At 37.0% G+C, this 144,179-nt stretch overlaps 7 protein-coding genes and 1 pseudogene across 8 annotated transcripts; 4 read left to right on the top strand and 4 right to left on the bottom strand.

Moving 5' to 3' along the window:
- Positions 1 to 39,986: 39,986 nt before the first annotated feature.
- ATJ1 (DNAJ heat shock family protein) lies at positions 39,987 to 48,559 on the bottom strand. Of its 2 annotated transcripts, XR_016300338.1 has the most exons (20): positions 48,382 to 48,558; positions 48,251 to 48,308; positions 48,072 to 48,158; positions 47,884 to 47,975; positions 47,673 to 47,756; positions 47,211 to 47,249; positions 46,960 to 47,073; positions 46,800 to 46,841; positions 46,615 to 46,702; positions 46,325 to 46,389; positions 46,151 to 46,213; positions 45,975 to 46,047; positions 45,407 to 45,498; positions 44,996 to 45,067; positions 44,841 to 44,897; positions 43,857 to 43,905; positions 43,708 to 43,777; positions 41,942 to 42,031; positions 40,873 to 41,062; positions 39,987 to 40,632 (listed from the first exon to the last, which is right to left on the bottom strand). XR_016300338.1 is itself a non-coding variant. In XM_089621281.1 (19 exons), the coding sequence occupies exons 1-19, from the start codon at positions 48,406 to 48,408 to the stop codon at positions 41,071 to 41,073; spliced, it is 1,287 nt and encodes a 428-aa protein (XP_089477407.1). In that variant the 5' UTR covers positions 48,409 to 48,559; the 3' UTR covers positions 40,876 to 41,070. The 2 variants fall into 2 exon arrangements, 1 of the variants encoding a protein (XP_089477407.1); XM_089621281.1 differs by lacking the exon at positions 39,987 to 40,632 and having other exon boundaries at positions 40,876 to 41,095; positions 48,382 to 48,559.
- A 39,156-nt stretch (positions 48,560 to 87,715) lies between these two features.
- On the top strand, positions 87,716 to 90,052 carry LOC149390673 (pentatricopeptide repeat-containing protein At5g27460-like). Its single transcript, XM_089618737.1, has 3 exons — positions 87,716 to 87,889; positions 87,994 to 88,255; positions 88,401 to 90,052. The coding sequence occupies exons 1-3, from the start codon at positions 87,840 to 87,842 to the stop codon at positions 89,649 to 89,651; spliced, it is 1,563 nt and encodes a 520-aa protein (XP_089474863.1). The 5' UTR covers positions 87,716 to 87,839; the 3' UTR covers positions 89,652 to 90,052.
- Positions 90,053 to 92,176: 2,124 nt separating this feature from the next.
- Positions 92,177 to 93,783, bottom strand: LOC149390672 (putative glutathione S-transferase). Its single transcript, XM_089618738.1, has 2 exons — positions 93,368 to 93,783; positions 92,177 to 92,689 (listed from the first exon to the last, which is right to left on the bottom strand). Exons 1-2 carry the CDS (start codon positions 93,680 to 93,682, stop codon positions 92,330 to 92,332), a joined length of 675 nt encoding a protein of 224 aa, XP_089474864.1. The 5' UTR covers positions 93,683 to 93,783; the 3' UTR covers positions 92,177 to 92,329.
- Positions 93,784 to 101,927: 8,144 nt separating this feature from the next.
- LOC149390671 (protein FAR-RED IMPAIRED RESPONSE 1-like) lies at positions 101,928 to 108,616 on the top strand (annotated as a pseudogene).
- Positions 108,617 to 109,223: 607 nt separating this feature from the next.
- Positions 109,224 to 112,063, bottom strand: PUR7 (purin 7). The gene is made up of 11 exons (XM_089621370.1): positions 111,629 to 112,063; positions 111,283 to 111,514; positions 110,930 to 111,022; positions 110,767 to 110,855; positions 110,383 to 110,463; positions 110,205 to 110,294; positions 110,006 to 110,095; positions 109,829 to 109,879; positions 109,713 to 109,759; positions 109,574 to 109,631; positions 109,224 to 109,486 (listed from the first exon to the last, which is right to left on the bottom strand). Exons 1-11 carry the CDS (start codon positions 111,944 to 111,946, stop codon positions 109,427 to 109,429), a joined length of 1,209 nt encoding a protein of 402 aa, XP_089477496.1. The 5' UTR covers positions 111,947 to 112,063; the 3' UTR covers positions 109,224 to 109,426.
- Positions 112,064 to 114,404: 2,341 nt separating this feature from the next.
- Positions 114,405 to 117,356, top strand: PEPKR2 (phosphoenolpyruvate carboxylase-related kinase 2). Its single transcript, XM_089620908.1, has 4 exons — positions 114,405 to 114,638; positions 115,010 to 115,823; positions 116,265 to 116,561; positions 116,655 to 117,356. The coding sequence occupies exons 2-4, from the start codon at positions 115,079 to 115,081 to the stop codon at positions 117,014 to 117,016; spliced, it is 1,404 nt and encodes a 467-aa protein (XP_089477034.1). The 5' UTR covers positions 114,405 to 114,638; positions 115,010 to 115,078; the 3' UTR covers positions 117,017 to 117,356.
- Positions 117,357 to 117,580: 224 nt separating this feature from the next.
- On the bottom strand, positions 117,581 to 118,641 carry LOC149390668 (bet1-like protein At4g14600). Its single transcript, XM_089620715.1, has 4 exons — positions 118,444 to 118,641; positions 118,187 to 118,319; positions 118,046 to 118,102; positions 117,581 to 117,949 (listed from the first exon to the last, which is right to left on the bottom strand). Exons 1-4 carry the CDS (start codon positions 118,479 to 118,481, stop codon positions 117,788 to 117,790), a joined length of 390 nt encoding a protein of 129 aa, XP_089476841.1. The 5' UTR covers positions 118,482 to 118,641; the 3' UTR covers positions 117,581 to 117,787.
- Positions 118,642 to 133,165: 14,524 nt separating this feature from the next.
- LOC149390667 (uncharacterized) lies at positions 133,166 to 135,618 on the top strand. The gene is made up of 6 exons (XM_089620794.1): positions 133,166 to 133,486; positions 133,596 to 133,694; positions 133,777 to 133,818; positions 133,946 to 134,075; positions 135,091 to 135,192; positions 135,326 to 135,618. The coding sequence occupies exons 1-6, from the start codon at positions 133,268 to 133,270 to the stop codon at positions 135,397 to 135,399; spliced, it is 666 nt and encodes a 221-aa protein (XP_089476920.1). The 5' UTR covers positions 133,166 to 133,267; the 3' UTR covers positions 135,400 to 135,618.
- The last annotated feature ends 8,561 nt before the right edge of the window (positions 135,619 to 144,179 follow it).

The following is a 144,179-nucleotide window of genomic DNA, read 5'->3' as shown; positions in this document are numbered from 1 at the left end:
CGGCTCATCTATTGACTGTTCAAAGCCGAAGCTCTTTACAGTTTCATCGAATCTAATATTCCTTGTCCTAGATGTTTGCTTTAATCCATAAATGGACTTAAGCAACTCAGAAACCTTGGTCTCTTGAACTTCTTCTACGAAACCTTCTGGTTGAGCCATGTAAATACGCTCGTCAAGATTTCCATTCAGGAAGGCCGTCTTGACATCCATTTGCCAGATCTCATAGTCGAGAGCTGCAGCTATGGATAGAAGTATACGGATGGATTTAAGCATCGCGTCTGGCGAGAAGGTTTCTTCATAGTCAATCCCTTCTTGTGGGGTATAACCCTTAGCCACAAGTCGTGCTTTCAACGTCTCGACGTTCCCATCCGGACCCCTTTTCTTCTTGTATATCCACTTACACCCTACGGGTTTAATCCCTTCACGAAGGTCTACAAGTTTCCAGACTTTGTTGACATACATCGAGTGCATTTCAACTTTCATGGCGTCAAGCCAAAGGTTTGATTCAGAACAAGTCATCGCTTGGCTATAGGAAACAGGGTCATCCATGTCAGAGACGGCTACGAGAGTGTCTCCATATGACATGTACCTGCCAGGCTTTTGAGAGCCCTCCCACTACGTCGAAGTACTACTTGAAGAGATTCTGATGAGTTAGGTTGTGTTTCAGTTGGGGTAAGAACAATTCTTACAAATGAGGTAGAAGCTTCATCACCCAATTTTTCTTCAAGCACAATTTTGCTTCTAGGTTTTGCATCTTTCATAAAGTCCTCCTCAAGGAAACGAGCATTCGTGCTAATGAAAGTCTTATCGTCCTCGGGACTATAGAAAATGAAACCTTTGGTTTCCTTTGGATATCCCACAAACAGGCACAATTCTGACCTACTAGCCAAATTGTTAGTCTTTTGCCTTAGCACATGTGCAGGGCAACTCCAAATTCGGATGTGGCCCAGATTTACTTTACGGCTAGTCCATCTTTCATAAGGAATACCAGGAATCGTTTTAGACGGAACTTGGTTCAGAATGTAAGCGGCTGTTTCGAGGGCATACCCCCAAAAGGAAAGAGGGAGTGATGAGTAACTCATCATTGATCTAACCATCTCCACTAGAGTTCGGTTCCTTCTCTCTGACACTCTATTTTGTTGACGTGTGCCAGGTGCTGTAAGCTGAGAAGCGATACCTTCTTCTTTAATAAAGTCATCAAACTCTCCAGACATATACTCACCACCTCGATCGGATCGAAGGGTTTTGATCTGTTTGCCAGTTTGCTTTTCCACTAATGCCCTAAAGACCTTAAATACGTTAAAGATCTTGGATTTGTGTTTGAGCTACTACACAAAACCGTATCTTGAGTAATCATCGGTGAAGGTAACGAAGTATTCGTATCCTCCACGTGCCTGTTGACTGAGCGGACTGTATACATCAGAATGTACTAGTTCCAGCAACTCAGTGGCTCTTCGACCCTTGGCTGAGAAAGGTCGCTTAGTCATTTTTCCTTCACTACAAGATTCACAAGTAGGTAGTGAACCTATTGCAGAGGCTTGGAGTGGACCGTCCCTCACAAGTCTCTTAATCCTGTATAGACTGATATGACTAAGTCTTAAGTGCCAGAGATATGTTGATTTTATTAGATCGGAGGAATCAGAAAGTTTGATCCTCTTTGGCTCCCTAACTAGATCGTTATCTATTTCAGTGTCTAAAAGAGAAGGTTGAGTGGGATAGATGTAGAAAAGAGCATTCTTCATACATGCATCAGTGATAAAAAGAATTATCTGGAAACGAAATACGAATTTCATTCTTAATGAACTTTAAACAATAATCTTGCTCACGAAGACGAGCAACAGATTTTAAGTTCTTCCCAAAGGAAGGAATGAAATAAACATTATTCAAGTTTAAAGTGCGGTCTTTGAAAGACAGCATCACAGATCCCACAGCCTTTGCAGACACCAAGCTCCCATCACCCAATTTGAAACAGAAGTCGCCTTCCTCTAAGCTTTTGGTTTTTTTTAAACCAGTCAAGGAACAACAAATATGGTTAGTAGCAGCGGAGTCAAGAATCAACGTTGATACATTATGAGCTACTAAACACGCTTCAGTAACTAGTACAATACTATGTTCCTTTGCTTTGAGATAGGCATGACAGTTCTTCTTTTCGGCCTTGTGAGGTCTCTTCTTAGATCCAGAGGTGGAGGCTTTGTGCTCAGTAGCATGAGCCTCTCTTTGATTCCTCTTTCTCTTAGTGAGACCTGCAGCAGTGTGAAGCTCCTTCATAAGCTTGGTAACAGTGTACTCTAGCTTGTTCATGGAGTAGTTCAACTTGAAGGTATCAAAAGATTCAGGGAGAGTTGCCAAGATCAAATCTATTTTGGACTCCTCGTTAATCTTAGATCCTAGGATTTCCATTTCATTCAGGTTACTAATGATCATCATCATATGGTCCCTGATAGGAGTCCCAGCCTTAACGCGACAGTTCATAAATTGTCGGATTGCTTGTTGCCTTGCTTGACGCCTTTGCCCTCCAAACATCTCAATGAGATTGTAGAGCATGTCGGCGGCAGTCTCGATGTCACGATGTTGCTGTTGCAACACATTTTTCATTGATGCTAAGATATAGCATCTCACAATCTCATCGGATCGGAGCCAGCCCGCCAAGGCATCTTTTTCCTCTTGTGTCGAATCATCATTCGTCAGAGGAGGACACGGGGTGGTGAGTACCCATTTGTGCTTGTTAACGGTAAATATGATGTCGAGGTTACGTTTTAGGTAGTTTTCGTTTTCGAGTTTGTTCGAGGAAAGGATGAAAGAGAGAGAGTTGGGAGACATTATGCTGTAAAGTTGAAACAAGTTTATGATTAGTCTTTCAGTTTAGGATTTGAGTTTGTTTAAGTTTTTAGGATGAACGAGACATGAAAAATCCAAAGGTGTTATGAACTAAATGACACTTTACTCCTTCGAGGGAAGGTCTCAACGAGTATCCTTTCATAAGTAAATGACTCATCATTAATGCATAGCCAAGATGTCAATACATCAATTTTGACTAGCCACCTTAAAAAAGTTTGATCACTCACATTCTTTCGCAGGGCCTCGAGGGAGGATTACTAGGGATCGAGTCTAAGTGTGTAACAACCACTTAGTACAAAAGAACGACTTTAAAAAAACAATCCACCGAGGAGAGGTCTTGTCTCATTGTCTCACTCTCAAACTTAGCTCATTGAGCAATGATCAAAGTAAAGCGCCGTTGAGTACTCTCATTTAAGATAGGGCCACGAGAGTGACTCTTAATCTGGCGACAATTACTATTTTCATTAGTGTTGGGGATCGTGGGTTGTAAACAACAAATATAACCCTCCATCTCAATTTTTAGAAAAGGCAGATCGTCTCTTATAAGTTCGGAAACAAATTTCCTAGTTATAGAGTGATACAGTGGACAACTAGAAAAGAATCCTAGATCTTCATGTTCAGAGCACTGTTAGTGCATAAAGGCACAAGGTACATACTCGGATCTTTTTCCTATTTTCTATTCGGGGAAAGTGCATGAGGGAAGTGTGAACTTCAACTCACTCGAACACATGAAAGTTTGAGATTACACATCTTTATTTTTCGGCTTGTCTACGAAGAGACCTCCCACTCAAATTTTCAAGAGCATATAGATTTTAAACATATGTGATATAGATATAGTTATGAAAACCTTTTGAAAACTTATTTGATTTGGATGACAAAATATTTTAAAAGTTTGATAATGAAAACGGTTTTTTAAAATTCAAACTAGTTTTGTAAACATTTCACTTTCAATTAAACTTTCAAAAATCAAAACATTTTAATCTTTCACATCATGTTTATAATCTTATGAAAAACATTTTTGCTCAAGAAAATTTTCTCATTAGAGTTCTATAACTCATGGTAGTGGGGCAGAAAATCCAGCTCCAGCTCGTAGAAAACAGAAATAATCAAAGTTCGGTCTTTGAGTGCGTAAAAAAAATCGAGTGTAACGGAACGTTTTAGGAAGTTGTTAAGGCTTTTATTTGTGTTTTATTAACATGGTAATAACATGGTATAAAAGAAATAACAACAAGCATAAAACGATTCAAGCAAATAAAAGAAAAACTAGTAAGACAAGAAAACTAGTCACAAAAATTACTCGAAATTTTCTCAAACTTAAAAACACGTTTTTCAATATAAAAATTAAAAAAAAATTAGAACTGATTCTAATGTGTTTTAATAACATCCCAAACTCATAGAAAATCAACATGATTTTTAATTTAAAGGCAAGAGCAATAAATTAAAAAAATCTAATTACATGTACATGCATATCTTTGACCATAGCTCTGATACCATTTGTTGGACTTGATCTAGGGTTTAAGAAAAAGTTTAACGCTTCGGGTAAGCGGCGGAATTTTAAAATTTTATTTTAAACGAGTAAAACAATTTTACTAACCTAGACAAAGGGTAAGTACACGTAAATAAAAACTATTATGAGCATTATAAATTTACTAACCTTTTTAGTGTTGTCAATGGTGCCCACAAGAAGAGTTGTAGAATTCATTTTGTACATTTGATGTAATAAAGTCTCACGAAGACTCTTGCTTGTGATTTCTTATTCATTTAATAAAAAGTTGAAACGTTCATTCATTCTTCTGTGTCTGTTTGAAGCTTTATGATAAAAACATTAGTCGTTAGTCCATAAACAAACTTAACAACTTACGACGAGACAAATGTAGATTTGCATGAACAAACTCTTCGTAGTTTGCTTAAAATGATATATTCGCAATCTAAGGGTCAAAGGACTATTGACCTCAATTCGATTGTTAGGAGAATCTGTGATGTCTAATTATGGGGCATTGAGAGTTTGAGACTCTATAGTTCTTCTAGGTATCTTCCAAAGGTACTGAATTGATCAGTGCACTTCTAGAGACAAGATAAGAACAAACCATTTAACCTCTTATGTCTCGAAGTCACTAAGTATGAATTGCATCATGCTTACCTTAATCCTGAAATAAGACATGCCATTTCACAGCCTACGTATTCTCATTTGAGAAAGTCAATGTTCGGACTCACTATGTGATTCTGAACATGACTTATTGGTGAAGTACCAAGTTGTGAAGATGTCATGAGTAACTTTGTGAAGTTCTCATAGATATGGAATTCATGTACAAGATTGCTGAAATGCAATGTATATCACCTCATGCTTTGTTCCTTGGAATGTGAATAAATGAACTGGCCAGTGTCCAAATTGAGTCTTGACTCTTTTTGGATGAAACAATGTGACTTTTTAGCTCCTCGTCAATACATTGTTTCTAACTTATTCACAAGCGACAAATGAGTTGAGGAAATAACAGCTAGAAGGGTAAAAAGGTAATTTTGTAAATCCCGACTAGCTGATGATATTCATGAAGGGTAAACATAGATAATATTCAGTGGATCCGCTCATCATAATTTGATTGAATTCTTGAGTAGAAAATAAATTCATTTGAACCGGGAGATTTTCAGTGTCAACTTTTTAGTGGAGTCAGTTGACATTAAGCTAAACTTGGAAAAGTTTTGTGAACTTTTGAGTCCAAGTGTTTAGCTCAAGCTTTGTTCATTTGGATCCATGAGGTCACTGTCACAAATCACATCGAGTAGGAATAGTTAAATTAGAAGCTAAGTCAAAACAAGAACGAGACAAGTTTTACGAAAATTGTCAAAAGGGTAATTTTGTCTTTTTGGACATAGCATGAAATGAATGTCAATAAATTTTTTGACATGGTCATATGATGACATTAGATCACTCGGCCATAATGTGTTTATTGGGCCTTGTGGATTAATTTCATTTCATAAGAGTTTTATTGAAAATTCTTAATGGGCTTTTCTTATGTTGTCATGAACAAGTGAAGAAAATTCTAGAAGCCCTTCTAGAAGGTCTTGGCCGCCCACTACCCAAAGGAAAAGAGAGATTTTTTTTTGTGCATTAATATATAAAGATACTTTCCAAATGAAAAAGAGGAAACAAATTTGCATCTAGATGCATAAGGGAATTCGGCCAAGTAGAGTCAAAGGGAGAAGCTAAACAAAAGAGGAAACAAATCCAAGGCTTCTAGAATCCTCCTCTTGGCCGTGTGACATAAGTGGGAAGGAGGGAAATTTGGTTCATGAATATGTGATATTCTATAGAAGAGGAAACTACCTTATTGAAGGTGAGACCTCTCCTATAAATAGAGCCCTCATTCTTCACATTTCATTCATCCAAAGTTTAAGAGATTGAGAGCATCTCTCTCTAGAACTTGGCCGATCTCCTCTCTCTCTCTCTAGTTATTTTTCGTTTTTGTTTTGGCACCTAGGTCCTCATTTGACCTAGCGTTTTTAGCTCTTCGACTTTGAGATTTGTTCTCGAGTCGTCGTGTTTAAAAAGTGCCCACACACAATTCTTTTCTTTCTCGAGTGATTCTTCTTATAGAAACCATCGTGGTTGCTCGTGTTGCTGAGGAAAGAAGAGAGACATGCTACGAGGGGAGACGAACGTTTTCAACCTTCCGAAGGCTCATCAACGTTCAAGCTTCTAAAAAGGTTAGTAAATTTATATGCTCATAATAGTTTTTATTTACGTGTACTCGCTCTTTGTCTAGGTTAGTAAAATCGTTTTACTTGTCAAAAGAAAATTTTTAAAATTCCGCCGCTTACCCGAAGCGTTAAACTTTTTCTTTAACCCTAGATCAATTCCAACAAATGGTATCAGAGCTATGGTCAAAGATATGCATGTACATGTGATTACTATTATGAGCTTAAAAATCGTTTTCGAAAGTTTACAAATTTTGTGACAAGTTCGAATTGTTTTCTTAGATTTTTTTTAATTTATTGCTCTTGCCTTTAAATTAAAAATCATGTTGATTTTCTATGAGTTTGGGAATCAGTTCTAAAAGTTTTTAGTTATTTATATTAAAAAACGTGTTTTTAAGTTTTGTGACTAGTTTTCTTGTCTTACTAGTTTCTTTTATTTGCTTGAATCGTTTTATGCTTGTTGTTATTTCTTTTATATCATGTTATTACCATGTTAATAAAACACAAATAAAAGCCTTAACAACTTCCTAAAACGTTCTGTTACACTCGATTCTTTTTACGCACTAAAAGACCGAACTTTAATTATTTCTGTTTTCTTCGAGCTGGAGTAAAACCCACAGTAAAAGTGACATACCTCTCTGCTCAGAATTCGAAAGTTAACGATTCTTGAATCAAATTAAAGGTCTGTCTGTCCTCTTTCCAATGCCACCGTTTTGGGTCAAAAGGACATCGGAGCCGCCATTTATGGCGATTTTACTCAGAGGTGCGCGGCTATTCCGAAAGTCCAGTTTTTTAGAATTCCGGATTTTCAGCCCCACTACCATGACTTATAGAACTCTAATGAGAAAATTTTCTTGAGAAAAAATATTTTTCATAAGATTATAAATATGATGTGAAAGATTAAAATGTTTTGAATTTTTTTTTTAAGTTTAATTGAAATTGAATTTTTACAAAACTAGTTTGAATTTTGAAAAACCGTTTTCATTTTCAAACTTGAAAATATTTTGTCATCCAAATCAAATAAGTTTTCAAACTATATCTATATCACATATGTTCAAAATCTATATTCTCTTGAAAATTTGAGTGGGAGGTCTCCTCGTAGACAAGCCGAAAAATAAAAAAGATGTGTAATCTCAAACTTTCAAGTGTTCGATAGAGTTGAAGTTCACACTTCCCTCATGCACTTTCCCGAATAGAAAATAAGAAAATATCCGAGTATGTACCTTGTGCCTTTATGCACTAACACTGCTCTGAACATGAAAATCTAGGATTCTGTTCTAGTTGTCCGCGCTATCACTCTATAACTAGGAAATCCGTTTCCGAACTTATAAGAGTCGATGTACCAACTCCAAAAACTAAGTGGGAGGGTTATACTCGTTGTTTGTAACCCACGATCCCCAAAACTAATGAAAGAAGCAATTAACGTGAGACTAAGAGCCACTCTTGTGGCCCTCTCTTAAATGGGAGTACTCTAAGGCATTTTTGCTTCGATCATTGTTCAATGAGCTACGTCCGAGAGTGAGACGATGATGACAAGGCCTCCCCTTGGGGGATTGTTTTTCAAAGTTGACCTTTTGGACTAAGTGGTTGGTTGCACACTTAGGCTCAATCCCTAGTAATCCTCCCTTGAGGCTCTGCGAAAGGATGTGAGTGATCAAACCAATTTAAAAGGTGGCTAGTAAAAATTGGTGTATTGACATCTGGGCTAAGCATCAATGATGTTTCATTTACTTTTAAATGGAGATTTTTTGTGGCCTTCTCTTGAGGGAGTAAATTATCGTTTGATTTATAACACCTTTGGATTTTATCAAGTCTTAAACAAACTTAAATCCTAAACCAAAAGACTAATCATAAACTCGTTTCAACTTAATTAAGCAATATGTCTCTCAACCTTCTCTCAATCATCCTTTCCTCGAACAAACTCGAAAATAAAAACTACGTAGATTTGAAACATAACCTCGATATCATCCTTACCGTTAACAAGCACAAATGGGTACTCACCACCCCGTGTCCTCCTATGACAAATGATGATTCGCTTCAAGAGACGCCTTAACGGCCTGGCTTTGATCCGATGAGATTGCGAGATGCTATATCTTAGCATCAATGAACAATGTGTTGCAAAAAATAACATCGTGACATCGAGACTGCCGCTGACATACTCTACAATCTCCTTGAGATGTTTGGAGGGCAAAGGCGCCAAACAAGGCAACAAGCAGTCCGACAGTTTATGAACTGTCGAATAAAGGCTGAGACTCCTGTCAGGGACCATATGATGTTGATCATTAGTTACCTGAATAAGATGGAAATCCTAGGATCTAAGATTAATGAGGAGACCAAAATAGATTTGATCTTGGCAACTCTCCCCGAATCTTTTGGTACCTTTAAGTGGAGCTACTCCATGAACAAGCTAAAGTACATAGTTACCGAGCTTATGAAGGAGCTTCACACTGCTGAAGGTCTCAGTAAGAAAAGAGGAATCAAGGAGAGGCACATGCTACTGAGCACAAAGCCTCCACCTCTGGATCTAAGAAGAGACCTCACAAGGCCGATAAGAAGAACTGTCCTGCCTATCTCAAAGAAAAGGAACATAGTATTGTACTAATTACTGAAGCATGCTTAGTAGCTGATAATGTATTAACGTGGATTCTTGACTCCGCTGCTACTAACCATTTTTGATGTTCCTTGACTGGTTTCAAGAAAACCAAAATCTTAGAGGAAGGCGACTTCTGTTTCAAATGGGGTGATGGGAGCCTGGTGTCTGCGAAGGCTGTGGGATCCGTGACGTTGTCTTTTGAAGACAACACTTTAAACTTGAATAATGTTTATTTTGTTCCTACCTTTGGGAAGAACTTAATATATGTTGCTCGTCTTCTTGAGCAAGATTATTGTTTAAAGTTCATTAAAGAATGGAATTCGTATTGCGTTTCCTGATAATTCTTTTGTCACTGATGCATGTATGAAGAATGCTCTTTTCTAAATCTATCCTACTCAACCTTATCTATGAGACACCGAAATAGATAATGATCTAGTTAGGGAGCCAAAGAGGATCAAACTTTCTATTTTCTCCGATCTAACAAACTCAACATATCTCTGGCACTTAAGACTTGGTCATATCAGTCTAGACAGGATTAAGAGACTTGTGAGGAACGGTCCACTCCAAGCCTCTGCAATAGGTTCACTACCTACTTGTGATTCTTGCATAGAAGGAAAAATGACTAAGCGACCTTTCTCCGATAAGGGTCGAAGAGCCACTGAGTTGCTGGAACGAGTACATTCTGATGTATGTGGTCCGCTCAGTCAACAAGCACGTGGTGGATACGAATACTTTGTTACCTTCACTGATGATTACTCAAGATATGGTTTTGTCTATTTGCTCAAACACAAATCCGAGACCTTTAACGTATTTAAGGTCTTTAGGGCTTTAGTGGAAAAGCAAACTGGCAAAGTGATCAAAACCCTTTGATCCGATCGAGGTGGTGAGTATATGTCTGGAGAGTTCGATGAATTTCTTAAAGAAGAAGGTATCGCTTCTCAGCTTACCGCAGCTGGCACACCTCAACAAAACGGGGTGTCAGAGCTAAAAACCGAACTCTTATGGAGATGGTTAGATCAATGATGAGTTACTCATCACTCCCTCTTTTGTTTTGGGGATATGCCCTCGAAACAGCCACTTACATTCTGAACCAAGTTCCGTCCAAAACGGTTCCTACTACTCCTTATGAACGATGAACTGGCCGTAAAGTAAATCTTGGCCGGCTCAAAATTTGCGGTTGCCCTGCACACGTGCAGAGGCAAAAGACTAGCAAGTTGGCTAGTAGGTCAGAATTGTGTCCGTACGTTGGATATCCAAAGGAAACCAAAGGTTTTACTTTCTATAGTCTCGAGGACGATAAGACTTTTGTTAGCACGAATGCTCGTTTCCTAGAGGAGGACTTTATGAAGGATGCAAAACCTAGAAGCAAAATTGTGCTTGAATAAAAGTTGTGTGAGGAAGCTTCTACCTCATCTGTAAGAACTGTTCTTACCCGAACTGAAACACAACCAAACTCATCAGAATGTCGTCAAGTAGTACATCGACGTAGTGGGAGGGCTACTCAAAAGCCTGACAGGTACATGTCCTATGCAGAATCTCTCGTAGCCGTTTCCGACATGAATGACCCTGTTTCCTATAGCCAAGCGATGGCTTGTTCTGAGTCAAACCTTTGGCTGGACGCCATGAAAGTTGAAATGCACTCGATGTATGTCAACAAAGTCTGGAAACTTGTAGACCTTCCTGAAGGGATTAAACACGTAGGGTGTAAGTGGATATATAAGAAGAAAAGGGGTCCGTATGGGAACGTCGAGACGTTCAAAGTACGACTTGTGGCTAAGGGTTATACCCAACAAGAAGGGATTGACTATGAAGAAACCTTCTCGCCAGTCGCGATGCTTAAATCCATCCGCATACTTTTATCCATAGCTACAGCTCTCGACTTTGAGATCTGGAAAATGGATGTCAAGACGGCCGTCCTGAATGGCAATCTTGAGGAGCGCATTTATATGGCTCAACTAGACGGTTTCATGGATAAAGGTCAAGAGACCAAGGTTTGTGAGTTACTTAAGTCCATTTATGGACTAAAGCAAGCATCTAGGTCATGGAATATTAAATTCGATGAAACTGTGAAAAGCTTCGGCTTTGAACAGTCAATAGATGAGCCTTGTGTTTACAAGTTAATACACGAAGGCAAAGTTGTGTTTCTGATACTATATGTCGTTGATATATTACTCATAGGTAACGATGTGGGTAAATTATCTGAGGTTAAGGTCTGGCTAGCAAAGCAATTCGACATGAAGGATCTAGGAGAAGTCGCGTACATTCTGGGGATCCAAATCTTTCGAGATAGGAAGAACCAGACTTTGTCGCTCTCTCAAGCATTTTATATTGATAAGGTGATGGATCGCTTCTCGATGCAAGACTCCAAGAAGGGCCAAATACCCTTTAGGCATGGAGTCTCACTCTCTAAGGACCAGTCTCCCAAGACTGCACAAAAGATTGAAGATATGAGGAAAATTCCTTACGCCTCTGTCGTAGGAAGCCTCATGTGTGCTATGCTTTGCACTAGACATGACATCTGTTTCGCCGTTGGCGTAGTTAGCCATTTCCAATCCAACCCTAGACCCGAGCACTGGATTGTTGTTAAGCATGTTCTTAAGTATCTTCGAAGACCTAGGAACTTGATGTTTACATACTCAGGTACTGACCTGACTATGGCGGGATATACCGACTCCGATTTACAAGCGGATAAGGATTCCAGGAAATCCACTTCGGGATTTGTGTTCATCCTTAATGGTGTAGCTGTTGTGTGGAGAAGTATTAAGCAATCTTGCATTGCTGACTCCACAATGGAAGAGGAATATGTGGCTGCTTGTGAAGCATCCAAAGAGGCTATATGGCTTAGAAAATTCCTTAAGTATTTGGAAGTTGTTCCAAACGTCGACGAGCCCATGACCCCTTATTGTGATAATAGTGGGGCTGTCGCTCACTCAAAGGAACCTCGAAGCCATAAGCGCTCTAAACATATTGAGAGGAAATACCATTTAATTCGAGAGATCGTGCAGCGCGGAGACGTGGAACTGGAGAAGATCTCAACGGTGGACAACCTGGCAGATCCATTCACCAAGGCCCTAGCGAACAAGGTCTTCGACCAACATCGAGAAGGATTAGGCATGAAGGACTACCACACATCTTCTTTGAGTCAAGTGGGAGTTTGTTGTCAATGGTGCCCATAAGAAGAGTTGTAGTCTTCATTTTGTACATTTGATGTAATAAAGTCTCACAAAGACTCTTGCTTGTGATTGCTTATTCATTTAATAAAAAGTTGAAACGTTCATTCAGTCTTCTGTGTCTGTTTGAGGCTTTATGATCAAAACATTAGTCTTTAGTCCATAAACAAACTTAACAACTTACGAAGAGACAAATGTAGATTTGCATGAACAAACTCTTCGTAGTTTGCTTAAAACGATATATTCGCAATCTAAGGGTCAAAGGACTATTGACCTCAGTACGATTGTTAGGAGAATCTATGATGTCTAATAATGGGGCATTGAGAGTTGGAGACTCTATAGCTCTTCTAGGTATCTTCCGAAGGTACTGAATTGACCAGTGCACTTCTAGAGACAAAATAAGAACAAACCATTTAACCTCTTATCTCTCAAAGTCACTACGTATGAATTGCATCATGCTTACCTTAATCCTGAAATGAGACATGTCATTTCATAGCTTACCTATTCTCATTTTACAAAGTCAGAGTTCGGACTCGCTATGTGATTCCGAACAGGACCTATTGGTGAAGTACTAAGTTATGAAGATGTCATGAGTAACTTTGTGAAGTTCTCATAGATATGGAATTCATGTACAAGATTGCTGAAATGCAATGTATATCACCTCATGCTTTGTTCCTTGGAATGTGAATAAATGAACTGACCAGTGTCCAAATTGAGCCCTGACTCTTTTGGATGAAACAATGCGACTTGTTAGCTCCTCGTCAATACCTATCCTCATGCTTTGTTTCTAACTTATTCACAAGCGACAAATGAGTTGAGGAAATAACAGCTAGAAGGGTAAAATGGTAATTTTGTAAATCCCGACTAAAGACTGAGGTTTTATCATAAAGCTTCAAACAGACAAGGTAGAATGAATGAACGTTTCAACTTTTATTAATGAATAAGCAATTAAAAGCAAGAGTCTATTGGAATTGATCTAGGGTTTAAGAAAAAGTTTAACGCTTCGGGTAAGGGCGGAATTTTAAAAAATTTCTTTTGACAAGTAAAACGATTTTACTAACCTAGACAAAGAGCAAGTACACGTAATTAAAAACTATTATGAGCATAATAAATTTACAAATCTTTTTCGAAGCTTGAACATTGAGAAGCTTTTGGAAAGCTGCAACGTTCGTCTCCCCTCGCAGCACGTCTATCTTCTTTCCTCGGCAACACGAGCAACCACGACAGTTTCTATCACAAGAATTACTTGAGAGAAAAGGAATTAGTGAGTGGGCACTTTTAAACACAACGACTCGAGAACAAGTCTCAAAGTCGAAGAACTAAAAACGCTAGGTCAAATGAGGACCTAGGTGCCAAAACAAAAACTGAAAAATAACTAGAGAGAGATAAAGAGGATCGGCCAAGTTCTAGAGAGAGAGGCTCTCAATCTCTTAACTTTGGGTGAATGAAATGTGAAGAATGAGGCCTCTATTTATAGGGGAGGGATTACCTTCAATAAGGTAGTTTCCTCTTCTATAGAATATCACATATTCATGAACAAAATATTCCTCTTTTCCTCTTTCATTTGGGCGGTCAAACAAGGCTTCTAGAAGCCTTGGATTTGTTTCCTCTTTTGCTTCCCTTATGCCTTGGCCGAAAATTCCCTTGTCATGCATAGGAAATTTGTTTCCTCTTTTTCTTTTGGCAAGTATCTTGATACATCAATGCACAAAATAATCTCTCCTCTTTCTCTATAGGGTGGGCGGCCAAGTCTCTCTAGAAGGAGCTTCTAGAAGCTTCTTCATTTGTTCATGACAACATGAGAAAGACCCATTAAGAATTTTCAATCAAATTCTTATGAAATGAAATTAATCCACAAGGCCCAATTAATTTAATCTTGGCCGAGTAGTTTTAAGTTTCATTTGTCATCATATGACAATGTCAAAAAATTTATTGTTTTGACTTAGCTTCTAGTGTAACTATTCCTACTCATGGATCCAAATGAACAAAGCTTGAGCTAAATACTTGGACTCAAAAGTTCACAAACCTTTTCCAAGTTTAGCTTAATGTCAACTGACTCCACTAAAGAGTTGACACTGAAAATCTCTCGGTTCAAATGAATTTATTTTCTAGTCAAGAATTCAAACAAATTGTAATGAGTGGAACCATTGAATATTATCAATGTTTACCCTTCATGAATATCATCAGCTAGTCGGGATTTACAAAATTACCATTTTACCCTTATAGCTGTTATTTCCTCAACTCATTTGTCGCTTGTGAATAAGTTAGAAACAATATATTGAGGAGGAGCTAACAAGTCACATTGTTTCATCCAAAAAGAGTCAAGACTCAATTTGGACACTGGCCAGTTCATTTATTCACATTCCAAGGAACAAAGCATGAGGTGATATACATTGCATTTCAACAATCTTGTACATGAATTCCATATCTATGAGAACTTCACAAAGTTACTCATGACATCTTCACAACTTGGTACTTCACCAATAAGTCATGTTCAGAATCACATAGTGAGTCCGAACATTGACTTTCTCAAATGAGAATACGTAGGCTGTGAAATGGCATGTCTCATTTCAGGCTTAAGGTAAGCATGATGCAATTCATACTTAGTGACTTCGAGACATAAGAGGTTAAATGGTTTGTTCTTATCTTGTCTCTAGAAGTGCACTAGTCAATTCAGTACCTTCGGAAGATACCTAGAAGTAGGGCTGAAACTGGATCGGTTCGGTTCGGTTTCTTACATTTTTTATATCCGAATCCGAATATTCAGTTTTTAAAAATTCGGTCCAATATCCGGTCCAGTTTAGTCTAAAACCGAAATTTGGTTATCCAAATATTCGGTTATCCGGTTTCTTAAATCCAATATCCGGTCCAATATCCGTTTTTCGAAATTCGGTTATCCGATTCTTTGAATTTCGGATCCAGTTTTATATCCGGTTTAAACAAACCGGCTATCCATTTTTTAAAATACATATCTAGTTCTAAAATTTTTACAATGATTTAAACACGAGTACAAAACGAGTCATATAAAGCTCTAAAATGATAATCCATAGTCTAAAAAATAAAAATTAAAAGTTAGGTAAAAAATGTTGTAAAAAATGTTGTGAAGTTTTTATTTGAAAATCATGGTCTAGGTGGTTGTTAAAGACCTATGTTTAATTATTTTTAATAAAAAATTTTAAATACAAAAAATCGGTTATATAACCGATATCCAAATTTGTCTAAAATCAAATCCGATATCCGGTCCAGTTTTTGAAACCGGATCGGTTATCCGAATCCGAATTTCGGTTATCTGACGTGGCTCCAGAATTCGGTTTCGGTTCGGTTTCGATATCGGTTTTATCCGATTTTCGGTTCGATTTTGTACAACTATAGAGTCTCCAACTCTCAATGCCTCATAACCAGACATCATAGATTTTCCTCACAATCGTACTAAGGTCAATAGTCCTTTGACCCTTAGATTGCGAATATATCGTTTTAAGCAAACTACGAAGAGTTTGTTCATGCAAATCTACATTTGTCTCTTCGTAAGTTGTTAAGTTTGTTTATGGACTAAAGACTAATGTTTTATCATAAAGTTTCAAACAGACAAGGTAGAATAAATGAACGTTTCAACTTTTTATTAAATGAATAAGCAATTACAAGCAAGATTCTTCGTGAGACTTTATTACATCAAATGTACAAAATAAAGACTACAACTCTTCTTGTGGGCACCATTGACAACAGAGTCTTCGTGAGACTATATATTACATCAAATGTACACAAATAGACACTACTACTCTTCTTGTGGGCACCATTGACAACAACGTGACGGTTCACCGTGTCCCGATGGTTCACCCAGTCCCGATGGTACTGTAAAATGTTTTACAAAATCTTCATATTCTTCAGGGTTCGCGAACTCTTCAAATTCTGTTCCTTTGTCACTGTTGTGTCTGTCATCTCCATCAAACTTATCTTCATCACCCCCTTCACTTTTGTGTTCATCATCTCGATCGTTGTGGTGGTAATCATATATGTCACGCTTGTATACTTCATCGTCTCGGTCATATGTTCGACTGTTGAACACAGAAACATCATCTCGGTCATTGATAATCAGATTCTGTCGTCTCTTGTTGAGTTCAACGTGAGGCAATTCTTCATTCATCACATTTTTCCCTTTATCTACTCTTTTTGGAGTTAACGCTATGATTTCTTTCGATACCAAAGTTACACAAAGTGCATAACTTCTATGACTTTTATACTTCGTATAATACTTAACGTCAATATCGTCCTTCAACAAAGCAGGCTTAACCGGCATATTACCCGCCTCATATGGAACTTTAAACTTTAAGTCATACTTTGATCTGTCTATATCGACTCTCTTGTACACCTTGTTGACTAACTCCATGTACGTCATCTCTTTCGAAACTTCAAGCCGAAATGTTCTCGCGTTTCTGAACACGTATAAGTGTCCATTTCTCTCTCACATGTCGTTAACCATCAATAAAACTGCAAGCAATATCACAAAAATACATTAAATTACATTAAACTTAAAACCAATCCGATACCATCGGATTTTTATAAAACTCATCGGATTTGGTCGGATTTTTTCGGATTTTATTGGAGTCGTCGGAAAGGGTCGGACTGGTCGGAACCATTCGGATTTTATGCTTGAATTTCATCGGAATTTGTACATGAATTTCATCCGAAATGGTCGGATTTCATCGAAAATAACGTCAAATTTCGGAAAGTTTAACCTACATCTACCAACTTTATTTAATCTACACAAACTATATCACTAAAGCTATAAAAGATTAATGAAGAAGCATACTTACCCATTTTGACGGAATTCAACCAATTGGATACTCGAAATGATGAGAAAATGAGATAGAATGAGATATTTTCAATAAGTAGTGAATGAACTTTTTGTTATTAGTAGCGTTATATGGTCTTGCAAGGGTATTTTTGTCCAAAATTGGTACAAAAGTCCAGTTTTTCATTTTTTTTAACTAGTGGGTCTAATTATATTTCCATTACTTTCGGGTCTAGAAAATGAAATTTCTCTTTGAGAATGATTCTTCGATTTCCCTTTATTCGTAACAATACTCCATTGCTTGTCTTGATTAACTTTAGTCATAGACTTGCCAACAGTAGCTTTTGACACATTTCCATCGTGTAAAGTCAAAGTCATATTTGCGGTCATCTATGAGCCAAGAAAGACTTAGTGGGCTTGCTATTTTGTCAGTTAAAAAAGAGTTGTTAGACAAACTTGAGTATAAGAATTTAATTTCTGAATGTGCATCTCAAAAAGCAAGAAAAGTGGATTTTGTGTAATTTTCTTGCTTTCTATTTTGTCATATGACTTTTTTTAATTAAATTGAATTTTCTTGTAATTTCATATATAATGTTTTGTTCAATGATAGATTTAAAATATATTACATTTTTAAATATTTTGAATTAATTTATATATAATTATAAAAGGCCCTCATTTTTCTTCTCGCCCAAGGCCTTCAATTTCTTTGCGCCGGCTCTGGCTTCACACATCACCCGGAGTGGGTGTCACATATGAAAAGAAGCGGCGGAAATAGTGGTGATAGCTGTGGCCTAGGTTGCGAGAAGAAGACCCGCACCATTGATCTAGATGAGAGTATACAATTCTAGATTAAGGGGGAATTTGTTAGTTTTGATCTAAACTTGGTAAAAAAAAAACAAAAAACAAAAAAAAAAGCAATTAAAACGTGTATTGTTAGTGGTACGTGTGTCGGTTGTAGGTTATTAGTATGTGTTAGTCTATATATCTATATTACGTGTGTTAGCTTTGTGGATTTTAGTTAGTGGGTATCCTATTTTAGTGGATCTAAGAGTGGGACAGTGGGAGTTAATTTTCTTCGTTATTATTTAAATAGCAGCCCGGTGTATTCGTTAGTAGCGTGTATTAAAAGATGTAATCCATAATTCCAACGTTGTTTTTTTTCGTTGGTATAGTATTTAATTAGGGACCATATCCAACAAGTGGTATCAGAGCATAAGAGATGTTGAAGCAGATATCGTCACTGAGTCGGGTCATCACTGGTGTAGCGATACGTAAGGGCATAAGAGGGGGTGTCATGCCGCTGCAGTACCCGAAAGATTTTAGGGAATAAGCCCAGTTATTAAAGGTTCTAATAGAATTGTGGTCTCATTAATTGGGCTTTGTGGTTTTTAGGGAATAAGCCTAGTTATTATGGTTGGCAACGGTAAACAATTAAATGACTATAGTTGTTGCGATTTTCTTGGTCTTGAATGCTACAAATTTTTCAATTTTAATGGTCTGTGCGATATAAAATCAATTGTATATCTAAAAATAGATTTTGACGTTAAAAAATTAATACAGTATAATATAAAAAAATCCAAACCTTTTTTTTACCGTTAAATTGATATTTAATTCTCCTATTTATACTTGTCTAACTCAATTTATTTTACAATACTTAAAAGTTACAAAAAAAAAAAAACGTTCAAGTGGCAAAAAAAAAAATCAACTTCTTATTGTTAAATTTTCAGGTTTACAAGCAGAGAGATCAAGATATCAAGTTATTTCCATATTTCCGGGTTTTATCTTTATCTCTTATTATTTTTATTACTATTTGTTTTCTATTAGTTTTTATATTATAAGTTTTTGCTTTTGTGTGTGTTGCGTTTTTTTTAATATCAACATTTTAGCAATTAGTGTTAAATATGTCGAATAGGAAATACCCATCGGGATATGAAAAAATTCAAAAAAAAATTAGAAAGCTTTGTTAAATCACAAAAAAGAGCAATTGAAAATTTTGTTTTATGCAATAAAAAAGATCAAGCAAATTCAAGCAAAAAATCGAATGGAGAAATAAATGAAGAAGTATTAGGCGATAGCAATAACTCAATTGTAGAATATATAATTATAATTATAAAAGGCCCTCATTTTTGAATATTTTTTAATTAATTTAAATATAATTATAAAAGGCCTTAATTTTTCTTCTCGCCCAAGGCACCAATTCTTTGCGCCGGCTCTGGCTTCGCACATCACCCGGAGGTTGCGAGAAGAAGACCCGCACCATTGATCTAGATGAGAGTATACAAGTTTAGATTAAGAGGGAATTTGTTAGTTTTAATCTAGACTTGGTAAAAAAATACATTTAAAACGTGTATTGTTAGCGGTACGTGTATCAGTGGTAGGTTATTAGTATTTGTTAGTCTATATATCTATATTACGTGTGTTATCTTTGTGGATTTTAGTTGGTGGGTATCCTATTTTAGTGGATCTAAAGAGTGGGACAGTGGGAGTTAATTTTCTTCGTTTTTATTTAAATAGCACCCCGGTGTATTTATTAGTAACGTGTATTAAAAGATTAATTCATTATTCCAACGTTTTTTTTTTCTGACATAATTTTTTTGTTTTTTTCGTTGGTATAGTGTTTAATTATGGAGCATATCCAACAGAGTGGCCTTATTTTCCTAAGAATCAGACACGGTCATCTTTCTTTTTTATTCTCCTGCACTCAATAACAGAATGTCCTTGCAAATAACAGTTATTACAATAGATCACTGTTTGAAAGAAACCCACATCCAGCCTTCATGCCAATCCAAATCTCACCCGAGAGCGATTTAGCAAGGTCTATTTCAACACAAACACGGGCGTGTCTTGGTTGCTTGTATTGTAGCGATCAGGCTGAAAAAATGTTCCAAAGCATATTTCTATTGTAATATCTCAGAGGAAACTTTATCCACATGGTACCTGTTGGAGTCAAAGATGAAGGAGGGCCCAAGGCAAGTGCGCAGGCCCAAGCCCAATTGGTTAGGAACGCAAGCGAAGATGCCACGCTGGACAAAAACGTCTAGAAGATCTATGAGCGAAGAAGTCTGTTGTATAGTCAGTTAGATATGATACTGATATATATATATATATATATATATATATATATATATATATATATATATACTATTGTAACAGAATAACAAATTCAATTCAATGAATCAAGACTGAATCTCAAGGTTCTCTGAGATCAGATCTTTTCTCTCAAACTCTCACTTGATATCAGAGCTCCAAAAATGGCGTCTGAAGGTTTTTCCTCATCGTCATCGGAGATCCAAAGGCCTCTGGTCTCGTCTCACTTTGCTCCTACACTCAGCACTGCGTTCTCGGTGAAGCTGGACAAGGACAACTACTCTGTTTGGAGGAGTCAAGTTCTACCAGCTGTGATAGGTCACAATCTCGATGGATTCATTTTCGGCACCGAGGTCTGTCCTCAAGAATTCCTCGAATCCACAGATGATCAAGGAAAAATCACCAGATCTGCAAATCCGGAGTTCGCACGATGGAGGCGTGACGATCAACTTCTGCTTAGTTGGCTTCTCTCCTCACTCTCGACGAACATTCTCCGATCAGTCACCAGAATTCAGTCGGCACACGGCGTCTGGAGTGCTCTCGAAAAGCGATTTGATGTTCGATCCAAGGCCAGGTTGATGCCATTGAAAGCTCAACTTCAGTCTACAAAGAAAGGCAATCTCTCGATAACTGACTATTTCGCCAAAATGGAGGCAATCGTGGATGCTCTGTTCTTGGTTGGAGCAGATATCTCTGAGGAAGACCTAATTCTGGTGATTCTGATGGGTTTACTAGCAGAGTACGACATTGTAGTGGCCATGGTGAACAATCAACTTCACAAGGAAGCGATTGTTCTTCAAAACCATCGATTCAGGAAGTACTGGCTATGGCGTTGGCTCGGGAAACTCGAATTGAACAACTCAACTCTCAGACCACCACATAAATGAGCAATGCATCAGGGAACTACACCAGTGCTATGGTTAACTACACCGACACTCATGGTCGTGGCAGAGCAAGAGGACGAGGAGGACGTGGTCGCTCCAATGGCGGTCGCAACTCCAATTCAAGGCCTACCTGCCAGATCTGTGGAAAACAAGGCCACATTGTTGTTGCATGCTGGCATAGGCTTGATGAATCCTTTCAAGGAAGCACTCAGACTCAAGGTGGTGGTGCTCAGCCTCAAAGCGCTCAAGCTCAAAGTGGTGGTGCACAGAATTCGTTCAAAGCAGCACTGTTTGTTGGTCCTGACACCGTAGCAGATCCGGCGTGGTATGCTGACTCAGGTGCGAAAAATCATGTCACCTCCGAATTCGAGAAGTTGCAGATGAACTCAGCATACTCAGGTGTGGACAAGCTGATGGTTGGCAACGCTAATTGCCTAACTATTGCTCATACTGGTACTGCTATTTTACCTGCACATCAGAGAGATATTAGACTAAAAAATGTTCTTCATGTGCCTCAGATCAAGAAAAATTTGATCAGTATCTCAAAGCTAACAGCAGATAATGAGGTGTTTGTTGAATTTCACTCTGACCACTATGTCATTAAGGATGAACAGACACGCAGGTCTCTACTTCGGGGAACCATTGAGAATGGACTCTACTCGTTGGGATTGTCAAAGCGCGGTAATAAGGAGACAAACAAGAGTGCATGGCTAAGCTTGGAATCATCTCAAAGCTCTGCTCAAAGTCAAGAGTGCAGTATTGATTTTTCTGTAGTCTGTTTAGGTGTGTCTGTAGCGAAACAATGGCATATTTGGCATAGACGACTTTGTCATGCCTCGAATAAGACAGTCAAAAATGTATTGAACAAGTGTAATGTGTCTTTTCCAATTGAACAATGTGATGAGTTTTGCAATGCCTGTCAATATGGAAAGAGTCATTCGTTACCATTTTCACTGTCGCAATCTAAGTCTACAAAGCCTCTACAGCTTATTCACACGGATTTGTGGGGACCATCTCCGATGATGTCATTTCATGGATACCGGTACTATATCCACTTTTTGGATGATTATTCTCGGTTCACGTGGATTTATCCACTAAGGCTCAAATCAGAGGCATTTGGAGTGTTCAAGAACTTCAAGAAGTTTGTCGAAAAGTCTCTCAACACCTCTATCTGTGCAATTCAGAGTGATTGGGGTGGAGAATATAGGGCGTTTACAACATTTCTCACTGAACATGGTATTGCTGTGAGGTTTTCGTGTCCACACGCTCATGCTCAAAATGGCAAAGCTGAGCGCAAACACAGGCATATCACGGAACTGGGACTCTCAATGCTTGCTCAAGCTAGTCTACCTCTACAATTCTGGTGGGACTCATTCTCCTCAGCGGTGTTTGTAATCAACACACTCCCGACGAGAGTCCTGGGTGGTCAAAGCCCATTTCAAGTGTTGTTCAGAAAGCTCTCGGACTATAGTTTTCTGCGCGTCTTTGGCTGCTCAGTTTTCCCTCACTTGAGGCCATACAACTCCAACAAGCTCCAATACAGGTCTGCGAGGTGTTTATTCATTGGTTACAGCCCGGGGCACAAAGGCTACAAGTGTCTCCATGAATCTGGGATAGTGTACATCACTAGAAATGCCATCTTCAATGAAAGTGAGTTCCCATATTCTGAACTATTTCCTACTACTTCTACCCTAACTATTGACCCTGTTCCCACTGTCTTACCATCCTTCACATTCCCTCCCTGGTCCCAAAGAAGCCGAGTCTACATCACAAGCGTTGTCCGATCCGAAATGACTTGGCGCCATGAAACTTGAGCTTCAAGCTCTAGCTCACAACAAAACTTGGTCGCTTGTTCCGCTGACCGCAGCTACGAATATTGTGGGAAATAAGTGGGTGTACAAAGTCAAGTATAACGCTGATGGCTCTGTTCAAAGGTATAAGGCTCGCTTGGTAGCCAAGGGTTTCTCTCAAACACCTGGCGTGGATTTCTCGGAAACCTTCAGCCCGGTGGTTAAGCCCTGCACTATTCGGGTTGTCCTTACCATGGCCGTGTATAACAACTGGGATGTAGTTCAGCTGGATGTTAACAACGCATTTCTAAACGGCATTCTCACCGAAGACGTGTATATGGCTCAGCCTGATGGCTTCGTCGACAATACCAGGCAAGACCACGTTTGCAAGCTCCACAAGGCGATTTATGGTCTTAAGCAGGCTCCGCGGGCCTGGTTTGATCGTCTCCGGCTCGCTTTAGTTCGTTGGGGGTTTGTTGGTTCTCGCTCGGACACGTCGCTGTTCATTTTCCAGCGTGCTTCGGTCTTCATTGTGCTCCTCGTCTATGTGGATGATATCTTGGTCACTGGAAACTCGGCTGCCACCATTGCTTGCCTCAAGCGTGACCTCAACGCGCAGTTTGCACTCAAGGATCTCGGTCACCTTCACTATTTCTTGGGAATTCAAGTGACTCGTTCCAGCTCTGGTATGTTTCTCTCCCAAGAAAAATACGTCGCTGATCTTCTCAACCGTGTCAAGATGACTGGACTTAAGCCCTGCTCGAGTCCATGTGCTCCCAATCAGCATCTCTCAAGGGAGGGAGGTGAACAATGGACGACCCATTTGTGTATCGAAGCGTGATTGGGGCACTTCAGTACCTCACCATAACCAGGCCTGACATAGCCTTTACAGTGAACAAATTGAGCCAATTTCTGCAAGCTCCGACGTCAATTCATTGGCTGGCGTGTAAACGAATCCTACGCTACCTCAAGGGCACAGTAACCCATGGTCTGGCACTTGAACCAAGCAAGAGTTTCTCGCTGACTAGTTTCTCTGACTCTGACTGGGGTAACGATGTTGATGATCGACGGTCAACTAGTGCTTACTGCATATTCTTAGCTGGGTGCCTCGTTTCTTGTGTTGTCAATGGTGCCCACAAGAAGAGTTGTAGTGTGTATTTATATACATTTGATGTCATATAGTCTTACGAAGACTCTTGCTTGTAACTGCTTATTTATTAATAAAAGTTGAAACGTTCATTCAATCTTCCTTGTCTGAAGCTTTATGATAAAACCTTAGTCTTTAGTCCATAAACAAACTAAACAACTTACGAAGAGACAAATGTAGATTTGCATGAACAAACTCTTCGTAGTTTGCTTAAAACGATATATTCGCAATCTAAGGGTCAAAGGACTATTGACCTCAGTACGATTGTTAGGAGAATCTATGATGTCTAATAATGGGGCATTGAGAGTTGGAGACTCTATAGCTCTTCTAGGTATCTTCCGAAGGTACTGAATTGACCAGTGCACTTCTAGAGACAAGATAAGAACAAACCATTTAACCTCTTATGTCTCGAAGTCACTACGTATGAATTGCATCGTGCTTACCTTAATCCTGAAATGAGACATGTCATTTCACACCTTAGTATTCTCATTTGAGAAAGTCAGAGTTCAGACTCACTATGTGATTCCGAACAAGGCCTATTGGTGAAGTACTAAGTTGTGAGAATGTCATGAGTAACTTTGTGAAGTTCTCATAGATATGGAATTCATGTACAAGATTGTTGAAATGCAATGTATATCACCTCATGCTTTGTTCCTTGGAGTGTGAATAAATGAACTAGCCAGTGTCCAAATTGAGTCTTGACTCTTTTGGATGAAACAATGTGACTTGTTAGCTCCTCGTCAATACATTGTTTCTAACTTATTCACAAGCGACAAAGGAGTTGAGGAAATAACAGCTAGAAGGGTAAAATGGTAATTTTGTAAATCCCGACTAGCTGATGATATTCATGAAGGGTAAACACTGATAATATTCTGTGGATCCACTCATTACAATTAGGTTGAATTCTTGAGTAGAAAATAAATTCATTTGAACCGAGAGATTTTCAGTGTCGACTCTTTAGTGGAGTCAGTTGGCATTGAGCTAAACTTGGAAAAGGTTTGTGAACTTTTGAGTCCAAGTATTTTAGCTCAAGCTTTGTTCATTTGGATCCATGAGGTCACTGTCACGAATCACATCGAATAGGAAAAGTTAAACTGGAAGCTAAGTCAAAACAAGAACGAAAATTGTCGAAAGGGTATTTTTGTCTTTTGAGACATAGGGTGAAATGAATGTCAATAAATTTTTCGACATGGTCATTTGATGACAAGTAACACTCGGCCAAAATATGATTAATTGGGCCTTGTGGATTAATTTCATTTCATAAGAATTTTATTGAAAATTCTTAATGGGCCTTTCTCATGTTGTCATGAACAAATGAAGAAGCTTCTAGAAGCTCCTTCTAGAGACCATTTGGGCGCCCATAATACCCATAGGAAGAGAGAATATTTTGTGCATAAATGTATCAAGATACTTGCCAAAAGAAAAAGAGGAAACAAATTTCCCATGCTTGTATAGGAAATTTCGGCCAAGGCAACCAAGAGAGAAACAAAAGAGGAAACTAATCCCTTGAGGATTTGAATGAGGTGGGCGCCTATGTTGATAGGAATGGGTAATAAAAGATTGCTCATAAAGGCTTGAAAAATAAGAGGAAACTACTTCTTTCCAAGGCCAACCCTTCTCCTATAAATAGGACCCCCATTCCTCTCATTCTATTCATTCCAAAGTTTTAGAGATTGAGAGCTTCTCTCTCTAGACTTGGCCGATCCTCTCTCTCTCTCTCTCTCTCTCTCTCTCTCTCTCTCTCTCTCTCTCTCTCTCTCTCTCTCTCTCTCTCTCTCTCTTCAATTTCGATTTTTGTTTTGGACCTAGGTCCTCATTTGACCTAGTGTTTAGCTCTGCGATTTCAAGACTCGTTCTTAAGTCGTGGTGTTTAAAAGTGCCCACTCGCTAATTCCTTTTATTTCGAGTGATTTAGTGATAGAAACCATCGTGGTTGCTCGAGTTGCCGAGGAAAGAAAGAGAGACGTGCTGCGAGGGAGACGAGCGTTGCAACTTTCCAAAAGCTTCTCAAAGTTCAAGCTTCAAGAAAGGTTAGTAAACTTCTATGCTCATAATAGTTTTTATTTATATGTACTTGCACTTTGTCTAGGTTAATAAAAACCGTTTTTACTTGAAAAGAACATTTTTAAAATTCCGCCGCTTAACGAAGCGTTAAACTTTTTCTTAAACTCTAAATCAATTCCAACAAATGGTATCAGAGCTATGGTCAAAGATTAGCATGTACATGTATTTAAAATTATGAGCTTGAAAATCGTTTTCGAAAGTTTACTAATTTTGTGACAAGTTAGAATTGTTATCTTATATTTTTTTTTTAATTTATTGCTCTTGCCTTTAAATTAAAAATCATGTTGATTTTCTATGAGTTTGGGATGTTATTAAAACACATTAGAATCAGTTCTAAAAGTTTTTAATTTTTTATATTGAAAAAACGTGTTTTAAAGGTTTGAGAATTTTGGAGTAAAATTTTGTGACTTGTTTTCTTGTCTTACTAGTTTCTTATTTTTACTTGAATCGTTTTATGCTTGTTGTTATTTCTTTTATGCCTTGTTATTACCTTGCTAATAAAACACAAATAAAAGCTTTAACAACCTTCATAAAACGTTCCGTTACACTCGATTCTTTTTCGCACCTAAAAAGGACCAAGCTTTAATTGTTTCTTTTTCTTCGAGCTGGAGTAAACCCGCAGTAAAAGTGGAATAACGCTCTGCTCAGAAATCTAAATTTAATGATTCTTGAATCGAATTAAAGCTCTGTCTGTCCTCTGTCCAATGCCACCGGTTTCGGGTCAAAAGGACATCGGAGCCGCCAGTTATGGCGATTTTACTCCGAGATGCGCGGCTGTTCCGAAACTCCAGTTTTTTAGAATTCCGGATTTTCAGCCACACTACCATGAGTTATAGAACTCTAAGGAGAAAAATTTATTGAGCAAAAATGTTTTTCATAAGATTATAAACATGATGTGTAAGATTAAAATGTTTTTATTTTTGAAAGTTTAATTGAAATTGAATTTTTACAAAACTAGTTTGAATTTTGAAAAACCGTTTTCACTTTCAAACTTGAAAAATATTTTGTCATCCAAATCAAATAAATTTTCAAAATGTTTTCAAAACTATATCTATATCACATATGTTCAAAATCTATATACTCTTGAAAATTTGAGTGGGAGGTCTCTTTGTAGACAAGCCGAAAAATAAAAAGATGTGTAATCTCAAACTTTCAAGTGTTCGAGTGAGTTGAAGTTCACACTTCCCTCATGCACTTTCCCGAAATAGAAAATAGGAAAAGATCGAGTATGTACCTTGTGCCTTTATGCACTAACACTGCTCTGAACATGTCGATCTAGGATTCTCTTCTAGTTGTCCGCTCTGTCGCTCTCTAACTAGGAAATCTGTTTCCGAACTTATAAGAGTCGATGAACCAACTCTAAAAACTAAGTGGGAGGGTTATACTTGTTGTTTGTAACCCACGATCCCCAACACTAATGAAAGAAGCAATTAACGTGGGACTAAGAGCCGCTCTTGCGACCCTCTCTTAAATGGGAGTACTCCAATGCGTTTTTGCTTCGATCATTGCTCAATGAGCTACGTCCGAGAGTGAGACGATGATGACAAGGTCTCCCCTTGGGGGATTGTTTTTCAAAGTTGATCTTTTGGACTAAGTGGTTGGTTGCACACTTAGGCTCAATCCCTAGTAATCCTCCCTCGAGGCTCTGCGAAAGGATGTGAGTGATCAAACCAATTTAAAAGGTGGCTAGTCAAAATTGATGTATTGACATCTTGGCTAAGCATTAATGATGTGTCATTTACTTATAAATGGAGATTTTTTGCGGCCTTCTCTTGAGGGAGTAAATTATCGTTTTGTTTATAACACCTTTGGATTTTATAAAAGTCTTAATAAAACTTAAATCCTAAACCAAAGACTAATCATAAACTTGTTTCAACTTTTATAGGCAATATGTCTCTCGACCTTCTCTCGTTCATCCTTTCCTCGAACAAACTCGAAAACAAAAACAGCGTAGATTCGAAACATAACCTCGACATAATCCTTACCAAGCACAAATGGGTACTCACCACCCCGTGTCCTCCTCTGACGAATAATGATTCAACTCAAGAGGACAAAGACGCCTTGGCGGCCTGGCTCTGCTCCGATGAGATTGTGAGGTGCTATATCTTAGCATCAATGAACAATGTGTTGCAACAACAACATCGTGACATCGAGACTGCCGCCGACATGCTCACCAATCTCCATGAGATGTTTGAAGGGCAAAGGCGTCAAGCAAGGCAAAAAGCAGTCGGACAGTTTATGAACTGTCGCATGAAGGCTAGGACTCCTGTTGGAGACTTTATGATATTGATCATTAGTCATCTGAGTAAAAAGGAAATCCTAGGATCTGAGATTGATGGGAAGAATGTCATAGATGTGATCTTAGAAACTCTCCCCGCATATCTTGATACCTCCAAGATGAACTACTCCATTAACAAGCTAGAGTACACTGTTACCAAGCTTATGGAGGAACTTCACACTGCTGTAGGTCTCACTAAGAGAAAGAGGAATCAAGGAGAGGCACATGCTACTGAGCACAAAGCCTCCGCCTCTAGAACTAAGAAGGGACCTTACAAGGCCGATAAAAAGAACTGTCCCGCCTATCTCAAAGCAAAGGAACATAGTATTGTACTAGTTACCGAAGCATGCTTAGTAGCTGATAATGTATCAACATTGATTATTGACTCCGCTGCTACTAACCATATTTGTTGTTCCTTGAATGGTTTCAAGAAAGCCAAAAGCTTAGAGGAAGGCGAGTTCTGTTTCAAATGCGGTGATGGGAGCCTGGTGTCTGTGAAGGCTGTGGGATCCGTGACGCTGTCTTTTGAAGACCGCACTTTAAACTTGAATAATGTTTATTTTGTTCCTACATTTGGGAAGAACTTAATATCTGTTGCTCGTCTTCTTGAGCAAGATTATTGTTTAAAGTTCATTAAGAATGGAATTCGTATTTCGTTTCCTGATAATTCTTTTGTCACTGATGCATGTATGAAGAATGCTCTTTTCTACATCTATCCCACTCAACCTTCACTTTTAGACACCGAAATAGATAATTATCTAATTAGGGAGCCAAAGAGGATCAAACTTTCTGAATCCTCCTATCTAACAAAATCAACACACCTATGGCACTTAAGACTTGGTCACATCAGTCTAGATAGGATTAAGAGACTTGTGAGGGACGGTCCACTCCAAGCCTCTGCAATAGGTTCACTACCTACTTGTGAATCCTGCATAGAAGGAAAAAGGACTAAGCGACCTTTCTCCGATAAGGGCCGAAGAGCCACTGAGTTGCTGGAACTAATACATTCTGATGTATGTGGTCCGCTCAGCCAACAGGCACGTGGAGGATACGAATACTTTGTTACCTCCACCGATGATTACTCACGATATGGTTTTGTCTATTTGCTCAAACACAAATCCGAGACCTTTAACATATTTAAGGTCTTTAGGGCTTTAGTGGAAAAGCAAACTGGCAAAGTGATCAAAACCCTTCGATCTGATCGAGGTGGTGAGTATATGTCTGGAGAGTTCGATGACTTTCTTAAAGAAGAAGGTATCGCTTCTCAGCTTACCGCACCTGGCACACCTCAACAAAACGGAGTGTCAGAGAGAAGAAACCGAACTCTTATGGAAATGGTTAGATCAATGATGAGTTACTCATCACTCCCTCTTTCCTTTTGGGGATATGCCCTCGAAACAGTCGCTTATATTCTGAACCAAGTTCCGTCCAAGACGGTTCCTGGTACTCCTTATGAAAGATGGACTGGCCGTAAAGTGAATCTTGGCCGCATCAGAATTTGGGGTTGCCATGCACACGTGCTAAGGCAAAAGACTAGCAAGTTGGCTAGTATGTCAGAATTGTGCTTGTTTGTGGGATATCCAAAGGAAACCAAGGGTTTTACCTTCTATAGTCCCGAGGACGATAAGACTTTCGTTAGCACGAATGCTTGTTTCCTTGAGGAGGACTTTATGAAGGATGCAAAACCTAGAAGCAAAATTGTGCTTGAAGAAAAGTTGGGTGAGGAAGCTTCTACCTCATCTGTAAGAACTGTTCTTACCACAACTGAAACACAACCTGACTCATCAGAATCTCGTCAAGTAGTACTTCGACGTAGTGGGAGGGCTACTCAAAAGCCTGACAGGTACATGTCTTATGGAGACTCTCTTATAGCCGTCTCTGACATGGATGATCCTGTTTCCTATAGCCAAGCGATGGCTTGTTCTGAATCAAACCTTTGGCTTGACGCCATGAAAGTTGAGATGCACTCGATGTATGTCAACAAAGTCTGGAAACTTGTAGACCTTCCTGAAGGGATTAAACCCATAGGGTGTAAGTGGATATACAAGAAGAAAAGGGGTCCTGATGGGAACGTCGAGACGTTCAAAGCACGACTTGTGGCGAAGGGTTATACCCAACAAGAAGGGATTGACTATGAAGAAACCTTCTCGCAAGTCGCAATGCTTAAATCCATCCGTATACTCATATCCATAGCTGCAGCTCTCGACTATGAGATCTGGCAAATGGATGTCAAGACAGCCTTCCTGAATGGCAATCTTGACGATCGCATTTACATGGCTCAACCAGACGGTTTCGTGGAAAAAGGTCAAGAGACCAAGGTTTGTGAGTTACTTAAGTCCATTTATGGACTAAAGCAAGCATCTAGGTCATGGAATATCAGATTCGATGAAACTGTGAAAAGCTTCGACTTTGAACAGTCAATAGATGAGCCTTGTGTTTACAAGTTAATACACGAAGGCAAAGTTGTGTTTCTGGTGCTATATGTCGATGATATACTACTCATTGGTAATGACGTGGGTAAGTTATCTGAGTTTAAGGTCTGGCTGGCAAAGCAATTCGATATGAAGGATCTAGGAGAAGCCGCGTACATTCTAGGAATCCAAATCTTTCGAGATAGGAAAAACCGGACCCTTACGCTCTCTCAAGCATCTTATATTGATAAGGTAATGGATCGCTTCTCGATGCAAGACTGCAAGAAGGGCCAAACACCCTTTAGGCCTGGAGTATCACTCTCTAAGGACAAGTCACCCAAGACTGCACAAAAGATTGAAGATATGAGGAAGATTCCTTATGCCTCTGCCGTAGGAAGCCTCATGTATGCTATGTTTTGCACTAGACCTGACATCTGTTTCGCCGTTGGCGTAGTTAGCCGTTTCCAATCCAACCCTGGACCCGAGCACTGGATTGCTGTTAAGCATGCTCTTAAGTATCTTCGAAGAACTAGGAACTTGATGCTTACATACTCAGGTACTGACCTGACTATGACGGGATATACCGACTCCGATTTTCAAGCGGATAAGGATTCCAGGAAATCCACTTCGGGATCTGTGTTCATCCTTAATGGTGGAGCTGTTGTGTGGAGAAGTATTAAGCAATCTTGCATTGCTGACTCCACAATGGAAGCAGAATATGTGGCTGCTTGTGAAGCATCCAAAGAGGCTGTATAGCTTAGAAAATTCCTTAAGTATTTGGAAATTGTTCCAAACGTCGACGAGCCCATGACCCTTTATTGTGATAATAGTGGGGCTGTCGCTAACTCAAAGGAATCTCGAAGCAATAAGCGTTCTAAACATATTGAGAGGAAATACCATTTGATTCGAGAGATCGCGCAGCGCGGAGACGTAGAGGTGAAATAGATCTCTGGTAGATCCATTCACCAAGGCCCTAGCGAACAAGGTCTTCGACCAACATCGAGAGGGATTAGGCATGAACGACTACACACATCTTCTTTGAGTCAAGTGGGAGTTTGTTGTCAATGGTGCCCACAAGAAGAGTTGTAGTGTGTATTTATGTACATTTGATGTCATATAGTCTTACGAAGACTCTTGCTTGTAACTGCTTATTTATTAATAAAAGTTGAAACGTTCATTCAATCTTCCTTGTCTGAAGCTTTATGATAAAACCTTAGTCTTTAGTCCATAAACAAACTAAACAACTTACGAAGAGACAAATGTAGATTTGCATGAACAAACTCTTCGTAGTTTGCTTAAAACGATATATTCGCAATCTAAGGGTCAAAGGACTATTGACCTCAGTACGATTGTTAGGAGAATCTATGATGTCTAATAATGGGGCATTGAGAGTTGGAGACTCTATAGCTCTTCTAGGTATCTTCCGAAGGTACTGAATTGACCAGTGCACTTCTAGAGACAAGATAAGAACAAACCATTTAACCTCTTATGTCTCGAAGTCACTACGTATGAATTGCATCGTGCTTACCTTAATCCTGAAATGAGACATGTCATTTCACACCTTAGTATTCTCATTTGAGAAAGTCAGAGTTCAGACTCACTATGTGATTCCGAACAAGGCCTATTGGTGAAGTACTAAGTTGTGAGAATGTCATGAGTAACTTTGTGAAGTTCTCATAGATATGGAATTCATGTACAAGATTGTTGAAATGCAATGTATATCACCTCATGCTTTGTTCCTTGGAGTGTGAATAAATGAACTGGCCAGTGTCCAAATTGAGTCTTGACTCTTTTGGATGAAACAATGTGACTTGTTAGCTCCTCGTCAATACATTGTTTCTAACTTATTCACAAGCGACAAAGGAGTTGAGGAAATAACCGCAAGAAGGGTAAAATGGTAATTTTGTAAGTCCCGACTAGCTGATGATATTCATGAAGGGTAAACACTGATAATATTCTATGGATCCGCTCATTACAATTAGGTTGAATTCTTGAGTAGAAAATTATAAATTCATTTGAACCGAGAGATTTTCAGTGTCGACTCTTTAGTGGAGTCAGTTGGCATTAAGCTAAACTTGGAAAAGGTTTGTGAACTTTTGAGTCCAAGTATTTTAGCTCAAGCTTTGTTCATTTTGATCCATGAGGTCACTGTCACGAATCACATCGAATAGGAATAGTTAAACTGGAAGCTAAGTCAAAACAAGAACGAAAATTGTCGAAATGGTATTTTTGTCTTTTGAGACATAGGGTGAAATGAATGTCAATAAATTTTTCGACATGTTCATTTGATGACAAGTAACACTCGGCCATAATATGATTAATTGGGCCTTGTGGATTAATTTCATTTCATAAGAATTTTATTGAAAATTCTTAATGGGCATTTCTCATGTTGTCATGAACAAATGAAGAAGCTTCTAGAAGCTCCTTCTAGAGACCATTTGGGCGCCCATAATACCCATAGGAAGAGAGAATATTTTGTGCATAAATGTATCAAGATATTTGCCAAAAGAAAAAGAGGAAACAAATTTCTCATGCTTGTATAGGAAATTTCGGCCAAGGCAACCAAGAGAGAAACAAAAGAGGAAACTAATCCCTTGAGGATTTGAATGAGGTGGGCGCCTATGTTGATAGGAATGGGTAATAAAAGATTGCTCATAAAGGCTTGGAAAATAAGAGGAAACTACTTCTTTCCAAGGCCAACCCTTCTCCTATAAATAGGACCCTCATTCATCTCATTCTATTCATTCCAAAGTTTTAGAGATTGAGAGCTTCTCTCTCTAGACTTGGCCAATCCTCTCTCTCTCTCTCTCTCTCTCTCTCTCTCTCTCTCTCTCTCTCTCTCTCTCTCTCTCTCTTCAATTTTGATTTTTGTTTTGGCACCTAGGTCCTCATTTGACCTAGTGTTTAGCTCTGCGACTTCAAGACTCGTTCTTAAGTCGTGGTGTTTAAAAGTGCCCACTCGCTAATTCCTTTTATTTCGAGTGATTTAGTGATAGAAACCATCGTGGTTGCTCGAGTTGCCGAGGAAAGAAAGAGAGACGTGCTGCGAGGGAGACGAGCGTTGCAACTTTCCAAAAGCTTCTCAAAGTTCAAGCTTCAAGAAAGGTTAGTAAACTTCTATGCTCGTAATAGTTTTTATTTATATGTACTTGCTCTTTGTCTAGATTAATAAAAACCGTTTTTACTTGAAAAGAAAATTTTTAAAATTCCGCCTCTTAACGAAGCGTTAAACTTTTTCTTAAACCCTAGATCAATTCCAACATCTTGGAGCTTAAGGAAACAGGGAGTAGTTGCTCGTTCGAGTACAGAAGCAGAATATCGAGCACTGGCTCATGTGGCTGCTGAAATTCTTTGGATCAAGTCACCGCTTAGTGAGCTTCATGTCAAAGTGACCTCGACTCCGATAATTTGGTGTGACAACATTGGAGCTACTGCCATGGCTGCAAATCCAGTGTTCCACGCCCGCACCAAACACATCAAAATCGATCATGGTGGTCCAAAAGAGCATTGAGATTCACTATGTACCCACCTTAGAGCAAACTGCAGATGTGTTAACCAAAGGGCTCACAGTTCCTCAATTCCTGAAACTCAGAGACAAACTTCACGTCAAACAATCGCCGTCTCGTTTGAGGGAGGGTGTTGGAGTCAAAGATGAAGGAGGGCCCAAGGCAAGTGCGCAGGCCCAAGCCCAATTGGTTAGGAATGCAAGCGAAGATGCCACGCTGGACAAAAACGTCTAGAAGAACTATGAGCGAAGAAGTCTGTTGTATAGTCAGTTAGATATGATACTGATATATATATACTCTTGTAACAGAATAACAAATTCAAGTCAATGAATCAAGACTGAATCTCAAGGTTCTCTGAGATCAGAGCTTTTCTCTCAAACTCTCACTGTACCAAGCGTGGATTTTTTTTGGATCAAAATCCGGAGTCCAATGGAATAGGCGGAAGAGAGAAGTTCTGATTTGGTGCGAATCACATGATAAAGCAGTTGTCACATCCTCCTCGTTACGAAGAACGGTCAACACATGACGATGATCCAAGAGGCCTATAGTCGGAGAATCAGTAAATTTACAGTACAATCGATTGCCACAAAATAGGGATTTGGTGCTTGAATTGATAGAATTTCATTAGATTCAGACGAAGGCAGAGCCATCCGACGGACAATGGCAAAGGGTTTCAAAATCGCCCGTGAAAACCACTTATAAATTCTATTCAAACATTGTAATTTTTAATATAATTATAATCAATGGAGATTATGTGGCAGCGAAATCACAAAAGTAAGAAAAACGTCCTTCTCTTCTCTTTATAATTTCTCAAAAAATTAAATAAATAAAACAAAAAAGAACAACATTTGTCGTGAACACTCTCGGTATGTTCATCAGCTTTACCTCCAATTTTTACCCTTTTCTTTAAGCTCTTCTAAAACCGTAGGTGATTGGAAACACTAACTTGACCTCTCTTGTTCAAGAACCTTTTCTTGCTAGAGGATATACTCAAGTTTAAAGAGGCTATTTTGATTAAATATATTATCCATCCCCTCATCTTGGGGCCATATGGTTACTACTAGGAATTTTCATGTCTCCAAAAGTTTAAACTATATCAGATTGATGTTAAAGTTGTCTTCCTTAATGGATACTTCAATGAAGAAGTGTACGTTAAACAGCCATAAAGATTTGTTGATCCTAACCTCGCTTGTCCATTCTTAGAAAACCATTATGGTCTGCATGCACTGAATGCTTGATATGAAACGTTAACCGAATTCCTCGTACATAAGGGATATGTTCCTAGTGAAATTGAAAAATTCTATTCTTAAAAAAGAAACATGGTAAGCTTAATCGTTAAGATGTATGTTGATAACATAGTATTTGGCGAGATGTCACAAAAGATGATGGAAATTTTCATCAACCAAATGTGCGTATTATATGAAAACTCGCATATATTATTGGCTTTTAGGTTAACAGATGGAAGATTGCATCTTCATTTCTCAAAGTAAATGCGCTAAGAACATTGTAAAGAGATTTCGACTAGAGAATGTTCATCATAAGCAAACTTCTGTTGTCGCATATAATAACCTCTCCAAAGACGACAAAGGAGTTTATGTTGACCAAAACTAAGAGCAAGATAGGGAGTATCATTTACACATGGCGTACAAATTTGACATTACATTTGATGTTGGTGTTTATGCTTGCTACAAAGAAAGCCATAAGATTAGTCATCTGACCAATGTCAAGCACATCATTAGATGTAATATACTATGACCCATGCGTGAAAAATGATCACGGGGAAATCAAAAAGAGATCCGAATACCCTAGCCAACTACAGAGATCTGAAGAAAGGTAACAACACCGAAATAGATGAGATAGATTAATTAAATGTTCATATAGCTTTGAGAACAAGGAACTAGATCATGCACCAAACATCGAATATGTAAATTTGTTAGATCTAGTCACGTGTCATTTTATCTTGAATATTCCAGAGATAAAAGAGCCAAAGATAATTCCGGAGGCCCTTGATGACATTGAATGGTCTCATGCAGTTCATGATGAGATGTAAGATTGGAAGCAAACGGACTTGGGATGTGGTGCAAAGACAAAAAGATAAATCCATTGTAGACTACAAATGGGATATTCACAACCAAACACAATGCCAACATCTCTTTGAACTGTCTCACCTCGTCGCAAAAAGCTTCAATAAGTTTATGGGATCTACTATGATGATGAGAAATTTGGCCTAGTTCCAAAGATCAACATTGTTTGGGTCCTTCTTTTATTGGAAAAAAAATATGAAGTGGTAGTTACTTCAACTAGACGTAAAAAATTACTTCCTAAATGGAGATCTCGAGGAAGAAGTGTACATGAAGCTACCACCAGGTTTCGATGACGAGAGCAAGCTTGGAAAAGTGTGCTTACTCACGAAGTCTCTCTACGGGCTGAAACAATCGCCAAGAGCTTGATTCGTCGGATTCACTAGTCATATTCAGCAAGGCTACAAGTAAACTCAATCTTATCATACCATCTTCCTTAGACGACAAAGTGATAAACTTGCAATTCTAATCGTCTATGTTGACGTTATTGTGACCACAAAGAATTATAAGATTGAGATGGAAATGACCTTGTGAAATTGAAACTGGCTTAAGCATATGAAATGAAGAATTTAGGTCACTTACGCTACTTCCTAAGCATGGAGATTACAAGAGAAAAAATATTCTCTCTGTGATGCAGAAAAAGTACATGTTAGATCTTCTTAACAAAACTAGAATGATGGGCTGAAAATGTTAGATACTCCCATGAATGCAATAAGCTGAAAGCTAAAGATGACGTTAAATCAGTAGACATAGACCAATACCAAAGGATAGTGAGAAAGCTCATTTATCTTGCCTACACCAGACTCGACTTAACTTTCTCCTTCAGTTGAATTAGTCTGTTCATACATGCTCCAACAACAACACATGACCGCAGTATATTAAATTCTTCGGTATTTGAAGGGGCTGAGTTGAAGGTTTGCTTACTTTTTTAAAAACATGAAGGGGCTAAGTTGAATTCTTCATAGACACCGATGGAGAAGTTCACCAGAGGACAGACAGTCTACTTCAGGTGGTTATTTATTTGTTATGGGTAATTTGGTCACCATGGAGAAATTAGTTTGTGGTCGCAAAAAGTAATATTCAAGCTGAATTGGGAGCTCTGTCTCAAGGAATGTGAATCTTTATGGATGAAAATGTTACTAGAGAAGCTGGGAATTAGCCTAAATAATTCTATCCAAGGATCAAAATATCGTTACCGTTATTATTTTGAGACTCAAATTTTGCTGGTATAGCATTATAAACTAGTGGTATACAGATAATGAAAATGTAAATTGTGTTGTTAAAGTTACCATTGTCGTCGAGGAATACCATCAAATACCGTATTTACCGAGAGGAATCCAGCGAACAACTATTTTAAAAAATTCATACATAACATATCTACAGTATTAAAAGCTTGGAATATACAGCTTGTACAATTCGCTTAAAGTTGAGTGTTAAATGAGATTCTTTTCTTATTATTTGAGTTAGTTATAGATCAGCATCCATCCTTAAATGATTTGATAATCAATATTTTTATTATGTAGTTAATGATGTTATTCTAGTCACGCCTAGTGGTTTTCTATAAAACCATTGTAAATTATTAGTATTATGAATAAGAAAAAAACAGTTCTCCAATATCTTTTATGGTATTAAAACAAAAGAAAAACTTTGAACTATTCATGGCCAAAACAACATTTCCCGGTCTCAGTCAAGGTTTCAGAAGTTACTTCTTCAACCTCATGTCCAACCTCACTAGCTAAGTGGAAAAATAAGAAAGTTTCTTCTTCATGAGGAAGTTTAGAAGAAGAAGCTCGCAAAGGTTAAGACTATGAGAAAGTTCGTGTGGTTCCAAGTGAAAATAAGATAAATGTTGATAAAGATGTTGCGAATATTTTGATTTTCATTTTAGATGATGATAATGATGATGATGAGGAGGAGCCTATTGCTAAGCAAATCTAAGGTGGACAACAACCGGTGTTGAAGGAAAGAAGGCACCTACATCCTTGTTTCAGCCGATAGTTTATGTTGTCAGTCTCACAAGAGTGTTATCAAGTGGTAATATGTCTTCAGCAGAAGAATTACTATTGATAAGGAGTTTTTTTTACTCTTCTCAAGGGTTTTATGAGCTCATGAACTTGATGAGTAATGCTCAATTGCTGAAGAATGTCACAAATTAAACTTGTCTTAGAGTTTATTGTAAATCCTCTCAACGGTTTCAACCAAGTCTGACAGACCCAACTACATGAAGGTTCATCTTCGTAGTCACCTATTTTCTTTCTCTCTCTTTGTCATCAATAAGTACCATGGAAGGGCTCATACTATAAATGCCAATAGACTTCCATCATTGTGTGACATTGTATAATGAAAACATATATTGTATAATGACATTGTGTGACATTAGAGAAATAGAGAAACATATATTTATAAAAGTATAATGAAAACATCGCATCTCATAAATTAGTGTTAGACATACCGACACCTTGTTCGTATCTTAAAACAACCCTCATTTATATGACAATCTCACCCACATCCACACATCGAATCAGTGTGTGTCTGTTTGACCGGCACTTGACGTCCACCACAAGTTGTGTCCATGCTCGTGTCCGCGCCAACGCTGCATCTAAACTCATGTCCATGGCATGATATCCACAATGCGCCCCTTCTATATCTCGATTCTTTTCAAAAGCCTGAAGTTTTACCCGCATCACGGTTCATCCCGGTCCACATATTGCTCGCTTCCAATGCTCATAATTTATCTTAGTGTCCCAACTCACATCCCAATCGCATCATGGCCTCATATTTGTTCAACATCTTGGCCTCGTTGGAGTACCACGTCAGAATTCAGTCTCTTCCCACCTCAATATATTCCCTTGTAAAATAAGTCCCAAGGCACCATGCAACATGACAACAATCAAACAAAGCTTCAAAGACCGCGGGGGCCTAAGCACATGCACCTCGTGGACCATTCCACGAGTCCACATACAACAGCCCGTGCCGTTCCATGTCCAAGACCGCATCCCAACCACGAAACCTCGTGAACCATCCCACGAGTCCATACACCGTGTCCTAGTCACGACATTTCGCGGACTATTTTACAAGTTTGAAATCAGTGCCACCTTGTCGACCATCATGCAAGGCAAAAGATCGTGATCAACATAAACATCACCTCACGGAACCAACCTGCAAAATCAAAGGTCGCGACACAGCAACATATAATAGGCCGTCCTACAAAGTCAAGGATGGTTCAAATACATTCGGGGTTAACTACCACGAAATGGACACATTTTTTTTTAAATACATGGCATTTGAAACTATTACTGGAATACATCATGATTTCTGACAAAATGCTCTTGAGATTATACCTCATACCTACTGTCTAAGCTTTTTTTTCTTTTTTTGGTGAATATTATCTTTGCCCTACCATTGTTAGCAGTATGAAAAAGAACTACTTTTTTAGGCAAAGATGACAATTTGAAGGGCACCTCAAAAAATTGTAGGTGAAGTATAATAAAATAAAATTGAAATAACTTGGGAAATTTCGAAGATAACTTTCGAGTAGGCCAAATTTCATTTGTTCAGCAAATAATGCAGTTAAGACTAAACATTTTGCTTGTCTACGCACCAAAAAAAAAACACACACACACACACACACAATAAAAGAAACAGCTCCCTCATAAATCGCATCCTAATTTTTCTTAGAAATTTATTTAAATTGATATTAAATATCTCAAACACAATATCAAGTCGGTGCCAAACTCTTTTCTTCCTGAACGGGACTGCGACTGTTCAATGGCACAACAACAATTTGTTCAAAGTTTTTATATTGTCTGCACCTGTTTCTTCAGGTGCCTAAAAGAAAAGGTTACATTTGCATTCGGAAATATATAAATCCGACTTAGAAAATGGTTAACATGGGTTCTCCAGATTCCTTAATGGCTTCTTACAATCAGCTGAATCGCCCATCATAGGAAATGTATAAAATAAATAATAAAAAACAGTAGCTCTTCATCTTTGGCAAAATGTAATGTCATCAAATTAAAAAGACGACCTAAGAGCCTCTCTCTATATCATCTATAATCACTCCAAGTCGCTGCATCAGTATACTCTTATGATCACCAATTGTTTTTTTTTTTCTTTTTTCTCTAATTATCAGCTTACCCATCATCTGAAAATAATAGAATCAACAATCTTGGAATTGGATTCACTACAAATTCAGCAGGACTTCCTTAAAAACTACTGTACAAGAAATTACGGAAAGCATTTCTTCAGCATCACATCTGGCAAGCCCTGGGCTTAAACCGATAGCTCCGAGAAACCAAACCCTAAAAATCATGACAATGATATCAATGTACATCAAACTTGACCAAAGCAAAACAATTGAAATTATCAGACTAATTAGAAGTGACCGGTTTCATTCTGTGAATGCAAGTACCATTGAATTTTGATGGTAATTGATTCGTGTTGAGCAAAAACTTACTGTACTTGTAGTTACTCTAAGAGACATACCAATGGTAAATGAAAACTTAAAAAAAAAATTAAAAAAAAAGAGAGAGATTCTACACCTTATTCTTTATGAGTGACATATCAATGAATCCTATTTGACAGTGACTGTCACCCAAAGAAGCCACCATCAAAATACCTCCAGCCCGCGATCAGCCCAAGCTCTTGCTCAGAAAAATGAGAATCAGTATGATAGCAGAGAGTTCAAGAATCAACCTTGGACCCGTAAAGTGTTCAAATATTTTCTGCAACCTGTAAGTTCAACCAGTACACAGCTGCTGAAGCCTGTTATCCATTTAAAAAGGCCTTCATCAAAGTCAGAAAAGAGTTAAAGTAATTGTACAAACGTCTAATCAAAGATTTAGTTACATTACAGCAAGTTTTCAGTGGTAACACTGCAAATTATTTGCAGTAAAGGTGCTTCTATAAATACGATAAAATGATGGCCCATATTTAACTTGAGCTACAAAAGAAGTTATAGTCTCCCAAAACTCACATGTCAACTTCAAATAATAAAAAAATAGGGACCCGACGCACATCATGATCCAAGAGAAAACAGAGATTGTGCAACTTTACGGATTATACATCTACCAAACTCAAGCTTCAGAAGTTCTTATCCGTACAACGAAACCAATGCCCACGGGAAACATGTCAACTGTTATTGTGTAGCGCTTATTTTAAAAACTTTGCAATTCGATATGGTATCATCTCTCTAGTTGTCAATTTACACAGAAATCTAGATATCCAAACTTCCAGAAATGCGTTTTAGGTCACTACATGTAAGACATAACAGAGCATGTTTCAACGCAACTAGTTGGCTAAACAAGCTAAAACCATCTCTTTGATAGAGTAAATGCAATTCATGATATTCATCAACTTATTGGACGGTTGGTTTGCTTATTGTTTAAATGTGATGAAAGACAGACACCTTTGCCTTTTGGTTATCTAAAATGGCCAATACAATTTAGCAATTTGGATAGATATATACACCCAAAATACCTAAGAATTGCTTCTCCCACATCAAAAGCATCATAAAAGACTGCAACGGAGTCCACCATTGTTGGTCAAGATAAATCTACATTCTGCAATTTAGAACGAGCAATGATGTGACGCAAACTTAATAATGCTTACCAGCTTTCTTGACTCGAACTGCTGTCTCCATTATTTATTTCCTCCCTTGCAAGTTCCTCTAAAATGGCACGTTGTCTTTCATTTAATTGACTGCCAAAATGGCGAACAAGGGAATTTCAAATCAAAGTTAAAAGCATCTAGCGTAGGAAATCAGAAGCGTGTGATACAATGGACCGAGACATGTCTCTAAATTGCTTCTGCCTAGCAAGTTAAACGTACTTTATGTATATTTGAAAAAGAGTACCGATTATATCTGTTCGCACATTATTATTATTATAATATATATATATATATATATATATATGTATATAAAGCAAACCCGTTTTTCACTATTCACCTAGAAACATTTTCCTGTTATGTCTACTTTTTTTAAAATTGCATAAATAACAGAATGGCGGGGAAGTGAACAGTACCCGACGACATTCTGGGATGGATGTAGACCCATCGGGCAGGGAAAATCATTCCGGTAATCAAGTACGAAATTCCAGAAACGACTTTAAAAAATAAACTTACAAAATTCCAGAAAAGACTTTAAAAACGAAAATTCCAGAAACAACTCTAAAAAGCGAAAATTCCAGAAACGACTCTAAAAATGAAAATATCCTAAACTAACTTTAAAACGATAACAATTATTAGCCGATTAATAGTTTTATAATTCAAATTACTTATGCCCGGTACAATTATTGAAAACTAATGAACATATAAGTAATGATGTTGGTTAATCATAATTTTTGTGTTGCTAAAACAAAATTTAAAAAAAAAAAAAATTGTGTTCATAAACTTACTATTTCTAATATTTCTTTATATCTGAGTTATTATTTAATTAAAATGGTTTTAAATATATATTAAAAAGTGGTAAAAAAAATGCTAACTTTTACGTATGACAAGTGACGACCAACAATTGCAAACCGTTCACATTATTATCTAAATTAAAATTTATCAAGCCTCCTGGGCAACGCCTATATGTATAAGAAAGACATCTAAACACAAATATTATTCATTCGTACTGATTTTTTTTATCAGAAAGATAAAAAAAAATATTTCTATCAAACTTTAAATACATTTTTTTCAAACTTAAATATTTTTTGACATATCTCTATATATTTTTTACTCCAGACTAAAATATATTAATTATTTCGCAGTAACGCGCGAAGCATATTGTGTATTGAATAAAAGAGCACCGTTTAATATAATCATGGTTTTTTAAAGTTGCCCGCATATCATTTCAACTGGAAACTAATACAAAACAATGGAAGAAAAGAGTAGCCAACATTAAAATTTAAGTATAAATATTTTATGAGAAAAGGCAGTCTCTTGATTAACTTTAAAATGAGTCAAAAACATCCCAATAAATTATATAAGAGCTGAAACAGTGGCCCGTAGAAATTATCAACATAGCGAACTAACACCTTGGCTAGATTGAAAGAACGGTAAAAAGAGAGAAACATTAGCAAGGGAAGCCTTAAAACGAAACAAATGATCATAATTCTCGAAGTAGTTGGGTTTGTGAAAGTAGGAAATAAATACTTTTTTCCATTTTTTTAATTTGGTCTGAAATTAAGTTGGAAGGCTGGAAAAATTTGAAAATTAAACTCACTTTCCCTTTTACAACAAACTTAAATTTTGCAAATACAATTGATTTAAAGCTTAATTTAGTTTTTTTTTTTAATCGAATATTATTTTCCTGCTAAAATCTTCTCCACTACAAAAGAAAAAGACTGTGTTCCCTCTCACCAATCAGAGAGAGAGAGAGAGAGAGAGCTTACGTAGGCAAGTTGATGCGGAACCTCACGTATTGATCTCCGCGATTAATGAAGAAGCCCTGCTTTGCCAATCCTGATGCACTGCAATAGTTAAGATATATTGAAGGAAAAAAGGAGAACGCAATGAGAACCACAAGAAATAATTTGGTAACCTTTTCCTCTTAGAAGTAGAAGCTGTCCAGGCTGAACTCCCTTGGGTATCTGAGATGATCAAATTTGCAACAAAAAACAGTAAGCCTACTTGCAAGGGCTCATGATAGTACATGCGGTCCAGCACTTTCTTTTGCACTAGCATATAGCTACAAGGTTGGATTCATATAAGGAAAATACATCAAGATGTATGTGACAAATTTAACTGACAATACAGAGGAAATAAAAAAAAGCTTGATTTAAGGGTTCAAAGTTTGCAATGCTTCTGTTATGAATTTGGGTAGTATTTATTGAATCTCTGGATAATTCTATAAACCCGGGGCTCTCCACAATTCTTCAAAACTTTTTCACGAAATGATTCGATGCCTTTCTCCCACAATTCCCTTCTATCTAAAGAGTAATATAACTTATTTGTAATAATACTATATCAATTCCAAAACTATCTATTATTATCTAAAACTCCCCCTTATATCTAACATCCTAACAACTTCATGTAGAGAAACACTTCAGAGGTTGTTTGGGCACGGATTATTTTTTTGTTCCGATGTCATTTTGTCTCCCTTTAGGATGCCTTTACATCCAACCCCGCTTAGTTACCTTCAGTACCAAATTGCAGACCTCAAAAACCCTTATTCTTTAAATAAGTATAGCCAAAACTACGGGAGATATTCATAGTACTGACACCACCAGATTAAAATTACATGACATTGCCAAGTTTCCGATATCCAGCAAACTTAATCTCTTTTCAACCCGTTTTCTCTTGGTATGTTGTTTAGTACCCACACAGACTCAATACTTACCTAGACATGTTCACAACTTCATACAATGTAATAGGTACAAGAATGAAGGGAAATTTCACTTTCAACAATAACATTTTTTATAAGAAACAGCAACCTTTTATTGATACAGCTCCTTTCAATAACATTTGTAAAATGAACGGAAAAATAAAAAAAATAAAAATAAATAAAAAAAAATTATCATCTTACTTTTACTTGTGTTTTCCCAGATAAAGTTGGAACCTCTACATTACCACCAAGGATTGCCTGGAATTATATTCAAAACATGAGATATTCACGCAAACACTTAGTCCGGGCATATAATCAACTCATGCAAAAAAATATAAAAAAACAAACAGTCTCACCTGTGTAAAGCTGATATTACAGTCCACATAAACATCTGCCCCATCCCTAGCAAAGATAGAATCTTCTGCAACCTACATTACCAAGCGCAAGGAAGTCAAAATGACTGGCTGCTTTCTTATAGGGTCAATTAAAGTACCAGAAATTTTTTATTTCTCCACTTCCACATTCCCAAGTACCGACTTCAGAGAATACAATTACCAAGTTAGCATCCAAGCGAAATGGTAGAACAATAAGCATCTTAACCATACTCCCCCTTTTTATGTATTTGAAATTCCCTCACAACCATTCTCTTTCCCCCAAAAAGGAGAATATTTCAAACATTTCTATTATTTCTACAGCATTATCATTGAACCGCAACTACATGCACTGAATTCCAACAAACATCCAATGCAGGTACAGAAGTACTGCACCTTTAGCTTAAGGAGTAATGAACCAGGCTCGCTTCCTTGTCCACCAGAATTTCCAGCCCCCGGAACACGTATTGTATCACCAGAATTAACACCTGCTCCAGATCAACAACAAAACTTGAGGGAAAAAAGAACTATAAATAAATAGCTTGCTCTAAATATATATGAATCCCACGGCCCACCAAAAAAACAGAAGTAAATATATATTTCTAAATATCAAATAATTTATATTACAAGCTAAGGGACAGACTGCAATAGCTATCATGTTCGTTCTCTTACAGCTTGAGGAAAAGGAAAATTCAGTTGATTGTCCCATATTCAAATAACTTCCATGTCCTAAAAGGTTTGTATAAGAGCATCATACTCGTAAAGGTGCCTTCGGCATCAAGAATCACTAGGACTCTAAAGGGAAGTGTGATGACACAAAGAAAGGACCAGTGAAGAATGACTACTGAAATAACGGTCACGATCATAAGCAAGCAACTATCTATTTATCCCAGTTTTGTTTTCAACCATTTAAAGGGGGACATTACAGACCAACTAATTTCAAAGAGCATAAGTGTTAAATGACCTGCAGGTAATGTAACATCCACTGTCATAAGCCCTTCAATTGCACCAGATCCTTTGCATGACCCACAATGTTCCTGCAATAGATGATAGTAAAAAAAAATCTTAATATTAATTTTTTTTCTTCTAAAAGAAACAAAAACTCCACCAGATGTTTTACTGAAATTGGCACCATCCCACCTTGACTACTTGGCCCGATCCTCTACAGGTACTGCATGTTGATGTGAATGGGGGAATGGTTACCTGGGGAAAGATGTACCTGGTATTATTCACTATTTAATGATGAACTTTTTTGGAATGGCAAAATAAAGAGCAATTACTCACTAGTCATCAACAAATATACAAAACACTTACCCTCCCGATACCTCGACAAGTACGACAAACTTGTCTCTTGGCATTGAGTGGATAGCCAAGCCCCTCTGCACAACGACAGACAAATAGAGAGGGAGATGAAATTTAATATTTCAGAACAAGGAAATGATATATTATGCATGCAAATATCATGTAGTTGTATGACACAAGAACGAGTAAGAAGAACCATCTATCTGTATAAGGATATTCATTCAGAATAATGAGTATCCTGGGCTCCTAAAAAGAAGGGAAACTGTTGTATGATCACAATCTGCAATGCTATCTTTACTTACGACAGGTAGTGCAGGGACCATATGATTTGAAAGAGAGATTCTTTTTGCATCCATTAGCAGCTTCAAAAAAAGATAGTGATAACTCCATCTATAAAAAGGAAATACCGGAATGTTAATACTTGAGCTCTAAAATACAGTGACTGAGAAACCATTTAAATTACGATCCAGATGGTATTCAAGCAAACCTGGATATCAGAAGAAAAACGATCATGCTCGTGTTCGAAGATCTGCCATGACAAGCACGTCAGTTTTATACAATAAAATAAAAATGCAATTTTTAGATAAATATGAAATATCTGTTAGCAGTTGTAAAAGAAAATAAAACATAAAAGAACCTTATAGTACCTCCGAGAATATTTTACGGAATGAACCCGAGAAATTATGGGTTTGATAGCTATGACCAAACCCCCCTGCATCACCAGCACTGAATCCTGTATTTTTCGATCTATAGGTGCCCATCTATTATCAGGAAAAAAAAAAAAAAAAAAAAAAGGCATGGGAGAGTAAGACAAAGGAACAAGGCCTTTTAGTCGCGGAAAATTTAAAGAAAGTATTTGTCGCATCTTAAAGCGTTTAAGGTATAGAGAGGATTTTACCCTGTCATAATTTTCTCTCTTCTCGGAATCTTGCAACGTCTGCAATTAAGAAACAGATCATGAAAAAAAAAAATAAATAAATAAATAAAAAAATAAAAAAATCATTTACATTCCTGAAAAGATAACAGTCACACATACATAAAGCTAAACTTTGTTCAAATAGATTGTTTGCATTAAAACAGCATATGATACAACACCATTTAGAATAACATTAATAATAATAATCTTAAGTGTCGTGCCAGGACATTGTTGATAGCACTTCCTTTCTGTTTTACTCACTAAAGACTCACAAGAGCACCGCCGCATAAATCAAGAGAAATCAACAATCTTTTATCCAAGTACAAAGCTGACATTGAATTCCCACCATTTACTATTTGAACTAGAAAATATATCTAGCTACCGCTATGATCACACGAGAAAAACGAGATTACAAAGTAGATAAAAGTCTATGTGTTTACGGACCTCATAAGCCTCTCTTATCTCTTGAAATTTCCTCTTTGCAGAACGATTGTATTTATTAGCATCTGGATGGTATTTCTTTGCAAGCTGCAAAAAAAATTCCTAACTCAACAACCTCAAACAGACAGACAAACACTTGACTTTCCGACTAAAGTCACACAATTATCAGAGAGAAGAAAAAAATGTGCGCATTGTATGTAAAATTCTAACTCACTGCATGAAAAGCCTTTTTGATGTCATTTCCAGTAGCGTCGCGAGGGACACCGAGAATTTCATAGTAGTCTCGTTCGGCCGAACAATTGAATCCTTAAAAACAAAAACAAAACCTGAATCCATTGGCATCGCATAAATGTAACAGCTAATTACAATAAATAAATAAATAAGTAAGTTGTTCGCACTAACCTGAAGCATGAAAACATCGAATCTGAAACAAGGCCGTAGCGAAATCCACTTCCCGTCGTCCATTTACAGTTCCGCAACAATGCAGACCTGATACGAACAGGAAAAAAAAAACAATATGTGTAAATGAAGAAGCAATTGGTTGATTGATTCACTAGGCCAAGTGCTATTCGTGTACGTACCTCGATCGCGAAATGAGCCGGTTCCTCCGAGCCGAGCCGCCACCAAATGACGCCGAAACTGCGATACAACAGTAAAGCTAGAATTAGCAGACCATAAGAGATTGATGATCTGAGGGATTTTGGCTATATACCGCGCCTAGCCAACTCAGTCGGCTCATTTCATGGAAGATTTGAAGGTTAGATTTTAGCTTGGAATCCGTCGGAAGAAGGAGAAGTTGGGGTAGGTATTACATGCTTTATTTTTGTTCGGAAGGGTTTTATCGGGGCTTAAGAAATAGTCAATTGACATGTCGTTTTAGTCGAATACAAAAGCCATCTAAAATCTTATATCTCTACCGATTAAATCGATCATTGAAATCAACTCTTGTGATGACCAACCCCGCCAAAATTCTCAAAGGTCGGTCTGAGGTTTGATAGGATTGAACCGAACTATAAATCATTAGTGTTAATCCTTTAAAAATTAAAGATGAAATAATACACCCTACATTTTAACGTATTAAGGAAAAATGGTACAAAATAGTCGTTTGAAACTTATTGATTAGCAAAATAGGTTAAATTTCAATTTTTCAACAAAAGTAATCATATTTACGTTTTCAAAAGTTTTTTAACAGTTAAAATTAAAAAAAATTACGATTAATATAAGCAATTTATCACTTTCAAATAAAATTAATCTTGAGGTTAAAAAAAATTGAAACCAAATTATTGCACATTTTGGCTATTTCACTAAATTAAGGTAAATATTAGCTATTTTGAAAATTCACAACTTTAAATTAGCTATTTAACTACATCACCCTTAATTGAGGCTATACGGAGACTAGTATCATAGTATGTAGTTTTTAATATGCAGACAACATAAGCACCACCTTAATTATTTTTATACAATGCTTATAATATATAGGACGGGCTAGGTATCTAGCCCAAACAGCCTCATATTTTAAAATTATAGTCTAACTATTAATATATTTAGGAAAATAGCCAATTTGTTATAATAACATTTCAATATTTCAATAATACCCTTAAGGGTTGTTATTATTAACTGTCAGAGCAAATAATATTAACGGTGACAAGAAAAATAGTAAATCTCATTACCCGTAACGAGAACAACAGTAAATCTTATTAACTGTAACAAGAACAACGATAAATCTTATTAACTGTCATCTCCGCCGTCTCCGGCGTCGGAATCCGAGTTTTCATCAAAGTTTCAAACGGTGAAATCTCAACCCTAACTTCCGATCCGAACGCTTTCGTTAACTGGATCGCCTCCAATGTTGTTCCATTCTCCGGCGAAGTCTCGCTCATCTACATCGAAAATGAAGTCGTGATATTCGGCGACGAAGCTCTCAAATCTTAGCTTCTTGCGTTGATTTCAAGACTGGACTTGCGACCTTCAAACAGTCGAATAGGTGCAGCTGCGGGACTCGCTGATGTTCGAGATCGTTTCTGGAGGGGAATCTTCACGGTCAATCGAATTAATTTTCTCAGCTAATCCGATTAACTATCACATTTAATATGCAGAACTGGACTTGCAACCTTCGAACTAGCAGATCGGCGTAACCGCGAGACTCGAGAGTTCGAAATCTTTTTTGGAAGAGGTTCATCATAGTTAATCAGATTAATTGTGACAGTCAGTCGGGATTTACTATGACAGTCACTTGGATTAATTGTCGAACAAAAAATCCTAGAATCTGAAATCGCAGCCAAGTCATCGTCCTCTCGTCGGGCTGGATCTCTCCACTGTCCAATTCCGACTCGAAATCGGCGATCCTCAGGCCGCCAAGGTCAAAACCTTCGGTTTCATTAGGCTTGAGCTCGGCTCATGTCGCGGTCGGTGAGGACATTGGAGCTTCCGACGGGGATTTCGTCGGCGGATTCGGGCGATCCGTCGTCACCGGAGATGGAGGATGAACGCGAAGTGGAGATCGCGGAATTAGAGGTCGGCTAGAGTGTCAAGGGTTTGGGTTTGGCCTCTCTCTCTCTCTCTCATTTACAATTTCCTGACCTGAAAGCTCTGAGATGATAGTCTTGAAATGGGATCTAGTAAATTGGGAAAAGAGCATTTTAGGTACTTTATTTATTTTATTTTTTTTGGCTAATTGCCTAATAAAAAAAACGTTGGCTATTATTTTAAAAGATCCCTCGTTAAGTGGCTAGTTATTTACAAATCTCTTATATATATATATATATATATATATATATATATTATATAATTTATGAACGTTATAAAATCATGTATAACGAAAAATAATTCCAATAAACTAATCTGGTTATTTTTTATTTTGTTTGGCTTAACTTTCCTTTAAAATAAAGTTTGTTTAAGTTTTAAATTTAATAAATTTTTTATGTCAAATATAGTTTTTAAAACATGAAAAATCAAACCAATCCAATCTTATTGCCCTTCCCGTCGTTGTGAGCTCTTTCTTGGGAAAGATCTAATATCTCTAGAGTAACTCTTATCCGTTGAGCAACATTGTCCTTCAATGTCGGATCACTAAGGCACTCCAACTTTTATGTTCGACAAATCGGTCTTGGAGTCGGTCAAGCTTTTGCACGTAATTCTTCTCTTTTCTTTTTATAATCAGATCCATGTACGCTTTTCAATTTTTCCTTGAAATTTTTTGTACGGTCCCTCGATTTATTAAGGCAAAATACTTAGTTATCTTTTTAGAGAAGGGCAATTGGATGGATATGTGAGTACCTAGCATGAGGATTCGAGTTGGAGACTAGTATGAGCCTCGTTATCTACCATCTAAGAGATATCAAGCAAGCAATGTATACCTTCTTGCTTGATTACAACAAACAAGCTGATTCGTTTTCTACCGGTGACTATTGTGTTGTGCCCTTCGAATGAATGATCAAATGCGTTTTTATCGATGTGTGCTTAGTGTCCATTATTATAATTACGTGACTATGACATTCATGCATCTTGTGCGCAGTGTTATGTGTGTGACGACCTGATTTTTCAGACCATCTTACTCATCTTACTTTTTAAACTTTAGAAATTCTTTAGAAAAATTGGAGGATTTTTTTTTCAAACACATCGTACAAAGGAAAACCAAAATTTTAAGAATTTAAAAAGAAACAAAACACAAAAGAAATGTGAAGATTGCATTTTAAACGTATTTTGTAAATGGAAACCATAACCCAACCTTCTCGCTATCGACGACGCTAGTCCGCTTTGCTCAGTTATTTACAAGTTGTTTACCTACAACACATATGCATATTTTTTTCCCGAAGAGATGAGCTTAAGCTCAGCGAGAATAATATAAAGCTCGCAAAATAAAAAGAGTAATGCAATGTATGAACCGGTTATTAGTATTTTAAAACTAATCGGTGACTTGATCTTTATTTCCTTGATTCTATCAACTTTTAGTTCGGGGTGCCCCTAGGGTAATCGTACTTATTTCAGTGCGCATTTTAGAGACGAATATATGAGGTTGCAAGTTCCCACACTTTCGCTCTATCAAATAAACATAATAGGGCCTCGGCCCAAAAAAATTTTCCATTTGAGCATTGGCCCGAAAAACTTCTCTTTAAAACCTCTCCATGCGGTACGACTCCATTGCTTATCTTTATCTTTTCACTTTGAGAATTACGTTACATACAAATATGACGTGTACATAAAAACTTTAATACATATGCTCATACAATAACACGATTAAAGAAATAAACATGTATTCTCAAATTTACTATAACTTAACATCACTTAGCTTACAAAACATAAATCACAAACTATTAGAATCAATCACGCAATCAAATAACGAAACACACACTCAAACATATAAAGCTATAAACAAACGATATTATGAATTACACATTCATCATATTTAATTTTGAACTAATCTGTATTTTAGTGAGATTATTCTCACCTTGACAAAACGTGAGTAAAGCTCTTTGATTGAAAACAGAAATAGAAGCTCTACTTGACTCGAAACCAAATCGGGATAAAAGACTATCGGGGATCAGCTAAGAAAAGGATTCAAGACATGCTTTAGGTTATAAAAATTCTCAGGAACGACATTCAACGTGAAATTACTAAAATACCCTTGGCTATTTTCGGGAAAAAACTAAAATTCTGGAAACTTTTTTAAAAACATTACAGTAACTATAAAACAAAATTTTGATCACTTTTTACAAAGGCCCCACTGCCAAAACACTCTTTAAATATTTATAAAAAACAAAACAAGTATAAAATTGACTTATAAAAATTTGTGCCAAAAGTGGTTTGCACACTGATAGTAATATAATAAGAAAAATATTATGTATATTATAAAAATATTTTTCGATTAAACTTTTAAATAGAAGACATGTAAAACTAGATGTTCAAAAAGAATCAACACAAAATAATAATTTTTGTAGCCACGATAAATGTTATAAGATCTGAAAATCGGAATTAGGTCATACCGACGAATCAGGTCTGCGCACTGATCGTAATATAATAAGAAAATATTATGTATAGTACAAAAATATTTTCGATTAAACTTTGAAATAGAAGACATGTAAAACTAGCTTTTTCAAAAACAATCAACGCAAAATAATAAGTATTGAATCTACATTAATCGTTTCAAGAAACGATTTCTATTGAATCTGAACCAGAACCCACTTTAAAAAATGTTGTTAATGGTGCCCACAAGAAGAGTTGTAGTCTTTATTTTGTACATTTGATGTAATAAAGTCTCACGAAGACTCTTGCTTGTAATTGCTTATTCATTAATAAAAAGTTGAAACGTTCATTCATTCTTCCTTGTCTGTTTGAAGCTTTATGATAAAACATTAGTCTTTAGTCCATAAACAAACTTAACAACTTACAAGGAGACAAATGTAGATTTGCATGAACAAACTCTTCGTAGTTTGCTTAAAACGATATATTCGCAATCTAAGGGTCAAAGGACTATTGACCACAGTACGATTGTTAGGAGAATCTATGATGTCTTATTATGGGGCATGGAGAGTTAGAGACTCTATAGTTCTTCTAGGTATCTTCCGAAGGTACTGAATTGACCAGTGCACTTCTAGAGACAAAATAAGAACAAACCATTTAACCTTTTATGTCTCGAAGTCACTACGTATGAATTGCATCGTGCTTACCTTAATCCTGAAATGAGACATGCCATTTCACAACTTACGTATTCTCATTTGAGAAAGTCAGAGTTCGGACTCACTATGTGATTCTGAACAGGGCCTATTGGTGAATTACTAAGTTGTGAGAATGTCATGAGTAACTTTGTGAAGTTCTCATAGATATGGAATTCATGTACAAGATTGCTGAAATGCAATGTATATCACCTCATGCTTTGTTCCTTGGAATGTGAATAAATGAACTGGCCAGTGTCCAAATTGAATCCTGACTCTTTTGGATGAAACAATGTGACTTGTTAGCTCCTCGTCAATACATTGTTTCTAACTTATTCACAAGCGACAAAGGAGTTGAGGAAATAACAGCTAGAAAGATAAAATGGTAATTTTGTTAATCCCGACTAGCTGATGATATTCATGAAGGGTAAACATAGATAATATTCAGTGGATCTGCTCATCATAATTTGGTTGAATTCTTGGGTAGAAAATAAATTCATTTGAACCGAGAGATTTTCATTGTCAACGCTTTAGTGGAGTCAGTTGACATTAAGCTAAACTTGGAAAAAGGTTTGTGAACTTTTGAGTCGAAGTGTTTAGCTCAAGCTTTGTTCATTTGGATCCATGAGGTCACTGTCACAAATCACATGGAGTAGGAATAGTTAAACTAGAAGCTAAGTCAAAACAAGAACGAGACAAGTTTTACGAAAATTGTCAAAAGGGAATTTTCGTATTTTTGGACATAGGATGAAATGAATGTCAATAAATTTTTTGACAAGGTCATTGGATGACTCAATAACACTCGGCCATGACATGATCATTGGGTCTTGTGGATTAATTTCATTTCATAAGAATTTTATAGAAAATTCTTAATGGGCATTTTTCATGTTGTCATGAACAAATTGAAAAGCTTCTGGAAGCCCTTTCTAGAAGGTGTTGGGCGCCCACTACCCAAAGGAAAAGAGAGAATGTTTTGTGCATAAATGTATGAAGATACTTGCCAAAAGAAAAAGAGGAAACAAATTTCCTCAAAGAGGAAAAGGGAAATTCGGCCAAGTGGGTCAAGGGAGAAGCAAATAAAAGAGGAAACAAATCCAAGGCTATGCATGGAACCTCTTGGCTGCCCAAATGAAAGAGGAAATAAGGCTATATTGCTCATGAATATGTGATATTCTATAAAAGAGTAAACTACCTTATTGAAGGAAAAGCCTCTCATATAAATAGGAGCCTTATTCTCCTAATTTCATTCATCCCAAGTTTTAGAGATTGAGAGCTTCTCTCTTAGCTTGGCCGCCCCTCTCTCCTTCTCTCTCTAAGTTCTTTTCGTTTTTGTTTTGGCACCTAAGTCCTCATTTGACCTAGCGAGTTTAGCTCTTTGACTTTGAGACTTGTTCTTGAGCCGTAGTGTTTAAAAGTGCCCACACACTAATTCATAATTTTCTCGAGTGATTATAGTGATAGGAACTTTCGTGGTTGCTCGAGTTGGCAAGGAAAGAAGAGAGACGTGCTGCGAGGGAGACGAACGTTTTCAACCTTCCGAAGGCTCATCAACGTTCAAGCTTCTAAAAAGGTTAGTAAATTATTTATGCTCATAATAGTTTTTATTTACATGTGCTTGCTCTTTGTCTAGGTTAGTAAAATCGTTTTACATGTCAAAAGAAAAATTTTAAAATTCTGCCGCTTACCGAAGCGTTAAACTTTTTCTTAAACCCTAGATCAATTCCAATAAAAACTTGTTGTTCATACAAAAAAAATATATATTATTGTATGACAATCTAGTGAGGAAACACGAATTACCTTGATATAGATTAAGAAAAGAACTCTAATAGGCTTTCTAGAATAGCCCCTACTCAAAAAGAATGGAGATTTATGGTGTTTAGGATTTTCTTTTTATGAATAAGAAAGAGGAATATGAAAAGAGATGAAGAGGGAGAGAGATACGACCTAAAAAAACAAAACAAAACAAAAAAAAAACAAAACTTCTACCAAGATTGTGGATATTTATATCCAAATATATAACCCCAAAAGGAATTTTTTTTATCCTACCTAACACGGATACTTTCTAAAAAAAGAATATATATGTATATAAAACCGTACACACACGTTGCCAATTACCACTTACTACTACATATATATTATGTATTATGTATTACTAACGAATAAAAAAAATAAGTATATAAAATATATCATATTGCCAATAATATATTATATACGTATATTACATATTACATTACACTACACTACACTCACACCATACTTACTTTAAAGTCAAATCATTATATTTATTGTACACATATAACATATCACACATTTATATTCTCAAAATAACACATATTATATATGAAATTATCTCAAATATATCACATATATATATATATATATATATATATATATATATATATTCCAAGAGGTTTTTTTTATCCCTACTCATCATATACGTATATATGTGTGTATATATATATATATATATATATATATATATATATATATATATATATTAATAAACTCCACATAATCTCATGCATTCTATGTATCTTAAAATTAAAATTTCAAATCTAAGTATGAAAATTTTAAACCATTAATAGCTTGGATCTTTGGGGTTTCACAATGTGTTTTCTAGTCATGTGTTCATATGACTTGTTTATGATAATTATCTTTTGGCTGATTAATTTTTTTGTTATTGTCTTGACAACATGTAGGCTAAAATGCTAACGAAGCACCGCAAGTGGCACACGTTCCGTGTAATTTAAAGTCAAATTAGTAGGCTCGTGGCAGTTGGTAATGATGTAAAGAAGACTAGCAACAAAAAACAAGATGACTCCACAATGATCCGCAAACACTACATCGACGGCTTTGATGTGATTGAAGAGATATTTCATGACATTAAAGAAAACATGTGAACCATCATTGTAAAAGCTTGTTCTTAGTGGGTTCTAGATAAGACAATAATTTAGTTTAAAATGAAGACAAAAAGGAAAATGTTTGTATACAAGAGGGAGGAAACCAATTCTTTCTAGAAAGGGTTTCATTGGAATTCTCTGTTTTTGTTTTCAAGTTCTCAAATTCTTTCTGCTCTATTGTAAAATGGTGGAATTTTTCTTCTATATATAGAGGGAAATTATTTGCGATTTTTCTGATTTCGCCCTTCCAAGATATGTATAATTTTAGCTATAAGAATAAAAAAAAGAACTCCACTCAAAATCAATAAATATCTCCTTATTTGGAACTATTTTCCACGGAAACCAATCTACTTATATAATTGTGTATATATTTTTTTTTTATGTATTATTAATAGTTCACTTATATATTGTAAAATCGATATTTTACAAATTAAACTTTTAAAGCCATAAAGTGTTATTTATTATTTGGACATTTTTTGTTGTTACTATATTATTATTATTATAATCACTAGTTGGTCAATTTTGTACCAATATGTCAAGCCCATATATTTAGGTCAAGATCATATGTTTAAATGTGTATCTGGCCAAAAAAAATTATTGAAAATTTATGGTCAATAGGAATCCCCGTGAAAAAAAGTGTGTACATGGCTCTCTGAATATTTATGATGTATATAATTGTAAACATCATAATTTTGTATGTGTTAAGTATTATTCGCCTACTAAGGTGTTAGGAATTCTTGCCCACGAGAAGATAGTTATGTAAATTCTGGTTGAAATTATTAATAAAATAAAGTTTGACATTTATTATCTATTAGAATTGAAAGCGTTATTTCTTATTTAATGAGATTTATTAAACATTCATTATTCCATACCCTCCGTATCTAACTGAGTCACGTGCTGGGCACCTGAGTTCGGACGGTGTGCTAAAACATGGTCGATGACTGATATACGCCTGGAAAACTATATCTAAAGTCATATATGTGGAACACATAGGTGAAGGTTGATCACTATGTGGGAGCATTCAACACTTGTGGTAAGTGTACGACTTGGACAGGTCTTGGTTAGATGTGTCGTTTAAGGACCGTTACGACACACTAACCGAGGCCACTATGATGGTCACAGTGAGACTTGATCAAAATCCTGAAGTGATCATGGACACTGGGTTATGTTACTGAGCTCTTTGACTCATTCGCTAAAAGGTATTCATGCTAATCACAGCTTATGTCTTGGGAGTTTTCTCATAGCATAATTTGAGTGGGAAATGATTTACACATACGGAATCCAGCCTTCCTGAAAGAAGGTTAATGTTCTCTCACCTAAAGGCTGATTCCATAACCGATAGATTGCGCGCACTTTCGAAGTAAGTAACGTTCGAAAGATTCTTTCGCTAGGGAAGCAACAATGCTTAGGGCTGATATGTATCAAGGGAAGTATAACGGAATAAATTGACTTCTCTCGATACGGGTTGAACCTGGAGGATCCTGATCACGAACTGACTATATCAGTGGACACTCGTCATGATGAGTAAATATAATTCTAGTATAAAGGAGAGTTCAGTTTTGGCTTACAAAGTTGAGTATTTGACCAAGATTAAACGAATCGATGGAAAAAGAGAAAGGACTATTTCGTCTTTTTCATCGGATTTGTTAAGCTTCTATTACTAGGTCCATAGTCCCCGATTCGGCTCTGATAAAGGCGGATAAGAACTTTCGTATAATAATGTTTATCATTATTCATCTCACTTGCTGTAATTATGATTGACAGCATTAATTCTGGAAAACGAGTATTCGCAGAATTAAATAAATATTTATGGTAGAATTGTTTATTTATTGTTTGATCAAGTAAATAAACAATTATTAATTATTTGTTTATTGTTGGACCAAGTAAATAAATGATTAATTGAGTTTTAAGCAATTGGGCCTTGCACACATGGAAAAGTCGAAATAGGGTTTATGGCACTAGGATTTGCGTAAATCTCCTTGGCCGTGTGCCATCAAGTTCGAAAATTTCAAAATTGGTATTTACCAATATTTTCTCTTTAGTTATTTAAATAAAGGAGAGAGAATAATATAAGATATTGTCCTATATTCTCTCCTTATTTAAAGGAAAGTATTTAGGAGAATATATGAGAATATATTTAAAGGAAATAATATATTCTTCTTTATTATCTCACTAAATAAAATATTCTCTATTTAAATAGAGAATAATATCACATAGATATTGATCTGATGAATGAGAGAAAAAGTAGGATTCACTTGTTGAGATCCAATGGCTTAGATTTAATCCACTAGTGTGAACACAATAAAATGAATAAAATATTCTGGAAGATTCCATGAATATCTCATTTTACTACTATAAATAGGGGTTCATGAGAAGGCAAACATAAGCAATTAATTTGAGAAAAATTCGTGCACCTTCCTTGACCATGCACTTCTGCTTCTCTTCCCCTCGGAAATTCATTTCCATTCTTAGTAAAATAAGAGCGAGATCTCGAAACACCTAGTTTCGTGATCTAGTGAGATAAAGACTGTGCCCACACATCTTTCTTATTCGTCTCGGAGATTACGTTTCAGAAGACTAAGGTGTCATCCTCGAGTCCTTCATCAAGACGACGCAAGGAGTACGCGATTGGTTTAGGAGTGTTCTGTAGCTGAACCGAAAATCAATGTAAGTATTCGTTTACTCTTATATCGGTTGCTTGACATATATGCTCTCGTATAATTTTAATTAACGTAAATCTAGATCTTGTCATATAATCAATGAATTAATTAGCTCATGATTAGCGTAGTTAATTACTGTTCCGCATTAGAATGGTTATATGGGAGTATCATCCCCAACAAGTGGTATCAGAGCTAGTCGATTTACTTAATTAATTGATTCGTTCATGTGATTAAATTTAATATGGTTTAAATGAATTTATATTTTGATATGAAGTTCATGCAATTCAATATATGATTATGTGAATTGTGATTTGTGGTTGATCGTAGAATTTTTTATTCTCGCTTTTCTAGATTTTTGTACACTCGAAATTCAAAGGGTAGAGGATTTTTTGTAAATCTTTTATTAGTATTATTTTTGTTGTAATCGGACCAGCGACGTTCTTGATCACAACGATCGGCGAGAGACGAGACGGACACACAACGAAGAAGCATGAAGGACGAAGAAAGCCTCAACGACTACGCCACAAGAAAACTTGTCACAAAATTTTGTGACAAGTCTCGGCCGTCCTCTTCGTTCCGGGCCGCGCCCTCGTGGCGGCGACGGTCCGGTGCAGCCTCAAGTCTAATCTTGACCTAGGTCAAGATTAGAGGATTCGTCCGGGCCTCAGCTCGGAAACCCTAGTGGGCCCACGGGCCCACTCATTAAAAAAATTAGAAAAATTAAATAATTTGATATTGATTTATTTTTCTAAAGGACATAAGAATGAGCCCAATTGAATCCATGGGCCAATATGATTGGGCTCATCTTGATTTATTTTTTAAGAGTCAATTAGGATACGATCAACGCAAATAAAACCATGCTTGCTATGCTTGTTTATTAAATTGCTTTGCCATGCTTGTTGTTGGGGAATCAAGCGCGTATCAGACACGAACAATCGCTCTGATACCACTCGTTGAAGATGATTCTCCCATATAACCATATTAATGCGGAAAAATAATTAGTTACGCTGATCATAAGCTAATTAAATTATGGTTATAATTAACAAGATCTAGTTATGTTTAATTAATTTAATTCACGAGAGCATATTTATCAAGCAACCGATTTAAAGAAAAACGAATACTTACATTGATTTTCGGTTCAGCTACAGAACGCTCCTAAACCAATCGCGTACTCCTTGCGTCGTCTTGATGAAGGACTCGAGGATGACACTTTAGTCTTCCGAAACGTAATCTCTGAGACGAATAAGAAAGATGAGTGGGCACAGTCTTTATCTCACTAGATGAGAAACGTGGTGTTTCAAATCTCGCTCTTATTTTACTAAGAATGGAAACGAATTTCCGAGGGGAGGAAGAGGCAGAAGTGCACGGCCAAGGGAGGCTAGAATGCACGAAGTTTTTCACAAATTAATTGCTTAATTTTGCCTTCCCATGAACCCCTATTTATAGTAGTAAAATGAGATATTCATGGAACCTTCCAGAATATATTATTTCATTTTATTGTGTTCACACTAGAGGATTTAATCCAGAGAATATCTATGGGATATCTATGAGATATTATTCTCTATTTAAATAGAGAATATTTTATTTAGTGAGATAATAAATGAGAATATATTATTTCCCTTTAAATATATTCTCATATATTCTCCTAAATACTTTGCTTTAAATAAGGAGAGAATAAAAGACAATATCTTATATTATTCTCTCTCTTTTATTTAAACAACTAAAGAGAAAATATTGGTAAATACCAATATCATAAAAGTCGGATTTTAGGCACATGGCCAAGGCAAATTTGCGCAACTCCCATGCCAAAATTCCCAAATCCGATTTTAATATTTTGTGCAAGGCCCAATTGCTTAAAACCCAATCAATTATTTATTTACTTGGTCCAACAACAAACAAATAATTAATAATTGATTATTTACTTGATCCAACAATAAATAAACAATTCTACCATAAATATTTATTTAATTCTGCGAATACCCGTTTTCCAGAATTAATGCTGTCAATCACAATTACAGCAAGTGAGATTAATAATTATAAACATTATTATACGAAAGTTCTTATCCGCCTTTATCAGAGCCGAATCGGGGACTATGGACCTAGTAATAGAAGCTTAACAAATCCGATGAAAAAGACGAAATAGTCATTTCCCTTTTTCCATCGATTCGTCTAATCTTGGTCAAATACTCCACTTTGTAAGCCAAGAATGAACTCTCCTTTAATACTAGAATTATATTTACTCATCGTGACGAGTGTCCACTAATATAGCCAGTTCGTGATCAAGATCCTCCATCTTCAACCCGTGTCAAGAGAAGTCAATTTTTCCGTTATACTTCTCTTGATACATATCAGCCCTAAGCATTGTTGTTTCCCCAGTGAAGATTCTTTCGAACGTTACTTACTTCGAAAGTGCTAGCAATCTATCGGTTCTGCAATCAACCCTTAGGTGAGTGAACATTAACCTTCTTTCAGGAAGGCTGGATTCCGTATCTGTAAATCACTTCCCACTCGAATCATGCTATGAGAGACTCCCAAGACATAAGCTGTGATTAGCATGGATAGCCTTTTAGCGAATTAGTCAAAGAGCTCAGTAACATGACCCAGTGTCCATGATCACTTCAGGATTCAGATCAAGTCTCACTGTGACCATCATAGCGGCCTCGGTTAGTGTGTCGTAACGGTCCTTAAACGACACATCTACAACCAAGACCTGTCCAAGTCGTACACTTACCACAAGTGTAGAATGCTCCCACATAGTGATCAGCCTTCACCTATGTGTTCCACATATATGACTTTAGATATAGCTTTCCAGGCGTATATCAGTCATCGACCTCATTTTAGCTCACCGCCCGAACTCAGGTGCCCAGCACGTGACTCAGTTTAATACGTAGGCTATGGAAGATAGTTGTTATTGATTCTAATTGTTTAGAAATCAACCCACTAATAATATAATGCTAATAAAGTAATCTTATTATCGAATTTAGTAATCATTTGTTCATTATCTTCAAGTGGGCAATATTCCCAACAATCTCCCACTTTGACCAGAGAAGATAAGTTTCCTTCAGCCAATTTAATTCTTTGCCATCATTATAGACGGTTTAGACTTTGACCCAGGATTTAGATTCCCATCATATGGATTCCCACTTTTATATATACTCTATCATTTATGTCGATCTGACATATGTCCCATTTTCATATTATTCTAATTCATGCATTTTTGCAAGTGATCTTTGACTTACCATTTAAGGTCATGTCAAATTGTTCATAGTAAATAAATTTACTTTAGAACAAATTAATACTTCGCATACCTTTAGATTATACACTAGAGTTTATATCTAAAGATAACAAGTCTCCCTATCAAGGTGTACATCTCTTTGGTGCCAAAACAGGTTGCACCATTGCATGGTTTGATCTCATCACCACTTACTATAGTGTGATTTACTGAATGTGTTTAAATAAGAACTTATTGACCTATTTCCATTACTTGGTTATTTATAGTTCATCCTTGTTTGTCGTGTTTATATTCAATATATACACATGACTTTAAGGATCTACTATATTTAAAGAACTAAGTATCTCACTATTTCCAGAAATTACAGTGTTTACAACACATGTAGTTATTCTCGGAAATACGACATTGTCTAAGGTCTAATTATTAGTCCTTTTAAAGACAATGTCAATAGCCTCAACATTGAGCTCATACCTTATATCAATAAGTATGTTTGAGACATAATGGAACAAGCATGTCGTTTCTAAATTTAATTTTAGAAACAGTTAGCTCAATCAATTTACTTGTGTCATAATGAGGTCTAGAACTATAATAGTAATGACTTTATTCATGACACTTGTTTAGGAGCTACACTTATCGATCATTCTCAAAATATTGATTATAACAAACATCCATGTACAATCATGATTAGTTTGTTATGTATTTAGGATCTTCCTTTCCTATTTCAAAAGTTTTAGTAGTATAACTACTTCGATCCATGTCTTTATGTTATTGGAACTTCATCCTCAAAGGACAGTTCATCTTCAATTTTGAAGATCCCAAATGAAGTGGTTCGTGGTATCAGAAAGAAGAGTATCATTGATGATAGCGTGTGTCCTTAAGGGCTCAATCCCTTACCTTATAGCTTATTAGAGCTTAAACCATTTCATTAATCCTTTTATAGATCTCTCAATTCCTTTAAGCTAATAGCTTAACAGGTAGATATATTAAATATGGGCTAATAACTTTCAGACAATTTAGTTTGATCGATAGTGATATCTCAAGATCATGTCTTTCCATTCAAGGAAAGTTTATTGTTGATGAGAGTGACAAGGATCCATTCTAGGATGCTCCCAGTAGGTTATTGATTTTAACGACAAGATAATTCAAAATTATCCTTCCTTTCAATTCATTGATTTATGTGGCAAGGTAATCATTGATTACTCTTCCACTTTAATTATTGAATAATAGTATATACATTCCGGTTAAGGATGCCATCTTCAATGATGGGTTTAATCCTATGAAGGATGTTGCTATTTATTGAACAACAAGTGGCTAGATTTCATTAAAGAAAGCTCCCACTCTTTTATTGAACAATAGTGACTAGAATCCAATTAAGGATGCCCCCGCTCATTAATATTGGTTATTTAATGGCTAGGTTCCATTTAAGGATGCTCCCACTCAATCAATACGAATATTAGTGACTAAGTTCCAATTAAGGAAGCTCCCACTAATTTAATTCATCATCAACACTAACTTTTAGTTGTGTCTCCTTTATTACTTATTATTCACATAAGTCATTGTCGAATAATGGTAATAATTATTTAGACGCTTTCAAAGCTCTAAATAGTTCTGAAACATATTAAACATAAGAATTTAATGAAGAAATAAAAGCTAATTAAATTCTAACAAAGATAATAACTTAGAAAATATTTATATTTATATATTGTGCTTCTATATAGCATACGAACGGAAAAAAAAACCTTTCATATTCTACACCTTTTTCATAAGGACATAAGCATTCATGCATATTCAAATATCACAAAGGCATTCAATTATAGAAGGAAATATTTAAAGACACAACCATGTGTTCATAAATAATGTAATAAAACATAAAGAAAGAAAGATTCATCCTATCTGGAATAACCATAAAGGCTACAGTCCAGAAAACCTCGGATTATTAAATGACACATCCCAAGTTCAAAAATAAATCCAAAAATGAAAGTAATAAAACTAGCGGGAAATTAGATCTTCAAACGGAGCATGAGCTTCTCTACAATTCGGGCTTGAATCCGACATTGTTCAGCAAGCTCGTCTACACACGTGTGGTCCATCAGATTTGCTCTGCAGCAAGAAAAGAAGTATGCTCATGAATAATTATCCTCAAAACATTTTTAGGATATCTTTAATCATGAATTTTAAGGTACCATACCAGCATTCTTCTTGTTTTTCTCAAGCTCAGCCAAGTACAAAGGACAATGCCGCTTCCAATGGCCTTCAGTGTTGCAGTGGTGGCATTTACCAATGCTTTCTCGGTTCTTCTCTTTTCCTTTTCCACTTCTCTTGAAGTTCTTCCTTTCCTTCTTAGCGGGACCTTTCCCCTTTGAAGTATTCGGGCGTGCCTTAGATGACTCAGCACCAGAAGTAAACTTCTTCTTGGTTTTATGCGAAGAACTCTTGTCAGCATAGAGAGCCGACCATTTGTTCTTCTCATGTCGAGTGATAGACTCGAAAGTCTGTAGTTCATTCAACAGCTGAGACAGTCCATACGTCAACTTGTTCATGATGTAGTTGGACGTAAACTGTAAGAAGTCACTCGAAAGGGAATTCAGGATTATTCCCACCTGAGTAACATCATCCATCTGTGCCCCATGGAGTTCAGCTTCGGTGAAGTAGTTAGTCATCTTCATGACATGATCCCTCACCGGAGTTCCCGCAGTCATCCTAGTGCTAGTACACTTACAGGTGAGCTCAATGCGGGCTTGCTCGCTTTGCATCCCAAACATTTGTTGCAACGAATCAAGGATCTCCACAGCAGTCTCCATCCCTTCCATCTTAGTTTGCAACGCATCAGATATGCTTGCGAGCATGTAGGCCACCGCCTTGTTATTGGCAGTAGTCCACTTGTCATAGTCCTCCCTCAAGTTCTTGGAGGCACCATGAGCAGGAAGAGGAGGTCTGTCTTCAGTGAGGATAAAGCGAATGCTTTCACTCACAAGCACAATGTTGATATTCGACTTTCACTTAGGGAAGTTATCTCCAGTCAGGACGTCTTTCGACAACAGGGCCATAATAGGGTTCGACATAATTACTAAAAACATAAAAGTACATTTATTAGCAATATGAAAAGAAACAACCATCAATATAATTTAGGAAATAAAAACTATAATGCAAACATGCACGGGATAAAATACTAATCAAAAGAACCCAGTTTTTATATTCCAAGGTAATTCGACTAATAGCCACAGTCCGTTTCACTCTGGTGACGTAACGGAGTGCACCTAGTGAAAATGAGAACCATCTCAGATTAGTGAGCAATCATAGTACACGTACCTTCATAACTATGCTCACCAACTACCAATTTTATAGGAATCTTTGGCCACATGAGCAACCACCGGTTGGTTCATGCATGAGTCAACCCAACATTTCAGTGAAAGAAATCTAGCTCATACGCACTAGCGTAACTAGTACACGCAGAGATCAACCCTCCCACCTATCGTCAGAGACACAACCTTGGTATTGGAATCAGAAAAGCCCTTCCGAATGGAACTGACCACCATGTTTAGAAAACCGCCGGTGACGAGGGGATCTTTCATCCTCATGGTGTTGTGTCAATGTTGGAGACCTTACGACTCAATATACTTTCAGTATTTTAATTTTTCTAGCATTAACTTTAATCTAGATTATCCACTCGAGTTAACTAAGTCATATTAAAAACTCGAGTGTTTCTAAGCTACTCTTATGTTTCGATATAGCTTAGTGATTAGGAATTCGTGACATCTAGTCTTGATTATCCTAATAGTATTCCATCACGGAAAAGCTCCCAGTAGAGGAGGTGAGACACTAGGTCTTCTTAAGAACCTCTCAACTTAGCCTCTTATCGGCTTGGTGACAAAGCTCTCCGACCCGTTCAACTCATTCATTAATTAACTATCATAATCCAATTAGACAATTTTAATGAATGAAAGCCCATGACAACCATTAACATACGATACATGATCTAAGTTATAGCATACAAGCATGGCATAGTAATTAAATAAAGGATAAATTACAAGAATACCCCCTGAATTCAGGGGTCGGTAACGAACTGCCCCCTGAACTACAGATTTCCAAAAAAACTGCCCTGAACTATTGTTTTGCTGCGGCGTTACCCCTTCCGTCAAATTTATTTTAACTTTGTTAAAATTTTGGTGACGTGGATATCCAATGTGATTTAAAACATGTTTAATAATCAAATTACCCTCAATTATTATTATTATTATTATTATTAAATTAACCATTTATTTATAAAATTGAAAAAAAAATTTATTCAACTTCCTCTTCTTCTCTCCCCGTGTTCAATTTTGTTTCCACTCAACCTTTGTCATTCGTTTGCTTATTCTGAAGCAACACAACCAAAACGAAGCCATGGACGAGCTCCGATAGTCTTCTTCCCATGAACTCCAACTATTGGCTTCATGAAATCCATGGACTGTGATTTCTTCTTCTTCTTCTTCATCGTCCGAAGCCCAGCCAAACGACATCCAAACGCGCTTCCTCAGAATCGCGTCGACCAAATCTGTTCGTCGCCATTGATAAGTTCTTTCCTGGTGGGAAACGCCTCTGGCTTCTCCGTACAGCTCATGAACTCGAGAATCTCCGCCTCCAAAAAGAAATCGGACTCTTCGCCGTCCCAATCTCTGCAATGACGAGCGAATCCGGACCAAGTCTTCTTGTTTCCGTTGGTACATTAATTAATGTCGTGAAACCCTAGCCGAGAAGATTGGGTCTTGTTCTTTTCCCTCGCGCCTGCTAAACCCGGTGGCACAAACCACCGCTCATTTCTCCTTCCCCGAGGCCTCGCCGCGGCAGAGAGTACAAAACCAAGGATGTGGATGAGAGCTCAGAGCTGGTAACGAGCTGAGCATGATGGCTCTGGCATTTCTTCGAATAGTTGGTGGAGTCTGCGTGAATGAATTAAGGTATAACTTCGAGGAGAGAGAGAGAATCAAATAATAAAAAAATTGATCCCTTCCCAATCCAACCCATCGCCCCCAAGAATCCCCTACCTGTCCATCACCCCTGCCGTGGTCCGCCGTGTGCTCGAGAAGTGCGGCTAAGTCCGCCGCGAAATCCCCAATCATCGGAGCCCATTGGGATTGGAAACGTCGCCGCGGCTCAGGAAGTCGTATGGTGCGCTTTGCCCAAAAGCTTCCTGGGCAACCCCGAAAAAGCTCGGGAATTCGGACTCGCTGGCACAGCGACAACGAGGAATGGCTCGAGGCGGTCAAGGTCGAAGGAGGAGAAAAAGGCGGGCTTTTTGACCCCAAGGCGTGGGACTACAAGCCCGCTCCGGCAAGGAAGAATTTTGTGGAGACGTCAGTGAAGAAGTAGAAGAAATAGGAAATCTGGGATTTTGAGCTTTTCACTTTTTTTGTTTTTTTTTTCTTAAATAAAATAGAGATTTGATTTAGGTTTATATATTTAAATATTTAATTAATATTTGAATTAATAATAATAAAAGAAATTGAAATAATAGAGGGTATTTTTGATAATTTCATATAATTTAAGTCACATGTGACATCCACGTCATAAAATTGTTAACAGAGTTAGTAAAAATTTGACGGAATGGGCAAAAGTCGAGAAAAACTAGAGTTCAGAGTAATTTTTGTGGTTTTTTCAAGTTGAGGGGGCAATTTGTTACCGAGTCCAGAGTTGAGGGGGATTTCTTGTAATTTATCCTTAAATAAACAAGCAAGAGCATGCAAGAATGGTTTGACTCGGATTGATCGTTTCCTATTTGATTCTATAAAGTAAATCAAGATTAGCCCAATCATATTGGCCCATGGATTCGATTGGGCCCATTCTTATGTCCTTTAGAAAAATAAATCAATATCAAATTATTTAATTTTTCTAAAATTTTTTTTATCTAAAAAATTAATTAAGCAAGGGCCCATTCCAATGTCCCATTTAAAATAAATCGATATCATAATCATTTATTTTGTAATGTTTTAAATAAAAATCATTATGGCTCAGCCCGTACAATTAATTAAATAAAACATTTAAAAATTAATTTTTTTCGGTAAATTTTTTTTAATGAGTGGGCCCGTGGGCCCACTAGGGTTTCCGGGCTGAGGCCCGGACGAATCCTCTAATCTTGACCTAGGTCAAGATTAGACTTGAGGTTGCACCGGACCGCCGCCGCCACGAGGGCACGGCCTGGCACGAAGAGGACGGCCGAGACTTGTCACAAAATTTTGTGACAAGTTTTCTTGTGGCGTAGTCGTTGAGGTTTTCTTCGTCCGTTATGCTTCTTCGTTGTATGTCCGTCTCGTATCTCGCCGATCGTCGTGATCAAGAACGTTGCACCATCGGATTACAACAATAATAATAATAATTACATAAAGCCTATACCCTTTGAATTTCGGGTTTACAAAAAAAAATTCTAGAAAAGCGAAAATCAAATATTCTACAATCAAACCACGAATCACAATCCACATATCATATATTGAATTGCATGAAATTCACATCCACATATAATTTCATTCAAACCATATTTAAATTAATTTCAAGAACGAATCGATTAATTAATCATAACATCTAGCTCTAATACCACTTGTTGGGGAATCAAGCACGTATCAGACACGAACGATCGCTCTGATACCACTCGTTGAAGATGATTCTCCCATATAACCATATTAATGCGGAAAAATAATTAATTACGTTGATCATAAGCTAATTAAATTATGGTTATAATTAACAAGATCTAGTTATGTTTAATTAATTTAATTCACGAGAACGTATTTATCAAGCAACCGATTTGAAGAAAAACGAATACTTACATTGATTTTCGGTTCAGCTACAGATAGCTCCTAAACCAATCGTGTACTCCTTGCGTCGTCTTGATGAAGGACTCGAGGATGACACCTTAGTCTTCCGAAACGTAATCTCCGAGACGAATAAGAAAGATGAGTGGCCACAGTCTTTATCTCACTAGATGAGAAACGTGGTGTTTCAAATCTCGCTCTTATTTTACTAAGGATGGAAACGAATTTCCGATGGGAGGGAGAGACAGAACTGCACGGCCAAGGGAGGCTAGAATGCACGAATTTTTTCACAAATTAATTGCTTAATTTTGCCTTCCCATGAACCTCTATTTATAGTAGTAAAAGGAGATATTCATGGAACCTTTCAGAATATATTATTTCCTTTTATTGTGTTCATACTAGAGGATTTAATCTAGGCCATTGGATCTCAACAAGTGAATCCTACTTTTTCTCTCATCCATCAGATCAATATCTATGGGATATTATTCTCTATTTAAATAGAGAATATTTTATTTAGTGAGATAATAAAGGAGAATATATTATTTCCCTTTAAATATATTCTCATATATTCTCCTAAATACTTTCCTTTAAATAAGGAGAGAATAAAAGACAATATCTTATATTATTCTCTCTCCTTTATTTAAACAACTAAAGAGAAAATATTGGTAAATACCAATATCATAAATGTCGGATTTTAGGACACGGCCAAGGCAAATTTGCGCAACTCCCATGCCAAAATTCCCAAATCCGATTTTAATATTTTGTGCAAGGCCCAATTGCTTAAAACCCAATCAATTATTTATTTACTTGGTCCAACAACAAACAAATAATTAATAATTGATTATTTACTTGATCCAACAATAAATAAACAATTCTACCATAAATATTTATTTAATTCTGCGAATACCCGTTTTCCAGAATTAATGCTGTCAATCACAATTACAGCAAGTGAGATTAATAATTATAAACATTATTTTACAAAAGTTCTTATCCGCCTTTATCAGAGCCGAATCGGGGACTATGGACCTAGTAATAGAAGCTTAACAAATCCGATGAAAAAGACGAAATAGTCATTTCCCTTTTTCCATGGATTCGTCTAATCTTGGTCAAAGACTCCACTTTGTAAGCCAAGAATGAACTCTCCTTTAATACTAGAATTATATTTACTCATCGTGACGAGTGTCCACTGATATAGTTAGTTCGTGATCAAGATCCTCCAGCTTCAACCCGTGTCAAGAGAAGTCAATTTTTCCGTTATACTTCTCTTGATACATATCAGCCCTAAGCATTGTTGTTTCCCCAGCGAAGATTCTTTCGAACGTTACTTACTTCGAAAGTGCTATCAATCTATCGGTTCTGGAATCAACTCTTAGGTGAGTGAACATTAACCTTCTTTCAGGAAGGCTGGATTCCGTATCTGTAAATCACTTCCCACTCAAATCATGCTCTGAGAGACTCCCAAGACATAAGCTGTGATTAGCATGGATAGCTCTTTAGCGAATGAGTCAAAGAGCTCAGTAACATGACCCAGTGTCCATGATCACTTCAGGATTCAGATCAAGTCTTACTGTGACCATCATAGCTGTTGTCAATGGTGCCCACAAGAAGAGTTGTAATCTTTATTATGTACATTTGATGTCATATAGTCTTACGAAGACTCTTGCTTGTAATTGCCTATTCATTCATTAATAAAGTTGAAACGTTCATTCATTCTTTCTTTGTTTGAAGCTTTATGATAAAACCTTAGTCTTTTAGTCCATAAACAAACTTAACAACTTACGAAGAGACAAATGTAGATTTGCATGAACAAACTCTTCGTAGTTTGCTTAAAACGATATATTCGCAATCTTAGGGTCAAAGGACTATTGACCTCAGTATGATTGTTAGAAGAATCTATGATGTCTGGTTATGAGGCATTGAGAGTTGGAGACTCTATAGTTCTTCTAGGTATCTTCTGAAGGTACTGAATTGACCAGTGCACTTCTAGAGACAAGATAAGAACAAACCATTTAACCTCTTATGTCTCGAAGTCACTATGTATGAATTGCATCATGCTTACCTTAATCTTGAAATGAGACATGCCATTTCACACCTTAGTATTCTCATTTGAGAAAGTCAAAGTTCGGACTCACTATGTGATTCCGAACAGGGCCTATTCGTGAAGTACTAAGTTGTGAGTATGTCATGAGTAACTTTGTGAAGTTCTCATAGATATGGAATTCATGTACAAGATTGCTGAAATGCAATGTATGTCACCTCATGCTTTGTTCCTTGGAGTGTGAATAAATGAACTGGCCAGTGTCCAAATTGAGTCCTGACTCTTTTGGATGAAACAATGTGACTTGTTACCTCCTCGTCAATACATTGTTTCTAACTTATTCACAAGCGACAAAGGAGTTGAGGAAATAACAGCTAGAAGGGTAAAATGGTAATTTAGTAAATCCTGACTAGCTGATGACATTCATGAAGGGTAAACATAGATAATATTCAGTGGATCCGCTCATCATAATTAGGTCGAATTCTTGAGTAGAAAATAAATTCATTTGAACCGAGAGATTTTCAGTGTCAACTCTTTAGTGGAGTCAGTTGGCATTAAGCTAAACTTGGAAAAGGTTTGTGAACTTTTGAGTCCAAGTGTTTAGCTCAAGCTTTGTTCATTTGGGTCCATGAGATCACTGTCACGAATCTCATCGATAGGAATAGTTAAACTGGAAGCTAAGTCAAAACAAGAACGAAAATTGTCAAAAGGGTATTTTTGTCTTTTGAGACAAAGGATGAAATGAATGTCAATAAATTTTTTGACAAGTTCATTTGATGACTTAATGTCACTCGGCCATGACTTGATCATTGGGCCTCGTGAATTAATTTCATTTCATAAGAATTTTATTGAAAATTCTAAATGGGCCTTTTCTTATGTTGTCATGAACAAGTGAAGAAAATTCTAGAAGCCTTTTCTAGTGAATATAGGCGCCCAAATACCCAAGAGATAGAGAGAATATTTTGTGCATAAATGTATGAAGATACTTGCCAAAAGAAAAAGAGGAAACAAAATTTCTCTAAGGGAAATAAGAGGTAGGCGCCCAAGTAGAGAAAGAAGCAAGGCAAGGAACAAAAAAGGAAACAAATCCAAGCCTTCTAGAAGGCTGCCTTGGCCGAGTGTCTCATAGAGGAAAAGAGGAAATTGGCTCATGAATATGTGATATTCTATAGAAGAGGAAACTACCTTATTGAAGGTGAGACCTCTCCTATAAATAGGAGCCTCATTCTTCTCATTTTTCTCAATTCCACACAAGTTAGAGATTGAGAGACTCTCTCTCTAGACATTGTGGCCGAAACTCCTCTCTCTCTCTCTAGTTTATTTTCGATTATTCTTGTTTTGGCACCTAGGTCCTCACTCGACCTAGTGTTTAGCTCTGCGACTTCAAGACTTGTTCTTAAGTCGTAGTGTTTAAAAGTGCTCACTCACTAATTCCTTTATTTCGAGTGATTTAGTGATAGAAACTTTCGTGGTTGCTCGAGGTGCCGAGGAAAGAAAGAGAGACGTGCTGCGAGGGGAGACGAGCGTTGCAAACTTTCCAAAAGCTTCTTCAAGGTTCAAGCTTCAAGAAAGGTTAGTAAACTCTTAGCTCATATTGATTTTAATTACATGTACTTGCTTCTTTGTCTAGGTTAGTAAAATCTGTTTTTACTTGAAAAGAAATTTTTTAAAATTCCGCCGCTTCCCGAAGTGTTTAATCTTTTTCTTAAACCCTAGATCAATTCCAACAATAGCGGCCTCGGTTAGTGTGTTGTAACGGTCCTTAAACGACACATCTACAACCAAGACCTGTCCAAATCGTACACTTACCACAAGTGTAGAATGCTCCCACATAGTGATCAGCCTTCACCTATGTGTTCCACATATATGACTGTAGATATAGCTTTCCAGGCATATATTAGTCATTGACCTCGTTTTAGCTCACCACCCGAACTCAGGTGCCCAGCACGTGACTCAGTTTAATACGGAGGCTATGGAAGATAGTTGTTATTGATTCTAATTGTTTAGAAATCAACCCACTAATAATATAATGCTAATAAAGTAATCTTATTATCGAATTTAGTAATCATTTGTTCATTATCTTCAAGTGGGCAATATTCCCAACACTTGTATGCTATAACTTAGATCATGTATCGTATGTTAATGGTTGTCATGGGTTTTCATTCATTAAAATTGTCTAATTGGATTAGGATAGTTAATTAATGAATGAGTTGAACGGATCGGAGAGCTTTGTCACCAAGCCGATAAGAGGCTAAGCTGAGAGGTACGTAAGAAAACCTAGTGTCTCACCTTCTCTACTGGGAGCTTTTCCGTGAAGGAATACTATTAGGATAATCAAGACTAGAATGTCACAATTTTCCTAATCACTAAGCTATATCGAAACTTATTGTTTTTAAGGGTAGCTTAGAATCACCGAGCTTCTAATATGATTTAGTAAACACGAGTGTACCACCTAGATTAAAGTTAATGCTAGGAAATTAAAATACTAAAAGTATATTGATTCTTAGGCCTCCAACATTGACACAACACCGTGAGGATGAAAGATCCCCTCGTGACCGGCGGTTTTCTAAACATGGTGGTCATTTCCATTCGGAAGGGCTTTTCTGATTCCAATACCAAGGTTGTGTCTCTGACGATAGGTGGGAGGGTTGATCTCTGCGTGTACTAGTTACGCTAGTGCGTATGGGCTAAATTTCTTTCACTGAAATGTTGGGTCGACTCATGCATGAACCAACCGGTGGTTGCTCATGTGGCCAACGATTCCTATTAAAATGGTAGTTAGTGAGCATAGTTATGAAGGTACATGTACTGTGATTGTTCACTAATCTGAGATGGTTCTCATTTTCACTAGGTGCACTCCGTTACGTCACCAGAGTGAAACGGACTGTGACTATTAGTCGAATTACCTTGGAATATAAAACTTTTAAATCTTTAGTATTTTTCCCCGTGCTTATGCATTATGTTTTTTATTTCCTAAATTTATATGATGAATATGTTTTCTTTTCAATAGTAATTTATGTACTTGTATTTTATTAATTTCAGCATGACTTCGAATTATAATCTCTTGAAGTATATTATGGATAACAAAATGAAGTCTGGTGAATGCGCAGTTCTCTATATGAGAAACATGTCGGATTGGATGAATCAAGCCGCCTTTCGGGGCACAAAGATTGATGACGTAACTCGGGTTGAAATAATTCTGAATTCAATCGCCGAGGAATACGCCGACTTTGTCATTTACTTTCGTGGTTTTGGCCTGGATTATAAGATGACGAAGTTTCAAAGCGAACTTCTTTCTTGGCGTGATGGTTTGATAGAGTATGCTTACCATCAGGTGCAACCGAGTTTGGCACCACAGCCTCGTCCACCTTCACCAGAAGATTTGCCATTAGAGAATGTTCTCGTAATGGAAAAGCCATCACTTATAGTGATTCCTGATGATGATGACATCAGCCCTGAGTCGTGTGAAGGTAATGTACCGTTCACTCACTTACATGCATTAGAAGCATTATATGCTGGAGATTCTCTCTCGTCCTGGATAATTGATTCGGGGACAACTAATCATGTTTGTACAACCTTACAGGTGTTTGACTCGTGGGAGGAACTGAGGGGAGACGAACTACAGCTCAGAGTGTCTGTCACGGCTGAAGCTTTAGGAATAGTTCGACTCTGATTTGGAAATAAATATTTGATATTAGATTCAGTTTATTTTATACCTGGGTTCTGTAGAAACCTAATTTCAGTTTCTGAATTACTTAAACAAAATTTTTCTTTATCTTTGAATGAGAAAACTATGAGTGTTTCTTTAGATGGAAGAATAATATGTGATGCCTTATTATATAATGATTTATATGTATTAACTCCTGAAAATAAATGTTCATTTAATGCTGAAATATTTAAAGTAGCTAAACCCACATCTAATAAGAAAATTGAACTGTCTAGTGATGAACAAACCTATTTATGGCACTTAAGACTTGGTCATATAAATATAAAGAGGCTATAGAGGCTTTCAAGGCTTGGGCCGTTGAAACACCTTCAAGTGGGAACTCTACCTGTTTGTGAATCCTGTATTGAAGGAAAAATGACCAAGCGATCTTTTGCTGGAAAAGGATTAAGAGCCACCGAAACTCTGCAACTTGTTCACTCTGATGTCTGTGGACCAATGAGCGAAGCTGCGAGAGGCGGTTATGAATACTTCGTCACATTTACTGACGACTATTCTAGATATGGTTTCATTTACCTAATGCAACAAAAATCTGAAACTTTTAGTAAGTTCAAAGAATTTCATGCTTGTGTTGAAAACCAATTGGGTAAGACTATTAAGACCATTCGATCGGATCGGGGAGGCGAGTTCTTAGACACTGAGTTCACCGATTACTTGCTTGAGCATGGGATTGAGTCACAATTATCGGCCCCTGGTAACCCTCAACAAAATGGGGTTGCTGAAAGGAGAAATAGAACTCTATTAGATATGGTAAGATCCATGATTAGCTACTCTTCACTTTCAACATCTTTCTGGGGTTATGCATTGAAGACTGTCATGTATATCTTAAATCAAGTTCCTTCAAAATCTGTATTCGAAACACCCAAAGTACTATGGAATGGAGCACCTGAAGGTTTGCGTCACTTCCGTATTTGGGGTTGTCCCACTCATGTCTTGAAAAAGAAATCGAGCAAACTGGAACCAAGAACAAACGTTTGTTTCTTTGTTGGTTATCCAGAAGGGACAAAAGGAGGTATTTTTTTTATGATCCTATTGATAGGAAAACATTCGTTTCAACTCATGCTACTTTTCTTGAAGATGATTATGTTAAAAATCATAAACCTTGAAGTACAATTATACTCGAGGAAACTGTTAGACCAACCCCGAAGACTAACGTCCAAGGGAATTCATCTCCACCTACAATTATTGTAAGAGTGGGAGATGAAGAAGAAAACACAAACGTTGGTCCAAGTGCTACACTGCCTCGTCGTAGTGGGAGGGTCTCTAGAGAGCCCGCCCGATATCTTGGTTTTGAAGCAAACGTCGTTGCCTTGGATGTGAACGACGACGACCTCGTGTCATTTAATGACGCCATGGTCGACTTGGACAAAGAAAAATGGCTAGAAGCGATGGATCTAGAGATAGAGTCTATGCACTCAAACTCAGTCTGGACTCTTGTAGATGCACCCGAACAAATTAGACCGATTGGGTGCAAGTGGATCTATAAGAGGAAGAAAGGAACTGATGGACAAGTCGAAACCTTTAAGGCTAGACTTGTGGCTAAGGGTTTTACCCAAAGAGAAGGAATCGACTACGACGAAACCTTCTCTCATGTAGCCATGTTTAAATCCATCAGAATTCTTCTGGCCATTTCCGCTCATTACGATTATGAGATTTGGCAAAAGGACGTAAAGACTGCATTCTTGAATGGCTATCTGGAAGAAGAAATCTATATGGCTCAACCAGACGGATTCATAGAAAAGGGTCAAGAGCACAAGGTTTGCAAATTATTGAAGTCCATTTATAGACTCAAGCAAGCGTCTAGATCCTGGAACCAAAGGTTTGATGAGGTGATCAAGACCTATGGTTTCGAACAAAACCTTTCTGAGCCTTGTGTTTACAAATACTCGAAGAAAGTAGTTGTTTTCTTAGTCCTTTATGTAGACGATATCCTCCTTATAGGAAGCGATATTAAAGTAATGTCTGACATAAAGGAGTGGCTGGCAAAGCAATTCCAAATGAAGGATTTGGGGAATGCTGCCTTTGTTCTAGGAATCCAAATCATTCGTGATAGGAAGAACAAACTACTAGCTCTGTCTCAAGGTACTTATATAGATAAGGTACTTTCTCGCTTCTCAATGCAAAATGCCCATGGGGTGTTGTTGCCAATTCGTTCAGGAAAGTTCCTGTCGAAAGAGCAGTGTCCTAAGACACTGCAAGAAGTGGAGGATATGAGTCGAGTTCCACATGCCTCAGCAGTTGGGAGTCTGATGTATGCCATGTTATGTACTAGACCCGGCATATGCTATGCAGTGGGAGTTGTTAGTAGATACCAGTCAAACCCTGGTCAAAAACATTGGGTAGATGTTAAGCATATCCTAAAATATCTTAAGAGAACTAGAGACATGATGCTTGTATACACAAGTAATGACTTGGTGATACAAGGATACACTGACTCTGATTTTCAGGCAGACCGTGACATGTTGAAGTCAACGTCTGGGTCAGTGATTAGGACATGAAAATGTACTATTTTTGTGCTTAATTGTTAATATTTACTCACATAACTTTTGATTTTTTAAAATATTTTCTTGATTTTAAAGATTATAATTTTTTATTAGAAAATATATTATTTAATTGACACATCCTTTTGTTTTGTAGAATGGAATATGTCATCTTCACGTGCATCATTTGACTTTCCCTGCTATTGATGATTTGCACATTCAATTTCATATCAAGCCCACAAATAGAAGCGGAAAGTGCTTCTCCACCAAGTAATGAAGTTGTCAAAGGTATTACCCAATGAAAAGCAAGGATTTAAGGTACTTCCTAATCAGATCATGCCACGTGTCATCCCTCTTTTCAAGCAGCAAATCAGCCCACAACACATTGCAATGATGACCAAGGAATTTCTCATCAGCGTTGCCTTCGGAATCAGTATTAAATAATGGGTTAATGGTGGCATAAATACTTAATGTTTTAACATAACTATACTTATGTACCTAATCTTTTTTTTCGACGGCAATAATATCGAACGTTACGTTTTTGGGTTTCCGTCACTACCTCCCCGTTAACTTTCAAAATGAACGGCCACGTGGCATCATCATATTTAATCTCCATATTCTGCATTAAAAAAGAGAGTAAAATGTATAGAACTTTTGAAAAAAAATATGTTATTAAAAGGAAAAGAAAAGAACAGAAGTAAAATCCCCAATTTCGTATGAAATCCCTAATTTATTAAGTGTATATTCTCCGATTCCACGAGACAATGTTCGCGATTGGAGCGAAATCAGTGGTGGCAGGATCGTCTACGCGAGGCCTCAGCGTTGCCATCGAACCGCCATCGTCGTTCTCTTCGAGCTCGCACAAGAGGCCGGCTCTGCTGAGCTTCTCCGATTCCTCGCCGGCGATATTCTCCGATTCCACGAGACAATGTTCGCGATTGGAGTGAAATCAGTGGTGGCAGGATCGTCTACGCGAGGCCTCAACGTTGCCATCGAACCACCATCGTCGTTCTCTTCGAGCTCGCACAAGAGGCCGGCTCTGCTGAGCTTCTCCGATTCCTCGCCGGCGAGTCGTCCGAGCCCGAGGTTTTTTTGCCGCGTCGTCAATGGACGCCCTGCGAGTCAGGGTAAATTGCGTTGTCTCGATTTTCTTTACTTTGGTCGATTGATGAGAAATTTGAGGGGAAAAAGAAAGAAAAAGAAAATCCTAACTTGATGAATTAAAATTGTGTTGTTTTGAATTAATAATACAATCAAATAATAACAAAAAATAACAATCCACGTTAATATATCAAAAATCAAATCGTGGCCGTTCATTTTGAAAGTTAACGGGGGAGGTAGTGACGGAAACCCAAATACGTAACGTTCGGTATTATTGCCGTCGAAAAAAAAGATTAGGTACATTTGTATGGTTTTGTTAAAACATTAAGTATTTATGCCACCATTAACCCTTAAATAATACCATTCAATTATGGATATCACAATTTATGTCCATTTTATTTTAGTTTTCCTTTATTTTGTCACCTCTAAAACACTATAAATAAGAGGTTTTGGCTTAGTTTTTGGACACCATATATTTTATTCCGAAAATTAGTTAAATAATATCATTTTATTCTCTCATATTTTCTCTAGAATTTTGTGAGAATGAGTTGTGTTCTTGACTAAGTTTCTAGTAAGGCTAAAAGTGATCTCAATTGTGTAAGTTTATCTAACCGAATATGGTTCCACTTGTTGTGTTTTAATGTTTAATTTATTTATGAATCAAATTCTTTTCTCCTCTCATAAAATTATACTCTTATTTTTCATATGAATTTAGTCATTCTTGATTTATGTGATTTTTAAAGAGTATCAATTTCTTATAACACTTATTTTATTGCTTTTCTTTTATTACAATTATGTCGATTCGATATATTGTAAGTTTAGGGATTGCCTATGAAATTTGTGAAAAAGAATATTATTGTGTTAGACTAATTCTTTACTGCGTTATAATCACTTTGATATATCGTCGTTTTGGTTTAGTCAACGAGATTTTATTCACGGTTTTAATTGAAGAGTTTGTTCTTAAATTAATAAATGAGTTTTTTGGTTTATCTTAACGTTGATTTTCCGATTACTTGTTTGGGATGTGAAACTTGTAATTGTGTTATAAGTGTGGAATCGTATTGGCAATTGGTAAACGGAGCAATTGAGTAACCCGGCGCCTTGTGTTTTCCTCTCATTGATTTTATAAACCTTTTAATCTCTACAACAATCTTTTTTCATTTTTATATTTCATTTACCACTTGACGTTTGGTTTTAGTTTTCATTTTCAGTTTTAGCCTCCTCGTGGATACGACTCCGCTTTCTTTGTGTTACCAACGACCGCTTAGCGATTGCACAATTTGGGCGTGATCAGTCGGTGTTCACTCTCAATGGAGGAGCGATTTTCTGGAGAAGAGTTAAGCAATCTAGTATCGCAGACTCTACTATGGAAGTTGAATATATTGCAGCTTCCGAGGCAGCCAAAAAGGCTGTTTGGCTTAAGAATTTCTTAGCCGAATTGGAGGTAGTTCCTAACATGAACGAGCCTGTGCAACTCCACTGTGATAACACTGGAGCCATCGCAAACTCGAAGGAACCTCGCAGCCATAAGAGAGGAAAGCATATAGAGCGAAAATACTACCTTATAAGAGAAATAGTTCGAAGAGGAGACGTGGCAGTCGTGAAGATCTCGACGTTGGACAACATCGCGGATCCAATGACAAAGGGACTATCTGAACATGTGTTCGTGAAACACGTGGAAGGAATGGGCCTTAGATACCTGCCATATCTTCTCTAGGTCAAAGTGGGAGATTATTAGGAATTCTTGCCCACGAGAAGATACTTATGTAAATTCTAGTTGAAATTATTAATAAAATAAAGTTTGACATTTATTATCTATTAGAATTGAAAGCGTTATTTCTTATTTAATGAGATTTATTAAACATTCATTATTCCATACCCTCCGTATCTAACTGAGTCACGTGTTGGGCACCTGAGTTCGGACGGTGTGCTAAAACATGGTCGATGACTGATATACGCCTGGAAAACTATATCTAAAGTCATATATGTGGAACACATAGGTGAAGGTTGATCACTATGTGGGAGCATTCAACACTTGTGGTAAGTGTACGACTTGGACAGGTCTTGGTGTAGATGTGTCGTTTAAGGACCGTTACGACACACTAACCGATGCCACTATGATGGTCACAGTGAGACTTGATCAAAATCTTGAAGTGATCATGGACACTGGGTTATGTTACTGAGTTCTTTGACTCATTCGCTAAAAGGCTATTCATGCTAATCACAGCTTATGTCTTGGCAGTTTTCTCAGAGCATAATTTGAGTGGGAAGTGATTTACAGATACGGAATCCAGCCTTCCTGAAAGAAGGTTAATGTTCTCTCACCTAAAGGCTGATTCCAGAACCGATAGATTGCGCGCACTTTCGAAGTAAGTAACGTTCGAAAGATTCTTTCGCTAGGGAAGCAACAATGCTTAGGGCTGATATGTATCAAGGGAAGTATAACGGAATAAATTGACTTCTCTCGATACGGGTTGAACCTGGAGGATCTTGATCACGAACTGACTATATCAGTGGACACTCGTCATGATGAGTAAATATAATTCTAGTATAAAGGAGAGTTCAGTTTTGGCTTACAAAGTTGAGTATTTGACCAAGATTAAACGAATCGATGGAAAAAGAGAAAGGACTATTTCGTCTTTTTCATCGGATTTGTTAAGCTTCTATTACTAGGTCCATAGTCCCCGATTCGGCTCTGATAAAGGCGGATAAGAACTTTCGTATAATAATGTTTATCATTATTCATCTCACTTGCTGTAATTATGATTGACAACATTAATTCTGGAAAACGAGTATTCGCAGAATTAAATAAATATTTATGGTAGAATTGTTTATTTATTGTTTGATCAAGTAAATAAACAATTATTAATTATTTGTTTATTGTTGGACCAAGTAAATAAATGATTAATTGAGTTTTAAGCAATTGGGCCTTGCACACATGGAAAAGTCGAAATAGGGTTTATGGCACTAGGATTTGCGTAAATCTCCTTGGCCGTGTGCCATCAAGTTCGAAAATTTCAAAATTGGTATTTACCAATATTTTCTATTTAGTTATTTAAATAAAGGAGAGAGAATAATATAAGATATTGTCCTATATTCTCTCCTTATTTAAAGGAAGGTATTTAGGAAAATATATGAGAATATATTTAAAGGAAATAATATATTCTCCTTTATTATCTCACTAAATAAATTATTCTCTATTTAAATAGAGAATAATATCTCATAGATATTGATCTGATGGATGAGAGAAAAAGTAGGATTCACTTGTTGAGATCCAATGGCTTAGATTTAATCCACTAGTGTAAACACAATAAAAGGAAATAAAATATTCTGGAAGATTCCATGAATATCTCATTTTACTACTATAAATAGGGGTTCATGAGAAGGCAAACATAAGCAATTAATTTGAGAAAAATTCGTGCGCCTTCCTTGACCGTGCACTTCTGCTTCTCTTCCCCTCGGAAATTCATTTCCATTCTTAGTAAAATAAGAGCGAGATCTCGAAACACCTAGTTTCGTGATCTAGTGAGATAAAGACTGTGCCCACACATCTTTCTTATTCGTCTCGGAGATTACGTTTCGGAAGACTAAGGTGTCATCCTCGAGTCCTTCATCAAGACGACGCAAGGAGTACGCGATTGGTTTAGGAGTGTTCTGTAGGTGAACCGAAAATCAATGTAAGTATTCGTTTACTCTTATATCGGTTGCTTGACATATATGCTCTCGTATAATTTTAATTAACGTAAATCTAGATCTTATCACATAATCAATGAATTAATTAGCTCATGATTAGCGTAATTAATTACTTTTCCGCATTAATATGGTTATATGGGAGAATCATCCCCAACATAAAGAAATTTTTTCCCAACAAAAAGAATTAATTAGGTGGATGTTTCTGAATGGGTCTTATTTTATCTTCCCACATGAAGACAATTACTTGTTTATCGTAGGACAATTGAAGTGATAAAAAAATTTATTGTAATAGATATCAACATTACAAACGTTTTGTTCAAATCCATAATATGTTTGTAAGCCCACTATTTATCATATTTCATCTTTGTTTGCCTCCATTTATATGAAGATACCACTTAGTTTTCGGCCCCACTTTTGTTCACATTTCAAGCCACGTATAACTATTGTTGTAACGATGTTTCCACCGATTTAGGCTTTCAAATTTTTTTTTTTACGTAGTATGTATGTATAAAATTATTATATCACACAACTTCTTCAACTTGGTCAAGGTTCACAATGTGAGTATATATCTCACTAAAAACTCATTGGATATATATATATATATATATATATATATATATATTACCAAATTTATGTTTGAAACTTCGATACTTATGTTATCAAAGTCGTATTTTTCTTATTGATTTTAGAGGGTTTAACCGAACATGATATGTTGTATATGTTACTCTAATATGACATGTTTCACTCAATATTGCATTGTTGTGTTTTATATTTTTATTTTAGGTTGTGATGACATCCCCTGTAAATGGTGACCATGTGTTCTAGTCTAGGATACCGTCCATGGAACATCACCGACCCATGTCCAATCTTCTGTCAGATCCATTGGTATACATCAACTCTCTGACCACTATTCTTGAACGTAGTGAGATAGATTCCTTGAACAATGACCGATCCCCTTTTTGATGCAATGAGGACCTTCATGAACTTCATTGTCGCTTGGACGAGTTGATGATGGCCGACTTGGTTCTGCGAAACGAGATTTCAAAGTCCCATTCTATTATAGCTCATTGGGAAGATAAGCTTCGATGTTTGGAGAAGAGGTATATGCGCTATGTTGGAGTGTTGAAGTCGGAAGTTCAACATTGATTTTAAAAATACCTTTATGAGTCGTTCATCATGCTTCAGTCGGCGTGTTAGTGTCACTTTTCTCCAAAATGTTTTCTCTGTCTTTTGATGTTGGTGGTAAGTCGATGATCAATGCTCCAAAGACATCCGCCTTGTAGATGGTGTGACTTATTTTTCCATGTATTTTGATTATTTACATACTAATCTAGCTACACAGTGTTTCAAACTTCAGGATGACCTTTTGACGAGTTAGGATGAGTTTTGTAAAACCATTTCTTTTGTTTTGTGTTTGCGAGTCTTAGGTTGCCCATTTGTCATCCAATGCGTTGTAAAAAATGGGAAATGGAATAATACTAAGTGGAGTAGCCAATGCTCTTTGTAGGTTCTAGTCCTCCTTTGTGTTGTATATTTTACAAATTTAGACTTTTAAAACACAAAGTGTTATTTATTATTTGATCAATTTTTGTTGTTACTATATTGTTTTTGTACTCACTAGTTTGTCATACCAATATATAAAGCCCAAAAAATTTAGGTCAAGATCATATGTTTGGCGATGTGCATTTGGTCAGAAGGAATTAATAGAAATTTATGGTCAATTTGAGTCACCATGAAAAAATTGTGTACATGACTATGAATATTTATGCATTAGGTATTATTCACCTACAAAACAAATTTGTGAATGGGCGTTATTTTATCTTTCCACATGAAGACAATTATTATATGACAATTACTTGTTTATCGTAGGACAATTAAAGTGATAACAACTTATCATAATATATATCAACATTCCAAACGTTTTGTTCAACCCCATAATATGTTTGTGGGTCCACTTCTATCAAATTTCATCTTTGATTGCCTCCATTTATATGAACACAACTAAGTTTTTAAGCCTCACTTTTGTTCAGATTTCAAGTCACGTATAAATATTGTTGTAACGGTATTTCCACCGACTTAGGCTTTCAAGCTTATTTTATAAGTAATATGTTTGTATACAAATATTATATATTCCAACCTCCAGCTTGGTCAAGGTTTACAAGGTGAGTGTACATCTCACTAAAAACTCATTAAGTATGTTTAACTTAATTTTAACAGTATTCAACGTCACAAAAGTTGGCTCCGTATTTGTAAAAAAGTTAGACTTCTTTTTTTTAATGTATATAATGGGCATTTTATATGTATGGGTTAGTGAACTTGATTATAAAAGTAAGTATATATTAGGTAGGTTGTGTTTGAAACTTATATGTGTATGTTACTCAAAATGGTATTTTTCTCTACTAATTTTAGAGAGTTTGCTCTAAGATGATATGTTGTATATATTACTCTAAGGGTGTGTTTGGTTGTGGGTAATATTAATAACATTCCCAGGAATCTTAAAGATTATATTGTTTGGTGTGAGTTATTGTTAAAAAACATTCCCAAGAATGTGATTAACTAGGTAATGAGATTACTTTGAAATGAGTTAATCCTAATACCACCAAATAGACGTTATTCAGATTACATTCCCATGAGAATCTTTTTTTAATTATTTTCTTTTATAACGTTTATACTCTTTTACGTACATGTTTGATTGGTTTTTCTCAAACATATATAAACATATACACACACATATTTAGCTATTTTTATATACGTATATACATATTTAGTTGTTTTGTTTAAAATACATATATTCATATATACCATATATTCACACGCAGATATGCTATGTTATATTATATATATATATATTATATGATATGATATTAGATATTATATTTTATTTTATATGTAGATATATGTATATACTACATAATATATGATCTACATACATATATATGTAAAATATGATATACGATATACATATAATTTATTATATCATATACGTAGTTATATATATTATACATGATATTATTTGAAAATGTCATCTCAGTACCTAGATACCAACTATGTAATATATTATATATATTATTGTTAGTTAAATTATATATATAGAAATTATACATGATATTTGCTGATAAATGCATATAGAAATTATTACGATGAAATTGAAAAAAATATAGGAAATAAAAATTAGATAAGGTTTGTATTTCTAATATTGTTTTATTTTAGAAAGACTCCTTATATTTTGAATACACTCTCCGCCGATGCGATTAGGACCTTCAAGAACTTCATCGCCGCTTGGACGAGTTGATGGTGGCCACTTGATTCTGCGAGACGAGCTTTCAAAGTACCATCCTGATGTAGCTAATTGGGAAGATGAGTTTTGATGTTTGGAGGAGAGGTATATGCACTCAATTAGGATATTGAAGTCGAGGGTTCAATATTGGGTTGTGAAATGCCTTATTTTGTAGTTCTTCATGCTTCAATCGGCATGTCAGTGTCACTTTCTGCATAGTTTTCTCTCCGTCTTTTGATGTTGATGGTCTGTCTACGATGGATGCTCCAAGGACTCCAGCCTCATAGATAGTGTTACTCAGGTTTCCATGTATTTTTATGATGTACATACAACACTAGCTACACGGTGAGTCAAAGTTCGGATGGCCGTTTGACGAGTCATGATGGGTTGTACTACGGGTATCATGAAACTCTTTCTTTTGTTTTATTTTTGCGCGTCCTAGGTTGGCGCTTTGTCATCCGCTAATCATTGTAAAACATGATATATGGAATAATCCCCAATGGAGTCGCCATTGTTCTTAGTAGGTTCTAGATAATACAATAATTTATTTTAGAATCTGAGATAAAGAGGAAAATATTTGTAGACAACAGGGCGGAAACCGATTTTTTCTAGAAAGGGTTTTATCAGACTTCTATTTTGTTTTCAAATCTTAACTTGACCTTCTTCTGTTGCAAATGGTGGAATTTCCATTCACAAAAGATTGTTAGCAATTTGTAACAAAGAAGTTAAAGTAGATTATACAATTGGCTAAATAATGTTTTTTCATTTGTATATAAAAAATAAATGTTGACTATTTTAGAACTTTTTTTTTAGTATTAAATTTAGAAAACTAGTATTTTTATTATTGTAACTATTTGTCTAGACCTTTTTTATCTACGAAAACTATCATATGAGTAAATGATGTTTTTATATCGCATATCTAATCTATTTATTGGTATTAATCTTACTTTTTATTTATTGTTAAAATATTATCTCATATTCAAAGTCTTGGTTAACTTTTGATTTATCAAATTGGACAAAAAATAAATTAGATATATGCCCTTGAAGTATTTTTTGTTTTGTTTTGAGAAAAATGAGGGCGGCATCACTTGAAAATATTTATTAATAGCCCTTGCTTAAATAATGGAGGAATATTGTAGTTACAAGGTGTATAATTTTAAACTATTCTGATCATTGATGACGTCTTGCATAGCGCACTGAAGGACAATCTCTGACCACCAAACATCCGAACTAACTAGAAGAAAGTACCGAGCTAAGTTATGAGCGCAACCGCATTGCAATACCTAGGAAGAAACATAATGTCGAAATAAGAGAAATTAAAAGAAATAACTTTGATATCCCATAAGATAGTTCCAACCTTAGTAATTGGAAAATGACCTCCCTTAATCGCAATGACCACATCCAAGCAATTTGATTGCACAATGATACGATTTCACCTGATTCGACACGCCATAATAACTCATGAAGGACCGTAAAAGCTTCCACAAGACGAGGGTAAGACTTTGATTCCCGAAAGCAACACTCAAAGCAGCGCTTAAAGTAATTATTTTGTCCCTATTATGTTAATTGTTAAATTATAAAGGGAAAATAACACATTTATACCTTGTGTTTTAGTGAAATGTCGAGTTTAACCCTCGGTTTTCAAAAATGTCGAATTTATACCCTTTGTTTAACTAAAATGACGAAATTATACCCTCTATTTAACTAAAATGACGAAATTATACCCTGAAATAGACAACAGCGTCACAAATATTCTTTTTATTGACTTTTCATTGACGTTGACTATAATATTTATGATATAAACATCAATTATCTTTATTCATTCGCGCCATATATGTAATTTATTTAAAAACTAACATATAAACAACAGTCTCTTAATCGTGAAGAACGTAGAAAGAGGCAAAGGGGTAAACATCGATAGTTGATAGTCATCAAAATCGCATATTCAAACAGAGAATCCAACATTTAGAGTTACAATTCGAACACGGAATGAAGTCATTTCTTAGGCGGTATGAGTTTTATTATTTAATTTCAATTTACGGCTATTTTTATTTCAAAATTGAGAATTTGGAAACTAGGGTACTGATTTAGATTTGATTCCGTTTTTCTTATATAAGAGTTAATATCGATGAAAGGGATATTTGTGACGCTGTTATTCATTTCAGGGTATAATTTCGTCATTTTAGTTAAACAGAGGGTATGAACTCGACATTTTTGAAAAGTGAGGGTTAAACTCGACATTTCACTAAAACACAGGGTATAAATGTGTTATTTTCCCAATTATAAACCTTCACTAGTAGATCATGAACATTTACTTATAAAAATATAACCATTAAACTATTTTCAATTTTACAAATTAAACATTTTCATTGATAAGTTATGAATATTCAATGCTAAACAAATTATAAATATTAATTAAAACATGTAAATATAATTGTGAACATGCTGATAATGAAATTCTAGATATTCATACATAAATAATTGTAAAAATGTTTTCTGGGAGATTTTGGCCAACCTTGACCCCAACTTGTAAAGTGCTCGTGCCGTATCAGGCAGCCCTAATAATTATGAGTAGCAAATTCAGAGAGAAATGTAAATATTTTGTTAGCAAGAGAATCACCGTTACCAGACCATGAATTCTCCTTCCATGGCTGTCCGATCGCTTCTCAACGGTTTCAAACGGTAAACCAATGGTGAATCTTCGCATTCGACACTTTCAACATCGTTAAGCATTATTTTCTGACAAGCCTCTCTCTCTATTTTACTTGTCAAAACAAAAATCTCAGTGCCAAGTCTGAACTGTGTGGAAAGAATCATCTATGGAGGCAAATTTGCTCTTATCACCACGGTTCACCGCCTTTCAACGGCGTCGGAGAGAGGACCGTAAGTGAGCTCGCGAGAGAGATTCTGCGTCCCAAACACTCCGCTGGGTGTGTAACAACCGCAATACAGAGCCGGACCGATAACGGAATCAAGGTTTCCTTGCACGAGCTTCGAAGACTCTCCATCAAGCTCTTGCGCTCCAGGCGATATGATCACTCTCTTCAGGTCTCATTTCTATATTCTAATTTACTCTTTTTAATTTGTGTAATTGCGCATATCTTCTGGTCTGAGAACTAGGGTTTCGCCAAGGAATGTTTGGAATGTAACATTGTTTCATAGTCGGCTTGCTTGCTTGCTTTTGGATAATCAGATAATTGATTGGTTGGAGAGTCAGAGCAAATTTCGAATGTCTCCAGACGATTACGCCATCAAGACAGAGTTGATTGCAGAAGTGAAAGGCCTGAGCGAAGCCGAGGAGTATTACGATAAGCTCTCCGGTTCCGCTTCGCTGAAAGCGGCTTCTTTTCCTCTCCTCCGAGCCTACGTCAAGCGACGAGAGACTTCGAAAGCCGAGGCTCTCATGGCGAAGCTGAATAGGTCGGGGCTGATCGTGAACGCTCACCCGTGCAACTTGATGATGAAGCTCTACACGGCGACTTCCGAGTTTAAGAAGGTCGGTCTCGTCGTAGATGAAATGAAGAGAAACCGAATCCCCTTGAATGTTTTGTCGTACAATCTCTGGATGAACGTGTGTCTGGAGATATCTGGGGTCGAGGGCGTCGAGATGGCTCACAAAGAGATGTCGAGAGACCGTAACGTCGAGGTCGGGTGGAGTTCTCTTTCCACTCTTGCGAACGCTTATGCAAAAGCGGGGTTGACCGAGCAAGCCAATAATGCGCTCGGATTGGCCGAGAAGAAGCTCTCGAAAAACGGCCGGCTCGGCTTTTCTTTCCTCATGACACAACACGCGTCTTTGGGGAACAAGGACAAAGTTCTCCAGCTTTGGGAATCCAGTAAGGGCATCGGCGGAAGAGTAACGTGTGCGAATTACATGTCCGCGATCTTGTGCTTTGTGAAGATGGGCGATCTCGAGAAAGCCGAGTGGCTTTTCGGAGAATGGGAATTGAGCTGCAGTAAGTACGACGTCAGGGTATCGAACATGCTTCTCGGGGCATACGCGAGGAACAATTTGATGAAAAAAGCCGAAGCGTTGCATCTCCGGACGCTGGAGAGAGGTGGATGCCCTAACTACAAGACGTGGGAGATTCTCGCGGAGGGATGGGTGAGAAGCCGGGACATGGAAAAAGCCATCGATGCCATGAACAGAGCTTGCTCTATGTTGAAAAATTGCCGCTGGAGGCCTTCAAATGATGTTGTGATGGCCGTAGCCAACTACTACGAGGAAAAAGGGAATTTCGTAGCTGCAAATAATTTCATCACCACAGCGCGTGATTTCGGGTTTGCGAGTTTGCCATTGTATAAGTCGTTGCTTTGGATTCACCGCTCTTCACAGAGACCGGCTCATGAAATCCTCAAAATGATGGAGAAGGATGGAATTGAAGTGGACGAGGAGGCTCATGCGCTTATTCAAGCTGCCAATGGTAGTTGTGCTAAGATATGATTTGAAAAAGTTGGTTCTTGACCTTATAATTCAGAAGCGTAAGTCTATCACAATGGTCATTACTAATCTGGCCCAAAACAAGACACAAGCAGCTACTAATACCTGTAAATGACAATCTTACTGAAACCATGAGGCAAGAACCAAAGAGGAGGTTTGGCCGTGAAAAATGCTTGGACTTGATGTAGTGGATCCTGTCTTGGTTGTTCCTGATGTCCTCAAGCAGTTCGTCCCTCGGCAGCAAGAATTAGACAGGAACATTAAGGCGTTGAAATCACTTATGTCACATCAAACTTAATATTTTCATTATAACTAATGTTTTAGAAAGTTAAACAAATAACCATCACGATGAGTTGGCAATTGAATTACGTGTAAAAAATACCTAATATGTCCTTTAACAATATAGGTGGTTTTTTTTTTTTTTTTTTTTTTTTTTTTTTTTTTTTTTTTTTAATTAAAGTCTAGCATTTCTTAATTAATTCCTCACACATTTTATTTCCTTTGTTTTTTTTATAATAAGCAGTTAGTATATTTAATTCAAGTACTCACTTTTCTTTTCTTTCTCTCTCTTCGTTTTTTTTCTTCAAAATTTCAAAAATCCATATTTTCCTCACATGAATTCAAAATTGAGTAATTCCAAATCCTATGAATTTGCAACGACGAGAGCTTCAAAAATATATAAATTGGCGGAATTTGGTTGAAAATCATGTTTACTGTCGTGGAATTCCGCCGACGCAGAAGTCTGTCCGTCGGTAATCGACTGAAGGTGGTGGCGAGCGATGAGAGGTGGTCTTCACAGCCGGTCTAAAAATGAAGTTTACAATTTGAGTAACTAAAGAACTCAACTAATCTCTCTCTCTCTCTCTCTCTCTCTCTCTCTCTCTCTCTCTCTCGTATTTGTTTTCTTCAAAACTTAAAAAATCCATATCTTCCTCATATGAACTCAAAATTAAGTTATTCCAAGTCTCACGGATTCACGGCGACGAGGGCTTCAAGAATATACTCAATGTATTGGCTGAAAAATCAGGTCTATAGCCATGAAATTCCGCCGCAGAAGAAATCCGCCCATCGGTGACCGGTCGGAGGGTAGTCTTCACCGCCGGTCTAAAAATGAAATTTACGATGTGAGTAACTAAAACCCTCAACTAATTTCTCTCTCCTCCTTCTTCTTTGACAATTCATGGAGGGGGGCGTTCGCCGGGGCATCGTCCCGGAGAGCGGCGACAGAGGCGCGCAGATCTTCGCGACTCCAACCGGCGCAACGACGGGGAGAGAGGCCCAAGCGAAATTGCTCGAGCAGTGCTCTCGGGAGCTCAAGGCGCGGAAGAAGAAGATGGAGAGTCAATCGGCGATGTGTAAATTGATGGAGGGATTTTCTCTTGAGTTAGGGGCTAATGAGAGAAGAACCGGTGATCTTTCAAAGGAGCTAGAGGAGTTCGATTCGAAAATCGAGGAAATCAATGTCTTCTTCAAGTGGGCCAATAAGTGACTCGTGGAGATCGAGTCGTATGTCAAGAGCTTTGCTTCCTTTTTGAGTAATTTTCGAGCATGTTATTGAGTAAGGACCTTTATTTAGTTCAACTCCCTGTTTATTTATTTTTCTCTTCAACTTTGTTTAACTTTCTGGTGTAGTCGGGTACTTTGTATTGTGTTATTTTAGATTTCTCTTTGAGAAAATATCACCTGTCTTCGCTGTGTTTAAGCAAAATGTGGCATATATTCTGACACTTTCTAGAAATATTTGAAGTGTCCCTTAGCATCACTATTAATATCAATTATACATCTTAAACACGCCTAACTATCAATATCCTCTCTCTTTTTTTCTCAATTATCACGTTTATGCTTTATTATAAAAAAAAAAATTGAGTTAGGGTCTTTCTGCAATTCTTAAATCATAAGATATAATATGAAAAATTGTGGCAAAATCAAAGATTTAGAACGGTGAGGAAAAATAAATGGAGCTTTAGAGAGCCATGGAAGACGAAGAGATGAAGAAAAATGTGTTTCACAAATGTTTTTGTTTAGATTATTTATGATTAATGTTCTATTTTCCTTTTAAGGATTAATGTTCTAAGTCGTCATCAAAATCTCAGGGTAAAATGGTCTATTCACCCTATTATATATATATATATATAAAAAAAAAAAAAAAAAAAACAAAGCCTAACAAAGATCTTTTAAAAATGAAAAGGTTTTGATAGGTAAATGCGTTTTGATGTGTATGATTGATATTAATAGTTATGCTAAGGAACACTTCATATATATCTAGAGATTGTGGGAATATACGCCATATTTCACTTAGACACAGGAGAGCTCATTCGCATCTGCATTTCTCTTCCAAAACTGGTGTGCTTTTGTTTGTTATGGTTTTTGGTTGTTTCAGCTTTTTGCAGATTATCAAGAAGAAATAAAATTCTGTTTAGAGAGAAGATTTTCCTTTCAGTTATAAATTATAATGTATATATGAGTTTTTATTATTTGCTCTGGTTGTGGATTTGACAAACAAAAGACAATAAAAAAAAACTATATAATACAAATAAGAAACATTTATTTCATTTAGGCAAAAAAAAAAGAAGAAAAAGAACAGCTTTATGGCATGGTTGGTAACAAGAGAATCACAATGTAGCTGGAAGTGAAAACCACGGAGTAAGAACCAAAGAGAAATTTCGGCGACTGAAAACGCTTCAACTCGATCTAGCAGAGAGGGTCTGTGGTAACTTGCTTATGTAGCGGAGCAATTCGTCTCGGGGCGGCAAAGATTCCTTGTAGATGGGAAACTCAAGGCAGCGATCGAACCAAGCGCAGAGCAGAGGCATAGTCTGAGGCGCGATCAGGACCACGTCACTGACCTCGCCGATGATCCTGGCCCAGAGCCCGAGCCAGCCGGCGGCAATGTCAACAAAGCCAAAGGCCTCTCCTCCGAAGAAGGGCTGATTTTCGCCTAAGCTGCTTTCGAGGATCTTCAGACTCTCTCGCACTTCTTCTGCGGCAATCTCTCTCTCCCCGCCTTCCTTTGTCACCGTCTTAACCATCGCCGGGACGCACTGCAATCCATAACATTATTTCTGAATAAATTCTTCTTATAAAATTGTACACTAGATTCATTTTGTTATAAATAACATCTTTCCTAACTTTTTTTTTGCTATTTTTTATGTTTTTATTTAAGCAAGACTATTTGCTAAATTCTACACAATACAAACCACATAAAGCTTCCCCTCCAATCGTGAGTTATAGTTCATTCCAATGTAACAATTAAAAAACGGTCCATTAAATATATAGTCTTGTTTAGATATCGAGGTTGCTATTTAGTCAATTTTTAGTAATTTTTTTTATAAATAATCGTTATTTACGTTCAAAAAGCTTAATTGTAACAACCAAAAAGATAAGAAAAAAAATGTAAATACAGCTATTTACTTAATATTAAGGTTGGCTAAACAGAAGTTCCAAAAGTCCAAGTGTGGTTAGTTTCCTAATTTTTTGTAGAACAAAAGGCAACAAAAAACTTAATATTATTATTATTATTATTATTATTATTATTATTATTGTTTAGGCTGAAATAGCCATAGCATTAATCCTTCATACTAATCCCCATAAATTTCATCAGTGTATACACCGGATTCATTTTGTTAGAAATAACATATAACATAACTTGTTTTGGAGCTTTGAAATCTATACAAATCACAAACCAAAAAAAGCATTAAGATTTATATATAGAGGCAGACCTTGTCGTCGACGAATTTGGCCCAGAAGCGAGCTCGGGCTCGCTCATAAGGGTGTGTGGGCAAGAAGGGGTTGTGAGTCCATGTCTCGTCGATGTACTCCAAAATGATGAGAGACTCTGAGACGGGTTTGGCGTTGTGAAGGAGGACAGGGACCTTTTTGCGGACGGGGTTGTACTCCAACAGCGACGCGCTCTTCTTCTCAAGCTTCTCTTCCACGTACTCGTACTCAACCCCTTTCATTTTCAGACCCACGTGGACTCGCAACGCGTACGGACTCGCCCAGAACCCAAACAACCTCACCGATTTGCTTCCCATGCCTTTTCCTTTCCCTCAACACAAAGCAAACACGCCTCTCTTGAATCTGAATGAAGTGCGTCTACTATTTTTGGGGGTTTTTTTTTTATAAGAGCCTTGGGTTGTCGTTTGTTATTTCTTTTATACTTTTATTTCGCTCTGATTTTTTTTTTTTTTTTTTTTTTTTGAAAACCCAGAAATTTCATTAACTAGAATCAGAGAGGATTGCTGAAAACACCTCCTGGTTCACATCAGACTTGTTACAAAACCCAGGCAATTGGTTCACGACGGTACTCTTACAAAGCAAATGAGCAACCGCGTTCCCCGTCCTTGGAATCCAACAAAACTTTACAGAAACAAAAGATTGAGCAGCACACATAATTTGATCAAAGAGAGGTTCCAAGCTCCAATTCGGACAGCCAAACCCTTTCTGCAAACTATCCATAATTTGCTTGTTATCCCCCTCAACTACTACCCGCTGCTCATTCCGAAACTTCGCCACTAGCACGGCTAAATAAATCCCCAGCATCTCTGCTTCCTGAGCGGACTTCGCAGTCACAACATTTCTCCACATCCATCGGACATGACCACCCTCTCTCCTGGCTACCACTCCCACCGCAGCTCCAAGTGGCCCGAAGCTTGCGTCAGCATTTATCTTGGTCTCGCCCGGAAGAGGTTTCTGCCACCTGAGACTTCCTGTACCCCTGATGTCGCGCTTCTCGTCACCAGCAGCTCCTCCCTGGTCCGGGAAACACACAGACCGAATCTCTCTAACCCTCCGCCTTATTTCCAATAGCTGCCTCTCCGCCGTGTTCTCTAGGCTCCCGAAGATGGCCTTGTTTCGCCACCTCCACACCGAGTCCAGAATGACCGCCGCCTTGGTGAGAAATTCCTGTTTACCATAGCCCAGCCCTTCTGCAATACAACTGCGATTAAGAATCTCTTCCACCCACTCTGCGCCGCTCCTCTCCGTCTCCCCATCCCACCGGCAGCCATTCGCCTCCGCCCACCACCATCTCCTCGCGAAAGGGCACTCAAAGAACAAGTGTTGAGTGGTCTCGGTCTCACCGTCACAGAAAATACACGCCATATCTCGAACCAGAAAGATCTTGCTCAGCCTCTCCCTCGTCGGGATGCCATTCATCGCCACCCGCCACATCAAAAACTTCAGGTTTTCCGGTAGCTTCGAGTTCCACAAACTCCGCCACATCTCCGTCTTCGGATTGAAGGTTGCTCTCGCAATTTCCCCGTATGCCGACTTGAGGTCGAACTTCCCCGATGCCGTACCCAACCACATGAGTCGGTCCTCCTTGGGTTCCGCCGAGACTCGAAGCTCCTCCGCCATCTCGCACAGATCCTCTCCCAGCCACGCCAGAAGCTTTCCTCTATCCCACTGACGCGAACCCGGGATAAAGAAATCTCTTACGGTCTTTGGTTTCAGCCCCGGCCCGACTCCCAATGTCCTCACTTCCGCCCCCCGAAGCCAATTCACTCCAACTATCGGCACCGAGTTACCACTCCCCACGAGAAAGCAAGTATTGCTCTGAATAATGCTTTGAGTAGACAGGATGTCTCTCCATCCCCCGGAGTCCCCGGATTTCCTTCGGCACGTGAAGAAGTTGTCATTCACGCAATAAATATCCTTTAGGATCGAGACCCAAAGGAGTCTAGAGTTCGCCGCTACGTGTCACCCCAATTTACAAAGCAGAGCCGAGTTAATATCTTCAAATTTACGGAACCCCAAACCACCACAATTTTTTGGTTGACAAACGGCATCCCAACTCACAAGCGCTAGGAATCTCTCATCCTCATTTCTACCGGTCCACCAAAAGCTTCTAGTTGCCTTATCCAACGAATGACAAAAACACTTTGGAAGCCGAAAGGTCGCCATGGCGTAGACCGGGATGCTTTGAACGACCGATTTAATGAGGGTGCTACGGCCCGCCTTCGAGATTGTCTTAGCCATCCAACCTTCTAATCTTCCATAGACTTTTTCCTTTAGATGTGCAAAACTCCTCCCCCGATTACGGCCGAGAAATAGGGGGTTTCCAAGATAATGAATGTCCGTGTCACACTCCTCCATTCCCAACCACTCCTTGATCGCTCTCCGGTGGAACTCCGAGGTATTTCTTGAGAAAATGAGCCCGGATTTTTGGATATTCACTCGTTGCCCGGACCACGCTTCGTATTTTTGGAGGCATCCCCACATCGCCTCCACCTCATCCCTCCTAGCCGGGCAAAATAGAATGGTATCATCGGCAAACATCAAGTGGTTAATGCTTACCCCATTACTTCCCATAGTGATGCCATGAAAGCCCCTTTGACCTTCCTCTCTCACAAGCAATCTACTCAATACTTCATTGGCCAAAATGAAAAGATACGGAGAAAGTGGGTCACCTTGACGAAGCCCACGGCTTGGAGTCTTCTTCTCAAGGGGAGATCCATTAAGGAGAATAGCGTACGATGCCGTAGTGATGCATTGAGCAACAAGCCCCACAAACTTCTCCGACGCTCCAAAGCACCGGAGCACTTGTAGGATGAAGCTCCACTCCAACCTATCGTAAGCTTTACTCATGTCTATTTTAATGCCGAGAAGCCCTCCTAGACCTTTCTTCTTCTTCAATTTAGTTACTACTTCTCTCGCAACTATCGTGTTTTCCGCGATCCATCTTCCCGGAACGAACGCGGATTGGTAGGGGGAGATCATCCCATCTAGATGTCTTCTAAGCCTTGCGGTGATAATGCGAGTGATAACTTTGAAGCTAAAGTTACATAAGCTTATGGGCCGGAAATTCCCAACGGTCTCGGCTCCATCTACCTTAGGGATGAGCACTACGTGTGCAAGGTTAACAATCTTTAGGAGTTTCCCATTCCTAAAAAATTCTTGCACAAACTTGATTAACGAGTCCCCCACCACATCCCAAAATTTACGATAGAACGCTCCTTGAAGCCCATCCGGCCCCGGAGCTTTCATAGCATTCATAAACCACACTGTTTCCTTCACTTCCTCTCCCGTTGGGATCGCCGTGAGCCTTTCATTGTCTTCCCTCCCAAGTATAGGAGTTATCAATCTTTCCAAATCCTCCGGAAAAGACGGGTTCGAAGTCGTGAATAGCTCGGAATATTTGCGATTTAGGTATCCTCCAATATCCTCTCGACTATGAAGATACGACCCGTCATCATCAAGCATTCTCCCAATGTGATTCCTCTTCCTCCGCACCAAGGTAGAAGTATGGAAGAAGCGCGTATTCTTACCTCCCTCCTTGAGCCACGTCTCTCGAGATTTTTGCCTCCACACCGCCTCTACTTTCCGATGCATGTCGTGAATTTTGAAGCTCAAGGCAGCCTCCTCCTCCAAGCTCTCTCTAGAGATACCCCCGCTTTGCACCTCTATTAGCCTCGCCTCGCAAACCTTAAGCCTCGCTCGCTCCCCATTCCAACGTCCTGCTTGCCACCCTTTTAGCTCCCTAGCCACCTCTTTTGCCTTGACATGTAACTTCCAACTATCAAACCCGGAAATCTCCTTCTTCCACACACCTTCCACCGTTTCTCTACAAAATGGCTCGTCCGCCCAAGCTTCATAGAAACGAAACGGTCTTTTCCCCCTCTCCTCCTTCAAGTAGCAATCCAACAAGATGGGTGCATGATCCGAACCAACAATCGCAAGATTCCTTACCCCCGCCATTCCAAACCTCCTAAGCCACCCCGGGCTCACCACGGCGCGGTCAAGACGCTCCAAGATCCTATGCTCGGCCTCTCTCCCATTAGACCAAGTAAACCTCCCCCCTTCCGCTCCTAAATCAATTCCCCCGGACACGCTAAGAAACTTCCGAAGGGTTCTCCCGGAGCTCCAAGTAACCTTTTCTCCCCCTTCCTTATCCCCCGCCACCCCAATGAGATTTAGATCCCCTATAAGCGCCCACTCTCTTCCATAGGATCCTACAAGTCCTCCAATCTTTTCCCAAAAGCCATCTCTATTCCTCACCTCCGGTGGCCCATAAACCCCCCACAAGTCCCAATCCAAATCTCTCGTATCTCCTCGCACAATACCCCAAATAAAATTTTTTGTAACCTTCCACACATCCAAATTGACTCCCTTTCTCCACCACATACAAAGACCCCCCGAGGCCCCCCTAGCACCGCTCCCTACACCACCCCAAAACCCGTACTTTTCCCTCAACCATTGCATTCTCCTCTCCCCCATTTTTGTTTCCGACAAAATTACAATATCCGGATTATGACTACGAATGAGACTCCGGAAAATCTCATTCGTTTGGTCTCCGTTGAGACCGAAGCAATTCCAAGATAGCACTAACATTGACGAGGTAGGGGGTTGTTAAGGCCCGCCTCCTCGGCCAATGATAGTGAGGTTTCCGCAACAACCTTCTCCGACCCAAGGACCTCACCCTTGGACGGATTCGCAGCTCCCTTGGTGCTCTTGCTCCCAGCCGTCTTCCTCCGGGGTTTGATAATACGTCTCGCATAAATCTTCTCCCCTGCTTCCTCATTAAGCCCCATATTAAACGCCAGTTGTAGGTTCTTAGCAAAATTCTCAACTTCCTTCTTGCCACTTGCTCCTCCTGGCTTTCCCTCATCCTTCCTATCCTCTATCTTTTTTTTTCTTGCCGCTCTCCCCCTGTTCATTAGCCTTCCTTTTGCTTGAGATATCTAATCTCATCTCCAGTTCTTCAATAATCTCAATTGGTATATCCTGCTCACTTCCCACCAATTCAGGCCCAGATCCACAATTATTTCCTTCCCTCTTTGCTTCCTTTCTTGCACAGTTTTCCTGGGCCCCTACACTTTGTGCACTCCTCCCAAGCCCATTCCTATTTGGCCCATTACTTCTTTCCACGTTACCCCCATCCACTTTCTCCTCTGCATTTTTCCCATCTCTCGCTTTTAATATTATTTCCGTACTGTGGTCCCCCCTGCTGACATTCCCTGGCATTTCCTGCGCGGGTAGTGTTTGCACCACCATTTCCTGGCACCTGCTCACTGTCCACTGGTTCCTAGGTTTGTCATCTTCCCTTGGGATGCGCCACTCTTGCTGTACCTGCTGACCTAGGCGGCTCCTGCTCAGTTCCCCGCTTCCCTGTATCACGTTATCTTCTCCAGTCGCCGCCGTCTCCACCGTGCCACGGCCACCCTTCCTCTCTCGGTGAAGCCTTTCATCTCTGCTTCGGTTGGGCGGGGACAGAGCTTCCTCCACTGTTAGTTTCCCAATGAGGTCCTCAACCCCGATAAAGCACGACTTCACCGGTGATTCAGCGTAAATCCACCCGCCGTATTTTTTAACCAGTGGTGAGTGCGTGGATCTCACCATAGCCCAGCTCCGGCGACTACATTCATCCTCCTCGTGGCCCACTATCCCACATTTAAAACAAAACCTCCCCAACTTCTCGAATTTAAACTGTATCCACTGCGGAGCCAAGCCATCTCTTTCCAGAAATAGCCCTGCCATTAGAGGTTTCCCTATGTCTGCTACCACCTTCAAACGGACCGAGGTAGCATCCCTTCCAGTGTACCCTATCACCCTGCCCGCCATTGCCGCCAGTTGTCTCCCATTCCGCTCATTCAGGTAGCCTGGTGGAAGTCCTAGCATTCCAATCCAGTACGGCGACGTCTCGAAAGTCAGTTCCTCAACCATCAGCATCTCCGGCCAATTTTGAATCAGAAATTGAGCCCCCTTGCACGTCCAAGGTCTGCCATCCAAGATCCTATCCGCATCTTCCTTTAGATCGAATCTCAGCTGGAATATGCCAGGTCTGATTTCCCTTACATTCCACGGCCGTTTGCATCTCCAAACCACCGAGAAAACGTCATAAATTTGCTTGACCCGCACCAGCCTGGTGGAAAGCATTTTTCCTGCCAGAAAAGATGCGTTCCCTCTGACTACCTCCGCCGTCGTCCTGGACGAAATATGCAGATTGCTTGCGAGGAATGAAGTCGCCATCTCCAAGTCTTCCTCCTCATTCTCTTCCCTGTTCGGTTCCTCAGCTGCGACTCCTGTGCCCATCGATAAAGTTACCCTGTTTATGTTATCCCCAGTACTCATCTTTCCCGTGTTTCCCAACCCCCTGTTCTCGCCGGCACTCATATTTCCCCAGATACACCACAAAACCCTCAGAAACCCCAACACTCTACTCTTCGCTAGAGAGAAAACTAAAACTCACAAAAGGACAAAAGCCTCACAAAAGCCCCAACACTTGCTTCATTTTGTTATAAATTCTTCTTATTTCGCTCTGATTGATTGTCTGTTTTGATTTAGTTTGGCCAAGTGGACTCGATTAGTTTACTTTTCTTCTTCTTCTTTTGTTTTATTGCTGGGAGGTTGGTTAGTTTACTTGGAGTTGGAGATCTCCTATTGGCAACCCGTCTCTTTTATTTTTTTTTCAAGGTATTAGTATAGTTTTGCAAAAATATACTTGAATATAATTTTAAATATTTTTTATTTCGACGAAAATGTTTCTAATGCGCTTCTCTCACTCGCACACACATAAAAAAAAATTAAATAAACAAACTTGTAGTTATAGAAATTCGAGACTCACGATCTACACAAATTTGAATCGATTTGTTACATCCATTCTCGCTGTTTATATATATATATATATATTTTTTTTTTCCCAAAGTATTTTGTAGATTTTTAGAGAGCACATTGAAAAGCATTGCAAATTTTGTAATTTATTTCAATTACATAATCAAGTACCACCCAATATTCTAGTTCTTTCTCGTCTATCAAATATACTTCATCTTCAAATGGCATGACACACAAATAGCACCCTTTTGTAATTAGCAGGGTTTGAATTGATTTGTACTCCAAAAATATCATTCTCCGATGTATATCATATTCTTAATCATACTTTAAGATAAATCGTCATTTTAATTGGCTCAAACAAACTGTACACATGAGAGACTTGAAATCTCAGATGAGCAAAGAGCTCCCAATGTTGCAAGCAAGGGTGGCGCAATAGTGAAACGGGCTAGACAACCAGTTAAGGCTCCTGTCCCCTCTGTGTGTCACATTTCCTGTCCCCCAATAAAATAAAATAATGTCACGTCATTTAATGAATTTAACACAAATTTTTGTTGTTTGGTCTAGTTTTCACACCGTTATCTTTTAAGAACAACCCTAAATTACTTTTCTTTTCGCTCTGACCGCCCCCGCATATGTGGTTGCTTTCCCCTTAAAAAAAAAAAGAAATAAAATAATCGTTCGGTGGTTCTGTAGCTTGATTATACCCGTTAACGGTATGTATATTATTTTATTGTGTATATAATTATGAGAGAAACTAAGAGCCTGACAAACTTCAAATTTTTTTAATTATTTTATTTTATTACAGTGAAAGCTTGGCGTAAGTGTGAATCTCATGCTTTTATTTTTTTTTGTCCCTTTGAATTGAATGATGAGTATTTGTTTAATATTGTATTACATATATTTTAAATATTAAAATGAGTAAATGTTGTTGGTTTTCTTCTTAAGGTATTGCTGCATAGTAGTCATATTATATTGATATACAGGTTTGATGGATTTTTTTTTTCATTGTTTTTTTAAACATGATGGATAATTTGGATGGTAAAACAAAAATTGAAGCTATACATTCCACAATGGTTGATGATATTATACCAAAATTAGATTTGGAGTTTGAAACATAAAGTGACGCTTACAATTTCTATAGTGCTTACGCTTTAAAAGTTGGTTTTAGCATTCGAAGAAGCAAAGGAAAATCCGATCAAAATGGTCGGATGATTAGTAGAGTGTTTTGTTGCTCATGTGAAGGATACCGTGAAAAAGACAGACGAGATGTGAATGTGAAATGTCCTCGAAGTGAGACAAGGTTCGAATGTTTAGCAAAAATGAAAGTGAACTCTAGACAAACATGAAAGTATCGTGTTATTGAGTTTGTTCCTGAGCATTCACATGCTACATCAAGTCCAAATAAGAGTCATCTACACCGGTCTCATAGAAAGTTAACTTTGACTCGAGCAGCTGAAATTGATCATTCTGACTGATCAGGAGTTCGTCCGAAAACAAAGTTTAAACTTGAATTGAAAAAAATAATGTATATTAAAATTATTTGATATATATAATAATAATAATCACATATCTATTTTACTTTCAGGTATGGAGTTTATGGCAGGAAAATTTGGTGGTCATGAGAATGTTGGAATTACCCTCGATGACTACAAAAACTATTTGCGGACTAAGCGTGCAATGCAAATGGAGTCTGGAGAGGCAAGTGCTATTTTGAAGTATTTGCAAAATATGCAATCAAGAGATCCGAACTTCAGGTACAACTTGAAAGTAGATGAAGATGGCATGTTAACTAATATTTTCTGGGCAGATGGTAAAATGAGGACAGATTACCATTACTTTGGTGATGTAGTCAGCTTTGATACCACTTATAAAAAAATAAATATTCAAGGCCTTTCGCCATGTTCATTGGTGTAAACCATCATAAGCAAACTGTTATTTTTAGTGCGGCACTATTGTATGATGAAACGGCTGAATCTTTTGAGTGGTTATTTGAGGATGGATGGAAAGAAAATGCCAAAGACTATTCTTACTGATCAAGATGCGGCAATGGCTAAGGCACTCGCTTCTCAGTGACCTGAAACCTATCATAGATTGTGTATTTGGCATATATATCAAAATGCAGCGAAACAACTTAGCAATACTTTTGGGGAATATCGAGAATTTGCTGCAAGTTTTTGTAGTTGCATATATGATTTTGAAGAGGATGAGGATTTTTTTGAAGCGTGGAATAAGATGCTTGTGGATTATGATCTTTTGGATAACAATTGGCTAAAGAGAATGTTTGATTGAAGGGAGAAATGGGCTCTAGTTTATGGCCGGAAGACTTTTTGTGCTGGTATGAACATGACTCAGAGAAGTGAAAGTATGAATAATGCAATAAAAGGTTATGTCAATTACAAGCATAATATATTGCGATTTTTTGAACACTTCCAAAGATTGGTTGAAGAACGTAGTCGAGAAGAGTTAAAAGCAAATTTCAACGTATCCCAAAGTTCATTATCATTCGACGTTGAAATTTCAAGGGATGCATCGAGAAATTATACCCTAGCGGTGTCTAAATTGTTTCATGCGGAGGTGTGTAAAGCTTATGACTCTAGTATTGAAAAATGCAGCGAGACTGGGACACAAACTCGATTCAAAGTTATCGATCCTAGAAAGAACTTTGAGAATGTAGTAGATTATGATTCATCTACTACCACAATTATTTGATCTTGTAGCAAATTTGATTTTAAGGATAGTTTGTGTTCACATGCTTTAAAAGTTTTTTTTTTTTTTTTTTTTTTTTTTTTTTTTTTTTTTTTTCTGAAAAAGGTATTACAAAAATCTCATCGCGCTATGTTTTGAAAAGATGGTGTAAAAATGCTACATCGGGAAGTGAAGTAGAGAGAAGCGCATCTATAGATCCATCTACAAGTGTGACAAATCGATTTAGATAATTGTGTCGCCTGCAAAATCTATTATCAACAAAAGCATCACAAACTGAAGAAACATACACTATTGCATTAAAAATCAATTGAAAGGGGTTAAGAGGAAGGAAGTAGTTCGTGGAAAATCTTCTCGGCCAAAAGGTGCTCTTGAGAAAGCATCAAAGAAGAAGAAGAAATCAACACACAATAAATCATCTCCCACAAAGGTATGGATTTTATTAAAAATAAAATAGGACACCCATTTAAAAAAAAATTAGGACTTGGTGTGTTTATCTAATATTTATTTATCATATACAAGGAAGAAGAAGCATCTGAAGAGAAAAATTCTCTATTTCAGTCTCAACAATATATGCAACTTGTGAGCCAACTAAATAGAACATGTCCAACCACAGAGATGAGTATGACAGAATTGCTAATGAAGGTAATTTTTAAATGTTATGTTTTTGCAAGTTTTTTCCCACTTTAACTATGCTAATGATAATTTTTTAACAGGTTCAACCACATCCTCCAAGTCAGTTTTACCTCTACTACAGCAATACTGGAGTTTTATTTTCAGTGAAATTCACAAATTTTATTTTTGAAGACTATATGAATGCTGTGTTTTTATTATTATGAGTTATTTGTTAATTTATGGAGGAAACTTCAATGATTTGGATGTTCCTATTTTATTATTGCAAGTAATACAAACAATATTCTATTCGTTCATGTACTCACCTTTTTCAGCAATATGTTACTATATTACAACAATATGTTCGTTCACCTTTACCGTACATGTGCTCTTATTAATTTTTTTACTGCTTTAAAGAAAAGAAAAAAAAAAGAAGCCAAAATTTTTTTATAGGAAGAAGCCAACTCTGAATGTTACTCTGACGCTAGGAATAGTGGGAAAAAATTGTGTCAGTGAAAGAAAGTTAAAGCAAGTCGATACAACATATTATTTTCTTAATAAAAAAATTATAATCAAGCTACAGAACTCACCCGAACGAATATTTTATTTCTTTTTTCTGAAAAGGAGAAAACAAGCACATATGTGGAGCGGTCAAAGGGAAAAAAACTAATTTAGAGTTGTTTTAAAAAGATAACGTCGTGAAAGTTAGACCAAACAATAAAAGATAGCGTTAAATTCATTAAATGACGTGTCATTATTTTATCGGTGGGATAGGAAAGGTGACACACAGAGGGGACAGATGATCTGGATTCGAGAAAAAGGTCTCGAATTTTGGCCAAATAAGAACCATTTTCCTTTTTTGGCCTTTGTTGTTGTTAATCATTTAAAATTAAATAAGACACATTATAATTGCTTATGTTGTTGGTCCATATTAGTGTGATTCATTTAAAATAAAATAAAAAGCCCAGCAATTAATACTTCCAACAACTCATCCATTTCACACGTTTACAACATTGCGACTTGTTTATTTTTTCCCCTAAAATCCGCTACACACACGCTTGCGTTGTGGTGACTTTTTTTTTTTAGCAGGGCACTATCGGCCAGGATTACATGATATATTAGCAGTGCAAAGCCCAGGTGGCACTCTCGGCCAAGATTACATAGTAGGTGGCATTATTGGCCAAGATTACATAATTTTTAGAATAAATCCTAGGGGGCATGCATTTTTGCATCCCATGAGGGCTTGAACCCATGACCTCTCCGTTGAGGGGTGTGTGAGATTACCGCTAGACCAAGCTAGCTACCACTGGTGACTTATTTTTAAAGGCCTGATTTTCAAAAAAAAATTAAGGCTAAACATTTATCGAGCCAACCCTGGTTGCAAGTTTTAATGTTGACTTATAGCCTTTATTTCTTCTTTAAGTTCGTCTAGTTATTATTTATGGCATTCTTATCTTGGACATGTTTTAAGTGCACGATTAAAGTAGTTGGCTTCCGTAGGAGCGTTAAGAAAATTTAAAACTCATAGTTTTATTGTTACAAATCAATAAATTTTCTACTTAGTGTCTTGTTTTCCCTTACACCTTTTATTTTGGTTCAATATGATGTGTTGCATATACTACATTTTTTATACACTACGGTTTTTTTGTTGGATGTATCCTATGAAACATTTTTTGAATAGGTATTTAATATATTTTTGTTCTTTCATTAAAAATTAACATAATGTTATCATTAAATATTTTGTCAATAGTACGAAACATCACTTTTAGACGTGACTTTTTACATGTTTAAAAATGTGAAATTCGTACCATAAAGTCAAATGGGTGCGACTCAAGTCGCACCTAAAGATCCGTACTTGAGAACGGTTGTTATGATATCATATTGAATTGAAGATCTAATAGAGCGTTTCAATATTAAAATATAATGCCATTATTTTTGCGAAAAATTAATCTGAATATTACACACTACTACAAATTCACATTTCTGGTGCGGAAAGGTATTAGGTGCGACAGGTCGCACCTAAATGTCGCACCTAAGCAAATATTCGGTGCGACATGTCGCACCGGATACTCATCCGGATGACTAAAAATTTCGATTATGTTTAGTGGTATTCGGTGCGACGAAGTCGCACCTAATATTAAATTGTCGCACCTAATGGTAATGGGTGCGACATTTGTTGCACCGAATGACTTTTTTTGTCCTAGTGACATTCAAAGTTTAATTTTGTGTTAATCTATCGAGTTCTAAAGTTAGTTAGCTCATGTAAATGAGAAGATAATACCAAGTCTTAAAGTTAGCTCTTTTTTATCGAAAAGTTAAAGTAGCTTGTTTACATGAGAAGGAAATTTACTATAAAAAAAAGGTATACCCTATATTGAATTGAACGTCAGAATGCGAAGTTAAATTGTTTGTCCAGCAGTATGCCACGCGGCCATAGGCCCATAACACGTCTAGACGGCAACTTATGCTCAGCCATGTTTACTTATGTGCTTACTTGGGTGGAAATTACATCTAGTAATTTAGTAGCGTGTTTTTGTCTATTTTTCAAAAATTATGCTTGAACGTTTTACATTACGAAAATAGCAATTTATTGTCCTTAATTCGTTTATTTCCCATTTGTTCTTAGGTTTTTCTCCGGCCATGATTTTTTTATCGCACTAATTGTCGTTGTCCAATAAACTTAACATATACATTATATAATTAACATATAGTATAAATATATAATTTAATGAGTAATGTGTATATATATATATATATTTACTATCATATATATTTTATTTAATCACATACTGATTATTGTATACAGTATACTAATTATCTGTTACTGTATATAATATAATAATAATGTGATTATTGTTTACTGTTGGCGTCGGAGCCGCGGCAACGGCCTCCCATGGACGTTCGAGCTCCGACGTGGGGGCACGAGCTTGGCAAGCTTTCGCATCTCATAGATATAGTTTGTATACAATATATCGATACCACATATCAAATCCGTCGGGCATTGGAATAGATCGGCGAGGACGAAGAGGAGTGTCGAAGCCACAACAACGACAAAGACGGGAGCTGCTCGTTGGCGAGGACAGAGAGGAGTGTCGGAGCCACGGCGACGACAGAGACAGCCTCCCACGGGCGTTCGAGCTCCGACGTGGTGGCGCGGAGCATGATGCGTTTTTGCATCTCGTAGATCTAATTTGTATAGTGAGCGCGTTAATAAGGGTATTTTGGTCCTAAAAAGTATAATACGTCATTTTCGTACAGTTTTCTTAAAGTAGCAATTAAATTTGTTTCCGTAATTTTCCCATTAGTTGATGATGAAATGGACTAAAATTCTTACCCTTTTTCTCTCTTTTTCTTTCTTTATTTAAATGAGTAAGGGAAATGGCATGATCTAGTAGTAACTTCAATGTTTTGGACCAAAATGTTGCCGTCCATGTTTTTGGATACTTTTAGTAGTTGGCTGAGGAGCGAGAAATTATTCTTACCTGATTTGCCCTTTAATTTCTATTTTTTTCATTTTAATCCAAAACTTGCTCACGGGAAATGACCTGATCTAGTAGTAACCTCAATGTTTTGGACCAAAATATTGCCTTCCATGTTTTGAGCATTTATTAGTAGTTAGTTATGTGAACAAGTGTAATTTTGCACTTTACTTTAATTTTATTTTATTTTTGTTAAAAATACCCACAAAACCAATGAGGATGGTTCAAAGTTCAAAAATACCCAGTTAATTTCTTCTCTCTCTCTCTCTCTCTCTCTCTCTCTCTCTCTCTCTCCTCTGACGGTTTCACTCTCTACAACTATCGCGCCCACCCTCGTCGAAAAATCAACAACACATTATCTGAATATTCAACAGGTATATCTCTACATGCTCTTGTTTTTTATTTTTTAAGTTCATTCGAAACCCACAGTCGCTCACATCCCTCTTTCTTCTCCATTCTTTTTCCGAAAACCTAAATCGCAGAAATGACGAAGCCCAAAAAACGTGCAGCGGTTTGGAAGAGTCCGAGGACGAAGAAAGGATCTGCTGCCCGTCGTCGTCAACAAATGGGATGAAGAATGTATCTCCCGTGAAGAAACCAACACCTACTCAGCGATTGAAGAAGCCACTATTAGAATCGCCATTGTCGGATGAAGATGAGACATTGCAATTCGAATTGAAGGTCCGAATGAGGTACATTTTTTTCACTTTGAGCGTTTGGGTAACTATTTTATTGCATGCGCGTCGGTTTGGGTTATTATTTATGTAAACATGATTGGGTAATTATGTATGTGATTATAGAATTCTTTGCTCTACATTTACTATGTTTGGAGACTTCATTGGCTATAAGGTTATAATTGTAGACATACAAAGCTATAGTCACTGGAATTGTAGATGTGTCTGTCTTTAATTTCATACCACTTGGCTTGTGAAAGTTACCAAAACTGTGAACGTTAAACAAATGTACCTCATTTATACATGATTTAATTATCTCGACTAAATTCATATATCAAGTATAAATGAGGTACATTTATTTCACTTTGAACGTTAGGGTAAATTTTTTATTGCATGCGCGTCGGTTTGAGGTATTATTTATGTAAACATGATTGGGTAATTATGTCTGTGATTGTAGAATTATTTGCTCTACATTTTGTGTTTGGAGACTTCATCAGCTATAAGTTATGATTGTAGACATACAAATCTAGTCACTGAAATAGTAGATGTTTATGTCTACAATTTCTTACGGCTTGTCTAATTGTAGACTTTTACTGTTTGACGTCTACAATTTATGAAGTTGTAGACTTTTATGTCTACAATTCTTGTGATTATAATCGTTTATATTTACAGTTCCTATAATTGTAAACTTATAATTCTACCATTTATGAAATTATACTTTTTTTTCTACATTACATAAAATCTTAAGACTATTTTTGGTGATATATGAGGACTGTTTGTAGAGTTTCATGTTTTTTTATATTGACATATGTAGGGATTCGTCCCCGAATACAAGATAATGGACCACAATTTCAGGTTCTTCAGAGCATTGGACAAGTTCGAGGAGACTATGGCCATGTCACCTGAGAAGAATGCGCTTTTTAGCGCGTCACCTGCTTTCGAACACTAAAAGTCTACAATTAGACAAGTGGTATGAAATTGTAGACATAAACATCTACAATTCCATTGACTATAGATTTGTATGTCTACATTCATAACTTATAGCAAATGAAGCCTCCAAACACAGAAAATGTAGAGCAAATAATTCTACAATCACAGACATAATTACCCAATCTTGTTTATATAAATAACTCAAACTGACGCGCATGCAATCAAAAAGTTACCCAAACGCTCAAGGTGTGAAACAATGACGTGCATGCAATAAAAAAGTTAGCCAAACGCTCAAAGTGAAACAAATGTACCTCATTTATACTTTTCGGCCTCAATGGGAAAATAAAACTGAGGATATATGATTTTAGTCAATTAAATTCTGTCTAAAGCAAGCAATTCATTCGACTATTTTCTCACCAAAAGTCAGAATTAAGGAAAGAAAAAGAGACCCAATTTGTGGATGCGGACGCTCATGGCGGCAACAACTACCAATTACAATATGAGATTATGGGAATGCACTGTAGTGACTAAACTGAACCAACTATGGATCATATCAAACCATGTGCGCTTAAACTGGTTGCTAACAATTTTGTATGTTGTGTTTCATTTCAAAATTCAATCAGAACTTCATTGAAACTTCCATTTTATGTTATAATAAAACCAAACTTGCTCTCAGTGGCTATACTACAAAACACGGTTTCGAATTGGTCTACAGGTCACCGCAATGAAACAAGCTATGAAGGGAAGTGAGTCTCTCCAGCGCACCTGAAGAACTGATCGCGCCATTGTTTTTCATACAACGACATTATTGGCTTCACAAGCCTCGAAGTTACTTGAGATTAGACAAAGCCTCCGCAACATTCCGAGATATGCGATCATGTATAGGCTCCTGAATGAAGAAAGCACGGCAATGTTAAAACATCTTAAATTTTGCGCAAGGATTAGAAACACCTACAAATATACTACCAAGTTTTACCTCCACTGATGGCACCTTAAATTCTGATTTTGTGATTGTCTCGTACAAGAAAATATAGCTGTGGTTCATCAAGCTCGTTAGCGAGATAAATTACACATGCTTTGCTATATGTGAAAAAAAAAAAAAAAAAGTAACATACCGCCAAGCTAGTTCACAAACAAGTTCTTCAGGGGCGTCAGGGAGGACCTAAACACCATATACCACCATTAGTTTTGGAACTTTCTCGTGAATTCACACGGAGAATGTAAAATTCACCTTATCATTATACGGATCGCAGTGATTTTTGAACCATAACCTCAAAAACTCCTGATAAGTGATAACATACAGAAAAGGTATACTATTGTTAGAAAACTGCGTACATGTTTATATTGATTTGGTTCAGATAAAGAAGAATAGGCTTTTTACTAGCCTGAACCAGAACAAGAAACACACCTTATCCACGTTTTCAGGTTCACGACCACTCTGAAAACGGTCCTCATATGAATTCAAAATCCAATATCTACTTGAATCAGGGGTATGAACCTATATTTCCAATAATAAAAAACAGACCAGCGTACTGCCAGTGTTACTGAATCCAAATATGAAGAGCAAAATATCTGTAACCATTTTTGGTAATGTAAAGTCGTCAAACCTCGTCAATCAAAAGAATAGACCCATCGCTTCCCTTTCCAAATTCATATTTGGTGTCAACTAGTATCAGACCATGTTCTCCAGCCACTTGCTGCAACATAAAACTGATGTTAATGTTTTTTTTTATTATTGACACACACACACACACACACAAACGGATAGTTATATTTGCTATATACTTGACCGTAAGCAAACAAGCTCAATGCCTTCCTACTTGCTTCCTCATAATCACCTTGAGTCATCAGTCCACTATTTATAATCTGCAGCAAAACGAAAGATATACACACTGTTAGAGCCATTACCAAGAGATGAAATTAAGGAAAAGCCATATTAGAAAACTTTGTTTGTCAGATCTTTAATTTCGTATATATTTGACTTGCTTTGCCTAATAGCTTTTAGGTTTCCAATTTCATCTATCTGTCTTTCCCACCTTTGCTCAACTAAGAGAACAAACAAAGCATGCAGTCCTGAGAAGTAAATCCCGGTTTCTTTTTTTTTTTTTTTCTTTTACCCCCATTGCTTGAGTGAATGAGGATTTTAGAAAAGAATAAATAAACAAAAACCTCATCTGGAGTCACAGGTACATCATGATCCACAGCCTTAGTGGTAGGTGTGAGTATATTCACGGGAAGCTTTTCGTTTTTAACCAATCCTGCAGTAACAAAGACTATAGATTAAAGAAGAATACCAATCTGATAAAAAAAAAACATTGTACAACAATTTCACCTTCTTGGAGTACGTTGCCACAGTAATTCCGAACACCTTTGTTATAGACCGTCCATAAGGACGTATCGGTACTTCCAGTAACATATCCTCGAACTAAAAGTAAAAAAAAAAAAAGAAAGAAAAAAAAATGTCAAGTGAAAACTCGATGACTGAAAGGGTATAGTCAAATAACAATCCCCGCTGTAAATAATTGCATTTCAAAGCTATACACTTCAGAGCCAATGAACCCATTTGGAACAAAACTCGAGAGAAAGTGACTCGGGAACAACTCAAAAGAAGATAGTTTTAAGTGGAGAGGGATTTTCACTTTTGGGAGTGAAAATTGAAAAGGGATTGGGTCCATGATGTCATACCTACAAACTCAACAGGAAAAACTGAGCATTTTTTTGCGATTGTGACATTTTCATCTGGAGCTGATACAACTGCATTCTGAGTTATGTGTTGAGTTTCGTTGAACCACCATAAACTTGTCTCGTTTAGGACCCGGCCTTTGAACGGAATGGAAGCAAGAATTCTGTCGAAAGCACTCTGTCTATCAGTGGTCACCAGAACTAGATAATCACCACTGTCATAAATATCTCTGACCTGATATCAAATAAACAAATAAAATTGTAACTTTGGTGCAATGCATATGAGTTCTATCTTTTTTCCAATAAGAAACACACTGGATTAGATGCCAAAGGCAGGTTTAGGTTTCACCTTTCCTCTGGTTTTGGATTTAAGACCAGGAACAGTACGTTGCAAGTCGGTCTCAGAGAGACAATTGGCCAGCGAAGCTTTTATGGCGCCAGCAAGCTCTTCCTTGCGAGAACTATGGATAAGAGCTTCCATGGACGACGGCGTTGGCGTTGGCTGGTTTCTGTCCGCCATAGTTGAACATGAAACTGTTGAGAAATACTTTGAATTTGATTTCGCGGTCACAAATCTGGCTACTGCAGAAAAACTTCGATGGTTGTGGGTTGGGAATTGGGGGCTTAGGGTTTTGGGAGGGTTTAAGACTCGCATAGCTTCGGCCATTACTCAGCGCAGAAATATTGTCGCTCACTTCGTTTAGAAAAATATTTCCCCCAATATATTTTTAAGATATTCTTCTTCTTTGGAGTACTAGATTTTTTTTTTTTTATTAGTACTCCGCCATAAATATATATATATATATATATATATATATATATATATATATATATATATATATATATTCAATAATATAACCAATATCATCCCTATCTTTTACATACCCTAAAAAATTTAGGATGGAAGCTTGTTCCCATACTCAGCAAACATTATTTTGCAATGTGACTACAGAAGCTTTTGTTCCAAGTATTGACTTGCTTAATAGAAGCTTAACATTTGCAAACAAAATTTAGTGAAGAGGCAAATTATTAAACGTGCAAAATACAAAGGGTATCTATATCATTTATCCATTAGTATTTTTTATGCACCCATTTTCTATTAATTAATCATATATATATATATATAGTTCAGGATTATTTTAGTTAATTGGGATACCAGGGTGCTAATGCGATTTCTCGGATAACATTTCCGGGACACGCGTCGAGGTGTCGAGCTTGTGACGTATCTCATTTTTAAGTTACGAGCGTCGAATCTCCTACGGCTCCGGGAGCATCGTAACGAGTTAGAATATCTTGAGCATCACGACTGCAAGGATGCCTTTGGGAAGTTGATGAGGGCGGTGTGGTTTGCCTTGGAATTCGTCTTTTCGTCTCCGTTCTTAGTGTTATCACAATTCGATCATTTTTGTTTTGTCTGTAAAAAAAATATATATATAGAGGAAACGAGCTAGAGGGGGTGCAGATAACTTATATCCGTCACTCCAACCTCATATTTACCTCTGTAAATCGAGCTAGATGAGACGCGGAAAATTTATTTCCGCCGCTCCGACCTCACTTTTACCTCTAATTTCTTGTAAATGTGAATCTTGAATTTGCATTAGGCTTATAATTCTCTTTTTTCGCTTTTAAATTTGTACCTCTCTTATGTTTTTTCTTCCTTTTCTCTTCCTTTTTTTCTTTCTTTTTTCTTTTTTCTTCTTTTTTTTTTTTTTTTTCTTTTCTCTTCCGTAATGCCCTTTTTTTTGTTATGATGGTGTAGTATTTATAGGCTCTAAGACTTCATTCTCATTTGCTTTGAGGCTCCTTTATTAGTATTTTTATATATTTTTTCTAAGCAATCATCATGAAGAAAATTGTGATATGGGGTTTATTTTGTGTCACGTAGGGTAGATATGGTGTGTACATGATGAATGAGTGTACATAAATTTTGGGCAGAATTGAGTTGATTTTATGGGGTCCAACCAATTAAGCACGTGAGAGTATAAGGGAGTTAGTGGGGTTTATGTATCTTATTTAGAACATTTCTCTTATTAACTTGGACTATATCACAACACAAGGCATTAAAAAGGTGACATGTGTCTAATATATATTAGGTTGATGTCTGAAAATAAATACCACCATTGTCTCGACGAATGCACGTATATACCGAATAGACTCGGTATTATAGCAAATACAAAGACAAGATTGCTCTTATATATGACAAATCTCAATACAAGAAATATAACTTACACGGGGATTCTATATACAAGCGAAAGTAAAATGAAGAGAGTTCTGCAAAATGGGTGTGGTGTGTCAATCAGTCTTCAGTCTTTCCTCGTTGAGGTCTTGTGCCTTATATAGACGAGGGACATGTGTGAACATGAGTTGATCAGACCCACGTTATTAGCAATTACTAAATAATCGTTCTGATCGTGCTAAGTAATCGTTGCCATTAATCATTTTCAGGTTATCTGGAAGGTATATTGGTGCTTACGTGGTCAATGTAAGCTTTAATTTGACTAGTTTTATTATATCGAGAGTTTTTTCGGTATTTATTATTCTACTGATCGGTATTCGAAGTTTAACTTATGCTCCTCACATGTCTTACACTTCGAATAACCATTCGATGTTTCATGGCTTGTTCGGTGTTATATATTTCCGATCATAACATGTTCAAATATAGACAAAGGGATTAATTTTGAATAATTAATAACAGTTTGGAAGAAAAAAAATGGTTCAGGGGAAAAGTTGTGATTTGTGCATGAAATCAGGAGACATGCAATTTATCCCAAAAAAAATAAAGTTGAAAGAAACCAGGTATTTCGTACACCACATAAAAAGAGACGTATCCGTACACAACGACCATGGTTTAATCATAACGATCACGTTTCACATTCTATTTCACACGCGCCGAAAGGCTCCGCGTTTTACTCGGCAAGCAAACCAAAAGACATGACAGAAGTGTCGCGAACACCTAAAATAAATCAGGAAGTCAAAAATCGTGACTAGCTTCTCCAATCACGCTCCAGTCCACAGACTTGCCGTGGTACTGCTCGCACATGATAATTCTCTCAATCGTCGCGCGAACCCCAGCCTGACTCGCTCGGTACCCCGCGGTAAAAAAATGGACACGTAGGACAAGTTATTTACGAGAAAAACCTGACCTCTTTTTCCATTCTATCATTTCTCTCTCCCTCACTCTCTTTTCGTTAACGTTAATTGGCAAACAAATATCCCAAAGACGTGATGTGAGATTTCTAGGGTTTCAAAGCTTGTGATCTGGATTCAGAATTCGAGGATAGCTTCTTTTTACCAATTGATTTCTTATTTTTTTATTCGTCGGATTGTGAAATCCAGAGCCCATTGGATCGGTATCGAAGGTGCGTTATTACGTCCCTGGGTTTTTCTACATGGTTTGGTGGTGGTTAAAATTTTGGAGTTTAAAGTTCCAGGATTGATTTTCGCGTTCTTCATCTTGTGGAATTACTATTGTCTGTTTGTAATAGTGCCCGTTGGTTCAGTGATTTGAGGGTTTCTTCATTTTTTCAGAAGGTTATGAATGATCGATAAAACAGCTTCTTTTTCATTAAATCATCTTGTTCTTAGAGTAATGTTGACGGGGATTTCGTTCGGATCATACCTCGACTGAATGTCTATTTTGGGTTTGGTTAGATTAGCGCTGATTGATTTTGTGTGGTGTTAAGGTAGATCGTAATTCCCCTGCTTATAAACTCGTATACTTTTGATCTAGGCACGAGCCCGGGATTGTGTGGTGCATATTCTATGCCTTATCGGCGCATTCCTTAGTGAAATTTTATTGATGAGGAAGAAGAGGAAAGGCAGCGACACAGAGCATAGCCCAGAGATTCCCGAATTCCTGGCGTCTTCCAGATCGTCATTTCTCACATCACATTACTCCCTCGAAGATTATTCGAGGCTGAAGAAGCGTTGCAAAGAGGAATCTAACGATGAACACGCTGTTTCCCACAAGAGTAGGTTGGCGGGCATTGCCACGGCTCCCCCGTGTGGGACTTCGTCCTTAGTCACGCCCGGAAGAGGTCTCAAGAGGAAAATCGGCTGCATCGACCTCGCTACCCAAACGGGTCGTAAGAACAAGATCGAGAAAGACTACATTTCGGGTGGCACGCTTGGGCAAGGGAAATTCGGTTCGGTTTGGTCGTGTCGGTCTAGGGTCAGCGGAGCAGAATTCGCTTGCAAGACTCTCAAGAAGGGCGAGGAGACAGTCCACCGAGAGGTCGAGATAATGCAACACTTGTCCGGCCACACCGGAGTTGTGACATTGCACGCGGTGTACGAGGAACCGGAGTCTTTTCACCTCGTCATGGAGTTGTGTTCCGGTGGGCGCTTGATTGACCAGATGTTGGAAGAGGGTACGTACTCGGAGCATCGCACGGCTAACATTCTCAAGGACGTTGTGTCGGTAATCAAGTATTGCCATGATATGGGGGTTGTTCACAGGGATGTCAAGCCTGAAAATATTCTTCTCACTGCGTCAGGAATGATTAAGCTCGCAGATTTTGGACTGGCTATGAGAATCGCAGATGGTTAGTCAGTCTTCTTGAAAATTCATATGTTACACTTTAAAATTCCTTGTATGACCATATTCATCACTTGTTTTCCATATACATAGTCTAAAGATGATTCACCTAGTCATCATATAATCAAGATATCAATGCGATCATTTTTTAATTGGCTATTTCACAACTAGAGCCGATGGCCTCTTTTACATGGGTGGAAGTGCTTAGGCTTATCTCTGGTTTTAGATTACGATGTGATCAGTGATTAGTTTATTTAATCAAGATTATGCTCGCTGTGATTCTTATAAGGAAAAATTTGTTCTCATCACTGTAGGCTTTTTGTTCCCTAGGCTTTTTTATTTTTTATTATTATTGAATTGCCAACATTGGAACAAAAAGGATATTAAAATTTCTATTATTTTTTCGTTTTTTGGTGTAGTAATCAATCTTCGACATTTTCTATGGCAGGTCAAAGTCTGACAGGTTTAGCTGGAAGTCCAGCTTATGTGGCCCCAGAGGTTCTGACCGGAAAATACTCAGAGAAGGTTGATATCTGGAGTGCTGGTGTGCTCTTGCACGCCCTGCTCATCGGTTGTCTTCCTTTCAAAGGAGACTCCTTAGAAGCCGTCTTTGAGGCGATCAAGAACGCCAAACTTGATTTTCACTCCGGGATCTGGGACTCCATATCTAAACCCGCAAGGGACCTAATTGGAAGAATGCTGACCAGGGACGTCTCTGCGAGGATAACAGCAGATGAAGTATTGAGTAAGTGACTTTTTTTTCTTTTTTTTTTTTAAATCACTTTTACATTACTGCTTCGGCGACCTTATCTGACGTGTAAAATGATCGGTCTTTCAGGACACCCGTGGATACTGTTCTACACGGCTCGCACGTTAAACACTCTTCCATTGAAATCGAAAACGGCGAAGAACCAAGTCGGGTCATCGTCGTATCAACATGCTGCGAGACCGAGATTGAAGATAGAGCTGAAGAGGTTCGGGACGGGCTCTCTGGACGAGAACGACGGAAGCGTTTCGTCCTCGGATAGTTGCAAGTCGGGAGAGCGGGACGACTCGGGGCTTGTGGACGCTCTGGCCACTGCGGTCTCTCGCGTCCAAATCTCCGAACCGAAACGGAGCAGACTGTGCAGTCCCGCGGGCCCCATCGAGCAGCAGAGATCCTCTAATCTAACGGCTAACAACCTCTGTAAAGCATTCTGACCGATCTCGCCGCTGACGACAGACTGACTGGCATCAGTATCACGATCCCCGCTCTTATTTTTTCACAAGCCGGCGAACGGAAACTAGCCTGACGATGCACTTCTCTGTCATAATATCTGGGGTTTTTTTTGTTCCTGTAACACAATACTGGTTTCTAACCCGGGAACTTGTGAGAATCCATGTACATAACGTGTAAATAGAATCCTGGCGTGTGCGTCTCACTTGTATAATAATATAGGTAATGCTTTTAAGCTGTCTTTGACGATGAATTGTTGCCTTTGAGGCAAATATTATTAATCATGAGCAATTTGCTAGCTATAAATGGTTCCATTTAAGTGTTTTTGTTTTAGCAGCAAGTGATTATGGTCTTCTCTGGTGATAGATTGCTGACCCTGTGGAGTTTTGTGATGAATATTATAGGTTATTAAACACTCAAAACTTTCTATGATAATAAACGAATATAGTAGTCCGTTTTTTTTTTTGAACGAATATAATAGTCTTAGTCGAGAGGGAAATAGTTATTTTGAGCAAGTTGTCTTTTTCTTTTTATTCATAAATGGCGCTACCACTAAGCAAGATTATGTAATTTATCAACCAATTCTTTTTCTATTTCACCAACATTCAAGCGAAAACAGCAAATCATATTAAAATAGAAAAGGATTAACGGATCTTAAAATTTCAAGATAGAGACGAGATATACACCAAGTCCTAGCGTAGAAACTCTTGCTAGGGCTATTAAAGAAACGTCTGTACGGTACGACAGGTCTGCATTCACTTCCTCGACAATTTGGACAGAAGATAGACAGAGAAGAAAAGAAGGAGCGCGAATAAAACAACGTGGACGATGGTGCTTGAGCCACTCTGAACAATGCTCTTCTTCAATCTCCTCACATTGTTCTTCACCCCTGCTTGAGCTTTCATCACCGTCATTTGCTGAAAAAGACGCGAATTTTTTTATTTATTTAAAAAAAAAAAAAGTAAAACCTACAGTCTACAATAGCGCTATTAGAGAACGAAATAAAGCCTTGCCAATTGGTTGAGGAAGTCATTTTGGAATTTCGCTTCCGTTCCGATTTCTTCAGATACCTGAAATAACCCGCGCATGGAAATTGATACGAGTATTTTAAGCTCTATTCGTGGTAACTCGATTCTCAACGACTTGTCTCATACGTTTCTTAGGCGACGAACATGGGTTCGGAGACCGGAGATCTCGTCGTCGAGGTCGGAGTTCAACGGGTCGATTCGGACCTGGACTTCGTCGGAGCCAGCGCCGACTCCTACCGGCCTATTGCTTAGACCTTGCCTGCAAGCCACTCACAAAACGACACGTCGTTGGTGTCCGAAATCAAAAGGAAACAAACAAAAAACGAAATTGGGAAAGGAATTTTTGGCTATTGCAATTTTTTATCGGACTAGAGATTACTCACCTGGATCTGTACGGAACAGCGCCGCCGAATGAGGCCATCGGGAATCAACTGAACACTCCGAGTCTTCGAAATCGAGGTTAATTTGATGGCGCGAGTTGGGATATTGGTATAAGACCACGGCGGAAGAATCGATATGAGGGCGTATATAATATATTTTAATAACGTGCGTAATGTATTCAATTTCAATCAGAATTTAGCAGTTTCCGTTTCATAAGTTGATCAAATAGGAAAGGAAACTTGATAAACCAAACATTTTGTAACAACACATTTGAAAATAAAGCCATGTTTTGATACTCTTAAGAAAATCAAGCATTTTTACTTATGATAAGTCAAAAATATCCTTAATTAAAACGCTCTTCTCTTATCTTTACCTTCCTTCTTCTTCAGTAATGTTCAATAAAATCAAAACAAAAACGTGGAGCAAAACCCAAAACATCGAGAACGGAAGAAACCCACGCGAAAGCTCAGCGCCCAAGCCAGCCACTTCATCACGAGTCAGTTCAGCCCTCTTTGTCGTTACACATAGCGCCCAAGAAGGAACGGACGATACACACGCCCTAATTCCTTTAAACTCAAATTTGTTGAGCCTTCAACGTAGTTAACCACTTGAGAGAAGAAAAATTGGTAAGTTTCGATCCCTAATTCGATGATATTTTGTAAGAAATTTGTTTGATTTGCTGAAAAAAGGAGTTTGTGTTCATCATTTTATTTGGGATCCTGGAAAAAGTTCGAATTTGTTGTCTGTAATTTTGAACTTTATAGCTGTTATTTCGATTGCATTTCGAACTTTTTAACTTGTACAGATTTGATTTCTAATGAATACTTTTTAACTTCTTAACAGGTCCAAACGTTAATATATGTTGTTTATTTGATGGTACTTGGGTGAACAAAGGTACAAAATGGGAATATACTGATGAATCGCGATTCAGATTTTTCAGTTATTTTATGTCATGAATTTCAGACATTTTCAGTTCTTTTATGTTGTGGATTTCAGACATTTCATAAAAGACCCTCCGGCGAAAAAAGACGCTCCAGCGAAAAAATACCCTCCAGCGAAAGAATCTGTCCGCGTCTATAGTAAGTTCATGTTGATTTCACACTGTTTTGCCTATATTTAATGGTTTATTTTCTCAATTTCAAAGTTTGTGGTTTTTAATTATTTTATGTTGGAATGTGTAGTTTCGAAGAGAAGGAGCAAGCGGCCCATAAAGTATGATGATTACACTCCGTTGTACACAGCCAAAGTGAAAACAATGAAAAAAGGGTGATGAAAATTGGATGAAAACAATGAAAAAGTTTGTACTATTTTTGGAGACTAGTTTTTTGGATGAAAATTGGGTTTGCAATGTTTAATGTTAGTTACTTTGGTAGTTTAATGAAATCCCTTACATAAAATTTCTGAAATGTCTGAAATCCACGACATAAAAGAATTGAAATATCTGAAATCCACAACATAAAATAACTGAAAAGTCTGAAATCCATTACATAAAATACCTGAAATGTTTGAAATCCAACACATAAATAAGTGGAAGTTTTGAACTCAAAAACATAAAATAAGTGAAAAGTCTGAAATCCATTACATAAAAGAACTGAAAAGTCTGAAATCTATTACATAAAAGAACTGAAATGTATGAAATACACGACATAAAATAACTGAAAAGTCTGAAATCCAACACGTAAATAACTGGAAAGTATGAAATCCATTACATAAAATTTCTGAAATGTCTGAAATCCACGACACACAAAACTGAAATGTCTGAAATCCACGACATAAAATAACCGAAAAGTCTGAAATCCAACACATAAATAACTGAAAAGTATGAAATCCATTACATAAAATTTCTAAAATGTCTGAAATCCTTTGAAATCCACGACATAAAATAACTGAAATGTCTGAAATCCACAACATAAAATAGTTGAAATGTCTGAAATCCACGATATAAAATAACTGAAAAATCTGAAATCTATTGCATAAAATACCTGGAATGTCTGAAATCCACGACATAAAAGAACTGAAATGTCTGAAATCCACGACATAAAATAACTGAAATGTCTGAAATTGATTAAATAAAATACCTGAAATGTCTGAAATCCACGACATAAAATAACTGAAATGTCTTAAATCCACGACATAAAATAACTTAAAAGTCTGAAATCCATTACATAAATAACTGGAAGTTTTGAAATCAAAGACATAAAATGACTAAAATGTCTGAAATCCACGACATAAAATAACTAAAATGTCTTAAATCCGCCCGAGATATGTCTTTCGCTAGTGCACGCAGTTCGAATCGCGATTCATTAGTATATTCCCATTTTGTACCTTTGTTCACCCAAGTACCATCAAATAAACAACATATATTAACGTTTGGACCTGTTAAGATGTTAAAAAGTATACATTAGAAGTCAAATCTGTACAAGTTAAAAAGTTCAAAATGCAATAGAAATAACAGCTATAAAGTTCGAAATTACAGACAACAAATTCAAACTTTTTCCTGGATCCAAAATAAAATGACGAACACAAACTCCTTTTTTCAACAAATCAAACAAATCTCTTACAAAATATCATCGAATTAGGGATCGAAACTTACCCATTTTTCTTCTCTCAAGTGGTTAACTACGTAGAAGGTCCAACAAATTTGAGTTTAAAGGAATTAGGGCGTGGGCATCGTCCGTTCCTGCTTCGTCGTTCCTGCTTGGGCGCTCTGCGTAGCGACGGGGAGGGCTGTACTGACTTGCGATGAAGTGGCTGGCTTGGGCGCTGAGCTTTCGCGTGGGTTTCTTCCGTTCTCGGTGTTTTGGGTTTTGCTCCACGTTTTTGTTTTGATTTTATTGAACGTTACTGAAGAAGAAGGAAAGTAAGGATAAGAGGAGATAGGTTTAATTAAGGGTATTTCTGACTTTTCATAAGTGAAAATGCTTGGTTTTTCTAAGAGTACCAAAACATGGCTTTATTTTCAAATGTGGTGTCACAAAATGCTTGGTTTATCAAGTTTCCCTAATAATTGGGGGGTTTATTTATTTATTTTTTTAAATATATTTTTTTAAATCTTTTTTTTATTAAAATGTAAATATATTTAAGATAAAGAATAACTTGTATAATTGCCCCCTGATTTATGACCTCACTAACAGAAGATGACTTATGATATAGAGTTGAGGTTATTGAACCTCAATATCACGACCGACAAAATTTATGGGCATTCCGTGTATTATAAGCTCACTCCGTCAATTAAATGGCCACATGGTAGTCACATGGTACCAGAGTTAAATGAATTTACGAGAATGTCTTTGGACGAGGTATGAAGTAAAAGAATTGCTTTGATTTTTCATTTTATTTTCTGTTCTCATTTTTATTGAATAAAACCATTCGAAAAAGAGAGAACACTCAAATCGACTGAGCTAGGGTTAGCTTCTTCGATTCAAATTCAAATTCAAAACTTCCGCACGTCTAATTTAGGTGTCGTCGGAATGTAGAGAAGCCATAGCATGTCTAATCGCAAGAAATCCGACGTCGTTGTTGGCGAAACGTCCGTGCGGGAGCCGCCGACATGTTCTTGCGAATTGAAGACTGTGGAGAGGACGTCAAGGACAGGTCATAACCCAGTAAGATGTTTTTTTAGTTGTGCTCTGTATACGGTTAGTGTTGTTTTTTTTTTTCTTCTTAAATTTGTATGTTTGGGTAACATGGATAATTTGTGTGTTTGATTGTGTGAGAATTGTTTGGTTTCTCAGCATAAAAATGATCCAGGTTGCGGATATTTTAGATGGATTGACCCTCCGAGTTGTACCCCATCGACAGATACAATTACAAAAATGATGAACAAAATGAACGAAAATGTTGAATCAGAAGCTGAGAGTCCAACTACCTTCGTTCATACTAGAGAGAATTTGGTCGAATTAGCTAGTGAAGCTTTTCAAATTAAGTTGTTGTTATGTGTAATTGTATTGATTTTGTAACTGTTGTTATTCAAATAAAATGGCAAGTAAAATGTGGTCTGTTTTTTTACTAGGTACCTTATGTAAATTACAGTGTAATGATATATGTATGCGAGTATTCTATGACAGATGTATTTTGAATATGTGTTAATGAAATGTGTTCTAATTAAATTGAGTGGATTTAATAAGACTCGGATAAAAAAAAGAGATAAAAGGAAATAACATATAGAAAAAGACATAACTTGTAATGGCACAAAAAAGTGGATTACAATGTTTCAATGTCACAAAAAAGTGGATTTTAAGCATTTTACAGCTTTTACATACATCAAACTGAAACATCTAGGTAAATTATAGATCAATTCCAATGTTTCAAAATATGAACCCATACTTAGCTTTACAAAGCTATTTTACACAGTTCTAAAATGTTCCAAAAGTGGGTCAGGGCTTTACATATTCATACACACTACAAATTACTCGGTGAACAATCTTCTACGCCCGCGTTGAACTTCATTGTTGGTGTTGACTGTCCTGAGATTCCTAAGTCGAGGGCTCATCTGAAATATCCAAAAACAATGAGTAAGAAGAATTTGCCACCAAACACATATTTGACCATATTTCAATTGAAATGAAATGATCCTAATTTGCTTACCCTGATGTCAATCCTTTGACTTGGTTGACTGGGTGTTGGTTGTGTCGGCTGAGATTGTAGTGGAGGTCCTTCATCATTGTTTCTTCTGCCTTGACTCTTTGTTGGTTGTGTCGGTTGTGATGGTTATCCTTCATCATGACTTCTTCGAGTGGTCCACGCTTGTCTCTATTTTGCAGTTACAGTGTGGGTAGTAAGTAGCACTCAATCTTTGCAACTCAATATTAGAGTATTGAATGTACCTGTTCCTCTTGCTGGCTTCTAAAACACGTACGTGCGTTGTGACCGTCTTTGCCACATTTTGAGCATGCTGTTGCGACGTAGCGTCTTCTCATCTGTGGGGAATATTGTCCACTTGAAGATAATGAACAAATGAGTACTAAATTCGATAATAAGATTACTTTATTAGCATTATATGATTAGTTGGTTGTTTTCTAAACAATTAGAATCAATAACAACTATCTTCCATAGACTCCGTATTAAACTGAGTCACGTGCTGGGCACCTGAGTTCCGGCGGTGAGCTAAAACGAGGTCGATGACTGATATACGCCTAGAAAGCTATATCTAAAGTCATATATGTGGAACACATAGGTGAAGGTTGATCACTATGTGGGAGCATTCTACATTTGTGGTAAGTGTACGACTTGGACATGTCTTGGTTGTAGATGTGTCGTTTAAGGACCGTTACGACACACTAACCGATGCCGCTATGATGGTCACAGTGAGACTTGATCTCAAATTCTGAAGTGATCATGGACACTGAGTCATGTTACCGAGCTCTTTAACTCATTCGCTAAAAGGCTATCCATGCTAATCACAGCTTATGTCTTGGGAGTCTCTCAGAGCATGATTCGAGTGGGAAGTGATTTACAGATACGGAATTCAACCTTCCTGAAAGAAGGTTAATGTTCACTCACCTAAGGGTTGATTCCAGAACCGATAGATTACTAGCACTTTCGAAATAAGTAACGTTCGAAAGAACCTTTCGCTGGGGAAACAACAATGCTTAAGAATGATATGTATCAAGAGAAGTATAACGGAATAAATTGGCTTCTCTCGATACGGGTTGAACCTGGAGGATCTTGATCACGAACTGACTATACCAGTGGACACTCGTCACGATGAGTAAATATAATTCTAGTATTAAAGGAGAGTTCATTTTTGGCTTACAAAGTGGAGTATTTGACCAAAATTAGACGAATCGATGGAAAAAGGGAAAGGACTATTTCGTCTTTTTCATCGGATTTGTTAAGCTTCTATTACTAGGTCCATAATCCCCGATTCGGCTCTGATAAAGGCGGATAAGAACTTTCGTATAATAATGTTTATCATTATTAATCTCACTTGCTGTAATTGTGATTGACAACATTAATTCTGGAAAACGGGTATTCGCATAATTAAATAAATATTTATGGTAGAATTGTTTATTTATTGTTGGATCAAGTAAATAATCAATTATTAATTATTTGTTTGTTGTTGGACCAAGTAAATAAATAATTAATTGGGTTTTAAGCAGTTGGGCCTTGCACAAAATATGAAAATCGGATTTGAGAATTTTGGCATGGGAGTTGCGCAAATTTGCATTGGCCGTGTGCCTAAAATCCGACTTTTATGATATTGGTATTTACCAATATTTTCTCTTTAGTTGTTTAAATAAAGGAGAGAGAATAATATAAGATATTGTCTTTTATTCTCTCCTTATTTAAAGGAAAGTATTTAGGAGAATATATGAGAATATATTTATAGGGAAATAATATATTCTCCTTTATTATCTCACTAAATAAAATATTCTCTATTTAAATAGAGAATAATATCTCATAGATATTGATCTGATGGATGAGAGAAAAAGTAGGATTCACTGTTGAGATCCAATGGCCTATATTAAATCATTTAGTGTGAACACAATAAAATGAAATAATATATTCTAGAAGGTTCCATGAATATCTCATTTTACTACTATATATAGGGGTTCATGAGAAGGCAAAAAGGAGAAGGATTTTGACCTAATAATTTCGTGGCTCTCCTTCTTGGCCGTGCGAAATTTTCTGCCTCTCCCCCTCGGAAATTTGTTTCCATTCTTAGTAAAATAAGAGCGAGATTTGAAACACCACGTTTCTCATCTAGTGTGATAAAGACTGTGCCCACTCATCTTTCTTATTCGTCTCGGAGATTACGTTTCGGAAGACTAAGGTGTCATCCTCAAGTCCTTCATCGAGACGACGCAAGGAGTACGCGATTGGTTTATGAGGGTTCTGTAGCTGAGCCGAAAATAAGTATTCGTTTTTCTTCAAATCGGTTGCTTGATAAATATGCTCTCGTGAATTAAATTAATTAAACATAACTAGATCTTGTTAATTATAACCATAATTTAATTAGCTTATGATCAGCGTAATTAATTATTTTTTCCGCATTAATATGGTTATATGGGAGAATCATCTTTAACGAGTGGTATCAGAGCGCTTGATTCCCCAACATCATCTTTGTTCCACCGCGAGGAATAACCTCATCGTGCTCAACCCTCCTCAATTTTTTGGGTCTACCTGGTTTGACCCTGTCTTCTGGCATCTCCATATGTGTGGATGTTGTTTTGGGCCACTTTTATGGAGGATTGATTGGAAAAATCTTGTGCTTGTATGTCTCTCGGTAACACTCCTTTTTGTACCAATGGGAGACATAATTCAATGGGTCTTCATGTCTTTGCCATATGTAGCTAATGGCGTGTGAGCATGGTATACCTGCAGCAAATTCAATCGTTAAGCTTGATAAGGAAATAGTAGGAATATAAATGGAAGACCGGGTTTACAGCATAAGTGTACCAGACAAATTCCAGCGTCTACATGAGCATGTTTTGTGATCAAGATTCACTTTATACATGCTTCCATACATGTTAGACACTTGATAATCCAAATCACCCTCCCAATGAGTAATATTTTCTGCACTTAGTACCTTGTTGGCTTCAATAACCTTGAAAATGCGTGGTCCAACCTCTGAATTCCGCTTCTCACCGGCAAGTCGTTGCTTGGTGAACATGTGAAGTATATACAGTCTAATGCGCTCAAGCATAGAGAGTTTTGGCATATGTCTAGCCAGCATAATTGCTCGCGTGCCGTTGAAACTCTCACACAAGTTGTTGAGTGCGATCTCGCACTTAGGACCGGTTCTGAAATGACTTCTAGCCCAGTGGTCAATTCCTTTGCTCATAAGCCACTCAAAGCCTCAGGTTCATCGTCTTTGATTACACCCATTTCAGCTTCAAAACGAGCCGTGGAATACGACAACGCCGCGTGCATCATCTTTGTTTTCAGAAACAACCCTTTATGTACCTAGGATGATTAAGTGTATTAAGTGTATTCAAATACAAATAGAATCATTCAGTGTATTCAATGTGTACGAGAAAGAGAAGAAAATTACCTTTGTGAAGTTTTTATGCAAATGCCGTGCACAATGTCTGTGCTCCGCTTGAACAGAGCCTTCTTCCCACATCCCTGATAAAGCTTCTTGTAGCCCTTTTTGCTTATCGGTTATGAATGTCCATTAGTGGCCATTCACAATATGCAAGTCATCTTTGAGAAAGTCCAAGAACCAGGCCCAAGAGGATTTGCATTCAGACTCGACAACAGCATACGCGATCGGAAATATGCCGTTGTTTGCATCAATTCCGATGGCCGTCAACAGTTGATCGGTATAATGACCCTTTATGTGGCAGCCATCAAACCCAATAACAGGCCTACAATATTTAAATCCTTCTTTGCAGCCTTTGAAACACACGTACATCCTTTTAAATACCGGTTTATCGTTCTCACAATTTTCAGTCTGAAACTTGACAGTCCCATAGCCCGTCCCTTCAATTTCCATCAGAGCAAGCTTCTTTGCCCTGTACACTTTCTCCCGATTACACTCAACTAAAAAGTCTCTCTGCAGCTGTTTCATCACATCCCTTGCTGACCATGAATCGGAGTCTTTGAATTGTTGCATGTACGTACGTGACATCCATTTTGCTGTCGCAAACCTGTTCACATTAACCCGTGGGCATGTATGTTCACTCATGTACGTCTTGATTTGGAAAAAACCTGTTTTAACCAACAACTACTCAGTGACTAACTAAAATTCTTCAAATCCAAATCCAAAGACTATAGTATAAACAGTATACTATTCTCAAGCTTACTATGAACATACCTGTTCGCCTCGACAATGAAGCAAAACACGTTCAATTGCAGCTCGGATGCTCACACTCTGCACAGACTCTGTTGTAATCGTTCTTCTTAAAATGAATGGCTTTACCACTGCGTATTGAGTACTCCCTTACGGCTTCCTTGAAGAGCTTGCCGATTTGGAATGTCATACCCAGCTTGAAGACCGGGTTTTTTTAATTCAGATTCTTTAAACTCCACGAAGTAGGGGAGTTTCTTTTTGAAATTCCTCGGGGCACTAGAGCTTTCACCGGGTGGTCTGACCTCCTCTTCAGACGATGAATCTTCAATTCCGATGTACGAATCCATGTCGAAGTCACTGTCATCCGAGTCATCATCTTCATCACTAACGACGTTCATTCCTTTACCTATGTACGCCAGGCCAAGGTCAATAGCATCACCATCAACTTCTACGTCGTCTTCGCTTGCTTCAAAACCAGCATCTTCAATGTCACCCTCGGTATCTTCAACGTCACCCTCAGCATCTTCAAAGTCGTCAAAGCCTTCAAATTCTTCAAGTTGATGTGGCTCAGCAGCTTCATGTGGCTCACCATCTTCATCAGAGCATATGCACTCTAGTTTGTCACACATGGTGGACACTTCATGAAGAATAACGGTCCTGTAGTGTATCCAAGCGTCACCGTCAATAGCTTGTCCAAACAAACCATCGAAATCCTATCTATGTCTACGCTTTCGATGCGCTCTACAGCTCCACCTTCATAGCTCCAATCACGATTAGCCGTTGCAAACAAGAGCGTACCTCCATGGTGAACGTTCAAGACAAAGAAGTTCAATATTTTAACTGCAAAAAAAAAAAAAAAAAAAAAACGAAAGTCGAACAAAGAGCCGTTATTAGTTGAAAGGGATATCACTGCTTCAAAGATCTAACAAATCTCGTACATGAATAGAAAAACAAACCACATAAAAGAACAACAACACAAACCTGGCTTCCATTTAAATATAGCCAACCAACCAACCAATACTAAGCATAAATTTAATCTACCGACATTAAGTACCCACTGTATATTAAAAGGGGACAAAAACCATCGCACACACTAAAACCATAAAAAAAAAAAAAAAACTTCTTTTCATTCGACAAAAGCAGTGTGGTCCCCAACTATATTATCGACTTTAAAAAACACTTAAAAGACACAAAAATGTTCATACCTGTACATTCGTTCTCACTCGGTGGAGACTCCTTCGTCGGAACAGGCGATTTTTGCTTATGTTTTGGTTTTCGAGCTAGCGATTTCTTGGCCGGTGCGGTCGATTTCTTATTCGCACTTGCTTTCCCTTTCGACTTCGAGCGAGAAGATGCCACAGACCTTTGCGCCGGTAACGACTTCCCGGGAGATTTACCTTTCGCCATTACTGGTTTTTCAGTTCTAGGGTTTTACCTCGATGCAATTTGTTATTTTTACATCCGACTGCTTTTATTTTTAATTTACTTACTGTTTTTTTCTTTATTTAATTTACTTTTACACCTCAACTTATTTAATTTAAATGAATAAAGAAACAATTAAATACACTCCCTCATCCGACTACCAAAATAATGATTTTACCTTTATTTACCAGAACACGAGCGTTCCACGTGATTATTTCACTGACGATTGGGCCACTTTTTTGACGGAAGGACCCAACTGCTACTTTTTTATATAGCAGGGGGTTAACAAATAGTTTTAAAAAGATAGGGGGCATTTTGCAGTGAGACCATAAATCAAGGGGGCAATTATACAATTTATTCTAAAATAAAATGAGGAAATCTCATTATAAAAAATATATTTTGACAAATTTATTAGTTATACGAGTTTTTTTTATATACCAAAATAAACCAAATATATTTAATGACACTTTTATTAACATTCACAATGTTTAATGTCCATTCTACCATTTAAATTTAGTTTTTTTTATTTTTTTATTTTTTTTTTCTCTCATTTCTCTATGTTCTTCTCTATGTTCTCTTTCTCTCTCTTCTCTCATCTCGTCTTAAAAAAGATCTATTGTTTTAGTTGTTTCCTTAAATATTTCATACACTTCTTGTAACACCTTTATAGTTTTAAAGATTCAGTACTAAGATAAAAACTGTAAATAAGAACACGGAGGATGGTAACATAGTTCGGCCAAACCGCCTACTTCTAGAGGGACTTAAATTCTAGTGGAAAGAGACAGTAGAATAAGTACATAGTTGGAACACCATGGACGATAACCTTCCAATATATTTAACTTCAAAATTACTCTAGTATATTCTAGCTTAGGCTCCCTTTAAGTTTAAGCTCCCATCATTTTTCACTCACACTCTCTCAATGTATCAACAACCTTTTATAACATGAAGGATTGTTTTACAAGAACAAAGAAACCACAACCAACTCTGTGAAACACACTCTAACAATGAATGTTTAGCACCGAGTACAAAAGACGCACCAACCAATTCTTATGCGGTGAATATACGCTTTTGATTCTATGATGTGTAACCTTACCACGATAGAGAACATTTCCTTTTATAGACACAAGGAAAGAGAATGTCATTGGCTAGGGTTACAAAAACACCTGGAGTGCTCTCATTGGACGATCAGGAAAAAGGTACGTGAAAGCATAAAGCTGTCAGGACATAAACCACGTCACTGAGCTGAAGTAGAAGATAAGCATATGTCCTAGCAAGATGTGTCTAACAACACAGAGAACACTTGTTTTGCGTACACAAAAGCAGCTAATCTCAAAGTAACAATATCATCTACGCTCCTCCCATGATCGGGAGATTTGAGAGCCAAAAAAGAGGTCTAGAATCTGGTTGGGCTCCTATTTCACCGTCGTCGTTGCTACTCGGCCGTATGACACTGTCGTCTTTTGCCTCCGCGGCTCATTGACGTGCATCAATTTCAACGACCTCCTCGACTCCCCTGTTGTCCTCTCCATCTGAAAATGAGTCAACGAGCTCATGTTGCCTTGCTCCTCGGTTTGGGATCTCATCCCACAAAGATCTCTATCTCTACCCCCGCGTCGTCTCCTATTCCCGCAATTCCATCGACGTCGGGTGTCGGGTGTTCACTACTTGTGGGTCTGAGTCGCCGTTGTCAGAGCCCCAACGAGCTTCTGCTTTGCAACTGCCGCCCTTGTTTGGCTCACGAAAGCGATGACTTTCGGCTTCAGATGGTCTCCAACGGTGTTGATTCTCGCCCTCAGGTATTCCTCGCCTTTTGAAAAGTCGTGGGGGAACATGGATTACGTGTGGGTGTAGATATGGTTTTGGGTCATTTTCGAGTATGGTGTTGAATTTTGTTTTTATTTTTAGTTTTTTTCCTTATTTTATATGATAGGAAGTTAAGTTGATATTGTTGTGTTATGTTTTGGATTGGAGACGGGTATGCCGTCGTCTACCTTCCCACTCGGCAAATTCTGTTAGACTTTTGTCTATACAGCTTCGAGACATGTCTTTATCCTGTCAATGGATCGCGGTTGGTTGGATCTCTCCACCATCCATTAAGGGTTGCCGAAAAGGGCATGATTTCTGCTATATAATTATTGTGCATTTGATGCACAAATTGGACTATTTATTATATTTGGTGTTTGTTATGATTGGAATTTCATAACACTGAATAGCCATAAAACACCGAACAAGAATGTTCGAAAGATATGTGAGGAACGATCAGGAGCATGAGGTAAGCTCCAAATATCGAACAACGAAACAATAATATTAGAGAAGCTCTCGGTATGATAAAGACTAGTCGAATGAAAGCTTACAATGGTCATGTATAAGCATAAATAACCCATGATTTGTTATTTGGACTGTTACATCACACGATCAGAACAATTACCAAATAATTTCCGAAGGCGTGAGAACTGATCAACCCACGTTCATACCTGACCCTTGCGTATAAAAAACGAAAAATCTTACAAGAAAATGTTGGATACTCATTCTAACAAAAAACCTCATACGCTGCACTATTTTGTCATCTCTACTTCTTTGTACTTTGAACCCCTTTGTAATTTAAACTTCTTGTATTGAGATTCGTCTAATATAAGAATAATTCAGTCTTTGCATTTAAAATATTATCGAGTATGTTCGGTATAGTCGTGCATTTGTCGAGACAATTGTTGTATCTATTTTCAGACAATTATCAGCGTTAGCAGTAGAAATTTTTCAATTTAAGTTTCTATTATTTTTTGTATAAAGAAATTCTAAAATTCGAATGTCTAAAATTGTATTTGCGGGTGTTATACCCACTTTGTAATAGTTGGCTCCTGTTTTTAAAAAAAAAAGTTAATTGAATTTGTGAACTCCCAAAGATAAAATTAAATTAATGTTGTAATTTATTCGCTCCATGATTTTGTTAATCAAATTTGTGTTTGATTAAATTTAGGGAAAATAACTCATTTATACCATGTGTTTTAGTGAAATGTCGAGTTTAACCCTCGGTTTTCAAAAATGTCGAGTTCATACTCTCTGTTTAACTAAAATGACGAAATTATACCTTTTGTTGAACTAAAATGACGAAATTATACCCTGAAATGAATAACAGCGTCACAACTTTCCCTTTCATTGATATTAACTCTTATATAAGAAAAACCGAATCAAATCTAAATAAGTACCCTAATTTCCAAATTCTCAATTTTGAAATAAAAATAGCCTTAAATTGAAATTAAATAATAAAACTCATACCGCCTAAGAAATGACTTCATTCCGTGTTCGAATTGTAACTCTAAATCTTGGATTCTCTGTTCGAATATGCGATTTTGGTGACTATCAACTATCGATGTTTACCCATTTGCCTCTTTCTGTGAAATTGTATTTGCGGGTGTTATACCCACTTTGTAATAGTTGGCTCCTGTTTTTAAAAAAAAAAAGTTAATTGAATTTGTGAACTCCCAAATCCCAAAGATAAAATTAAATTAATGTTGTAATTTATTCGCTCCATGATTTTGTTAATCAAATTTGTGTTTGATTAAATTTAGGGAAAATAACTCATTTATACCATGTGTTTTAGTGAAATGTCGAGTTTAACCTTCGGTTTTCAAAAATGTCGAGTTCATACTCTCTGTTTAACTAAAATGACGAAATTATACCTTTTGTTTAGCTAAAATGACGAAATTATACCTTTTGTTTAACTAAAATGACGAAATTATACCCTGAAATGAATAACAGCGTCACAAATTTCCCTTTAATTGATATTAACTCTTATATAAGAAAAACCGAATCAAATCTAAATAAGTACCATAATTTCCAAATTCTCAATTTTGAAATAAAAATAGCCTTAAATTGAAATTAAATAATAAAACTCATACCGCCTAAGAAATGACTTCATTCCGTGTTCGAATTGTAACCCTAAATCTTGGATTCTCTGTTCGAATATGCGATTTTGGTGACTATCAACTATCGATGTTTACCCCTTTGTCTCTTTCTATGTTCTTCACGATTAAGGGACTGTTGTTTATTTTTTAGTTTTTAAATAAATTACATATATAGCGCGAATGAATAAAGATAATTGGTATTTGTATTATAAATATTATAGTCAACGTCAATGAAAAGTCAATAAAAAGAATATTTGTGACACTGTTATTTATTTTAGGGTATAATTTCGTCATTTTAATTAAACAGAAGATATGAACTCGACATTTCACTAAAACACAGGGTATAAATGTGTTATTTTTCCATGTGACAGTTTTTTCAACGGTATTCACACTTTAACACAGGGCAGCAAATAACGAAGCCCGAAAGACCGTCTTCCACCAGTCAAAGCCCACGTGTCAAAACACCAAAGCGTACTCTTCTGTCTCACGTCACTCGTGACGACGAATATTAAATACAATTTGACATTACTTACCAACAAAAAGTACAACGCATGCTCATATTTCAAACGCGCAACTCTCTCTCATTGCAATCGACTGGCTAGCGACGTCGTTTCATTGGGGAGTATGAACGCCCACACGTTTTCTCTCTCTTTAAATAGACCAATCCCAAAGACGCCATTTGACCAAGTGACCAAAAGTGAGAGAGCGAACAGTTTCCTCAAAGAGTGGAAAACAGAGAACGTAAAAGGCAGAAGAAGCGAGATTATGGGAAGCGAAGGCGGTCTAAGGAAGCCTCGGTTTCTGTGCCTTCACGGCTTCAGAACCAACGGAGATATTATGAGAAAGCAGATCGGGAAATGGCCGGAATCGGTGCTGAACCGGCTTGACCTCGTTTTTCCCGATGGGCCTTTCCCGGCCCAAGGCAAGTCCGACCTCGAGGGCATTTTCGACCCTCCCTACTACGAGTGGTTCCAATTCAACAAGGTTTGCCTCTTCTTCTTGTTTTCTCTTTATCTTTTTTATTAATCGCGGAAATGAAAATAGGCTCGTTTTTTTTTTTAAATTTTTTTTTAATTTTTTTGTTGCGGAACAGGAATTTAACGAGTACACCAACTTTGAGAAGTGTCTGCAATACATCGAGGATTTGATGATAAAGAACGGACCTTTTGATGGTCTCATTGGATTCTCGCAGGTAAAAGTCTGGATTTGTGTTGTGTGATTCGATTGTTTGACCAACTTATGCTAATTTGGAATATTGGAAAATACAAATACAGGGAGCGATAATATCGGGGGGTTTGCCAGGGCTTCAAGCCGAGGTATGTGCAGTTTTCTTTATTTTTTTAAACTATTTTTTAGGAACTTGATACCGGCCTTTTTTTTTTTTTTTTTTTTTTTTTTTTGTAAATTAATAAAAAATAATGTCACGTTGTGTTGTACTTGTAGGGAGTGGCATTAACGAAGGTTCCGAAAATAAAAAGCTTAATAATAATTGGAGGAGCACAGTTCAAGTCACTTGTGGTGGCTGAGAAAGCTTACGCGTCTCCAATTCAATGCCCTTCACTTCATTTTTTAGGTACATATCTCTGCCTTCTTTTCTCCATCATTTGTTTTATTTTATCTATAATTTATCAAGGTAAAATCACTATACGCCATGTTATACACATGTGACCGGGACAAATTTATGGTGTTTTTTCATTAGGGAGCTAATATAAACGAATTATTTAAAACATATATAGTTAGTTATGCATACAAAAATAAAAAACAAGTTTGAAAGGTGGCGTTCGTCCCTGCATATATATTTTTTTTTTAAGACAACTTAGCTGCAGTGAGGATTGAACCCACGACCTCCACAGGAGGTGGTGTGCAATTACCACTAGGCTATCCTAGGTACCACATATTTTAGGATTATTAAGAGTACCTAAAAGTTCTTAAGATTTTATTTGAAACTTATAATTTGATGAAAAGGACATGTTTGCTTTTTGTGTGTGTTTAATTTATTACGTCAAATATTTATTAAACAAAAAAATAAAAAAAAAATTGGCACATGTGATACATTAGAATATCTACGTAACCATAAGGCTTTATTAGAGAGTAATTTTTCGTATATTATGATATATTTAGAATAACATCTGAAATCAAACCAGAGGTCTTCTAAATATCTATCATTTTATGCATAAAAATAGATCATAATTGACGTTGTATTATTCGATCCACGCATTTCTTTTATTGTAGTATTGAAGTTCTTGGTAAAGCGTGTTGTTGAATTGGAGGCCAAGCCGATTATCTACTTTATTTGGGTGTAAAATTTATATCATTTTCGTATTAAGGGTTAGAGGAGAGGTGGTCTTTTTATGCACTACTATTATATATCACTGTCCAATAATGGTTTTTGTAAGACCAGTTTCCTTTTTACTAATATTTACGTGACGTCTATGAATTTATTTGTTAGCGATGGGTTTTTTTTTTTTTTTTTTTTTTTTTTTTTTTTTTTTTTTTTTTCTTTCTCAAATTGGACTAGTTGCTTCATTAGGCAGTGGGTTCTCAAAATCTAACAGTGAATGGTTTGTTTGTTTTATTATGTTTTGTAGGAGAGACTGACTTTTTGAAGCCGTATGGACTTGAGCTTTTGAAGTGTTGTGTAGATCCGGTTGTGATTCATCACCCCAAGGGACACACGGTCCCAAGACTAGGTAATTAAGCTTATAATAATAATAATCATACTTTCACGGCTTTAAACACAAAAGCAAAGTTAATGTATATATATAATTATTGGGCTCGTTAAATGACATTTATACAATGATCTTTTTGTTGTTTATTTTCCAGATGAAAAGAGTTTGCCCACAATGATGAACTTTCTTGAAAAGGTTGAGAAGTGCTTGTCGGAGGAAGAAGAATAGAGTTGCAAGGAAATGAGTGTGTTGGTCATTATACGATTATCCCTTCATATTTAATAAATTTTTAATCCGTTGTTTAATATGAGGGGGATATGTGGAAACTTTAATAATCCGTTTATCATGAACACAAACTTTACAAAAGTGGAATATATGTGAGCGATCAAATAAGATATCTATGGTTTCAACTCGTCAATTCAAAATTCGTATGGGGTTCGTGAAGTATCTTCGAATCTAACCACGAAAATCTTATGGATCATTCTTGAATATAACTTCATTTAAGAAATCGATCACTGTTGTCAACACCTGGAAATTGTCTGATCATCATGGAAGATTGTTTTTATAACGAGTCAGACTTTGGAATGAGTAAAAACCTAATCATAAAGGTGTATTAGCCGGCTAAAAATATCTACCCTTATTTGTGGTATCTAACTTGGTATAATGGTAATTCTGCATCACCTTTAAAGTAGATGTTGTTGGTTCAATCCTCACTTGTAGTAAATGCCGTGTTAAAAAAAATATCCACCCTTATTACAAACCCAATGTTGGAATAATGTGAAGAAATTTTTAATAATAAAGAATATTTATTATCTTGTGGGTGGATGATTTTTGGCAATGTTTTGAATGAAGTCTACTCAATTGAATTGAGTAATTCTTGGGAATTATTATTGCTTGCGGAAAGGGGTGTAATATCGATTATAAGTTTGCCAAAATTATAATTATTAGGAATGAAAAATGATGCTCAAAGTATGCTTGAAGAAACATATTAATTGTGGGGAGTTTTTCAAAACTAGGAGTAAAAAAAAATGCAAATGACTTTTTTGGATTTTTTTTTAAAGGTCACAGATAGGACCTCTGACACTTTTTTCATTTATTTAATTACCATTATATCCTTATTTTCACCTTTTGTAAATGTCAATGTCTCATGGACCCCACTCTCACCTACTCCCCTCTTTCTCTATTCTTTGTCATTATATGTTATAATAAAGTACACATAAATAATTTAAAAAAATAGATACATTTTTTTTTATTTTTATGAAATTAGTTCGATTTATTTATTTATTTTTTTTTAATGACTTCCATGAAAATAATAAAGTATACACATAAATAATTAATAAATTAGACACATTTTTTATTTTTATGAAATTAGTTTGATTTTATTCCATGAAAATATTAAAGTACACACATAAATAATTAATAAATTAGACATTTTTTTTTTATTTTTATGAAATTAGTTTGATTTAGCTTCCATGAAAATAATAATGTACACACATAAATAATTAATAAATTAGACACATATTTATTTTTATTTTATGAAATTAGTTTGATTTAATTCCATGAAAATAATAAAGTACACACATAAATATAATGTGGAAAATAAAAATATAAAAATATAATGTGTAAATAATGTGTCATGTATTGTGAAGTGTTGTTGACACACATTAATTTTTACAATTTCATCATTTCAAATGGGAAAAGAATGTTAATAGTCTAAACATATGAACATAGGTGAATGATGTTTATTTACCTAGAAGATTATGAGAAAATAATGTGTCCTGTATTGTGAAATGTTGTTGACACACATTAATTTGTACAATTTCATCATTTCGAATGGAAAAACAATATCAAGTAGTCTAAACATATGAACATATGTTAATGAGGTTTAACGTCATGTCGTCCGACATGTCGTTTTCCCCTCTAACTTATCCTTAACGTGGAAATTGATTGATAACTCATGTATTAGCGTTGTTAGTCCTCCAAATCAACTCATTTAACAGTCTAGAAGCAAGTTTATGAGGACCAAACGAGATCAAATGAATGAAAGAGAGCATGTTTCATGTATTTGACACGTATATCTTGGAATTCGTGACTTCTATGTCACAAAAATGAGGATTTCGTGACTTTCCATTCACGAAAAATGGGAATTTCGTGACTATCCTGTCACGAAAAATGGAGATTTCGTGACGTATCTATCACAAAACAAACTCTTCAAGTCACGAAACGTTTTCATGACATTTCAGTCACGAAATTGGATACTTTGATGAAATTTAATGAGAAATGTCTCTTTTATTTCATTAAATACGTCTTAAAGGACCAATGGTTGTAACAAATTTAAAAATAAAAAAATTAAAAAAATACATGGTAAGTCAAACTCTACATACTTAGAAGATCATGATGAAAGAATGTGTCATGTATTGTGAAGTGTTGTTGACATACATTAATTTGTACTATTTCATCATTTCAAATGGGAAAAGAATGTTAATAATCTAAACATATGAACATAGGTGATGATGTTTAACGTCATGTTATCCGTTATGTCGATTTCCCGTCTAACTTCTCTTTAATGTGTGGATTTTATTGATAACACATGTAGTAGGATTGTTAGTCCTCCCAAATTCACTCATTTAACAGTTTAGAAGCAAGTTTATGAGGACCAAACGAGATCAAAGGATCGAAAAAGAGCATGTTTCACGTAATTGGCTCGGATTTCGTGACTTCTCTTCTACGAAATTCTGAGAATTCGTGACGTATTTATCACGAAAATGGGAATTCGTGACCTTTATGTCACGAAAAATTAGAATTTCGTGACTCCTATATCACGAAAAATGGAGATTTCGTGACTTATTTGTCACAAAAAATGGGGATTGCGTGACTTATCTGTCATGAAAAATGGGACTTCGTGACTTTTAGTCACGAAAAATGAGGATTTCATGACTTCTATATCACGAGAATTTGGAATTTTGTGACGTATGTGTCACAAAACAAACTCTTCAAGTTACGAAACAGTACGTTTTTGTGACATTTCAGTCACGAAATTTAATACTTTAATGGATTTTTTTTTTTGAGTAAACGTGGGCGGCACCACGGGAAAAATTCATTAAACACCCTCACTTATGGCGGAGGAAAACCGTGGTTACAATAACGGGGCTTGGTCGTTAAGCACCTCACGCATGGCGCAAGGAGGGACAAGCCCCTCCCAACGCACATCCGAGCCTATAACAAGAGCGTAACGACCAAGGTTGTGGGCAGCCTTATTACAAGAACGAGAGATAAAAACAACGGAAAAGGTAGTAAACCACCCCGCACTAACCTTAATATCCTCAATAATCGTACCCAACTCCGTAGGGGGGACCGTCTCACTATTCAACGTAGAAACCACAGCGAGGCAATCAGATTGGACGGTGACATTTTTCCAGCCAAGATCCATAGCAAGAGTCATACCTCGGAGGATGGCGGTAGCTTCGGCGAGGGGAGGGGAATTTAATGAGAAATCTCTCTTTTATTTCATTAAATACGTAAATAGACACATTTTTTATTTTTTGAAATAATTTTGTGTTAATTTCCATGAAAATAATAAAGTACACACATATATAATTAATAAAATGGACACATTTTTTATTTTTATGAAATTAGTTTTTAATAAATAATAACACGAAACAATAAAATTTTGTGACTTTCCTGCCACTAAACAAATGGATTCGTGACTTTCCTGTCACGAAAAATAGGGATTTCGTGACTTTTTTGTCACGAAAAATTGGGATTTTATGAATTTCCTGTCACGAAACATTGGGATTTCGTGATGTAGCTGTCACGAAAAAAACTCTTCAAGTCACGAAACAGTACGTTATCGTGACATTTCAGTCACGCAATTGGATACTTTTATGGAATTTAAAGAGAAATCTCTCTTTTATTTCATTAAATACGTGTTCGGAGACCAATGGTTCTTATAAATATAAAAATTAAAAAATTGAAAAAATACATTGTAAGTCAAGCTCTACTTACCTATAAGATCTTGAGGAAAGAATGTATCTTGTACACTGTGAAGTGTTGTTGACATACATTAATTTGTATCATTTTATCATTTCAAATGGGAAAAGAATGTCAAGTAGTCTAAACATATGATTATAAATTAATTAGGTTTAACGTCATGTCGTCCGACATGTCGTTTTCTCCTCTAACTTATCTTTAATGTGAGAATTTATTGATAATTCATGTATTAGCGTTGTTAGTCCTCCAAATCAACTCATTTAACAGTGTAGAAGAAAGTTTATGAGGACCGAACGAGTTCAAAGGAGCAAAAGAGAGCACGTTTCACGTAATTGACTGGGAATTCGTGACGTCTTTGTCACGAAAAAATGGAAATTCGTGACTTCTACGTCACAAAAAATTAGAATTTCGTGACTTCTATATCACAAAATATTGGGATGTCGTGACTTATTTGTCACGAAAAATGGAGATTTTGTGACCTTCCTGTCACGAAACATTGGGATTTCGTGACGTAGCTGTCACAAAAAAAACTCTTCAAGTCACGAAACAGTACGTTTTCATGACATTTCAGTGCTATTGCTACCATACATAAGTCACGAAAACGACTCCAATTTTTTGAAATAAGCTTTCTTTCGCTGTTTTTATTTCATTTGTGACGTAAATACATGCTTCCAGACTGTTCAATGAGTGAATTTTAGAATATCAACCCTATAATATATGATAAATCAAACTTAAGATTAAAGAGAAGTTTGATGCATTTAAAGGATTGCTTGGATCACGAGACAACGACATGGAGTAATTTTTACAATGTTTTAAATACCTAAATTACAAAGTTTATGAGTTTAGACTATATCTTATTATGTAAATTTTAAAATGATAACATTAGACGAATAAATGTTTGAACAAAACTTTGTAAGACATAACATCATGATCTTCTATGTAGAGGCTGACTTACAATGTTTTTGTTTTAATTTTTTTTATAACAACCACTGGTCTCCTATAAAGTACTTAACGAATAAACAAGTGATTTTTTTTTCCTAAATTCCCTAAAAGAGCCCCATTTCGTGACTCTGAAGTCACGAAACAATTCTATTTCGTGACTATAATAGACTTGTTTTGTGACAAAGTTCTCGCGTTCCGTGACCAAAGTTGCCACGAAAGTCTCAAATTTCGTGACACAGAGGGTCACGAAAGTCCCAAATTTCGTGACATAGAGGTCACGAATGTCTAGAATTTTGTGACACAACAGTCACGAAAGTCCAAAATTTCGTGACACATAAGTCACGCAAACGACCCCAATTTTGATAAACAAGCTTACTTTCGCTGCTTTTATCTCATTTGTGACGTAAATACATGTGTTTAGGCTATATGATATTCTTTAAATTTTAAAATGAAAACATTATCTCATTATCCTTGTGTATTCATGGATTATTAGTTCTTAAGTTTCTTTGTTATTTTATTATTTTAATTCCCAACGCCACTCTTCTACCACTTTGAAAATAACTATTTTCGGGTAAATTTGTACTTAAATATTTAAAGTACACACAAGTCATAAAAAATTGACAAAAAGGTCACGAAATACATTTGTTTCGTGAGAAACAGGTCACAAAAATTGGACTTCGGGGACTTTTTGGTCACGAAAGATTGAACTTTCGTGACCACTTGATCACGAAAATAATGTATTTCGTGACCACTTGGTCACAAATATAATGGATTTCATGATCATTTTGTCACGAAATTGGAAGATTTTGTGACAACATGGTCACAAAATAGGGTCTTTCTTATACACTTTCGTTTGAAATAATTTGTTCCTTTGACATATATTTGCTTACGGACTAGTAGTCCATTGAAGGTTGGATTAACTTTCAATAGAATAATACATCAATGTGATTTCTATGAGGATTTCTATTCCACCTACGTGTAGGAATTTTATACTATGTCTTTTCTTTTTATCAATCTGATTGAAAACGTAATTAATCTCCTTTTTGGTGATTAATTTCATGCTATTAGATTCGTCTAGTCTAGTAGCGTATTCTTTCGTAATGATGTTATAATAAACATGCTTTTGTCTTAAGTGTAGAGTTTTACTTAGCTTTGTGAAAACTCCGGGTTGAAAAGTAAGTTCTTTCCTTTCGAACTTATGTTTGATTATTTCTTTAAATTTATCTTCAGTGAAGACCATACTTAAAGAATATTCGTTTTGATTATCAATTTCCTATGTGAATTGATTATCATTATTCTTGGTTATGTTTAACAATTCTGTTTCCATGACTCCGATACCAAAAAATACACCCGCGGATAAATCTTGAGAAAATCTTTAGTCTACAGACAAAAGATCAATTACTTCTTTTTTAGGAGTTTCCCGTTTCCTTTTAATTTCATTCATGATTCTAATCACACTTCTAAAAATCATATTCTTAGATGCTGCTTCTTCTTCTATGTATGGTATAGCTTCTGTTTCAGCTTCTTCTTCTATTATTCCTCTGGTTAAATCATTATTAGTTATTATAGCTCTTTCTAGGGCTATTTTAACTTCTTCATAATCCCGATTGAATTCTATAAAGAAAAATCCTCTAACAAATTTTTCTTCTGTTTCAGATATAGTATCATTCCTGTTAAAAGTTACTGGATGATAATTACTCGATCTTGATTCCATAATTACAGGCTCTATCTTCGTTTTAATATCGTGTCGTATTTGTCTTTGATAATCTCTTTTCTTATTTGTAAAATGTTTTGTATCATGTTTCTGAAAAATTCGATTTTCCTTTCTGTTAACATATTTTGATATTTTAGTTCTTCTTTTGTCCAAATGTGTCGGACTTCGTTCTCAAAATTTTCTTGTTTAATTTTTATGGTTTCAATTCCTCTTCTTAAAACCTGTTCAAATTCTTCGTTTATTTCAAGGTTGTCCTCGAAATCAACATCGTTTAATTTGTCAAAAACTGTTTCCATTATGAGGTTCGTATTATATACCTGAGACAGTCTTCGTAGTTGTGAAACTAGAAGTCTAATTCTCGAAGGTATCCTCTTGTATATTTTTGAAAATAGTTTAGTTTTGTTTTAAATTATTTTCTTTAATTGTTTCCAAAACTTTCATCATTTTGGTTATAAAGTATATTTTCCATGCTAAGTTTTCTTCTTTTTTTCTCTAATAACTCCTGTTATTTTGTACGTCTTAATGAGTTCCCTTAAATTATTTACTAGGGGTTGTTTAACTGAATGTAATTCGGATTTGAACATTCTATTGGTGTTCATGTTTGATTCAAAGTCTATTTCACATATCTTCTGTACGACTATCATAATTTCTTCATACATGTTTCTTATAAAAAATTATCGGAAAAACAGAGGCTCAGGATACTTACGGTATGTTGTTCGAAGCTTTTTTCCCCCTTGGTACTTTACCGCTTCTGCTCTCTCCTGGTATCTTCCAGAGTTTCTTCTTCCTTATTGATATATAGTTTTTGTGTGATTTCAAAGATCTTGGTGGCTAAATGCCAAAGCTTGTATTTTTATTTTTAGAAGATATTACAGAGATGAAAAGTAGTATTCAGATTAGGGATGGATGTTTACAAATGAAATGAGAGCTCGCTTTTATAGGCGAGGGGTGAGGAATAAAGTGAAGGGTCATTTGCCTCTTCAAAAAAGTAAAAGCCAAAGCTGGCTATAAGAAAAAGTAATTGGCCTAAACAGGTGGCCGACAAAAATAACTAAAAGATAAGTAGTTTAACGTCTTCCGTCGGACGCGTTTTATCGTGGTAGGGTCCACGTTGGAGATAAGATATTTCACATCTTATCTTTTTGTTTGGCGGCTTCTGCTTTGTCGCCTGGTGGGGTTGTTGCCGACGTTTCTTCGTCGCTGGATGATGTCATTGATGACGTTTTTCTTATCCTGATGCAGTAGAGGCATCGATGTTCCATCGGGGGATCGCTCATGCTGTCCATGTCGTTCAGTTTTGCGCATATGAGTGCGCGAGTGAAGGTTCCTCCCATCTTTTGGCTGTTGCCTAGGATGAAGTCTTGGAAATCGGAAATGTGTCCGATGGATGATTCTTCAATCTTTTCTTTGCTCCCTATTGTTATCATAATATTTTCTGAAACCAATTCTGCTCTGAGCTTTGTTTCGAGGTTGATCCTGGATATAGCTTTCAGTATGTTGATGGCAGCCGTGGTTCTAAGCTCGGTTACCCTTTCTGGGACAACGTCCTCCTTTGGTTCGTTGGATGTGAACAAGGCCGTCATTGGTCGGATCTTGATGTAGAATATGGGTTTGATGTATTCCTCCTGTTGTCTGTCCCAATCTGCGATAGTAGACATGATGTCTAGTACGCATTCACTCCTTCGTGTGACTCTGAGGTACTTCTGGACATTTCTAACTATGTCCTTTGGTAGACGTAGGATTTCCCGTGCATCTTCTGAGACTTGGATCATCGTGATAAGACCGATGTCAAGGAATCTTCTAACTATTGATGGGTGGACTCCTTTGCGGGTCTTTATTCGTGAAATTTATGTGCCGTCAGTTGTCTGAACGATGGCCGTTTCTCCGTTTGCAAGTTTCCTAATGCTGTTAGCATCTTCAAAGAAACTATGGATTGTGGGTTTTGGTATTTGAGTTTTTGTTTCTTTTTCTTCAAGGTTCATCCTATGAAGGTTTAAAAATTGATTGTTTTTGTTTCCTGGTCTAAGGTTCAACTTAGGTCTAAGGATTTTCTCTTCCCTAGGCTTGGGTCTTTCTAAGGCCTGTTTATAGTCTCGTTCTTCTTCGACGGTTCTAGAGAAACTGGTAATTTTCCTAATTTGGTCTATTTGCTTTTGGAAATCACTTGGGGTCAGAAGAGTTGGTTCTTTCTGGTCCACTGGTTTTCTCTGTTCAGTGTTTGTCTGGGTTAGGTTTGAAGCTGTGCTTGATTCTACTCCTTCTTGGGGTATTTCAAACATTCTGAAAAGAGTGAGGGGTGTTCCTATCTTTCCATCTAGGCGGTGTATCTTTTGTATCAGCGCTCTTCTTTTGTTGTTGGCTT

The sequence above is a fragment of the Urtica dioica genome, chromosome 7, assembly GCF_054948205.1.
Source record: "Urtica dioica subsp. dioica isolate 48M chromosome 7, U.dioica_male_clone48M_v1_H2, whole genome shotgun sequence".
Classification (NCBI taxonomy): Eukaryota; Viridiplantae; Streptophyta; class Magnoliopsida; order Rosales; family Urticaceae; genus Urtica; species Urtica dioica.
The sequence above is the reverse complement of the archived record's forward strand: the minus strand, read 5'-3'. Positions and strand labels throughout refer to the sequence as shown.

Excerpts from the sequence above, each read along its gene's own strand:
- LOC149390667 (XM_089620794.1), top strand. The coding sequence starts at position 133,268 with ATGGGAAGCGAAGGCGGTCTAAGGAAGCCTCGGTTTCTGTGCCTTCAC. Across the intron at positions 133,487-133,595 it reads AGTGGTTCCAATTCAACAAG|GAATTTAACGAGTACACCAA; the intron begins GTTTGCCTCTTC and ends GTTGCGGAACAG. Across the intron at positions 134,076-135,090 it reads CCCTTCACTTCATTTTTTAG|GAGAGACTGACTTTTTGAAG; the intron begins GTACATATCTCT and ends TATGTTTTGTAG.
- PEPKR2 (XM_089620908.1), top strand. The coding sequence starts at position 115,079 with ATGAGGAAGAAGAGGAAAGGCAGCGACACAGAGCATAGCCCAGAGATT. Across the intron at positions 115,824-116,264 it reads GGCTATGAGAATCGCAGATG|GTCAAAGTCTGACAGGTTTA; the intron begins GTTAGTCAGTCT and ends TTTCTATGGCAG. Across the intron at positions 116,562-116,654 it reads AACAGCAGATGAAGTATTGA|GACACCCGTGGATACTGTTC; the intron begins GTAAGTGACTTT and ends TCGGTCTTTCAG.
- LOC149390672 (XM_089618738.1), bottom strand. The coding sequence starts at position 93,682 with ATGGGAAGCAAATCGGTGAGGTTGTTTGGGTTCTGGGCGAGTCCGTAC. Across the intron at positions 92,690-93,367 it reads CCAAATTCGTCGACGACAAG|TGCGTCCCGGCGATGGTTAA; the intron begins GTCTGCCTCTAT and ends TATGGATTGCAG.
- LOC149390673 (XM_089618737.1), top strand. The coding sequence starts at position 87,840 with ATGAATTCTCCTTCCATGGCTGTCCGATCGCTTCTCAACGGTTTCAAA. Across the intron at positions 87,890-87,993 it reads CTTCTCAACGGTTTCAAACG|TGCCAAGTCTGAACTGTGTG; the intron begins GTAAACCAATGG and ends CAAAAATCTCAG. Across the intron at positions 88,256-88,400 it reads GATATGATCACTCTCTTCAG|ATAATTGATTGGTTGGAGAG; the intron begins GTCTCATTTCTA and ends TTGGATAATCAG.
- LOC149390668 (XM_089620715.1), bottom strand. The coding sequence starts at position 118,481 with ATGGCCTCATTCGGCGGCGCTGTTCCGTACAGATCCAG. Across the intron at positions 118,320-118,443 it reads GCTGTTCCGTACAGATCCAG|GCAAGGTCTAAGCAATAGGC; the intron begins GTGAGTAATCTC and ends AGTGGCTTGCAG. Across the intron at positions 118,103-118,186 it reads ATGTTCGTCGCCTAAGAAAC|GTATCTGAAGAAATCGGAAC; the intron begins GTATGAGACAAG and ends GGGTTATTTCAG.
- ATJ1 (XM_089621281.1), bottom strand. The coding sequence starts at position 48,408 with ATGAGCCGACTGAGTTGGCTAGGCGCG. Across the intron at positions 47,976-48,071 it reads TCGATGTTTTCATGCTTCAG|GATTCAATTGTTCGGCCGAA; the intron begins GTTAGTGCGAAC and ends TTTGTTTTTAAG. Across the intron at positions 45,068-45,406 it reads CATTACTCCTTAAGCTAAAG|GTTGCAGAAGATTCTATCTT; the intron begins GTGCAGTACTTC and ends TTGGTAATGTAG.
- PUR7 (XM_089621370.1), bottom strand. The coding sequence starts at position 111,946 with ATGGCCGAAGCTATGCGAGTCTTAAACCCTCCCAAAACCCTAAGCCCC. Across the intron at positions 111,515-111,628 it reads AATCCAAAACCAGAGGAAAG|GTCAGAGATATTTATGACAG; the intron begins GTGAAACCTAAA and ends ATTTGATATCAG. Across the intron at positions 111,023-111,282 it reads TTTTCCTGTTGAGTTTGTAG|TTCGAGGATATGTTACTGGA; the intron begins GTATGACATCAT and ends TTTTACTTTTAG.